This window comes from Quercus suber, unplaced genomic scaffold (assembly GCF_002906115.3).
Source record: "Quercus suber isolate HL8 unplaced genomic scaffold, Cork oak 2.0 scaffold_720, whole genome shotgun sequence".
Classification (NCBI taxonomy): domain Eukaryota; kingdom Viridiplantae; phylum Streptophyta; class Magnoliopsida; order Fagales; family Fagaceae; genus Quercus; species Quercus suber.
The window spans coordinates 240,561-342,695 of NW_027070160.1; the positions used below are offsets into that span (position 1 = coordinate 240,561).

At 36.1% G+C, this 102,135-nt stretch overlaps 5 protein-coding genes across 10 annotated transcripts in view; all 5 read right to left on the reverse strand.

The window, feature by feature from the left end:
- LOC112003901 (protein EMBRYO SAC DEVELOPMENT ARREST 30) overlaps positions 1-3,126 on the reverse strand; it is a 20,727-nt gene extending 17,601 nt beyond the window's left edge. The window contains exons 1-6 of one of the 2 annotated variants that reach the window (XM_024036126.2): positions 2,945-3,126; positions 2,569-2,795; positions 2,397-2,487; positions 2,024-2,094; positions 1,859-1,947; positions 1,520-1,763 (exon numbers count right to left, since the gene is read on the reverse strand). In XM_024036126.2, coding sequence (XP_023891894.1) covers positions 1,520-1,763; positions 1,859-1,947; positions 2,024-2,094; positions 2,397-2,487; positions 2,569-2,745 — 672 coding nt within the window. In that variant the 5' untranslated portion in view covers positions 2,746-2,795; positions 2,945-3,126. Of the gene's footprint in view, positions 1-1,519; positions 1,764-1,858; positions 1,948-2,023; positions 2,095-2,396; positions 2,488-2,568; positions 2,796-2,944 lie in introns of those variants that run through there. The other variant, XM_065766564.1, reaches the window with a different exon arrangement.
- A 21,682-nt stretch (positions 3,127-24,808) lies between these two features.
- Positions 24,809-29,311, reverse strand: LOC112003897 (uncharacterized). 3 transcript variants are annotated; one of them, XM_024036120.2, is made up of 10 exons: positions 29,169-29,311; positions 28,849-29,071; positions 28,538-28,742; positions 27,729-27,819; positions 27,490-27,635; positions 26,429-26,672; positions 26,227-26,331; positions 25,952-26,134; positions 25,654-25,858; positions 24,809-25,556 (listed from the first exon to the last, which is right to left on the reverse strand). In XM_024036120.2, the coding sequence occupies exons 2-10, from the start codon at positions 29,066-29,068 to the stop codon at positions 25,075-25,077; spliced, it is 1,881 nt and encodes a 626-aa protein (XP_023891888.2). In that variant the 5' UTR covers positions 29,069-29,071; positions 29,169-29,311; the 3' UTR covers positions 24,809-25,074. The 3 variants fall into 3 exon arrangements, with proteins under 3 accessions (XP_023891888.2, XP_023891889.2, XP_023891887.2); XM_024036121.2 differs by having other exon boundaries at positions 28,849-29,086; XM_024036119.2 differs by lacking the exon at positions 29,169-29,311 and having other exon boundaries at positions 28,849-29,162.
- Positions 29,312-46,879: 17,568 nt separating this feature from the next.
- LOC112003898 (uncharacterized) lies at positions 46,880-61,444 on the reverse strand. 3 transcript variants are annotated; one of them, XM_024036122.2, is made up of 11 exons: positions 61,260-61,436; positions 59,998-60,614; positions 58,884-59,061; positions 58,548-58,776; positions 57,870-58,009; positions 56,750-57,039; positions 56,313-56,525; positions 55,719-56,210; positions 53,973-54,647; positions 47,611-48,135; positions 46,880-47,245 (listed from the first exon to the last, which is right to left on the reverse strand). In XM_024036122.2, the coding sequence occupies exons 2-11, from the start codon at positions 60,265-60,267 to the stop codon at positions 47,021-47,023; spliced, it is 3,237 nt and encodes a 1,078-aa protein (XP_023891890.2). In that variant the 5' UTR covers positions 60,268-60,614; positions 61,260-61,436; the 3' UTR covers positions 46,880-47,020. The 3 variants fall into 3 exon arrangements, with proteins under 3 accessions (XP_023891890.2, XP_065622637.1, XP_065622639.1); XM_065766565.1 differs by lacking the exons at positions 46,880-47,245; positions 47,611-48,135 and adding an exon at positions 53,771-53,875 and having other exon boundaries at positions 61,260-61,444; XM_065766567.1 differs by lacking the exons at positions 46,880-47,245; positions 47,611-48,135 and adding an exon at positions 53,809-53,886 and having other exon boundaries at positions 61,260-61,443.
- A 19,392-nt stretch (positions 61,445-80,836) lies between these two features.
- Positions 80,837-82,171, reverse strand: LOC136064619 (uncharacterized). Its single transcript, XM_065766569.1, has one exon. It carries the CDS (start codon positions 82,169-82,171, stop codon positions 80,837-80,839), a length of 1,335 nt encoding a protein of 444 aa, XP_065622641.1.
- A 4,807-nt stretch (positions 82,172-86,978) lies between these two features.
- Positions 86,979-94,813, reverse strand: LOC112003884 (probable glycosyltransferase At5g03795; the record flags this gene model as incomplete). Its single annotated transcript, XM_065766571.1, is given in 2 exon segments — positions 86,979-87,525; positions 94,245-94,813. Coding segments are annotated over 2 exon segments (1,008 nt in total). The 3' UTR covers positions 86,979-87,020.
- Positions 94,814-102,135: the final 7,322 nt, after the last annotated feature.

Here is a 102,135-nt window from a genome sequence, read left to right on the forward strand (position 1 = left end):
CCTTTCCTGATATTCTTCCATAACCCATAACCATGAGTCCCTCTCACAACCTAGTGCACCAACCTCCACTATCCTCTCCCTATTTGGTGGCTATTACCTGACGCCATAAATGAGTAGCTTCCTTCCCAAATCGCCAAAGCTACTTCCCAAGTAGAGCTTGGTTAAAAAGCCCAATCTTCCGAATCCCCAAACCCCCTATCTCCACTGGCCAAACAACCTTATCCCAAGCAACAAGCGGATATCTGAAAACATCATTAGAACTCCCCCACAAGAAATTCCTCTGAATCCTCCCTAGTCTATCTGCTATGTGTTGCGGAATTGTAAACAGCGATAGATAATAAGTTGGGAGACTCGACAAAGTACTCTTCAATAAAGTAAGCCTATCTCCTACACACTTTCATACACCACCCTCCTTGACCCTCACCATATTTTGTGGAGATAACTCTCCGCCAAAGATGGGTAACTTCTTGCCCATAACACCACAACCATTTCCCTAGTAAAGCTTGATTGTACGACGCCATACTTCTTATCCCCAAACCACCCAATTTAACAAGCAAACACACCTTATCCCAAGCCAACAAAATTTACCCTATTTAGATATCAATGAAGAGTTACACTAACATCAAGAATATCAGCATTTTTCACAACCTATCCTCCACCCATTCATGAATATCAATATTTTTCATAAGCCATTCATGCATATCAACATGTAGCTTGTCACATATCTTAGCAGATCAAGTTCACTTAAGAAAGTTTGGGAGAAAGGAAGGTAAAGATAAAATCAATTTTCAGGTCAATAGATGATGTTTAAACCTCAGGGAAAGCTCAAGATATGACCAAAATCACAGGTGAGGCTAGCTAGATATTCAAATCCTTCATTTTAGAGTCTCTAGTATCTACCCATAAGATAAAAACATGAAATCACTTTACAAATTGTTTGCCCCATTACTAAAAGCAATCTCGACATAATTGAAATCCCAGAATTAACACGGCATCTGAATATGCTAGATTTCAAATTTACTCAACTACAGCTATCAGACCACATATTAATAAATAAAAAATAAAAAATAAAAAATAAAAAAAAGAGAAGAAGAAAAATGACCCTCAAGAATAGAACAGTTGGACCTTGGACCTGTTTCAAAATGAGTTCAGTGATAGAACAGGCAGATGTCTTATAGTATCTTAACTAGTTTTTTCTTATGATGGTGTCCTGAAAACAATTGGCCCTAATGTCTCACATACTTGAAAAGCACAATGAAGAAGAAATGACTAATCAAAATATGAAACAAAAGTAAGCTAATAGCTAGTCAAAGTGAGAAGAAGCAAAAACAGCAATACAAGTACCAACGACTTTCCATAAAAATTCACTGATGGAATGAACCAACTTAACCTTAACTAGATAAAAGTTTTCTAGAGATCTTATATTTGTTAATAGAAACCCTGTGCTTTCCCAAATAAGAAGACATGTATTGCAAACTGACTCAAGATAATATTGATTATTGAACAACATCTAAAATACCTGCAGGCATCCACCATCCTTAAGCACCAATCCAATAACGTTGGCTTTCTTTAACTTTGGTAGAATTTCTTCAATATAATAGTTTGGAGAAGCTGAACTTTTGGGCCTAAAATTAGGAAATTCATTCCTTTTCCTTCCTGCCTTTAGATTGTCAGGCAGGCTCTTCACAATGATTAAATCATTTTTGAGTGATGCTATAAACTCTTCCTCATCATAGAGATATGAAAAACTCTTGAATTTATAACTGAATGAAAACAGAGTGTAAGATCAAGCACCTACACAATGAATTGCATAGAAAATTAATTTTGAAACAACTGATCAAGTAAGTATGCAGGATACCTAATGCCTTTTGAGCGGGTACTTTCTTGAATCTCTGGAATGACTAGGGTAGCATTTAGAAGCCTAGATATGGTGACCAGATCGCATATCTAGAAAATAAGAGAAATGTTACGAACTCCTCATAGAAAATTTTTAGAAGAAATTTTATACATTAATGAATCATACCGAGGATCTAATCTGGGCAAACCCACCAAAAATTTTTGCATAAATGAAACCATTACTCTGCTCATTTGGAACTGCAAAGAAAAGAAAACATAATTAATCAATTTAGAGATGTAAAGTTGAAGCTTAGATTCTAGATACAAGTAAATAAATAAATCATGGCCTTTGAAGTATCCAACTTAATTATATTCACTAAATTTTCAATGGTATAATTAAATTAGATATTGGTAGATTATCCATCGTCATGAAACAAAAGAAAGTTATGTCCGATAGTCGATAACCAAAAAAAAAAAAAAAATGGATGAACTCAATTGTTTCTTTATAGAATAAAGCAAATATATGATGAAATGGGGGGGTTTTGAGCAGAATAAATTACCAGGATAGCTGCTGCTTCTGGGGTTTGCATAAGGTTGCAAAGGCTGCAAGGACTGGACAAGCCCCCATATCTTCTTTTTATTTCTAATAATCTGTAAAATTTCGTATATTATATGAGTAAGAGAGACAGAGTAGGAAGGAAGCAATGAAAAAGAAAACACAAACACAAACACCTGTGCTGATGTTCCTAAGACATTAGCAAAATCGGCACGCAAGGCGGGCATAGCACTGTACTGGACCAAATTGACAGTGGAAAACTTTGTGACAGAAAGGTGGGCCAACAGAGAAACGACAGATAAAGTGAGGAGGGAAAGGGTAACCCATTTCGTCTTCTTTGATTTTATTATCATCTTCTTCTTCTTCTTCCTCTTCTTCTTTTTATTCTTCTGACCTCCCTCATCTATCAATCCCAGACGCACAAACAAATAAACAAATAGCTATGATATCATATCATATCATATCATATATATTTCTTCTATCTAACATTAATAATACTGTAATTAAATAAAAGATCAAGAACATAACAATAATAATGTGAGAGGAGAGTACCTGAAAACTGAAATCAAATGTGATTCTTTTTGTTTCCTTTCAATTCTTTTTGGTTTTGGTTTTGGTTTTGGGGGTGTGTGTAAGTGTGAGTCGATGTGAATATATATATATATATATAATAGTAAATAAATATAAAGGCCTAGAACAAGAAGAAGAAGAAGAAGAAGAAGAAAGCAAGATCCATATTCTCATTTCTCATTTATTATTTATTATTTTATTAATTAATTGCGTTGTGTTCCCAATCACCCTCAAACTGATTTCAGTCAAACACGTTTTTTTATTGGGCCCAATGGACTGAACTTACTTTGAGATGATCCAAAGCCCAACTCAAAAAATATAAACTAAACGCAACCCCTCTCTCTCTCTCTCTCTCTCTCTCTCTCGGTGCTGGATCTCTCATCACTCGTCACCCTCACCAAATGACACAAAACAAATCTATAGAAGAAGACGGGCATTCCAGTGTAAACTATTTTGGTGTATATATATATATATGAGAAGTACTACGTCCACAAACTGTAACAACTTACCACTTATAATTTGTTGCAAACTGTAACAACTTACCATTTATAATTTGTTGTGAAAATGCTATGGATATAACATTTCTCTATATATATTGCTATTTACTATTCATTTGAAAATTATAAATTTGATTTACCAAATATGGAAGTCATCAGTCACTATAAATATAGAAGTTATCCATAGCTTTAAAACACTATTTTTGCTTTTCTATATACGGTTGTCCAATCCTCCTTTTTTTCTTTTTTCTTTTTTCTTTTTTTTTTAATTTTTATTTTGCTTCTCCTTTTTTTTTCCATTTGTTTAGTCATTGCACTCAACTCATACAAACTATCTATTATATAGTTCGTATAAAAGTTTGAATTCCTAGGATGCATGTTGTGATGACACGTGTCCTTCTGTCAAAGAACATAATAATGACATGTGTCAGCACACCTATTTATTATCATTCTCATTTGAGCTTTAGGGAAGAAAATTAAATAATTACCATTCTCATTAAGTGAGTATTACACACTTATTCATTATCATGTTAAGTTTTAGGGGAATAGATGAATGTAAAATTAATACAATAAAGTGATTTATATCTTTTAGTCTTACATGTGAAAAAAAAACTGCCAATATGCGAATTAAACATGGATACACTTCGAGAGATTCCAGTTAACTCAACTGGTAAAGTCTTTGATGGTTATATAAGAGATCTAGAGTTCAATTCCCGCCTATACCAAAAACTGATTGGTGTCTTGGTCTGATGATAAAAAGCTATCATCAGAAGCGGACGCTATAGGTTGAAACTCTCTCAAAAAAAAAAAAAAAAACATGGATACACTTCCTTTTATGTTACACAATTTTTTTTAATGACCTTTTGTGTTATACATTGAAACATAAAAAGAACTGCAATTTAATGGATTTTATTTTCTCAACAAACAAACAAGAATAAAATAAAATCAATGAGTTGTTATATTATATCCTTTGTAACTCATAATTTCTCATCCAGTGTAACTCATTCCTAAAAATCTCCTCCAAAAACCAAAAAATAAAAACCTTAAATTTTATTAATAAACAATAATTGCACTATATATTAACATATAACACTATTAATTCCAATTGCAACAAAAGAATCTTGACAAAGGTATGACTTTGTTAACTTCTCATTCTTTTTCAAGTTATTTAATCTTTTCCTTTCCCCACTATATCAAATTTCTTTTCCTTTTTTTGAAGTTATTTTCTATTTCCTTAGATAGAAAATATTTTATTTTAATGTTGTTGTTGATGTTCTTCATAAATAGAAAGTCACGGAGAAATTCAACAAATTTTGAGAGAGAGAGAGAGAGAGAGATGAATCCACAAGTTTCCCTTCTTTTGATGATAATGGAGTTCTATTTGAAAACTTCCTTTCTAATAGAGATAAAAGGAGAGATACAAAACTTCCCACATCATTATCTTAATGTTGATGGAGTTCTATTGTTGTTGTTGTTCTCCATAAATATGCTTACAATTGCTCTTTTCATTTTTTGTTATATAGCAAATATAATGTCATAAACATTCTAATCAAATTCAAGCACAAATTAAAAGAGGTCAATATAAAATAAAATAAAATAACTTCTGTATTTTATTATAATAATAACACCTTCTCTAAAATAAATAGTGTTTTTTTAATAACAAGTCTACTTATACAATTTATAAATTATAATAACTTGAAGAAAAAAATCATGCGAAGCATGGGCCAATAACTAGTTCATATAGTAAAAGATGAACTCACCCACTATCCCACAAACTAAACAATTTAAAACATAGTAAATTACTACCCACTGATGATTGGCCCATGGCCCCACGCACACACCAATTACCCACTCAACATATGGCAAATTCATCACTCATAAATGTAGTAAGGGTCTGTTTAGATACTACTTATTGTTGAAAACTTAAAATACTGTAGCAAAATAATTTTTAAATAGTGCCGTGAGACCCAATTTTAAAGTTGATTTTGTTGAAATTCGTACTTGCAGATCCCGTGCACAGGACCCATGCAAAAAAACTCAGACGCGCCATGGAACGCTATCCAAACCCAGCCTAAGTGTTTATATATTTGATGATTAACCACTTGTGATGTATAGAGTGTGTAAGAGTATTCACATTACAATGCTTGTGCAAAAAATCTTATCTACTTTAGCATAAAAACTTACCTTTTTCTATTTTACATATTCATTTTTTAAAACACTCCACATCATATTATTTATTTTATATTAAATTTTATTAAAATATCAATTTTTCTTAATTTTTTAATTGTTTCTCCTTTTTCACACAAAAAAACCAACATCCATTCTCTTATGTCATCCTCGAAATATGTAAAGAAATAATAAATAAATAAAACTAAATGCAAAATTGATAGTATCAGTGCAAATTTACACAATTATTATAACAAACTTGTAAATTTACATAATTATACACTGACTAATGTGGGTCATTTTTAAGCAAAATTGTGTAAATTTTACACATTTTTCTATTATACACCCACTAATGTGAGTGTTCTAAGTATTATTTACCAAGCACTTTTAACTTTAGTTTCAGTCCATGAGAGAGAGAGAGAGAGAATTGACTACTGATTACTGAGATTCTAGATCAGTAGGCAAGTGGTAGCTGAAGATCAAGCGGAGACGTCGAAGAACGACAAGCAAACAAGTGCGGAGGTCTATCGGTTTAGGAGCAATCTGGATTTGGTGGTTTACATAGACTTTTTGTTGCAACAATGGGAACTAAGAGTTTTAGTAAGGGTATTTTGAGAAATTGACCCCTATAAAATATGGGTTATCAAAAACATGATATTTGCTTCAAATTGTTGTGAATTTGGGGAGGGATATTATTTTATTTTTTATTTTTTGTTGATTTTTTGGGCTGATTTATTGTTGTTGTTGTTTGGGAAAGTTTTTGGTTCAACCCAAGATTCGGAGGGGTTAAATTTTATTTTTAGTGGACTCAAAAAAAATATTTTAAGGTGTTCAAAGTTTTTTTTTTTTTAGGGTGTTCAACAACCTATATAAATATAAAATTGTAATTTATTTTTAGTGTATATACAAGTTCTTTTTTTTTTTTTGGTGTAACCAAGCATCATAAGCTACTTTCTCTAATCCTACTACGTGGGTTAGTCTTGGGTCTATCACTCACAAAATAAAAATTCTAAGACCACATAAAATGGCACAACTTCTGCCATAACTGTCCACGTGGCAGATTATGAATAGTGGAGAAAAAGTGATAGGTTCATGTAAAAATGATAGAAAGTCAATCACAGTCTAACACGTAAGATAGTTGTGACAATTTATGTGGTGCTAGAACTACTCCTCACAAAACAATGACTTCAAGATTCTCTCTTTTAAATCTTATCATATCATGTTTGTCGTTTATTCTAAAAATTTTTTTTTTTTGGTGTAACCAAGCATCATAAGCTACTTTCTCTAATCCTACTACGTGGGTTAGTCTTGGGTCTATCACTCACAAAATAAAAATTCTAAGACCACATAAAATGGCACAACTTCTGCCATAACTGTCCACGTGGCAGATTATGAATAGTGGAGAAAAAGTGATAGGTTCATGTAAAAATGATAGAAAGTCAATCACAGTCTAACACGTAAGATAGTTGTGACAATTTATGTGGTGCTAGAACTACTCCTCACAAAACAATGACTTCAAGATTCTCTCTTTTAAATCTTATCATATCATGTTTGTCGTTTATTCTAAAAAAATAAAAATAAAAAAAAATAAAAAAAAAAATAAAAAAAAAAACCTTGTTATGTCATGATTCATGATTGTAGCCAAGGTTTACAAAGAAAATTCTTAGGTATTCTCGGAGAAATTGTGTTCCTTCCTCTTACATTGATGGTGGTGGTGACTACACCTCAAATGCTTTCAAAACTTGCCTCTCACAACAAGGTATTGTTCACCAAATTTCTTGTCCATACACTCCTCAGCAAAATGGTTTAGTTGAAAGAAAGCACAGACATCTTATTGAAACCACCATCACTCTCTTGTCTCAAGCTTCAATGCCTTCATCCTATTGGTCTTATGCAGTTCTCACTGCTGTGCACTTGATTAATCTTCTTCCTACATCTGTTCTTGCCTTCCATTCTCCCTGGAATAAACTATATTCTGTTTCTCCTGATCTTTCTCAACTCAAAGTGTTGGTTGTGCCTGTTATCCACATCTCAGACCTTATACTCCTTATAAACTTGCTCCAAGATCCATATAATGCATATTTCTTGGCTACCCTATAGGCACAAAAGGCTACTTATGCTTAGACTTGAACACCAAACACTTATATACTTCTAGGCACGTTATTTTCAATGAATCTAAATTTCATTTTTTCCTTTCTCACCAATTCCTCTCCTCTTGCTTCTTCATCTCATTTATCTACTGATCTTTCTTAGTTTTCCAATATGTTGTATCTTCATTCTACAAATCGACCCTCAATTCTAGGTCCATATGCTGTCAATACTCCTTATTCCTCCACTGTGTCCATTGCCACTACATCTGATCTTACTACCTTGCTATCATCCCTTACCTCTAATACTTCCTCATCTCCATCTGCTACCTTACCTTTACTACCTTCTCAGCCGACCTCTACCTCATATACATTGCTACCTCAACTCCATCTCTGTCCATTCCTCCATCAGATTCTTTACCCGATATACCTTCTATTCAACCCTTACCTACCACAATCTCTACAAATCACCATCCTATGCAAACCAGATCCAAGTCTAGTATTTCTAAAGCTCATCCTAAATTGTGTTACAAGGCTGTGTTGGACTATACCCTTACTAAACCTCCCACTTATAAGGTTGCTTCTCAATATCCTAAGTGGTGTGAGGCCATGGATGCTGAGTTTCAAGCATTGCAAAGGCAGCAGACATGGTTTTTGGTTCCTGCACCTCCTAATGGTAATCTGGTTGGGTGTAAATGGGTCTACAAGTTGAAGTTGAACAGTGATGGTTCCATCTTCAGGTACAATGCCAAATTGGTAGCCAAAGGTTTTCATCAATAGGTAGGAATTGATTTTCAGGAAACCTTTAGTCCTGTCGTCAAGCCTGCTACTGTGAGGTTTGTCATTGCTATTATTGTTAGCTGCAATTGGAGTTTGAGGCAACTTGATGTCTCAAATGCATTTTTACATGGATATCTTAAGGAGGATGTTAATATGCAGCAACCACCTGGTTATGTGGATCCACTTTATCCTTCATATGTGTGCAAGATTCACAAATCCTTGTATGGTCTCAAACAGGCTCCTAGAGCCTGGTTTGAGAGGTTCACTTTTCACCTTCTTCATTTGGGGTTCACTACATCTCTAGCTAACAAATATCTTTTCATCTTTCAGTCCTCAAGCACCATTATCTACCTATTATTATGTGTGGATTACATTATTGTTACAAGCAATAGTACCTCTCAGGTTACTCATCTTATCACTGCCCTCAGTTAGGTGTTTGAACTCAAGGACTTGGGTCCCTTAAGCTACTTCTTAGGGATCCAGATTTCTCATACTAAGCATGGCATATCTCTCACTCAGTCTAAGTATGCTTCTGATGTCTTACATAGGTTCAATATGGACAATTCGAAGCCTGTGAAGACTCCTTGTTGCTCATCTTCTCGTTTGGTGCCTCATTCTGATATTCTCTTAATCGATCCCACTGTGTATAGAAGTATGGTAGGTGCTCTTTAGTACCTTACATTTACCAGACCATATTTGGCCTTCAATGTTCATCAACTTTGTCAATTCATGAGCAAGCCCACCTCAGTTCACTTGGAGGCTGCTAAACGTGTCCTTAGATATCTCAGGGGCACTTTGAATCATGGCATTTGCTTCTCCCCTGGCCCCTTGTCCCTCACTACTTTCTATGATGCAGATTGGGTAAGGGACCTTACAGATAGACGCTTTACCACAAGATTATTGGTTTTTCTTGGTCCAAATCCAATTTCTTGGTCTACCAAGAAACAACCTACTGTCTCACACTCCTCCACAGAGGCTAAGTATAGGGCCTTAGCTACAACTGCTGCTGAACTTTCCTAGTTACGAATTTTGTTCAAGGAGCTTCGAATTTTTCTTCCATATGTTCCTGTCCTATGGTGTGATAATGTGTCAGCCATTGCTTTTTCTGCAAATCCAGTCTTCCATTCCCGAACTAAGCATTTGGAAGTTGATTATCATTATGTTAGGGAGAAAGTTCTTTGCAAAGATCTCAAAATTGGATTTGTTTCTAGTACAGATAACATGGTAGATATCTTCACCAAGCCTTTATCTGCTCCTTATTTTCTTTCATTTCGTTCCAAACTCCTGGTGGATTCCTCCCCCTGTCGTTTAAGGGGGGATGTTGAAGATGAAGCTCAAGCACAAAGAAATGGAGGTTCAAGTTCAACACGAATTCAACAGCACGCCCTCGTTTGAAATTGTAATGGTTGTTAAAGCGCACCGTTTCATTAAAGCTGTTGCGCACCGTTTCATTAAAGGCATTAGTGATGCGCATCGTTTTGATTGTATAACTGATGCTTCTCCATCATGTGATCAAACGGTGTCATCTTGAGCTACTCAAATGACAGTTATTGTGGCGCGAAGAGCAGTTATGGTTGAGCCAAGGCTTCTGTGAATTTAGGCGCATCGTTTGGATTGTATCTATTTTGGTGTAGCTATGATTGTAACTATATATATGCGATGGTGTATCTCAAATGTAATTAAGTTTTGTATTCACATTTTTCTTTTCAATCAAGAAGATATTTTTCTCTCAATCTCATTCTCTCACTTTGTTCTTTTATCTTCTTCTCTGTTCTTCTTCTTCAATGAGTTTTTCTTTGTGATTCTCTTTGTTTACTTTGTGTGACAAAACTCTTCACTATTTGGGTTTGCGAAAATTTTAAAATTACATCTATAGGTCCACTTTATTGATTTATTTTTTATTTAATATGTTATAATATGGTAATTTAAAGAAGAAATAATCTAAAGAAGTCCAAAAAAAAAAAAAAAATGCTCTCTTTGTTTGTCTACCTACCTTTAAGGCTTTCATCCTATCAAAAGACTATTATATTATTATGAAACTATGATTTTGAATTATGAAGACTAATTTAATTTAGGCATACACCTGTTTTTAATTTAAATATTTATGTTGAGTCTCAAAATTATTTTTAAATATACTTATTTAAAAAAATAAATTTATTTGTCCCTATGGTTCAATCGGTGATTCACTAGTTGAATTGAAGACCTAGTGACTTGACTTATAGATCAAGTCAATGTTCGCATTGGATTTAATAATTACTTTATGGATTTGAGACCCTTCCATGATATTAGATAAAATTGTTGTAAAATTTAAAGATTTAAGGTTTAAAAAGATTTTAAAAAAAAAAAAAAAAGAGAGAAAATTTTCATTCATGTTAAGTGGTTCGTGTTAATATTAGGCATACGCATGGTATTGGCATGTTGGTCCAATGTTGAATCTTAGTTTGGATTTGGCTCGTGACTAAATTAACATAAAAATATTAGTGCACATTTCCTGAAAATTACACTTTCAAACATAGTTTTTATGACCTAGTTTTGGAATTTTTTTTTTTTTTGGCACATTTACCATAAATTTCAGCGACATTTCTAATGCAAATAATTTAAATTTATATGCAAATAAGGCACGATTTTCAAGGTAGCATATATCCTTCAATAAAATAAGTTATAATTAGGGTAGTTTTCATATTTTGGTGATATGTCATTTGATTCAAATCAAGCCCAAGTCCTACTTTGAAATAGACAAACTAAAGGGATTTATGCTCTTTAATATACGTAACTTGATTATTATGACGAGAAGGTAACAACTTTAGTGAAGCATGGTCAAATTAAGTCAAAATTGGTAAATATTAGTTTTTTTTTTTTTTTTTTGGGGACAGAAGTAAAAGATTAAGGTTTGGATATACATTCATAATTCCAACATTCAGAGGGTCAAAAGGCTTAATGATTTTACAATGAATGGGTTTGGTGAATTCAGGTTTTGACTTTTGAGGGATCTGATTCTCAAAAAGGTTTTGAGGGATCACGTGCAAAATTTTAATAAACACATGTTTTTATGGTAATGACAAATATTTGCATACTATAGAGCAATATTTGTTTAAAATATAATCCTGATGACAACTTGATTATGTCCAACATCACGTTGCCTGTTATTATGAATAGAGTAACCAAGCATGATAACAACAAAATTATTCAAAATGCTCAAAACAATATAACTTAGGTTTTTTTTTTAGAAAGAAAATGAAATTTTATTAAGAAAAACTAGCTTAGTAAGCTTGGACAACAAAAAGAAACTGGGGTGGAACATCTTCTATCTATACTAAAAAGTTTGAGATATGCACGACATACTTGGCAAGACTATGAGCAATCTTATTGCTTTAAAACTGATGTCAACTAAAAATTAAGGCTTAGGTAATATTATATCCCTTATGATACTAGTTATAAAACTTAAAACACCCACAATTTAAAATAAAGAGACATGAAAATTTCCATTTAGCAAGTCTAACTTCAGCACCCAACTTGAGCTTTCTGAAATTGAATCTGAAATCACATCATACAAAAAATGTCTTGAACACAAATCAGTAAATAAATTGCATATAGAACATAGAGGAATATTCCTCTAATAAAACAAGTGTTATACATATAAATGATGTTTATTGCACAAAAAGAAATTGAGAAAATATAAATCTTTTAATGTTTTTGGAAGTTGGAACCACTATGCATACTTATTGAATGATCATAGTTATAAAGTAGTAATCACTAATCAGGTGTATTAAGGATTTTTTTACCCCCCCCCCCCTCCCCAATTTAAAATCTAATTATAAAAATATATATCATTCCGAAACAGTTTTCCAATTTAAACATTTTTAGATATAGAATGAGTGAGTTTTAAGTACAATTGTGTTGTCCGTAAGTAAAAGTTAAACCACATGCACGCTTCAAGAATCTGCTTAGATGGACCAAATTAAAGGTCGTGTATATATGCCAACTTGGATATTATTTTTATCTCCTAAATCTGTAGACTCTCTTTTTGTAGAACTTCTCAACTTGAATCTTTCATACATATAGTCTAACAATAAGCATAGCATAGATAGTAATATATAGGTTATACTTTTAATTTGTCTATGAGGTTAAATTTGGTTTTTACAATTCACAAAACGTTTATTCGATAAATCATAAATCAATTTAATATATACTTGAGGGTAAAATGAGTGTGAGTTAAAGAGGTTTAAAACCAGGAAAAATTACCAAATGCCATTTTCAGGAAAAAATAGCAGCTCTTTGCCTCATTTTCCAAACTAATTAGGGAAATGCTCCTCTTTTGAAACTCGATTTGTGATAAATCGAGTTAGGCCCTATAGCGGCGTTTTTAAGGAGCCTATAGTGACGTTTTTAGGATCTATAGTGGCGTTTTGTAACTCCACCTCTATGAAATTGAGTTATAGGTAAAAAAATTTTAAAAAAAATTGCCTATAACTCGATTTCTTGGAGGTCGAGTTACAAAACACTAATATAGGTCCTTAAAACATCACTATAGGTCCTTAAAAAAGCTGCTATAAGACTCTAAATTTTTTTTTTTAAAAAAAACTCGATTTATCAAAAATCGAGTTAGAAAAGAGGGGCATTTCCCTAATTAGTTTGGAAAATGGGGCAAAGAGCTACTATTTTTGACCGAAAAGGGCATTTGGCAATTTTGTCCATTTAAAACATGTGCTATTTATCTAAGAGTTATGCCCTTTTCGATATACACCACTGTCAGTTTCTTTAAGACATTCTCCTTTCTTTGAATGAGTTTAAACTAAATAAATAAATAGCAGCTAGCTTTAACCTAGCTATGAAATGATATTGGAGAGAGAGAGAGAGAGAGAGAGAGAGAGAGAGAGAGAGAGAGAGAGCTGACCGTATCTAATAATGGTAAAACCACCTCTTGGAAATCTCTGTATAAACGATGTCTCAGACCTTTCTTGCTATTAGGGGTGGCAAAATTGAACACAACCCGCGAACCTGACACGACACGACATGAAATTAGCAATTTATGGATTGAGATTTAATGGGTTCGTGTTATATTCGGGTTGACATGACTACCTCTTAATAAATGAGCTGGGTTAGTGTTCAACCTATGGAACCCGTTTGACCCATTTAATTAAATGACATTTTACTAATATACTTTTTATACCCTAAGTATATAAACTTATTAGTTATTGTGCTTTACTTTCTTTAATATAATGTGATTGGTTATTTGTGATATTGAGATGTGCTTTAATTTTGAATGATTATTGGTGATGCAATTACTTGTTATTTTGAATTTTATATTAAAAATATTTATTTGTTTGTTTTTTCATATATATATATATATTTTTTGATAAAATCTGATAAACAGGTCAACACAACTAACCCGTTTGATTAAATAACATTTTACTAATATACCCTTTATACCTTAGGTATATAAATTTATTAGTTGTTGTGGTTTGCTTTCTTTGACATAATGTGATTTGTTATTTGTGATATTGAGATATGCTTTAGTTTTGAATGATTATTGGTAATGCAGTTACTTGTTAGTTTGAATTTTATATTAAAAATATTTATTAGTTTGTATTTTCATATATATATATATATATTTTTTCATTTTGATAAAATATGATAAACAGGTCGACACGACTAAACTGTTTAATAAATAGGTCATGTTAGGGTTGAGGAATTTAGACCCGTTTAATAAACATGTTAGGTTAGTGTTGACCTATATAATCGGATTCATGAGTTGATACAACACGTATCTAACACGCAAAAATGAATTGCCACTCCTATTTGCTATAATCCCTTTTGTACCATCCATAAATACAACCTGCACAAGCTATTGGATTGACATCTGAATGTGTGACCGTAAAGTATTACCTTTTGAATCTCGTGATACAATTTTTTCTTTCACTTGTTGCAAACAAAATTTTGTAGTACGAAAAACTCGAAGTAACACAATCTATAAAGAGTCCAATGGACTTTGATGAGTAGAAAAATTACCCTCATCTTAAAAAAAAAAAAAAAGAAGAAGAGAAGAAGAAAAGCTAGCTTCATCCATCAAGTTGGCCCCATCCATCAAGCTAGCCTTGTTCATCAAGCCAGCCTCGTCCTTCAAGCCAGCTTCATCATTCGGACGAATGAAGACAGCACACACTAAATGAATCCTCCATTAATGACAAGCGTGGCGTTTAATAAACCAGACGGGCAAAAGCGTAACTGAAGGACCAACGGGCAGAAGACCATTGATGATGATAAACGTCTCTACATTCAATGATATTAAGAACATCATTAATCAAAGAAGACGTTACGCATTTATTATGCTCATTAATGATAAAGAGTAACAAATGAAGCAAACGGTAACGAATGAGCTGTACACACTAGACATGAATTCCGTAACATAGTAGCCGCTGAGCATAAATGCAAGAATTCATTGCCCATTAACGCAACAAACAACTATAAAAGGAGAAAGCACCAGAAACCCAAGGTACGCCTAATTACACACAAATACTCTATGAAATCACTCTCTAGTCTATACTCTGTTGAATCCTTCTCCCTTACTGACTTAAGCATCGGAGGCGGTTTGGCAAATGCCACATCGGCATGTTGCTCTTCCACCCAGTTCATTTTGCAGGTTTTTCCTCCAACAGAAATGACCCCAACCACAGCTTTGTCCATCCGCTACGACGAGGAGCTCAATTGTTGATTTTTTGCATCATTAATTTGGCGCAATCTATGGGGACGCTAATCATTCAAGCCATCTTTCCCAGTGGCAAAAGAGTTCCTCGAAGTATAAGATGGAAGCAGAGACTGCACCTCAGCCAAACGCTGTGCAACAACAGCAAATCCAAGCCCTCTTGGCTAATGTGGAAGAGCTGACTCGCTAGAATGAAGAACTGCGAAAGACAATGGAATCCCAAAACACTGAACGTCGACAAACAGATGAAAACCAAAATGAAGAAGAATCAAACTCTCAAGCCAATAGGCAAGACAGGACCTCAAAAGAAGATTCCACCAAGATGGAGAATGAGCTTCGCAACATGAGAAAGGAGATGGACGAACTAAAAAGTTCTGTGAAGGACAAAGGCAGAGAGAATTTGGATGGGATGATTCGAAGGATGGACTCACCATTCACTATTGAAGTACTGAACCATCCCCTTCCACCAAAATACCGTCTCCCACAGTTGGAGTCGTATGATGGTTCCAAGGATCCCTTGGATTACATTGAATCATTCAAGACATTGATGCTATTACAGATGACCCCAGATGAGGTGATGTGCAGGGCATTCCAAACAACACTAGAGGAAGCAGCCAAAGTATGGTTCAGCAAGANAACGGACTATTCCAAGTAAGGTTGTTACCTGAAGATTTCTTCTTCTCAATCACCAAGAGACCACCAAAAATAGTCGCGGAACTACTCCAAAAAGCTCAAAAGTATATGAATGTAGAAGGTACAATAGTTGCGAAGGAAGAGAGATGAAAGGAACTTATGAAGTTGCATTCACCCATAGGGCATGGAGTATAAAAAGAACTTTTCCTTTGAAAATCGATTTTTAGCATTAAGCATGTTTGCATTTTTGTACTCTTGCTAGAATTTATAATTCACAAATAAGGCAAGAGAATAATTTTACTCAAAAAAATACATAGATATATATGTGTGTATATACATATATCTTTCATGATGTATTTCCTTCTTCATTTCCTCCCTTCACTATAATCCACGAATGAAGGAGGAAAACCTAAAGACCCATACGTGTGGGTATAACTCACATAGCGCAACATCGTCATGACTAATAATGTCATGAAGAAAACCTAAAGACACACAAGTGGGGGAGTAACTCACACAACACAACATTGTCATGTCTAATAATGTCATGATGAAAACCTAAGGTCAAGTTTTACTAACTTTACTCTATGATCATGTCTATTAAATGAGTGTTAATGCAGATAAAAGATGGACCACCTTCACAATGGCCTCAACCCATGTTGGTTCTAGTAGAAGGCCTAGATATTAAGTAGGTACGAAGTAATCAGTCACTCCAAAAAAGGCTCCTACTACCTAAAATCTTTAGATGGCCAGAGTTACCTCGACCATGGAACATAGCACACTTGAAGAAATACTACCAATAAGGAATACTTTACATTTCAAGTTGCCTAGTCTTCATATCAGTATGTATGACAGTTATTGCTTTCGTCATTCATAGATCAATAATACATGAAAGCATTTTCCATGCGTATTTATCAATGATTATCCATGAGTTATTTATCAATAAAAATATGTGCAACATTTAGGAGTTATCCTTGGGAGATGTCCCAAGGATCTCCATCGTTGAAATTTCAAATCAAAAGCTGTTCACACACAGCCAACGTCGTTATAGCCATCAAAGTTGTTAATACACAACTACCGAAGTCGACTAAATCAGATTTGTTTAAACATAACTAATATGATCATCATTCAAGCATGAATAAACAAAAAAAATGGTTAATCTAAAGACGCTCCAGTACCACGACTTTAAGTCACAAGTACAACATAACATTGTCATTCAAACATGACTCAATAAAAAGCTGTTCAGACACAACTAAAAATAATAAGTTGTTCAAACACAACTAATATTGTCATTCAAACATGACTCAACAGAAAGCTGTTCGAACACAGCTAAAAATAATTTGTTCAAACACAACTAACATCGTCATTCAAACATGACTCAACAAAAAACTGTTCAAACACAGCTAAAAATAATAAGTTGTTCAAACACAACTAATATCGTCATTCAAACATGACTTAACAAAAAGCTGTTCAAACATAAGTTGTTCAAACACAACTAACGTCGTCATTCAAACATGACTCAATAAAAAGCTGTTCAAACACAACTAAAGATAATAAGTTGTTCAAATACAACTAACATCATCATTCAAACATGACTCAATAAAAATCTATTCAAACACAGCTAAAAATAATAAGTTGTTCAAACACAACTAAAATCGTCATTTAAATATAACTCAATAAAAAGCTATTCAAACACAGCTAAAAATAATAAGTTGTTCAAACACAACTAAAATCGTCATACAAACATGTCTCAATAAAATAAAATAAAAAGCTGCGGGAGTTTGTACAAAAGACGAATTCACACAGACGATACCAAGACTCCCACAAGTGAAGTAAGAATTTCTACCATTCACAAATAAGGTGAGAAAAGAAGTTTACTCAAAGCAAAAAAAAAAAAAATATATATATATATATATATATCTCTTTCGTGTTAAGTGTATTTCTTAGTCTACATCATCTCAATGATGAAGATTCTACTGACGAGCATAAACTCAGGTAGTCAATCTATATCATCTCAATGATAAAGATTTTATTGACGAGCGTAAGCTCAGGTAGTCAATCTATATCATCCCGATGATAAAGATTTTATTGATGAGCATAAGCTCAGGTAATCAATCTACATCATCTCTATGATACAAATTCTATTGATGAGCATAAGCTCAGGTAATCAATCTACAATCATTTCAATGATACAAATTCTACTGACAAGCATAAGCTCAAATAGTCAATCTACGCACCATTCCACAATAAATGCGAGCACATGAAAAACAAGGAAGGCAAAGTTTCAAAATTATTCATGCCTTGTCACATAGACAAAGACAGGCTTGCATCATCCATCAAGTTGGCCTCTTCCATCAAGCTAGCATCATCCTTTAAGCCAGCTTTGTCATTTGGAAGAATGATGACGGCACACACTAAATGAATCCTTCATTAATGACAAGCATGACATTTAATACACTAGATAGGCAAAAGCGTAACTGAAGACCATTGATGACGATAAACTTCTCTGCATTCAATGATATTAAGACCGTCATTAATCAAAGAAGACGTTATGCATTTATTACGCTCATTAATGATAAAGAGTAACGAACGAAGCAAACAGTAACAAATGAGCTGTACACACCAGACGTGTATTCTGTAACGTATTAGCCGTTGAGCATAAATGCAGGAATTCATCGCCCATTAACGTAGAAAACAACTATCAAAGGAGAAAGCACCAGAAACCCAAGGTACGCCCAATTACACACAAATACTCTATGTAATCACTCTCTAGTCTACACTCTGTTGAATCCTTCTCCCTTATTGACTTAAGCATCGGAGGCGGTTTGGCTAACGCCACATCGGCATGTTGCTCTTCCACCCAAAATTTTTGCATGTTTTTCCTCCAACAAAGACAACCCCAACCGCAGCTTCATCCATCCGCTATGACGAGGAGCTCAACTGCTGATTTTTTGCATCATCAAACTTTAACTCTCGATTTTCCTCGTAAACACCAATGTTTTCTTTAAGGCAGTTATAAAATAATTTATCAACATTATAACCTCCAGAAGGATGGGAATTTTTGCCACCTGTGGTTTGGCTAAAATTTAAGTTGCCTACTTGTGGTTTTAAATTTGACACTTTACTTACCTAAAATTTGATCAAAATTTAAATTGCCTACTTGTTGTTTGAAATCTCATGATACAAGTGTTCCACTCGATTCTTTTTTATTTTGTTTGATCTTGTATTTTTATATTTTTTGTATTATTTGAGGATAGAGACATAAAAGTGGAGTAAAATTACATATTTAGCTATGTTTTTAACATAATTGGGTTACGAAACTCTAACTAAGCTAACTTCAGATTGGTAAAGTGTTAAATTTCAAACCACAGGTAGACAACTTAAATTTTGGCTAAACCACAAGTGGGTAAGTTGTAATTTTCCCTTTATTTTTTTATGGATTCGGCACCACACATTGGATATCGAATGGATATTGGGCACTTATGTCTAATTAATGTTATTCATAATTTAGACTAAAAAACTGTTAGGATTAATACCCTAAAATCCTATTGTATGGTATTATGTATGACATTGCTTATTAGCTAATAAAAGTTGTTTTAAATTCTAAAATAATGGTAATGTAAATACTTGGATATTATTTTATAGTCTATGAGATGCATAATATGTGATTTAAGTGTTAGGATATGTTTACTCCAAAAAAAAAAAAAGTGTTGGGATATGGTTTGCATATAGAAGATCAAAATTACAAGTTTTTTGTAAAGTCAAAATTATAGATTATAGTTAGTGATGAAATTGGGCTTTTCATTTGCAAAGACTATAACATATCAACTAAGATGATTTATCTTGGTCATGGAGGTGGAGATTTCTAGTTGATGTGTCTTAAGTGTGTAAGATATATTAAACTAGGCTACTATGAGAATAATTATTCTATTAATAATTATTAACTGAAGACTTTCAACTTTCAATATGAGGGAACTGTAAACCTAAATATGAAATGTTGCTTTCTTTGATATATTAGGAGTTAGATCTATTTTAACAACCAAAACCTTAGTATGTTAGGAAATCACAAATAGTGATGAGGGGAACACACATATTCTTAAGATGGAATCTATAGTTTCTTTTTAGAGATATAAAATAAACCATTTGAGATAAGTTTAATGAGATACTATTTAGAGTGTTGGGCCTAACGACTTTAGTAAAAAAATGACTAAAGATTATATTTTATGAGTTAAGATTTCAAAAAAGTACGAATAACTCAAAAGATTAAACCAGAAACTCAAAGATCAAGAGATGACAATTTTCAAAGTTACAGTTATATATTATAACTCTGTATTACTATGTCAAGAGTTGACATATAAGCCCACAACTCATTGGAGCTAGAGTTTTATATGTCCCTTTGCTCCCATTTTAAGCAACACACTAAATCTTAATTGGGTTGGCCCATACAGTCAATCTAATTAGATAATCTATTAATTATTTAATAAGAGCTATTAAATAAAATAATTGCCTTAGTAGTTAAACATATGTATGATTAAACAAAAGAAATAAAATTGTTCTTTAAAAAAAACACATATTCATCAAGAAAGAAAGTGAACATATGTAAAATTGATTGAGAGATCGCATATCTTGGGTGTAAAGTGGAATTGAGGTGAAGATTGAAGGTCTTCTCAAGATCTTTGTTTTTAATTTCACTACATCAAGGTACAATTCTCTAACCCTTGTTCTAGAATTCAAAGTTCCATGTTATCTTACATGAATGGAGAAAATCTTGCGATTCTTCTGTTGCTTGTTTTTTATGTGATACAAAAACCATGTTTTCCTACAAAAACATATATAGGGATCCTAAGCTAAACTAGAATCCAAAATCATTTCTTGTACTAGAAGACACAAGTTCGAAAGTTTATGTTTGGGGAAGTGATAAGGACCCCACATCTCTCATCTTTATATGGAACCTCATTTTTACTCATTTTGTTAGCCCAATTTTGTTAGCCACATCTCTATACTCCAAAAGGACTAGTCTAGTCACAATTGAGACTTCTTGTAGACTTCAAAAGTATCTCATTTTTATTTATTTATTATTAAATTTAATTTTTAAGTCATATATTTGACTTGTATAAATTTGGAGTGTTTTGACTACAACAATGAAGTGATAATAACAGAGGTTGAGTTATTGAGTGATAATTGCTTGCATGTTAGAATGAGGATCAGCTTGTTTTCTATGTGTGATTATCCTGGTGTGTGTTTTATAACTGTAAACTGGTTTTGATCTCTATTCTCTCTTTCTCTCTCTCTCTCTCTCTCTCTCTCTCTCATTGAGAATCTTGTTTGAATTTGATGTGATTTTAATTTTTGTGGAGATTTATTGTTTGGGTTTAGTGTCGGATATTGGTGGCTTGTTGTAATGGAAGTTGATTATTGACATGCTCTCTAATATTTTTATCTGAATGTTTATATATATATATACTTTAAAATTTACTTAGTATTTGTTCTCGAAGTACATGTAGTCTTCTCTTCAAATAAAATTTTATTTACATGTTAGAAAAATGGTACTGACATTTTCAGATCTTGTAAACTATGGAAATGTTTGATGAGCTTCATCAACTTCTTTGCAGTACTACAAGTAATATAAGCTTTTTATCAGCACCAAGTTCAAGCTTATTTTCTTATTTTCTCACAGTTCCTTCCCTATGGTATCATATCCAGGGTCATCTCAAACTTCACAACGTTGTACGGGTGCACGTTTCACAGTTAAAACAGATTCTGTGAGTGTAAAATTGTTTTGTTTTTTCTTCAATGATAGTTGAGGTTAAATAGTTTTTTAAACTTTTATTTTAATTTTAAAAATAGGGTTTCTATGTTTCCATATTTATTGATTTAAATTTTATTTGAAGCATTGCTCTATTTGAAGTAATATTTATGCCTTATGTGGTGTGTTTGAAGAGAAAGAAATGTTCAATGCTTAAGAGGTTGTGCCTCTTTTTTGATTGACGAAATGTTTCCATTATGTGTTTTTTTCATTGAATTGTTACCAAGTTAAACAAGAATATATTTTTTATTGTTTGCCTTTAATGCTTAATTCTTGGCAGTTTATTTTGCTTTATTTGCCAAGGAATTAGTTTTGTCAGGACTATATATATATATATATATAGTGGCTTTTTTTTTTAATGAAAAGGTGGCATTCACAAGTGCCATAATAGGATTTATATATATATATATATATATTAAATGAGATGGGCATATAGTAGCATTTTAAAAACACACCGCTATAGGTCAATTATTTTTATTAGCTATAGTAGTGTTTTAAAATGCCACCATAGGTTCATACCCTATAGTGGCATTTTAAAACGCTGCTATAGCCTACCTAAAAAATAAGTTTGGCCTAGAGCAGCATTTTATAAACGCCACTATAGGTCCATAGTCATGGTACAATAGTAAAGTTCATGAACACCATTATAGCCTTAAGGGATCTATAGTGGCGTTTTTAGGACTTCTAGTGGTGTTTCACAAACGTCACCATAAACCCAGTCTTTTGTAGTGTCTCTCTCTCTTTGATGTGTGTGAATGTGTGTAGTATAAATATAATATAACTTTATATAATTTAGTAATTAAAAAATGTAGAGAGATTGTTACATTTATGTGTATTGTTATTATGTTATAATAACTTTTTTGTTATAAAGTTAATAATTTAAGGAAAAATATGGTAAATTTTGTGATTGTTCAAGTATTTGATTGACTAAGTAGAAATTTGATGTATTATTTATGTATAGATGAATGTGGTGGTATAGTCAATAATTAATACAATGCTAGTGGGTTGATTTTTTGTCATTTAGTTTAAAATATATTTGTATAAAACCAATAGCAAATAGATAATGACAATTGCATAAAATTAAAAATTTTATATAAACTTAACAAAGTAAAATGGTCACATCTACCCGCATTGACAGTAGATAATAACAACCGATAATGAACTAAAAGATTACAATAAAAAATGTTTATGGCAAATAAATAAAGCTGAAAAATGGATAAGCACCGTCTAGGTATACCCTAAGGGGGCTTCATGTCGTCAGCATTTCTAGGTTTGGTTTTCTCTGGCCCTTCCCCTTACTTCGCATGCTTGGTTGAATGCTTTTCGAGCTCCAAATTGGGTGATTTTCAGTGGCGTTGGAAAGATCTGAATTCCTATTTTCTAAAACTTCTAGATTCGTGAGAATCAGACCATGTACCAAATAGTTACAAGCCTTGGAAGAAGACAGGTTCACCATTTTTTGCACCCGATGAATTTTTTTTTTCTTTTTCACAATTTTCCAGATTGAATTCTGCCAATCCAAAGATGCTTTCAAGATTCCGTTTCTTCTAGAATGTAGAGGAAAGTGCCATCTTCAAGAAAGTACTTGCTTTTTGGCTCAATGACTATGGATTGAGATATTACGGCTTCTGGAAAATAGCTATCCGCACATGTTAAAACACTTGGTAAAAATCTCAACCACTTTAGCTTTAATTTCGACCTATAAGTAGTTATTTTAAAGAGAACTAAATTTTCTTTAATTTGTGCTCGAATTTATCCCAATCTAATTGTTAGATTTGGTTAAATTACGATTTAGTTCAGGTTAATAGTGGTTAAACTTGGTCAAAGTTGATAAAACCTTTTGAAAATATTGGTTTTGATATAAAAAGATGAAAAATTGGCATTTTAGTGAATTTATGTACAAATTTGGCTTTAGTTAACTTTTGGTCAGCATTTTGGTCATTTTGACTTGGACTAGCAATTTGAGTGATATGACGCCCAAACAGGAAAAACTACATCACCTAAACATTACCATGGTTTTAGGTTAAAATATGATTTTTTTTTTAATTTTGTGGAATTTTTGGGGTTTAGCACACAAATCAAGGGTGAATAAAATACAGTGTTGATAATTGCTCATTTTTTTTCAATTTTCCTATTTCGATTTCTCTCAATCTGTCCTCATCACGAACCATTTGTTTGAAGATGCAAAGAAATATGTCTAGCTCAAGAAACTATGTGCTTTTTGGATCCAATTTTCATGAGAAATTAAGAATTATCATGCAAAGTGATTTTTTTTTTTAGTTTCCATGATTTTTCCTATTTTCATATTAAATCTTTTTTTGACATTTTGACCTTCATTTTTGCTCAAGTGAGATTCCGTTGGAAAGCTTATGAGGTTTACTTTCTAAAGAGTTTTGTTGTTTGGCATCGATATTTAATTTGGGCAAACTTGATGTTTTGAAACAAAAAGTTTATTTGGAATTTTTTTATATAGATATTTTGATAAATTCATTTTAATTCAAAGGAATTTTAATAACAAGACCTTTCCAACGAGGCATCATTTGAGCCAATCCATGATTGTTTTATTCTAATTCAATCGAGATTAAATTATAATCAAGTTTAATGATCAAGTGTCAAGCAATTTTTCATCATTTTAGCCATATTTTGCTAATTGTTTTAAGTCTAATCTAGGCCCATCAATTGTCAAAGTAAAGAGAATTTAATTATCTATAACATGGGCTTAAATTTATCCTAATTAGATTGTCGGATATTTAGTCAAACTCAGGTCAAAGTCATGCTCAAAACGGTAATTTTTTGCAATTTTTTTGCACAAATTGAGATTTTTGACATGCAAACCAAGGCAACCAAAATATGGTATTGACAGTATTTGAGCATTTGATTTGTGGTTGAAAATTTTATTAACTGAGAGATCAAGTGTTTGATTTTTTATCAAATTTTTTTTTGTATTGTGTGTCATCACCAAAAAAGTGATGAGAAAAAAATTGCAAACTTAGGCTATTTTCTAATTATTATTATTTTTTAAATTGAGGAATTTTTTTTTTTCTATTTTATTTGTTTTATTCAGACGATGATGTGATTTTTTTTAGTCACGTAAGCTTTATAAGTGTGTCAACTTTTCGTTATCTGATGGTAGAGCCAAAATTGAGTGCAAAATGCTGAGAAAATTAGGAGAACAAATTGAATATACGGTGCCAAACTGGCAGTCACGCAATTCTGGTCCTTTGTTTACTTTAATTCATCCACAGGCACAGTTATATATTTAATATTTATACAACATTCTCATACCTAGCCAACGCCCAGACTTTTGTGGAGTAATGGGTGGTGCCTAAAGATTCAAGAATATGAAACTGAAGCCGCTTAATCTTTGTAACTTTTGTTATTATTATTTTGGTGAAAGTGGGTACTCATTAAAATCCCATGAATGGAGAAATAGAAATAGTAACTTATTTAGTAGGATTTGTAGTGAGGCCAAACCCAAGTGGGTAGAGGGGATCATAATGTGGATCCCCAGCATTCATTGGCAGCTGATCAACAGTCCTGAACCAAGTGCGTGGAAGCTTGCCACTGAAACCATAGTCACCAAATAAAACATCGGCAACTCCTTGTCCTTCAGTTCCTGGAAGCCACGCAGCAACAAGGGCATCCATGAATGTTATATATGGTTGGATCATAACAGGACGGCCAGAGATAATGACAACAACACATTTCACAGCTCCACACACACTGGTAAATGTGCTTGGACCTGGGTCAGGGATTGTCAAATTCAAGCTGTCACCTGCTCCCTCTGCATACGGGTGTTCTCCTACTACAACAATGGCGTAGTCGAATTTGTTCGACTTAACATAATGAGCATGCGGGTTCTTCTTGTAGACTACTTTTGTTTTGGGATCAACCGTATTTTTTATGGCAGTGAGGATCGTTGTACCTGGTCATGAGAATTAATGTTCATGCGAATTCTTAATTAATGTATCACTGCTAATAACAGACCATCATAAAAATGCGGTGAGCTGAATTCATTGTACCTTTAGTGAGGTTGTTGCCGCTAAGTCCTTGCCACTCAATTGTCCAACCTCCACACTGATAACCTAAATTGTCAGCATGGCTGCCAGCAACAAGTATTTTTGATGCCTTCTTCGGAAGGGGCAGCAATGGCGTATCTGCAGATTCACCATTCTTTAACAGCACTAGTGATTTCCTAACAGCTTCCCTAGCCAATTCTCTATGCTCCTTTAAAAGTAGCGAAAATGCATAGAATGATGTAAGAATGTTTCAGTTGTTTTGTGAGGGGGACAGGACAAATCAAAGTTGTGAGTTACTAACCTGACTTCCAAGCTGGTTGACCGGGCTGAAATCAGCTAATGGGTTCTCAAATAGACCCATCACAAACTTAACCCTCAAAATTCTCTTCACTGCATCATCAATTCGACTCATGGGAATGATTTTATTCTTAACCTTGGAGGTTAGACCATCAATGAATTCTGTATAGTTGTATGGAACCATGACCTGTATGTGTCCATCACAAATATTAGAAGATTAAATTAGTTAGGCATTGATGTGAGTCTGTTTAAGCAGTAAAATTAAGGTCATTGACTAACCATGTCAATGCCAGCCTGAACTCCTGCTTCAATAGAATATGAGTAGTTAGCATGAGGTGGAGTGGTGATTTGGTCTATACCCTGCCAATCTGTGATGACAAAACCCTGAAACAAATTACAATATTCATATGTTGCTCCCAGTTGTTCTTTTCAATTGTCAGCAATTGAAAAAATCAAGATACATTCATGAATAACTTTTTACCCTGAAACGGAGAGTGTTCTTGAGGAAGCCAGTCACAAGATCACGGTTAGCATGCATCTTTATTCCGTTCCAGCTGGAGTAGGAGATCATAATGCTTGCAACACCCTTGATGATGGAGTTATAATAGCCAGGCATGTGTGTGCTAAGCAATCCATGTCTGTCTATCACTGTGTTGTTTTCATTGATGCCTTTAGTTGTTCCACCATCACCCACATAATGCTTAGCACAAGCCGCAACCTTTTCTCTGCACAAAGGAACACAAAGACTTGAGGAATTGGCAGTTTAGTCAGGTAAAATTGCTTATATAAATTATGTAGCCTCCTGAGGTTTCAGATGCAGCTAGGACTATGATTTCAAGTAGGGATTCATGAAGTTGCTCCTGCACCTTTTTTATTTTTTTATTTTTTTTAAGGGTTTGGAAGGGGTTTGAGGGGATTTGTAGGAATATGTAGTCAATTTTAATGTTTAAAATATCACAATAAAAAGGAGGAATATGTAGTCCTCAACCAATACAAAGGTCCAAAGTTGTTATAAGCATTATATACTTCATCACCTAGAAAACAGCTTTTATTAAAATTTCGTTCATTTTAAAAACAAATAAATCAATAAAAAAATAAAACCAAGGAATATACCAGTTAGAGCTCTTGACAAAAGTCAAAGGTCTAATTGAAGACAAACAAGAGGTGACTAACAATGCAAGGATAAGAGTGGATGTTAGGTACTCACAAAACATGACAAGGATTCTGGATGGGTCTATGGTGTAATGTAGACCAAAGCATATGATTATGGACTAGCACTTTAAGCTAAAATTTTGAAAGCACATACCATTCTATTAAATAAAAATTACACATTGTCTAATAACATGAGAATATTACTGCCAAGTTCGAAACCTATAATCTATCAGTTAACTTCTAGTTATGTAAACTTTAGAAATTAGATCCAATTCTCATTATTATATACTGCATTAAATTATCTAAAACAAGTTTATTACTAGTTCATGTTATATGGGCTGAGGGATAAAAACATTTGAGGTAACTTAATTTTTTTGGTAAGATTTTTACCTTCCAGCAACAAATGGGACACCCTTGGCAGAGTTAGTGGGAATGTCACCTTGTAATCCTGGTACAATCTCAGTCATTGCTTGAACAATCTTGGGATCTTCACTGTAGCTTTCATAGCAACGACCCCATCTAGGATCTCTACAAACCTGCACAGGTAGAGTAGTTAAACAACTCACAACTTCAGTTAAAAAATAGTCTGTTATTCCGATAGCAATCTTTAGTTTGACCAACTTAGTTACCGCTATACAAGGAGCAAAGACGTATGGAATTCCTGTAGCTCTCACTTCAAGTGCAGTGGCAGCTCCAATCCTTTTCACAAGTTCAGGGTCTCTGGTTGATCAGAAACAAGTTTGATCGTAAATGGCAGGCAGAAACAGAATCACATATTTGATTAAGATATATACTACTGCACTGCACCCTTATTCTTTGTTGGATTTTGATATTCAAACCTTTAGACTAATAGCCAGTAGATAAAGAGGCAAAAAAAAAAAAAAATCAAATAAAAAAAATCAAATTTGAAATGAAAATGAATTTATATTGCTTTCCACAGGATTGAACAATATTCATACTTTTCCCCCCATGCTTTCCCATGTTTAAGCTATTATGAATTTTCCTGCTCCTTGTTATTTATTTATTTTTATTTTTGATATGAGTTTTGCCTCTTTGGCATCTAGTAAAGCAGCTAGCCTTTTAACTCATAAAATTTCAAATCTCACAGATTTTCTTTAATTTTATTAAATTGTTGGTTTTGCACATGATTGAACAATTTATTCCATCCCTTAATTACTCAACACAGGCATCTTCAAACAATTAAAAATTTCCAATAAAAATTACTATATCTTGGGAGCAATTTGAACATTTACTAAAATAAAATGATTGCCGGATGAAACTTTCTAGCATCGGAATGGCATCATTGGTTTACATAGAATATTTTTACCAATAACTGTTGCAGGAAGAATATGTTTTCAACACTGGACTAGGAGAAGCAAATATATATATATATATATATAAAGATGAAAAATAACAACGTCCAAGTTATTCTACATGCCTGGTAGCTCCAATTCCAATATTGTGGGGGAAAATTGTTGCCTTATAGACATTGTTCTGGCCATGAACAGCATCAATTCCATAAATCATTGGGATTCCAAGTCGAGTTGATAAAGAACCCTTTTGGAATTCATTTACCATGTTAATCCAGGTTTTCGCAGAAGCCTCCTTAGCTGGAACACTCCCTCCCCCACTTAATACACTCCCTGCCCAAAACAGAGAAATAAATAATTCTACACCTTTTAACCTTCTTTCCTCCTAAGTCTTAGCAGAAAAATACTAATAAAGATAGGTGAAGTTTACTATACTTACCAATCAAGTACTTCTTCATGACTTCTGCCGATGCAACACTGCGGTCAATCTGCACCATCTGCCCAATCTTTTCCTCCAAAGTCATCCTACTCATTAAATCCTCTATTCGAACATTCAATGGCTGTTTTGGGTCTTTATATTTCACATACTCTGCTTCTGCGGAGGCTACCAAGAAACACAAGAGAAGAAGGCCCATCAAGTAAATGGGGGTTCTCGCCATTTCCTGTTTACAAATTGCCTTCATATTCATATTGTAACAACAAAATAATGATCAATAAGGATGCAAGTCAAAATAAGTGCTTTCAGTTTCAGTAACATACTATTATTGAATGCAGTGAAAATATTAAAGCTATGGGAATATATCATTCAACAATGTTAGAATTGAAGCAGTAGTTCGGGATTAAGTTTTGAGAATGTCATCAATAAAGAAGTAGTAACTATCAAAGTTCAAAACTCAAAACAAAATCAATAACAAGATGATATCTTCTTTTATCCTGTATAGATCATGTGCAACCACTGACTGCCACTTGTATACGCGCACACATACGCACGTGTGTGATAGTTTGAAACATAAAGAGGTTACTACTTACTACAAACACTAAAAGGTATATTTTGACAATTAAGGGCCGTTTGGCAACGTTGTTTGAACAATAGTTTTCATTGTTTAAATAATACACTACGTATTTCTATAGCATTTTTTTCACGTACATGTATTTCCACAATACTTAAACAACATTATTAGAATAATATTACTACGAGTCCTGAAACAATGAAAAAATAGTAAAAGAAAATTGAAGAAAGTTAGACACACGTACCATGAATTTAATTCTCATGGATTCAAATGTTGATATGCTGTTATATTGGGTCAACAAATAAAATGAGTAGGAAAGGTTTAAGAAGTGTAACAATAAGTTGAGAAATTAATAAAAAGACAAAAAGTTTAAAATAAGAGAGGGATAGAAAATCAGTAGATGATGTAACACAATAAGAGAGTTTAACATTATTAAATACTACAATTCAGCTTTAAAATATACATATATAGATATAAACGATCAAGATGAGCCTGTACTTTCTTACCATAACTATTGCTAATAAAAAAACAAGTTTGACCATTTAATATTTCTTAAATTTGACAGTAAAAGACGAATGATTTTAGGGACATAAGTTACAAATTTTAGTACATAAGATTTAATTGATCTGTCATGAAAGTTATTATTAAAAAAAAAAAAAGTAATTGTAACATCCTAATAAGTAAAGACAGACACTAAATTCGTAGGATAGCACCAGAACCCACTGTCCTGATGTTCTCGCTGACTTTTCTTTCATATCCTTCCAGATCCAAAAGCCCATAATGCCTATTTTTGACATTTTATTTACTTGATTCTAAAAATCAATATCTTTTAATACAAGACAAAGACTAAGGGAATGGCTGCCAGCTAACAAGCTTTTGTCATGTATGACCATGTAAAATAGGATAAATAAAAAAACAAGTTTGACCATTTAATATTTCTTAAATTTGACAGTAAAAGACGAATGATTTTAGGGACATAAGTTACAAATTTTAGTACATAAGATTTAATTGATCTGTCATGAAAGTTATTATTAAAAAAAAAAAAAGTAATTGTAACATCCTAATAAGTAAAGACAGACACTAAATTCGTAGGATAGCACCAGAACCCACTGTCCTGATGTTCTCGCTGACTTTTCTTTCATATCCTTCCAGATCCAAAAGCCCATAATGCCTATTTTTGACATTTTATTTACTTGATTCTAAAAATCAATATCTTTTAATACAAGACAAAGACTAAGGGAATGGCTGCCAGCTAACAAGCTTTTGTCATGTATGACCATGTAAAATAGGATAACGAACTTACAATTATAAAATACTAATATGTATGACCAGCTAACATACTAACATGCACGTGAATTGTCAATTTTAGTGGTGTTTTCCTTTGTATGTGTGTTTTTCCCTTTTTTAAAGAATAAATAATTATTCCATATTGTTTAAGAGAGTATGTCGTGTGTAGTATAACTTGTCACACCTTCTCTTTAAAAGTTATTATGGCTTTTGAGTAGAGTTGTGATGTGTCATTGTATTAGAAATTTAGAACATCTTTCTCTCTCCCTTGTGTGTGTGTTTGTTTCTCAAAAAAAAAAAAATAGTGATGTTAAACTTGGGTTATTAAATAATTTTTATGATATTATTTTTGTCAAGATTCTCATTATCATACATATTTCTTTACGTAGTCATATTCTTTTTCCCATTTTATCACATGGAATGGACCAGCCATGTTACCGGTCACATATGTAGTTGGTCAATATTGTGTTTGTTACAAATTAATAAATTTGATAATATTATTTTAGGAATTCAAATATTTTTATGAAACATGCATAAACGTTATAAAGTTTTTTTTCTCAATAATTTATTGGGTCGCGCCTATAATTTATTGTGACTATATTTGTTTTTCTTAATGTTTGTGGATAATTTGATTTTTTTTTCAAATAATATATTAAAAAAAAAAAACTCAATTATAAAATGCACCTTAAGTTTTAACTTTTTTTCACGTGCTAACAAAAAACATAGTTTAAAATATGCTAGTGTAGAAATTCAACCTATATAAACTTGCCATAATACCATTGTTAAGAGGTTGAACATAGATTTGAACGTCTAAAGAAAGACGCTCACTGGTTAACACGTAGCTTATTGTAACAAATTAATTATTAAAAAGCTTTTGAGGATTGAATATTTTAAAAGAATCAATGGTAATCATTAAAATATTTAGCAAAATTACTAAACTTCTGAAAACTTGATAAGTTGGTTGATTGAGTTTATAATTGATCTATATTTTTCAGAAATAAATGGTACTTTTGTGACAATCACAATTTTTAAATCTTTCAAATTTCCTGCAGTTGATATAGCAGAACTATGATAAATCTTTCAGTAGATTTATGTGTCATTATATACTAATAAAAAGACTCATTGTAAAATTTGTTGGGCATTTCAAGGATAATAACTTTGAGAAAGTATAAATATAATCCATTTTCATCGAAAAGCAAACTGGAAGCTGATAAATTTGACTTTCTCAACATAATTATGCATCGATTTGGTTGGTTGATATTATTATGAGATGCAACTACATTTGAGAAACAAAAATTCAACATTTGAGGTTAGAGACTATAGTTATAATTTACCCAATATATTTTCACTTTTGAAAAATTAAAATTAATATAGATAAGATTAATCACCTGACTTACAAGGAAACAATGAATTTGATGGAATTCCTAGGAAAAAATTGGGGACCTTCTTCTCTTTTCTATTGTTGGTGAGGATGAAATTTGAACCCTTGTTCAAAATATCAAGAGGTGTCAATTGAAATACAATGCCCTTAGCATTATAGACCTCGTGTAAGTCCTACATAAAGAGAGCTCTACATATCAAACAAAGGTACACATAAATACTCTCTCTCTCTCTCTCTCTCTCTCTCTCTCTCTCTCTCTCTCTCTCTCTCTCTCTCTCATGCAACTACAAAATTTTAGGCATCGAAAACTCTCCAGCAAGGTGTGAGAGACCGCAAAATCTTGGGTGCTCTCAAAAAAGAGATTGGGTGCTTTGAAGGACACTTCTCTTTTTGGGTAAGTGATGTGGAGTCGCCACTTATTTTTTATACACAAAAATAAGAAAAATTAATACAAATTACATTATCAAAATTCTTCATTGTCATTGATTGAATAGAAATAAATACAATCTTAATAAATTGAATCTTACAAGGCTTTGAGTCCTAGTTACAATCTACTAAGAGAATACATGGCTTTTTGTCCTAGGTACAATCTACCCAAAAATAAAAAGAAAGACATGGCATAGATCTACCTATTCAAAAAACTAAGTTTGGAGGCTAGGTTACAGAATAGAAAGGTGTTAGGCACCCATTCCGCCCAAACAAAGTCTGGTCTTCAAGACTCTAACAACCAATATACACTTTTTTGCATGATGTGAATGATATGTTGCATATACATGACAAACACTTGACTAACACTAAATCAAATATCTTATGAATGTAACCTCTTTTTTTAAAAAAAAAAATTCAAATCTGTTTTATGAATTAGAAAATTTGAGATTTGTAGATAAAAAATTAGATATGTTTTTGTGTAAATAAAAAAAAAAATATAGATTTGTAAAAAAATCATATTTGTTTTTATACAATGAAAGGAACAAGATTTTTGTAAAAAATCTCAGATCCATTTTTGGTGTAAAGTTAAAAAAAGGTGATTTTATTTAGAAAAATCAGATCTATTTCAAATGGTTAAAAAAATAATTTTTGGTTTATATGTAAAAAAAATCAGATATGTTTTTGAACATAAAATGAAAATTCACACTCATTAGATAATTTTATTTTACATGCATCACATATTATGAAAAAGAAAAGACTTCAACCTAAATTTTAATTTCTTCTTTTAAATTCCAAAAACTGAAATTTTGTGTCAAAGAAAACTTTCTCTAAAAAAATCAGATCTGTATTTAATGAAAATATAGATCAGTTTTGTGTTAAAAAAGTCAAATATGTATTTAATGAAAATACAGATAAGCTTTTTATAATTAAAAAAAAAAAATAGATCTGAAAAATTCAGATATATTTTGTGTGTTTCAAAAAAATCTTTGATAGTAGATTTTGAGATTCAAAAGAAAAATCATAACAACAAATCAACTAGAACATATATATATATATATATATATATATATAAACTTTTAAACAAAACATGGCAATTATATATAGAATCATAAAGGAAAAAACTTAAATACAGTATCTTAGGTGTTGTTCCTTAGGTTCCCCAGTTAAGATTCAGCCATGTGGCTACTTAATTAAAAAATACACTTCCATCCCATGAGAAAAAATTTACATGGTAGAATTTTAAAAGGAGAACCTAAAGAACAACACCTAAGTACTGTACCTAAGTCTTGCTCAACCAAAAATAATAAAAACATCCTAAACCTATTCATGCATCATCAAAAAAAAAATTAATAAAAGGATCAGGAAAAGAATGGGAAAGAAATAGACTACCTCTTGCATGAGTGTGCTCTTCTTTGTGAAAAGATATTTTAGGATTCAAAGAAATTCATTCAATTCTCTTTGAAGCCAAAAATATTTTGCTTACAGTAAAAAAATCCCTAAGGCAAGAGCCTCCAGAATGTCTTTAATGTAAGAGGCAAAAGAAAAGAAGAGAAGAGCTAGAAAGAGGAAGGTCAGAAAGCGTGAAAAAGTCTCTTGAATTTTGAGAGGCCTCCTCTATTTATAGAGGTTGGGATGTTTGAAAAATTAGCTGAATGATCAGATTACGAACTAGGATGCGTCATTATCTCTAAAAAATTGAAAATGATGAGTTTTATCTCAATCCAAGTGCCCTCGGGCTGTGGCCCGCATTTATGCCAATCGGCACTCCAAAAGTGTCGAATGGACCTTTTGGGTGCCAGTCCCACATTTGAGTTTTGGTCCACTTTGGACTCCTTTTTTGAGATTTTTAAGCCGGGACTTGCACTTAAATGCGTTTCTGATCCATATTCAAAAAATTGGATTCCTTTACTGATGATTTAGGTCTGTACAACAATGATTATCTTGTAGATAAACACTCCCAAAAGTCTTGATTATCCACAATTTTGTTGTTATCTGATTGTCCTCTTTATTCCCATGCAATCAAGCCTATTTTTGATAATAACAACCAATCACAAAATTATTTGATTAATTTTAATTGTTTAGCCAATCATAATTAATTTAAATTAATCATGTGTGGTTAGTTCACCTAAACAAAATGCATACAATCACAACCGTTAGAACCTCAAGATCATTTTTATGATATGCAATGAATGAATTAATGCATGTAATGCAATCATGAATTTTGGATATATGAATGGTCACTCTAGTCATCTTCCTTGATTAAATTATAGGTACAAAATCAAGTGTCTACACAAGGCTTGTCACTGGTGAGTCCTTCAACTCCTTTTTTGTTGTTGTTGTTGTTGCAACTATGCAAATCTGAATTGGTTGAGCAGATATATATTTACACTATCAAAACTTATATTTTTTTTATATTAGAAAAGTAAAAAAAAATCATATATTAAAGTATGAATCATTGTTTCTTGGTGAGCTTGAGAAATGACTAAATAATGCTACTTCCACGAAATTGAGCAAAACTTTATGACTTTATGTACCTTAGTTAGAAGTAGTACTCATTTGTACTTCAAACTAATACTATAAACCCATCTCACTACCTCCTTCAATGTCAATTGCACCATTAAAAGCACAACATTACTTAGTTATGAGTCTTGTGACCCTTCTAGGGTTAGTGGAGGTCTCATGATAAGTGGGAGGCTTGTATAATGCAGCAAGGGCAGTGTAACAATGATAATCAAGTAAACGTGCATGAATGAATCTTATCCAAGTTGAGTGATGAGGTAGAATGTATTGTGCATGATCTCTAAGCAGAGTAGGAGTAGGGGACCCAGGCATAAAGTGGGGTAACTCGTCTTCGACTTATTCATCTTCCACCTGTTCATTAGATGATGATCCAAGAGAGGCATAAAAAATAACTAGTGGGTAGTCAGTGAAGTCTAGACTATGGAAGGAATATGCGACTTGTTTGGAAAGAGTTCTAAGACAAAGGAGGTAGACATGGAGGAGCGAAAGTGAGAGAGCTCAAAAAATGAGCAATGTTCCCAAAAGTCAACATTTTGAGAGATATGAAGATGATGAGAGATAGGATCATAACACCGATACCCCTTTTGAGTTTCACTATAGCCAAGGAAGCATAAAGCCTAGATTGAGACTCAAGTTTGTTATATTCATGAGGCTGAAGAAGAACGAAACAAGCAATGTCGAAAGAGCGAAGGTGGTGATAGTCAAAAGATGACCCAAAAAGACACTCATATGGAGTTTGATTTTGAATGACAGTGCTGAGAATGCGATTAATAGCATGAATGCGATTAATAGCATGAACAGCATGAAAAGAAGCTTCACTTTAAAAAGGGGCAGAAACTTTGATAGAGAAAAGGAGAGCACAAATAGTGTCAAGAATATGACGAAAGTTCGTTTGGCCCTACCATTTTCCTAAGAGGTGCCTAGATACGTTAGGTGATGAATAGTTCCATATAAATGCAAAATAGCTTGGAAAGCATGTAGAGTGTATTCAAGAGCATTGTCAAATTGAAAATTTTTGATGCATTTGGAAAATTGAGTTTCCACCATTTTTGCAAAGTTATAATATATTTGTAATAGTTTAGAACAATTTCTCATATGAAAAATCCAACTATATCAAGAATAATCATTAATAAAGACAACAAAATATCGGGATCCTAGACATTATAATGAATGAGGTCAAAGATATTAGTAGACATTGATTTACTATTATGGAAAGACAAAGATGGTTGCTTTCTTAATTGATACGAAACACAATCAAAATTTTCTTTAGATATTGAACCTAACAAACCACTAGAATCTAAGTGTTGTAACCGAGAGGAAGATGCGTGACCCATGGTTTTAAAAACTGAGTCAGACCAGCCGGTCTGACTGGTTCAACCAAGAACCGGGCACTAGTTTGGTTTGCTAAAAGCCCTCAAAACACTTCAAAAACCGAGTTGAACCTAGAACAGGAGGTGAAAATGGTTTTTGCCCTGGTCCGATTTTTAAAACAATGGCGTGACTGAGTCGAGCATGCCAAAATGTGAGAGAAGGTATAGAATAAATGGCAGTAGTAGCAAAATCAACGGAAACATAAGCAAAAGGTGGAAGAGGAAGATTGTCCATGGCAAACATACGCACAACTCTAGGACCGGCCCCAAGCTCCTACTTCGTCCTCGGATTCTGCACAATACACCTAAGATAATAAAAAATAAGGCGATAACCTAATTCAGCTAATTATCCCATAGAAAATAAATGGTAAGAAAGGTTAGGAACATGAAAGACCCTAGGAATCGAATGATTGGAGATCGAGACGAAACCTATATTATGACCATGCATTGTGGAGCCATCAGTTGTACAAATATTAAGAGGGTGTGGTGTAGGTTCGAGTTTAGAAGATAAGGATAGATGAGGTGTCATGTGATTGTGTGGAGGGCCTTTTTTGTGTTTTGGGCTTGATTTTTCCTATTGTACCACGACCCGTGGTTCTAAGGTAGGAGAGTTGGGACTGGCCTAATTGAAACATACCTTAGGCTAGGTTGTGCGTAAGTTGGGTCATCCCTATATAGACACACCCTGGCAGGAGCCTTAGATGTACCACGTGCTCACGGCAGGAAGCACGGTATGGCAAGATAACTAGAATATTTCCATTAATCAACAATAATACATAAATAACACAGAAAGGGAGAATAGAGCAATACAATCACTAATAACAAGATTACGACAAATAGTCTAGCAATAGGATAACGAGTTAATCATTTATCAACCAAAATAGGATTCATTTGTCAAAGGAATTGGCTTAGCTGTTCAGTGTACACAAGCCCAAAAAGGGTGCCAATCTTCAATGTGGATAACCTCAAAAGGAACTCATGTCGTAGAGATTACACACTTTGGAAAAAGGACCTAGATGACTGAAACTTGAATTATTAGCTTATCAGAGAGTGGGTCTATTGAAAGGGAGAGAAATGGGTAGCCTATTGATACATGTCTCTATTCCTATCACTCAAGTTTCTTCCTTTCTTTGGGATTTCTGTACTTTTCCTTTCCTTTTTTCTTTGTTTACTCTGCTTTTTTTTTCTACCTTTCTTTTCTTTGTCGTTGTTCCTCCTCCCCCCCCCCCCACCCCCCCCCCCCTCCTTTACTGTTCACGTTTATGACTTTTTATACTGTTTGTCATGACAGGATTTACCATTTTTACCACTTAATTGCTTTTGGCTCATTGTGGGTATCCTTCCAAGACTGCCCACTGGTCTACCAGCTACCTAGCCACTACCACTGTGTTGGTTGCACCACATCTCATTCCTAGACAAAAATGGTTTTGTTTTGTCTTTTACCTCCCTTTATTTTCAATACTCTTATCTGGATAAGGGTTTAAACCTCTCCCTCACCTACCTTTATAGCATGCATCTAGTGATTCCAGCTCATGCTTACTTCTCTTGGATGAGATGTCATCCCAGCAGGACATTTCTCCCTAAAAGAGTTTGAGCGGGAACCCCAAAATAGGCCCCCCTTTCTCCCTACCACCAGACCACATCCTCTCATACCCTTGACCTGTGGCTTACCTCCCTTGCGTTGGTTGGGTATAGGTAGATGGTGCCTAGGCCCTGTGTGCATGCTCCACTTTCGCTCTGAATCCATTACTTTTCTGGTCTTCTCGCATTTGCCATTGTCTCCACGTTTGTCCAATTCTGCTATACATTCTGGCACTTGTTTAGCTCTTGCGTTGTGAAAGATACATCAGTCTTTGGGCTTTTGTTCTCTACATTTCACCTCCTCTTTGGACTGGGCATTGCTTGGGTGCGAGGCCTCTCCCTCCTACCTAGCCCATATACCCTTCTTTCCCATATCTGTGGGCTGGCTGATGATCCTACCATGCCATTGCACTGCTCCTGCTACGATAATACTTCTCTTTTACTTCGTTGCTATCTCTGGGCTTACAGGCTGAAGCTCCTACTAGTCCATTTCCTACATTTTTTCTTCTTTTGGGCTTTACTAGCTAGCATTCCTGCTGAGCCAACCCATTCCATCCCTTGGGCTTCCTCGACCCATTTCATTCCTTGGGCATCCTTGGCCCATTTCATTCCTCAGGCTTCCTCGGCCCATTTCCTCCTTCCTTACCTCTTTCACTCCTATGGGTTTTTGTTTAATCTTTTGGGCTTCCCCGACCCAATTACCACATCCTTACCTCTTATTACCTTTCAGGCTTATTGGCCTTTATGCCAACCCTATGAATTTACTAATTCATTTTTTGGGATTCTCCGGCCCATTTACTTCTTCTCTTCCTCTTACTATTCCCATGGGTTTACTACCTTCATTCCTTGGGGCTTCTCTGCTCATTTGCTCCTTCTTTGCCACTTATTAATTTTGTGTGGACATGTTGACCATTATTCCTACCATTCTAGCCTACTGGTCTTTACTTTACTATTTTCTTCTCATCTTGTTCATATTGTTGGGCTTCTTCTGCCATTGGGCCCTTTTGTCAAAAGTGGACATAAACAAATTACAACAAGCAAAATCCATAAGCTAGAAAGAGGGAGACATACCAGGTAAAACCAAGAGATAAGAAGAAAAAGATGAATTAGCAACCATACAAATGGCATTAGCGATGATGTTTTGCAAGTCAACTATGGTGATGGTGATAATGAATCTAGAAGACTTGGACTTTGCTAAGATGGGAGCCATTGGTAGACAGTCTTAGTGTTAGCAATAGTAGCAATGGGAGCAGCTGATTTGTTGCCACGATAGCAAGTCTCAATAGGGTGGTCAAGACATTTGCAAAAATTGCAAAATCATTTGTTGGATTGTCAACGATGATAATAAGTCTCAATACTGTGGCCCAGATGTTTGCAATAATTGCAATAGCTTTTATTGGACTAGTTGTGAAGATTATTGCAATGAGAAGAAGAAATATCCATGTTCTTCATTTAGAAGCAAAATAAGTCAAAATAGATTGCAAAGTGAAATCTACATGAAAAACTAGAAAAAGGGCACCTGAATTGCAAAAATAGGTCAATTGAGCAATTTCAAAAATCAGAATCTACATGAAAAACTAAGCAAGGTAGGTCCTTTCAAAAAATTTGATTTTAATTCAAAAAGTCAACACCAAAAGTCCACGGTCAAAGGCCAAAAAGTCAATGATCAATAGGCTAGTAGAAAGTCCACATTGAATAGGTCAAAAGTCAACCAACAGTGTGCTGACGTGGCAAGGATGATGTGGTGTGGTAATTTGGAAATGATGATGTTAGCTAAGGTTGAGGTAGAACTGACATCAGATAAGGTGATGTCACTGATGACATCAGCAAGCAGAGACGACCGTGTGGCAACGTGTGGACAATAACCAAAAACTTCGACAGCACATGAGACGTCTAATGACACCAATTCTTCTCCCAACACGTAGATCAGTGGCAAACAATTCCAATGGTATTGGAAGCGACAAGATTGAAGCATTATTGATGGTGGCGACAAAAGGCAAAGACTTTGGTGTGGTTGACGACAGTGGCAGTGATGACGATGGAGGCAGTTAAAGACACCTAGGAAGACAAGACTGCAAAAAGCACACTATAAAGTCAAAGCAATGGCTTTGATACCATATTAGAAGTACTAAATAAATGTATTATATTTCTCAAGTGATAACATAAACAAGACTATCTTTATATAATAGGCAAATATGTTGTACAAGTAAGTGTGCTAAGCAAAACAAGTGAAGTGGGTTTAAAGCCTACAAACCTATTACACAATAACAGGTGTTTTCTTGACAAAAAAATTTCCTTACATAGCTGTGAATCTCATTTCTAAGAGAATTTGGGAAAAGGATGGTTAGTTGGAACTTGGAAGTTATATCTACAAAGAATGGATAAGTTTGAAAGCCAAGAAGTTCTCTTATCAATATTGGATCGTGGCAAAAAGGATTTTAATTCTTAAGAATTCTCACCCCAACATGTCTTTGTCTAAGGAAGATGATAGGGTGTGGGGTAAACTCCAAGGATGGAAGGAGAAGTTACTCTCCCAAGTGGGCAAAGAAGTGCTGTTGAAAGCAGTAGTACAAGCCATCCCCACCTTTGCTATGAGTTCTTTCGTCTTCCGGTGGGCCTTTGCCAAGACATTAGGATGCTTATCCGAAAATTTTGGTGGGGACAAAGGGGAGATAGAAGAAAAATTCATTGGAAGAAATGGGAGGTTTTGTGCAAGCCAAAATTAGAGGGAGGTTTGGGGTTTAAGGATCTTTGCAAGTTTAACGAAGCCATGTTAGCAAAACAAATATGGAGACTAACTTACGACATGGATTCCCTTTTCTATAAAGTGTTCAAAGCCAAATATTTTCCTAATGGTAACGTGATTGAAGTAAGATTGGCAACAGGTTCTTTGCATCGCTCCAAAAACTTAATCAAAAGAAATGCCCGGTGGAGGATTGGGGACGATAAAAGTATTCGGATCTTCCAAGATGCCTGGTTACCAAACTTGAATGAGGGCAGAATCCTATTCCACAAGGATGTACTTAACTCGGATGCCACAGTGGATATGCTCATTGACCTCCATTTGGGGTGGTGGAATTTAAATCTGATTGACTAATGTTTTTTTCCCCCTGATGCCAAGATTATATTGTCTCTGCCCCTGTGTATTACTTCCCAACCCGATTCCTTGGTTTGGCTAGTGGAAAAGAGTGGTCAGTTTTCTATTAAGTCGGGATATAAGTGTCTTTGCGAAGACCCTCAAGCAAGTGAACCAGATTCAGAGTCTGCGGAGGTCCAGAGGAGTTTCTGGAAGGGTGTTTGGAAGTTAAACATCCCAGGAAAGATAAAACATTTCCTTTGGAAGTCTTGCACCAATTCGTTACCAACGAAGAATAACCTGTTGAAGAGAATCGTTATTTCAAAGAATGTTTGCCATCTCTGCTCTGAGCATCCGGAGGATGTCATGCATGCTATGTGGAGGTGTTCGAAGGTCCGTCAGGTGTGGCAAAGGAGTTTTGGCTGGCTGGATCATAACCAGGTTGCAGAGGGATCCTTCCCTAATCTGGTTCGCCTTATACAGACTAAACCGAGAATGTTTCCCCTGTTTGCAGTTACGGCCTGGGTTGTGTGGCACCACCGAAATAAATCTCAACTTCAAGATGTCTCCATTCCCCTTAATCGACTTGCAATGTTTGCAGAAACCTATCTGCAGAATTATACAACAGATCACGGTCAGAGGTTGCCACCTGTTAGAAGCGCTACAGGTGCAGTCAAGTGGAGGCCGCCAAGTGAGAATAGGGTGAAGATAAATTTTGATGGTGCTCTGTTTGGGGAATCTGACTATGCGAGGCTCGGTGTGGTGATTCGCAACTCAGAGGGTGTGGTTTTGGCTGCCCTCTTTGAAAAAATCGTGAAACCTCAAACAGCAGAAGTGGTGGAGATTTTGGCTGCACAGCGTGCAATGCTGTTTTCCATTGAAACAACCTGTCACAGTTCTGTATTTGAGGGAGATTCCACCTCAGTAATAAAGCTTTTACAAGATAGGTTGGTGTCTCATTCCCAGGGAGGGCATATCTTAAGAGACATAGTGTCTCATTTGAACTCTTTTTAGAGTTGTTCTTTCTCTCATGTTGGTAGGCAAGGCAATGTGGTTGCACATGCTTTAGCCCAGAGAGCTAGATTATCTTTTCCTTTAGAGGTTTGGACAGAGTCTGTTACTCCAGCCATTTTTTCTTTTGTACTGTCCGACCTTCGGGCCTAGTTTTTTAATGATGAATTACCTTTTGCTCAAAAAAAAAAAAAAAAGATGAAGGTGTCTTCCCGTGCTCCAATTTTTATTTTTGTGCTCTTGCTGCCGACGGAAAGGCTCTTGCAACATACAGTTCTAGCTTTTTGCAGTTTGGTGCAACGTGCAGAAAATTACAAGTCACTGAAGTGGTCCAAATGGGTACAACTTGATTTTTCTCGTTTTCTCACACTCAGTTTCTCTCAATCCGGAAGTCCTTTTGAGAAGTTCTTTTTTCCATGATATAAATAATCAACTCTAGCTTGAGAAAGTACCGACTTTTCGAATCCAATTTTCATAAGAAAAAATCAAATTGTGTGCAATGCAAATACCAAAACTGATTTGAAAAAAAAAAAAAAAAAGATGAAGGTGTCTTCCCGTGCCCCAATTTTTATTTTTGTGCTCTTGCTGCCGACGGAAAGGCTCTTGCAACATACAGTTCTAGCTTTTTGCAGTTTGGTGCAACGTGCAGAAAATTACAAGTCACTGAAGTGGTCCAAATGGGTACAACTTGATTTTTCTCGTTTTCTCACACTCAGTTTCTCTCAATCCGGAAGTCCTTTTGAGAAGTTCTTTTTTCCATGATATAAATAATCAACTCTAGCTTGAGAAAGTACCGACTTTTCGAATCCAATTTTCATAAGAAAAAATCAAATTGTGTGCAATGCAAATACCAAAACTGATTTGTCATGTTTTTGTGAATGTATATTTTTGCCTTTTTTAACCTCCGTTCAAATGAGATACCATTGGAAAGCTTATGATGATATGTTCGTTTTATAACTCCAATTTTCATATAAGGTAAACTGGAAGCCTTGAAAGGTAGTGTCAAACTCAACTTTAGCACAAAAATCTCACTTGGGTATTTCATTAAATTCTTTTATTTCCAAGGGAATTTTTGGTGATCAAGCATACCAAATTGAAATTTATCACAAGACCTTTCCAATGACTCCTCATTTGAATCAAACCATGGTCATTTGATTACAATTCGATTAAGATTAAATCATAATAAAATTTTATTGGTCTTAGAAAGACCAAATATTGACACTTTTTCATTGTTTTTACAATTCTTGTTCATTTTACATCCAGTTGGACACGTGAGCTCTCATTTTAAACGGAATTCAATTTTTAACTAAATACAAGATCAAATTTATCTCGATCAAATGATCAAATCAAGGTCAAACTCAAGCTTACCACAGTCAAACTTGTCAAACATAAGAAAAGTGTTTGAAAATATTGACTTTGATGTAAAATGATAAATTTTGTTAATGTGAATTTTTTTACTTTATTTGACCACTGGTTAACTTGACCAAAATTTGATTAACAAATGGCATTTTGTTCATTTTAATTCTTGACACGTAAAATTGTTAAATCTGACATCTAATTGGGACAAATCATGTTAAATTCAACATTCTATTGATCCTAACGTCAACAATATAAATTTTGTTGTTAAAAAAAATATATATATATATATATATATATTTTGGGCTTAAGTTGAGATTTTTGCACCCAAACCGAGGGTGGAGAAAATAATATAATATCATGTCCGATGATGAAGATGTCAACTTACTGTCACATTTTGAAATACCTGGTATCCCTAAGGTCCCTAGTTGCAGTTTGAATGGACTTAGCAAAATGGATGGGCGGCAGGTCAAGGTCAGGTTCAGGCCAAGGTATCGGTTGAGCTGCAAGCTCAACTTCCCAATTTTCACACATACATTTTTTTAGGGTTTGAAAAAAAATATTTATTAGAGTTTTTTTTTTTTTTTTAAATTATTATTATCAAAACGACATAACTAGTCTATAATATATAATTAGCCACAGACCTACACGGTGCATGGAAATATAAATATAATGTAATGAGGTATAATATATATAATAAAAAAAATTATTTCAAGTATTGTCTTCTTTTAAAAAAGAATTCTACAAATATTTTTTATTTTTTTATCTCTACAAATATATATTTTATTATTCTAACTTCAGTTGTAGTGAATTATATTTGCTAATATATAACTAAACTTTATATGTTTCAAATTTATTATTCAAAATTTTCATCTCTTAAGAAATAAGGAAATTATCATAATAATAAAAAACTATCACAAAATTACAATATTATCTTAGTCAAAATTTAAATGAAATTAAAGGAATAAAAATTAGACTTTATAATAATTTATTACTCAAACAATTAGTAGGCATATTCAAATTCCTTTTTTTTTTTTTTAAAACTAAATATTAACCTAAACCAAAATTTAACCAAAGTTATAAAAGGAAAAGAGAAGACTTTCTTATGGAAATTAAAAATAAAAATAAAAACAAATAAAAAAAATAAAAACGAATACCAAAACACATCTTAAAAAAGCAAAGAAAAAAATATCATTAACCTTAATTAGAGTCATAAGAAATAAGAAAAATCCACCAAAAGAAAGTAGAGAGATAGAGAGAGGATACTCACAGTTTTGCATGGGAAAAATATGGATTAAATTGAGAGAATCAAATCAAATTTATACAAAATAAAATGGAAAGAATAAGAATCAAAATATAAGAAAGAGGAAGGAAGCATAACGGTAAAGTAAAGAGTAGTGGGAAGATAGAAAAACAAAAAGGAAGGAGAAAAGTTTGAAGAAGTGTAACTGTAGGTGTGAACTAATAGGGAAAAGAATAATTTAAAAAAAAAATCTACAAGTATTTTTATCTTTTATCTCTACAAATATATCATTTTATTATTCTAATTTCTGTTGTAGTGTATTATATTTGCCTAATATACAACTAAACTTTATAAGTTTCAAATTTATTATTTAAATTTCTCATCTTTTAAGGAATAAGAAAATTAACATAATAATAAAAAATCGTCACAAAATTACAATGTTATCTTAGCCAAAATTAAAATGAAACTAAAGAATAAAAAATAAACTTTATAATAATTTATTACTCAAACAATCAAACAATTAGTAGGCATATTCAAATTCCTATTTCCAAAAAAATCTAAGTATTAACCCAAACTTAAATTTAACCAAAGCTATAAAAAGGAAAGAAAAGACTTTCTAATGGGAAATTAAAAAAAAAAAAAAAATACACGCACAATACCAAAACACATATTAAAAAAGAAAATAAAAAAGAACCATCAACCTTAATTAGAGTTATAAAAATTAACAAAAATCCACCAAAAGAAATGAGAGAGAGAGAGAGAGAGAGAGAACTCACAATTTTTTGTATAAAAAATATGGATTGAATTGGGAAAATGATATCAAATTTATAGAAAATAAAATGGAGAGAAGAAGAGTCAAAACAGAAGAAAGAAGAAGAAAGTGTAATGGTAAAATGAAGAGTAGAAGGGAGATAAATAGACAAAAATGAAGGAAAAATGTTGGAAGAAGTGTAACCGTAAGTGTGACCTCATAGTGAAAAGAAGAGTTTTTTTTTTTTTGGAAGAATAGGGGGAAGAAAAGTTTAAATAGAGAAAAGAAAATATATAAAATAAGTGGATGATGTAGCTCCTAATATGACTCAACAGAAGTATAGTAACTATAAATGCTACAAATCAAATTTTAGATAACTAGACAGCTCAAAAACTAAAATCCACCCTCTAGGCTCTCTCCCCTCCATTCAGTCAATCAGTCCATTGTCTCTCTAAGGCAGACACCCACAACACAACACAGTTGTTTGTAGTTTTCAACAGCGTCATTCCCCCTCACCTATCGAACATCCCGATTCTCCTAATCACAGATTCTCCATATCCTTCGTTGTTCTTCATCTCCAGGTCTAATTTTTTTTTTTCAAATCATGCAAAATTTCTCTAGGTGTTGATTCTGCTATTGTTGAATTTGAGTTGTAGCAACTAGCAATTGTTCGGCACCAAATTTATTTATAACATTCCATTGTGATGAATGCAAAAATATGATGTGGTTGTTAGAAGTATATTAGTTTTGTTTGTGGAGATTTTGCATTTTTTTTATTATTATTTTTTTTTTTGGGGGGAATTTTACTGATATATATATATATATATATATAAATCATGCCCAAACCAAACTGACAACCACGAACCAAACCGGTCACCCCAACTCCCATTGGTCAGTTTCAACGGGCTTACAAATTTGGTTAGTTTCGATGCAGCTGTGCACAAAACCGAGGGCCTCGGTTCAGTGAGAAATTCTCCAGCGTTCATCAAAAATTCTCCACAAAATGAAGGTTGCAAAATGGGTTGTCTAAACCATTAGATGATTCACTATTGCTTCCTAGGTTCCCAACCTTCCCACCCTCAATTCAATATGGTTCGAACAACATACTGTTAGAAAGCTTGTAACACCAATTTTCTCCTAACAAGCTTGCTACTTGGTGCTATTTTAGAAACTAAAAGATGGCAACTCAGACAAGAAAGTAACAACTATAAACAATTTTTCTATATTCATGAGTCGGGATTGATCCCTCAAATCGAAACTTGTGCTATATGCTTTCCAATCATACCTCGTATCTTCTGATTTGACATTCTTTTAATTTCGATTTCACCATTGTCAATGTCTAATGAGAAACAGATATGTTCCAAAAGAAATATCAAGTGCATTAGCAAACCTACAAACTAGCACATCTAAAACCTAAGATTTACCACTTTGAGACACGAAAGGAGAGCAAAAAAATGGTAAGAAGATTGAGACTACTCTATGAATCATAAGAGTCGAATGTACAAATCTGCTGTACAGTCAAATTTACAGTGTGAGCATTGAATAAAAAAGAAACCTCGACTGCTAATGGCTAAAGCAAAATATCACCTGGCACTCTTACGACTGGTTTTTGACAATCTTAACACTTCTGTAGAAACGCTTGAGGTCTTTCATAGCCTTTTCCTCTATCTGAATCGATCGAATAGATGAGGGTGTGTCAACCTCTGGTTTGAACCAGCGGTTCAGTCCAGCAGAATCTGATGGCGAGCCCTGACCCGTAGCAACTGAAAACCCAGTCATTTTTGTCTTTGGGCTGTGGGAGAGGCTCTGCTGTTGCTTTCCCTGCTTGGAGACAAAGCAGAACAAAATCGAATAGGGTATCAGTTTTCCACAAGGAGAAAATAAAAAATAACAGCAATTTCAGGACAATACATGGGCAGCCCATAGTAGAGCTGGACAAACAGTAAATAGAAGGAATGGTTACAACAAGGCCACACACATGGGTTTAGCAATGCTTATTTTACTTCTAGTTTATTTGCTAAAAAAGTGGCTTTAAGCAAATAATAATCAAGTCCAGATAACCTCTCTATTAAACTTCTTCCAATATGTACAAAAATGGAATCATGCATGAGTGGGTGGGTTTTTTTTTTTTTTTTTTTTTTTTTTTTTTTTTTTTAGGTGGGAGGGGTACAGTTGAAGTCTCAAACCTGCTGCTGCTTCTGAATATCCCTGAGAGATGGCCGGGAAACTTGGGGAGGCGTTCCAGAAGCAGCCCAAGGAGGTGTGCTTGTTTCTCCATCTGATGGCTGTGAGGTGTGCACAGAGACCACAGGTATTGGGGTAGAAGGCAAAAATGAACTCAACAGGATTTTCCCATCACTTTTACCATCAGAAAAATGTTCCACCTGGTCTTTGCTTCTGGCTGGTTGGTTCACCTTGATTTTGCTCTGTTCATCCTGTATGTCACGAAGAGAAGTGCGTTCCTTTGAAATTTTAGCCCCACCCCATGCAGGGCCCTCGCTTTTGGGTGTAGGAGTAGGAGCAACATCTTTGGCAGTGTCATCAAGAGCACCACTCAAGAACATAGAAAGCCCTCCCTTTTTGTTCTTCTTCTTGGATGATGTTGGTAATAAATTCCTACCTTTCAGCATGACTGAACCATCATGAACACAAAAGGGGGACTCTTTGGTGGCTTGGTTAGCCATAATTCCTTTGCACTTCACATCTTCCTCCTATCAAAAATTATAGTTCAAAAAGATCAACAACTGCGCATAATATTCAAGTCATATTTATTTTATCTTTCTAACTTTTCAATGAATTGTATAAATATAACCCAAAAAAATTCCCTCCAGCATATGAGGACATAAATAATAATCATGGCTATAAACCAGTACAATTACAACTTTGACACAAATGGCAGACTGCTTCCAAGGGTTGATTTCAAATGTTCGATAAAATCAGATTTAGAGTGAAGTTAACAGAACTATTTCATAACTCATAACAAGAACATGACTAAATTATATGGTAACCATCAACCTACTGCAACCTTTCTTTTTTCGAGCTTGGGACCAGTTGTGAACAAAATATACAGCACAAACTATTTCCAACAAAGAAATTGACTTAACAAAAATCCCATAGAATATAATATAAGCCACCACAACAATGTACAAAATAATACTCACTATAGCAATACTAATCAATAAATATTGGGTTGGGTTTAAGTAATGTTACACCACTAAATATTTCTTTATTGGACGCACATTTTGACAAATTCACAATTGGATTATATTTTCTTTTTATACCCTCTAGTCTTGCAAACTTTCAAGATTATTAGATAATGGGGGACGTAAGTAGCAGCCCACTTTAAATATTTGTAACAGAAGAGGGAAAGTTGGTTCTAGTTTGGGATGTTTCAGATGATGGAGGGCTCTCTTAGGACCTTGCTTAGTCATTCTAAATTTTGAATCAATTTTTATTTTATTGTTTGTTTTTTGTTTATTTTCTGCTGGATAAGTTTTAATTAATTTGTACTAGAATAAATTCAAGTTGGTAATTTCCAGAAATCTGGAATGGGCTTTCTATGGCTGTACCAAAGTCCCATGAGTCTTATTTAATGTTGAGTCCTTTTCCTATTTTATTTTATGTTTTGATTCCTTTTCCTACTTGGTTTAGAAGTCCACCATGTCTTTTTTGGTTTATTATTAGTAATCCTAGTGATTCTAGGAATAGGTTTTTTAGAGTCCTAGTCCTTCAAGGAAGAGGATTTAACAATCGCCTATAAGAAGGCTTCACTGTGGTCAATTACACTCATAGTGAGATTGATTCTAATGAAATTCCAGCAGCCTTTTCTAAGCTTTGAGAGTGATTGCTTTCTCCTATTAGGTGTGATAGCTTAGGAAAACCTAGTGTAATTACCTAGTGTTTTATCTATCTTATTTCATGTACAAGATGAACATCAGTAGGGGATGCCATAAACTAACACACTTGATGAACAGCAAAGTTGAGATCAGGCCTAGTAAAGGTGAGATAATGCAAGGAGCCAACTAAGCTTTGATAGACATGGGGATTTCACTGTTTTAACACCAAAAAGCCATCAACTTATTCAAGATTCAATCTTTTCTTTACCCAAACCCTTAAACATCAATATTTATTCAAGAACTCTTCAAGTTTTAGAGCTGAATTCTTAAAGATCCTACATCAAATTTGTATCAAGGTCCATTCAAGCTTCCATTCTGTATCATCAGATATAAATAGCTATCTCATCTATAAAAGTTTAAATTTTAAGTTTTTTGTATTTTAACATCAAATTGACATGAAATTTGGCACACTTGTTAAAAACACAAAAAACATGTAATCCTAACAGTAGGTTTTCATAATATTAATTTAATAAAAAATTATTACGTGGTTTAATATTAATGAAAAGTTACACCAAGTGTAACTTGATCCTCTATATATATATTTATATGGTTTAGGATTGAATCTATGGGGTCCACTTCATGATGATTGCTCTTTTAATATCAGGCGAAGACACTGATTGGTTTTTGCTACAGGCAAGATTCAAACATCCCATATTCAATGACAAGAGACTATACCGGTTGAGCTACTTGGAGACCATTACACACACACTACTGCAACCTTGTACATAGGATAACCTTGCATAAGCATGGGCAAGACAATTCTGTGCAGTGTCAAAAGTTGTCGGCCAATTACCTGGGTCACACAGGTCAAGTATGCATATAAAAAAGACTAGGTAAAATTCCATTTTAAACCATTAGGGGCATAATAAATTAAACCTGTAGTTTCAAAATTACAAATTAAACCCTATAGTTTCAAAAGTTATAAATTAAACCTACGGTTTCAAAAAATAATAAATTAAACTCTCAGCCTATATTAAACCCAATACAATTATTTAAATGAGTTAAGGTTATTTGTTTTTGAAAACCTCAAGGTTTAATTTGCTACTTTTGAAACTATAAGGTTTTAATTTGTTACTTAATAAAACCTAAGGCTAAGGATATACTTTATTACTTTTGAACATACACAAACGAGTATTTTCAAGAACCATGTTTTGACTTGATTCGGCTTTCTTTGATGTGCATGCACATAAATTACCACAATGAATTTTAATATTTGGCTAGAAACTTGAATTCCTCCCAAATACTAATCAGAAAATTTTTGCGGATCCATAAGCGACCAACCAGTTAAAGACCACATACATACACACACAAATCATTAACATTCACCTGGGCCCAAATTCCTCCCAAGTAATCCTGATCAGAACTTTTGTGCACCTATAATCAACCTAAGTCCCATTTAGTAAAAAATCATATTATTGCATCCAATTACTGTTTAAAACCCAGGGAGTATTATGATGGTCATAAAGCTAACCTTATTCTTGGAAATATGAGAAAGTCCAGCATCCAAGAAATCCTTTGTAGGGTTTGAAACGACTTCAGTCCCACAAAAACTAGATGCTGTCTCAACTTGAGACATGCTCTGTTTGCTCTTTCTTCTCTGCTTTCTTGATACCTCAGCCTTTTTGTTGCCTTTTCCATCTGGTGAAACCAAAGATGACGATTTTTCCTGTGTTGTGTCAACCGGAACACCAAGCGCAGCAAGCGAGCTCTCCAGAGAAAATTTTGTTTCAAGCTTTGCAATTTGTTGGTCATCGAGATGATGCCCATCAGACTGCTTTGCTTGAAGCATCTCAATCTGCTGCAACTTTTTCCTCAAAGCTCGAACTTTTTTACAGAGTCCTTCAAGGGGACTATCTTTAGGTTGTAAAAAGGAGTCTACTCTTTGGTCCTTATCACTTTTCGAGGCGGTTTTCTTCTTTGTGTGGTTGTTGCGGGTCCTTATAATCTCGCACTCACTATCATCCTCTTCACTATTAATAATTGCAGGAAAAGTAGCTGTTGGAGTTGGGAGCCGACGGTGACTCCACGGTTCAGATGATCTCAGGTCCAAAAACTTTTCAAGGTTAGCTAAAATATCTAGCGAGGCACTTGCAATAGCATGGGTTGAGACCGTAAATATATAGTCAAGGTTCCGAATAGCAATATCCTGTGCAGGCAAAACATCTTCAATAAATACGTTATCACCAATAATTTGGTGGAAGTTATATCTTCAAAATAAAGTCTATAGAAATTCTTGATGGGAACACCATATAAAAAGCAGCAAGTGGCAATTTTCACACAATATTTAAGGTAACAGCAACATTGATCCAATATACAATAATTTAGGCCCCGTTTGGTACACCCACTCAAACACATGTTTTTAGTTTTTAAACAACATTACACATATTTCCACACTTTTTCACCCACACGAATTTCCACACATGTTTTCAGTTTTTAAGTGCATGTACCAAACACCCTCTTATTTGCAATGTATTAAATTATCTTTTGAGAATGAAGTACAGGAGGTGAAGCCCCAAAAATAATTAAATAATAACTCCAGTGGTCCTAGCAATCTGGTTAGCTGTTTCCTACAATGAGTTTAGCAAACAGAATCGCAGAATAGGCTGTCCTCCAAAAAAAAAAAAAAAATCACATACCCCCAAAAAAAAAAAAAAGTTGCTGTCCTATAATTATGCTACCCGTCAGAAGACTCTCATTGCAGAGATTTTTCTTTTCAGTTTTGAACCCACTCAATTGAGGAGCCAAGCCCGTGACTATCAAGTGCAGTAAGTTAACCATTGACAAGGTGAGCTATGGTAATATCTGACGCACCTTATTTTGATGGTGATGATACTTATCCACGAGATTTTGTCAACTGGATAAATGGGATGGAGCAATTCTTTGAGCAAGCAAATTGGGCAGATAATAAAAAGGTTAGGTATGCCAAGTTGAAGTTAAGAGGACACGCACAAAGGTTTTGGAAGAAGCTTGAATATTTCCGTTATGTGGATTATGAACCTGCCATCAGTGTGTGGGAAGATATGAAAGAAAAGCTTTGTGATGAGTATTTGTCACCATACTATCGAGCTAAGTATATACCCCAATCTCAGTGTGGTGCTTTTCAAGTTGAAGCAAATACGATGAATCCTCATTCTCATCCCATTTCATGTCCTCAATGCACTTTTGAACAATCTACCAAGGAAATATCTACCAGGGAAGTAACAGAATTAACTGTAAAGCTCATGAAAGACATTCAAGACAGGATTGCTCAACACAAGAAGACTCAATCCAATTCAATTGGGAAACCAAGGACATTAGATCACAATGAACTTCTTGCTGCCCCAATAGGAGACAACATTGATGATGATATCTTGGTCGTTGAGAATCCTCCAGCAACACCAAAGTCTAATGTTGACACAAACGTACATGCCTCAACAAGTGTTACTTTAACATGCGTGCAGGAAAATGAATCTATTGCAGAGCAGCAAGGTGAAGAGATAGCGCCTAAAGAGAGTATTACATTAGAGGGTGCACATGATGTGAAAGTTGAAGTTGTTGAATGTGTTTCTGATCAACCCTCCACAGTCCTTGAAGATCTACATCTTGGTGAAGTCGAAGAGGTTAAAGCTACAATGCTTCCTATGGTTCATAAGGTTCAAGACGAGATTATACTGATTCCACACATTGATTTTGTTATTCCAAATGAGTTTGATGTGGTGGAATTCAAGATTTTTCTTTTCCTTGTGCTCCCTAAGGTGATTCTAGATTTGAAGCAAGTGTTACTTGTTAGTATCCTAATCCTTCAACACTTTAGAACTCAAGGTCGAGTTTTCTCCAACCAGAGGAGAATGATGAGGAAAACACAAGAAGATTATTATTTAGTATTATTTATGTTTGCAAGCCCATTGTATTTTTATGTTTTAGGTCCTATTAGTTTATTGGGCTTTTAATTATTGGGCTTTTAGTATTTTAATTTAGAAGTAAGGTTATTTTTGTAATAAGGCAATTAGGGTTTCCTAGCCAATTAGAACTAGGGTTTAGTAATCCTTTATAAGCAACTTATTGTACTCTTTGAGGAGATGGCTGATATTTTTGATGAATGAAAACAATGGCCGTCTGGTCTTTCTTTGATCTGGTGCTGACTCCAGGTCTACCCTAGGTGCTGACTCCTAGTGGTTTCCCCGCTTGGTGCTGACTCCAAGCAAGACTTAGGTGCTGACTCCTAAGTCATATCCCTTTATTTTTCTATTGTTTAGTTTTTGTTCTGGTTGTCCTGCGTCATAAAACCTAAGGCTAAGGATATACTTTATTACTTTTGAACATACACAAACGAGTATTTTCAAGAACCATGTTTTGACTTGATTCGGCTTTCTTTGATGTGCATGCACATAAATTACCACAGTGAATTTTAATATTTGGCTAGAAACTTGAATTCCTCCCAAATACTCATCAGAAAATTTTTGCGGATCCATAAGCGACCAACCAGTTAAAGACCACATACATACACACACAAATCATTAACATTCACCTGGGCCCAAATTCCTCCCAAGTAATCCTGATCAGAACTTTTGTGCACCTATAATCAACCTAAGTCCCATTTAGTAAAAAATCATATTATTGCATCCAATTACTGTTTAAAACCCAGGGAGTATTATGATGGTCATAAAGCTAACCTTATTCTTGGAAATATGAGAAAGTCCAGCATCCAAGAAATCCTTTGTAGGGTTTGAAACGACTTCAGTCCCACAAAAACTAGATGCTGTCTCAACTTGAGACATGCTCTGTTTGCTCTTTCTTCTCTGCTTTCTTGATACCTCAGCCTTTTTGTTGCCTTTTCCATCTGGTGAAACCAAAGATGACGATTTTTCCTGTGTTGTGTCAACCGGAACACCAAGCGCAGCAAGCGAGCTCTCCAGAGAAAATTTTGTTTCAAGCTTTGCAATTTGTTGGTCATCGAGATGATGCCCATCAGACTGCTTTGCTTGAAGCATCTCAATCTGCTGCAACTTTTTCCTCAAAGCTCGAACTTTTTTACAGAGTCCTTCAAGGGGACTATCTTTAGGTTGTAAAAAGGAGTCTACTCTTTGGTCCTTATCACTTTTCGAGGCGGTTTTCTTCTTTGTGTGGTTGTTGCGGGTCCTTATAATCTCGCACTCACTATCATCCTCTTCACTATTAATAATTGCAGGAAAAGTAGCTGTTGGAGTTGGGAGCCGACGGTGACTCCACGGTTCAGATGATCTCAGGTCCAAAAACTTTTCAAGGTTAGCTAAAATATCTAGCGAGGCACTTGCAATAGCATGGGTTGAGACCGTAAATATATAGTCAAGGTTCCGAATAGCAATATCCTGTGCAGGCAAAACATCTTCAATAAATACGTTATCACCAATAATTTGGTGGAAGTTATATCTTCAAAATAAAGTCTATAGAAATTCTTGATGGGAACACCATATAAAAAGCAGCAAGTGGCAATTTTCACACAATATTTAAGGTAACAGCAACATTGATCCAATATACAATAATTTAGGCCCCGTTTGGTACACCCACTCAAACACATGTTTTTAGTTTTTAAACAACATTACACATATTTCCACACTTTTTCACCCACACGAATTTCCACACATGTTTTCAGTTTTTAAGTGCATGTACCAAACACCCTCTTATTTGCAATGTATTAAATTATCTTTTGAGAATGAAGTACAGGAGGTGAAGCCCCAAAAATAATTAAATAATAACTCCAGTGGTCCTAGCAATCTGGTTAGCTGTTTCCTACAATGAGTTTAGCAAACAGAATCGCAGAATAGGCTGTCCTCCAAAAAAAAAAAAAAAAACTTTCCCAGGCCTACCACATAACGAACATTACATCTAAAGCAGGTGTATCCATGTGACCAATTGATTTTATTTTTAATTTGGGTAAGTCCAATGACCAACTTGATACCAACAATTCCTTGTTTGTCCCAAAAAAAGAAAAATGACATGAAATACGGGAAATAATGAACCAAAAAAGATTGATTTATTAAAATATTTAGAACAAGAAACAGACTTCCCAAAAATTGTTTGGCCATGAGGTCTAAAGTAGCATATGGAAATGGAATTGAAAAACCTACAAAGCAATGCTTGAGATATGAGAGGAGGGATTATTGATTGTTTATGGTCACTGTAAGAAAAAACCAACAAATTGTGGACTTGGGAGCAACAAAGACAGGAATAAGACAAGTACATTTGAAGCTTATTATAACACCAGTGAGCTATATCTCAACTGGCACTTCTCCCACAATAATGGGATGGAGAGTGAAGTTGTTGGTTCAAGAGCCACTGAGCATGTGTGTAACTTACCAATAAATAATAATAATAATAAAAAATCTAATCATAACATTTATAAAATTCTACCAAATTAGGCAGTAAATAAGTGAGTATACCTCACAGTGCTTCCTCAGATCATTTGCTTCCAGTGAATCTGCAATCTCAAGCAGTTGTATAGCATTCCGTGGCTCCACTAGACACTCCGCCGCCGCTTTTTCACAAAGGCTTTTTAAGCTTGGTATGGGCCTATGCCCACAGTCATCCTTTTGTACGGTGGATAACAGATTAATGGACTCCAGATCATTAAACATAAAATCTTCATCAAACTCCCCTGGCTCGTCCCTGACATTCAGCTTGAGCTTCTGAGGATTTTCAGCCACATTGGGAGGATAGACAGGATGATACAAAGAACCAACAATCAATAAATGTGTTTCACCAACTGAAACTGAAGTAGCCCTCTTTACACCATGTAACCGAGATGCAACGGGCAGCTTATCCTTACCTTTCTTCCCATCCCACATGTAAACATCACCTGTTGCTGTAACTGCAGCAATCCAGTACTTTCCTGCAGAAATACTCACCAAATTTCTTCCACAGAGCGAATATAACTACAAAAAATGGAAAAAAAAACATAGATTACAAGAAAATAACACGTTTCACTTGGGAAGATAGGACAAAGTCATCAGAGGCACTGAGCTATCAAATAAAACCTGCTGACATCTGAGATCAGGATCTGAGGAGACCCAATAAAATATAGCACCATCATCAGTAAGAGCCACACTGTGCACCATCCCTGCAGCAACAGCTACCACATGAAGCCGTTCCATACGATGAAACTTCAAAATGGTAGTTCCACCTTTCTTCAAGTTTCTAGAGATAACTACACGTCTAGGAGTAACAAGTCGATGACCCCAAGTGTATACCTGCCCCAGATAAGTAAGGTTTGGAAAAAGTAAGAGCAGAACAGCAGAAAGGTATTTGCATAACCAACCCAAATAAATAAAAAATTACAACAATACAACAAGAAGGACCTGACACTAGTTAAAGCTGAATAGAAAAAGAAGACTGAACTCAAGCTAAGGTAGCTGGGATTAAGAGTTTTTTGAGTTAAGAAGTCTTATAACAATATAAATCTGCTAAAAGTTACCTCGCCATCAGTTCCTAAAACAACCGTGTGGTATTTTGCGGCTGCCACCCCAGAAAAAACCTTGCCTTTCAAGTATTCAACCACTCTTGGTGTGTAATTTGATGCTGAGTTAGACGTGCCATAACCAAGCTGACCCTCCCTGTTGCATCCCCATGTGAAAACTTCACCAGTCTCAGAAACTACAGCAGTATGTTTGTTTGCTGCAGCTACAGAAAAAATTTTTGACCTCAAGGAACTCACTCTGCGAGGTGTGGGTTGCGTATCCACTGAAGGGTAGCCAAGCTGACCCTCTGCACAACAATAGATGAAACAAGTCAATATTTCATCAATCAATAATAAAAGGAAACACATAAACAGCTAGAAGTAACATCTTTATCATTCTACTGTATCATTACTTTATTTTTAAAGCATGGACTGTAACAGGACACAATGCAACAATTCTTGAAAAACCAAGACACAACACAACAGGTGAAAAGAAACTAATTAAAAGAATATATATTTTTAGGTCTATTTTATATATTTTTAAGCATATTTAGCTTTTAGTAAAAAATTAACTACCATTGAAATGTTAAGAAAACTTATCTAAAATCAATTTAAAAGCTACCAACAACAGCAACTAAATGCTCTATCAATAATAGAGAAAAAAATAAATAAACAGATATATGTTTGGCTGAGAGACTTTTTAAGCAAACAAAAGTAAAAAACAAATAAACAAAAAAGAGAAAACAAAAGAGAGAACAGATTGAGAATGAGAATGAGAATGAGAATGAGAAAGAGGGTTCGAGAGTCTAAGATTGAAGCCGCCATTTTTTTTTTCAGTTTTTTTTTTTTTTCACCGCGTTGAGACTATGTCTTGTCTGTGTCTTAGTCATGAATACAGTATCCAAAATAATAATAATAATAATAAATATATATATATATATTTTTTTTTTCCTGCCAAACATTCCACTAACATGCATGTAGCCATATCTCAAGCATGTCCATGTACAACACAGGCAGGCCTCTTTCGCATTAGCTAACCAATAAGTGAGTAGATATGGATAAGTCTTTGACAATGGCACAAAATATCATCTGGTTGACAATTCTATGAAATATACAACTAAATTCCCTTATCATTTACCTCTGTTGGATCCCCAAGTGAATACTTCCCCACCCTCTGTAGCGACAACAGTGTGATGTTTAGCTGCTGCAATTGCCTTCACCCGACGGGACCCTAAACCAGAAGTCACCTGACGGGGTGTGATAACTGCAGCTTGACCACTGCAAAGAATATATTAATATCATAAGTTGCATCTGATTGACAATTCACAAAAAGCATATTAGCTGAAAGAAGGAATTTTGCAAGTGAGATCATCCATTTTCACAAATAAAAAAAATACAGGAATTCAACTTGTACTTTATCCAAAAGCACTTAAATCTGAGCACAAAGGTAAGAATGGGCTTTCACTCTGTTTGTGCCTCAGTAGCTTGTGAGTGAAAACTAAAGTTAATGGATGCAAGCACACAAATTACACCCATGATCATATTCTTTTGCTATTCCTACACAAACATGCATATGAGAATCAGAGATTATATAAATATATACCATTCTGTGCAAGGCTCAGAATTCAGTTTGACAATATGTTGAAAAAATTTAAAATTGAAAACTATGTTAATTTAGAATAACATCCAAAACTTAAACTCTCTGTTGCATGCAAAATATTTTTTGATAAGTAAAATACTGCGTCAATGACAAAATTTGGTTACATAAAAAAATTTCAAATTGAAATCATCAAAGAAAAAAAATATAATAACATACCTGTGTATGTCAAATTCAGGGTGCCCAAGGCGGCCCCCCCTTCCAAATCCCCAAGTATAGACCTCTCCTCGGGCACTGACTGCTACACTATGGAACTTTGCAGAAGAAACCAACTTGATATAAGAACCATGAAGTGAATCAACTTTACATGGTAATTTTTGTATGTGTTCATTGCCAGTTCCAAGTTGATAGTTTGCACCACTTCCCCAACTATACACCTCTGTAGCAACTGAAGACATGCATAAAATTTCAGGTTATTCCCAGTTACATCTACATTTATTTTTAGAAATAACAACATGATCCTCAGTAAGGATGTCATAATAAAGCAGGGGATACCTGAATTAAGTCCATTGCCAACCACCTGCAAGACTGGCCCAGATAGGAGATCTACAGGGGTTCGACTTTTAGAGTCCTCCAATGTAATAGAGGCACCAAATTGAAGAAGGATACTAGCCACTGCAAGATGTCCAAAATGTAGAGCCCTGTGAAGGCTACTCCATCCTGATTCTCCATCCTGATATGGTAATGTGAGGGTCATGCAAAGCGGGAGTTCAGAATTATAAAAATGAAATACTCTTTTGAGTGCAACTTGGAATCTAAAATCTAGGAGGATCTCAAATTGATTGCGATTCCAATAACAAGTGATTGCCTTTCCAACTTCCATGAGTCAAAGAAAGATATTCTGATAAATTCCCTTAGGGTTCCTCATTTATGATTAAATTGCAAATAAAGATGGTAGATAAACTAATAATACCACATATTCTCTCATCAAGCCAGCCTCCAAGATCCTGACCTTTATGCTTTCTAATTCCACGAAAAACAGATGTAAAGGACATCATCACATCAATAACTTATAAGCATGTCTCCATCCAGACAGAATAATAATGAGAAGAATTAGCAGATTGTCTCCATGAAGATATAATTAGGGAAAACATCCCTCTAATGTATCAGATTTTCAATAAAATCAACTCATCAGAAATACGAGCCAGCAATCCAATCACATAGTGAAAACAAATACCAACATTCTCTACATAATAACTTGACAGGCTATTTATTTAGGGTTAAATTGCATTAACCTCCCCTGAGATTTGGGGAAATGTAAAAAATATCATCAATAGTTTTCATAAGTGATATTCTGCCCCTTGAGATTTTGTTATATATAACAGAGACTCTACATCCGTTCATGCACTCTTACTACTTGAGTCAAAATACACATTTTTTCAAATTAATATCTCATCGAAAATAACCACAGATAGTGTTTACAAACCAAACTGTTTACATTATAAGGAGAATCAAGAAAAACAAAATAAAACTAATAATCTCAAGGGACTAAGTAACATTTCTGAAAACAGGAGGTTTCTGAAATTTCCTCATACTTCACAGGAGGTTATTGTAATTTACCCTATCATAAAACATTCAAATCAGTTAAAGGAACAGAAGAGTCACACACCCTTGCATCTGGGTCTGCACCAGCTGCAAGAAGCCTCCTAATGATGGGAACATGGTTTCTCCAAGTTGCAATATGAAGAGGCGTTAGACCAAATATGTTTCTTGAATTAATATTACCCCCATTCTTCTTAAGTATTGCCAAAGCTGAATCTACATCGGTCAATGACCCTTCTCGCACAATGAGCCACAAATCTTTAAGGGAGCCACTAGACAAAAACTTGCGTCCAGGAAAATTCTGCTTTTGTCCATGAGGCGAGACTAGCGACTCCATAAATTTAATTCTGAGGCTATCAAGCAACAAATATGTAGTCAACAGATAATCTCATAAGCCAGAGCCTACAAAGTCCTTGTGCGGTTTTAGTTCAGGCCAAATTACCAATACGGCCTTTGAATGAAGTCAATTCTGTTTAGTCCATGACACAATTGATTTTCTAATCCAAAAATCAAGAAAATATAGAAGATAAATCCATTTAGCTGAAGAATTGAATTAACAGTTTTCTAAGTCACAATTCACCATCCTTATTATAAACACAAACCAATTGGAAACAGCAATTTACAAACTCCCATCACAGTTCATGGACTGCAGAGAAGTCCCCGATAAGCAGGTAAAGCAACAAACTGCATTTTAAAAACCTTCATCAGCATAATATACCTTTTGCAGATATTCAAACATTAAAACTAAAATGAACTTTGATAACAAGAGATAAGCATTATAGTCCATAATACTCAAGGTGACATTGCTTTCTTTTACTTTTACTAGAATATAGAAGACCCAAGGAACATTTGTATCTGTATTGAAATGAAACTGAGAATAATATCAATGCAAATTGTGCAAAGAATTTAAATGTGTAATGACAGCAAACAATAAGAACACTGATAAAATCAAAATGCCAGCTTGAACACACATAACTGGTAGCAATTACAACCTAAAACCACCGATCAAGCAATAATAATTACGAAAACCCAGATCGAATATCACATGAATCTGATGAATACCCATCAAAATGAATCACACCCACCATTCAAAATTACAAATTTCGACTAAACTAATTAATTGGCTAAAGCAAACGATAACAAGAAGTATCTAAAAACGCTAGCTTCAAACCAAAGCAACAAATTTTAGAAACAAAACACATTGATAAATAGAAAGAATGACAATTAGCCAAAGAAAACATCAAAGACACAGAAGTTGAATTGTTTTGTTAGTACATCAACATTTTGACCATTCCCATTTAAAAATTAAATAATAAAAAATTACATCACCTGGGCTGAGATTAATAGCTTGAAAGAGAAAATTCAAAAGTGGTGGAAGTGTTTGTGAGTAATCTGGAAGGATATATATATATATATATATATAGATGCTGATTTCTTTCTGTAACGGAGAGTATCGAAGCAGAGAATATACCCCAAACCAAATGGCATAATACTAATAAAAATCGTAAAACAGGGTGAAACGACTTTCTTTGCTCTTCCAACAACAACAAGGTCATTTTCGGGATTTAATCTTCTTCTTTTTTTAATTTATAAATCGGTGTGCCTCCAAACTCTGAGTTGTCCTTCCGCCACGTACCAGAGTGTCTCTGATACTGACACGTGGCGACAACACTTGTCGCCTCATTATATTTTACTTCTGCTGGCACTTGCGAACTCTCCTAAAACTCCCAACCTTGAAAGTGTCGGACCTCAATCACCAATTTACCCATATACTTCTTCTTCTTTTTTTCTTTAAATTACACTAGCACGTCACCACCAAAATTGCATGTAAATTAGTTGCGCGGAGCTAGTGATAAACACACACAGGGATATTTGCAGAATAACGGTGGTGAGGGAAATAATTTAATAAGTTGACATATATTAAAAATAATACTGAAAACTAGCATCTCGAGTTTAAAAGGGTCGAGATGCGTTCTAAATATCAAGTCTCAAATACTCAAATTCCACTGGCTAATTTGGTCAGATTTTGCCAAATAGATCTCGAGTCTTATAGACTCGAGTTCTAAAAAGCAAAACTTTTTGGTACCTGAAAATGCAGAGAACCATCTGACAAAGAATAGAACAGAGGAAGAACTGAAGTGAAACGATGGAGCTCCAATCTGAAGAGGAACGATGTGCAGTGTCATCGATCTGACGAAGAACAGAGAACAGAGGAAGAACTGAAGAGGAACGATGGAGCTCCGATCTGAAGAGGAACGATGTGCAGCGTCGTCGATCTGACGAAGAATAGAGAACAGAGGAAGAACGAAGAACGTTGGAGCTTTGATCTGGTCAATTGAACGAAGAACGCTGGTTGATTGAACGCTGGAGCTCTGATCTGAAGAGGAATGATTTGCAATGTCAAAGAACGAAGAAGAACAAAGCTGGGTCAGAAGAACTTGAGGAACGATCTGCAGATGGTAAAACTCGAGTTTTTAAAACTTGAGTCTTAAAAAGTAAAAATCGACTCTTAGAAACTCGAGTTCCACGTAGATTTTTCCTCCACCTCAGTTACCACCACATGCAAATCGAGACTTAAAAACTCGAGTTTTCTATTGGAACTCGAGTTTTAGACACTCAAGATGCTAGTTTTCAACATTATTTTGAAACGTGACAACTAACTAAAATTTTTAATATTTATTGTTATTTAGAAGAAAAAAATTCACACACATAGACTCATTTGCCCGATGTAAGACAAAGCCCATTTGTTTTTTATTTTTTTATTTTTTTTATTACACTATATACTTTATCACTACTAATCTTTATCTATTACAAGTAGAATAGATTTTTATTCAAACAATAAGCTAACAATCTATCCTATCATTATCTAATTACCCAACTCCTAATGAGATTATCATGCTTTTATTTTATTTAGTTTTTGCCAATATATGAATTTATCTTTTTATTAGATTTTTTTTAATTTAAGTTTCTTCATGACCACCCTGGAAAAAATTCTTGAAGCCGCCACTGCTGTTATGTATATTTATTGTCTGTAAAAAAACCTCTTTCAAAACCAAATGAGAAGTATGTAAGTTATATTTCAAAATGATATTATTGTCATTAAATTAAAATAATGCACTATCCTTTGGATACGCAGTGTTTAATGTCTAACACATTTTCCACACGTAACCGAACTTCCAAGTCCATGAATCTTTGGTTCGAGACCTTTGATTACCTTAATTAGCTTAGAAACCCATAGTATTGTTTTTTAGTTAATTAGGTAATTAAAATGAATTAGACAATAGATGACCAATCATAGTTAGAATGAACTAATAGTTGGTGGCAACTCCATAAAAGGAAAAAAGAAATAGAGATTCACTCACACACACATCACCCTAGTAATACAAATACACACATGGCCAATAAAAAAATTAAAAAAAAAAAAAAAAGTGTCTTTGTTTCTGAATAAAAATAGCAACACCTTCCAATGTGGGGGAGAGTCAATGGGGTGGGTGGGTTCCTCCCTCGCGGCAAACAGCGCACGCCCACAACTTTCATTATTTAATTTTTCTTGAAATTTTCTTGACAGGTAGGAAATGGCATTCAGATTGATTCCATCAACTCTTGAAAAGTAATAAGAGTTAAGCCTTATGGAGGCCTTGAATTGTCATGATTCAAGTTTTCTAGCCGCTCTACAGCTTTACCCATATCAACTGCTTCTATGGCACCATAACCATGCTTTTACTCTCGGTCCTTTGACCACTAGCAATAAGTGGCTGCTTAAAACCAGGACTCAAAGGAACATAAGCTTTTAGGTGATGATTACATGGAGAAGTCTGGCCCTTTGTGGCACCGAGATCTTTTTGCATCTGTGCCCAACTTTTCGTTTCTAAACATTCCTACTATGGCATGATCTAGTATGGTGCCCAAATTTTTGACATTTCAAGCATCACCTTCAAAAGCAATTTAAAGCTAATTTATTCTCAAAGTATCATTCTCATGGAAAAATCACAATAAACCAAAATGGTTAGTGTAACGATTCAAGAAAAAGTGCTAGCCGCACATGTGTTATACTTTAAAAGGATCAGTTAAAATTAAGACTCTTTGTAGTTGCTAATAAAACTCAGTTCAACCTAATATATGCCCGATGTGGGACTCATCACTAGGGTTGTCCAACAACTTGCCCGACCCACATGACTTACCTAATCAAGCCTGAAGCCCCACGGGCAAATTCGATACCCCTTTTTAGTTGAGTGGCAGGTCTACTACTTTGAAAAAATCAAGTATTCAGTTTGAGTTCGGGCCCCAAAATTCCTGACTCGAAGGACCTGACCTGAACAAAATATCTATCAAATTAGAATAAAACCCGTTTAGCTTCAACCCTTCAAATCAAATCTATATGATTCAACCGTCTCAAATTCTTATTTATCAGGTTTTAATGCTCTTCTTCTTTAGTTCTTAAGCCTGATCTATTGACGCTGTAGTTGCAGCGCCACCAGCTCACCTCTGATGCTGACTCACCTTCGTTGCTACTCACTATGGCTTGTAGTTTGTCTTATGGGTCTTTGGATTGTGGATGTCGACTGTTATGTTTCTTTTACTCATCACACATCCACACAATCAATCAAATTGGAGCATTACAATCTCTGCCACTTAAATCCCTAACATCCCCAATGGGGCCCACTTTATGGGTTAATGTCTCTGATCCCACACAAGGTTACCAGGTTAGCTCTGATACCATATGTAACGACCCAAGGAACAGCGCTAGCCACATCTATGCTATATTTCAAAAGAACTAGTTGAAATTGAGGTTCCATATAGTTGTTAATAAAACTCAATTCAACCTAGTATATGCCCGATGTGGGACTTATCACACACCCATACAATACACATAATCAATCAAATTAGGGAATCATAGTGTAGGGGAGGAAAATGTTAGCTTGTTGGATGCTATTAGTTCAATTAAAATAAACCATGAACAAATCACACCCTCTTGAAATTATGTCATTTAAAAAGAATTTTTGAAAACATTTTATTTGTGTAAAAATACCCTTCATTTAGTAAAGATTATACATATATATATATATATGTGTGTGTGTGTGTGTGTATTAGGAAAACAGAGGAAGAAGAATTTCTGTTGTAATTGAATTGATTGAATTGAATTGATTACAATAGTGCTCTGTTTATATATATACACGAGTAAGGAAAAGAGGAGAGGATCTAACTAACTTACTACCCTCTAACTAACAGAACTAACAACCTAACAGAACTAACAACCATCACGTGTTATTCACATGCCAGTTACTAAAGCTATATAAAATAAAACAAAGGCTACAGGTCGTATAAGGCAGAATAAGAACAAACATACAAAACTCTACTCACTGTCGTTTAAGCAGAGTTGTGAAGTTTCTTCTTCTCTTGGTCTTGTAACTTGTCCTGAGCCTTGCTGTGCTTCTTTGTAGTATCTTGACACCCCCCCTCAAGTGGAAGAGGGGCATGAATGTTGACCATATTCAACTTGCACACAAGAAAGAAAAATTGATGAGCATTTAAGGCCTTTGTTAACAAATCTGCAATTTGAGCATTTGTCTTCACATGTAGCATTCTAATGAATCCTTCCAAAACCTTATCCCTCACTAGGTGACAATCAATTTCAATATGCTTTGTCCTCTCATGGAAGACCGGATTTACAGCAATATGTAGAGCTGCCTGACTGTCACAGAAGAGAAGAGCTGCTTGAGGATGCCTGACTTGAAGATCACCAAGTAAATACAAAAGCCAAATGACTTCACAAACAGCTACTACCATGGCTCGATACTCTGATTCTGCTGAAGATCTTGAGACTGTTTGTTGCTTCTTAGATTTCCAGGACACTAAAAACTCACCAAGAAATACACAAAAACTAGTCACAGACCTTCTGGTGTCAGGACAGGAAGCCCAATCTGCATCTGTGAATGCCTTTAAGTGCAGGTCTGATTTGCTTGAAAAGAACAAACCCTGACCTGGTGTCCCTTTGAGATATTGCAGTACCTTATTAGCCGCATATAGATGTGGCTCTTTAGGTTGAGCCATGAATTGACTTAACCGATTCACAGCAAAGGTGATATCTGGTCTAGTTATAGTCAAGTATAAAAGCCTTCCTATCAATCTCCTATAAGAGCTTGGATCTTGCAAAGCCTTGCCTTCATACTTACTAAGCTTGACATTAGGATCCATTGGAATCTTGGTTGGTTTACACCCCAACATGCCTGTATCACTCAACAAATCTAATATGTACTTCCTTTGACACAAGCTGATGCCATTTGTTGATCTTGCCACTTCAAGACCCAAAAAGAACTTTAAAGCACCCAAGTCCTTCAATTTAAATTGCTGATCAAGCAGGACTTTTAACTCATCAACTACCTGCTTGTTATCACTTGCAATCAAGATATCATCTACATACACTAAAAGAGCAATGAATGAAGTAGAAGTTTTCTTGACAAACAAAGAATAATCAGCCCTGGATTGAGTAAAGCCTAGCATGAGTAAGGCAGTGGAGAACTTGGCAAACCATTGCCTACTTGCTTGTTTGAGACCATACAATGACTTAACAAGCTTACATACAAGCCCCCCCTTGCTGTGAAAACCTGGTGGAAGATCCATATAAACCTCTTCCTTCAAATCTCCATGAAGGAAAGCATTATTAACATCTAATTGACAAAGATGCCAGCCTTGCACAGCAGCCACTGCAAGAAGGCATTTGACAGAAACCAATTTGGCAACTGGGGAAAAAGTCTCTAGATAGTCAAGACCTTCCTTTTGAGTGAAGCCCTTAGCAACCAACCTTGCTTTATACCTTTCCACACTCCCATCAGAATTATATTTCACTTTATATACCCATTTACACCCAATTGTCTTCTTATGAGAAGGTAAAGAAGTGAGGATCCAAGTATGGTTAGCTTCAAGAGCAGAAATCTCAGCAGCCATAGCATCTCTCCACTTGGAATCCTTAACTGCCTAGTGATAGAACTTAGGTTCCTCAATAGAGGAGATCATGTAACAGAAGTGCAAGTGTTTAGGTGATAACCTGTGAGATGACAAATAAGAAGACAAAGGGTGACAAGTGCTGGAAGAGATCTGATTACACCTGTAATCAGCCAAATAGGTAGGTTTAGTACTGACCCTAGCAGATTTTCTAAGGGAAACAGACTGAGGAGGGGGCAAGGAAAGAGATTGATCTGGTAAGACAACAGGAGGTGCAGTAGGTAAGGATATGGACTGATCAGACAACACAGTAGGTGTATCAATAGACAGGGAAGAGGATTGACCAGGCAACACAGCAGGATGAGCAACAGAAAAAGAAGGAAACTGATCTGGAACAGAATCAGTGTGAGGAGTAGGCAAGGGTATTGGTAAGGAACCAACCAAAATGGAAAAAGGACTATGGGAAGTACTGAGAGGTGTACCTGTAGAAACAAAACTAGGAATAGAGAAAATATCAAAGGTAGGATTACAAGAAGCAGGTAGAGGAATTAATAAAGGGGGAGAATTAGACAACAAGGATGTATAGGATGGAGAAAAAGGAAAGATTGATTCATGAAAGATGACATCTCTAGAAATAGAAATCTTCCTAGTATGCAGATTAAGGACTTTGTAACCTTTCATATTGAAGGGATAACCAAGGAATACACAAGGCAATGCTCTAGAATCAAATTTCAATCTATGAACAGAAGGAGTGGAGATGAAGCATAAACAGCCAAACACTCTAAGATGATTAAAAGATGGTTGTTTATGAAAAAGAAGTTCAAAAGGGGACTTGTTGTGTAGCAAGGGGACAAGTAACCTATTGATGAGGTAGGTGGCAGTGAGGATACACTCACCCCAATAGGCAGAAGGAAGGTTAGATTGAATTTTGAGTGATCTGGCAACATTCAAAAGATGTTGATGCTTCCTTTCAACCACAGAATTTTGCTGTGGTGTATATGCACAACTCTTTTGATGCACAATACCATGAGCACTATAAAAATCAATTAAGGAGAATTCAAGGGCATTGTCAGACCTAATGGATTTAATACCAGTGTTAAATTGGGTGTGAACCATGGTATAGAAAGAAGTTAAAAGATGCTTAACATCAGATTTTGATTTCATAAGTTACACCCAAGTAGATCTGGTAGCATCATCAACAATTGTAAGGAAAAATTTGAAACCATCATGGGTACAAATAGAATATGGACCCCAAACATCCACATGAATTAATGAAAAAGGTTCATTACACATATTATTTTGAGAAGGGAAAGGCAATCTTTTCTGCTTAGCTAAAGGGCAGATGGTACAAACATCAGTACATTGGGCAGAAAAAGAAGGTAATACATTCTGTAAAACTGACATTCTACTCAAAGATGGATGACCTAATCTAAAATGCCATAGGATTGACATGTCTTTATGAGAAACAGAAGAAGAACAAGCAGATTTAGGAAACTTGTGAATGGAAAGATGATCTGACAGAGAAGGTGTAGTCCTGGAAGTGCTTTTCTGTAGCAGATACAAACCATTATGGACTTCACCCACTCCAATCGTCTTCCAACATGAAAGGGCCTGAATGAAACAGTATTGGGATAAAAACACAAGACATACGGGCAATTTTTGAGTAAGATGGCTCACAGACAACAAATTGAATGAAAAAGAAGGGACACAAAGAACATGATCAAGAATGAGGGAATTAGATAGTTTAACAGTGCCAATGTGAGTGACATGTGCTGATTCACCATTTGGCAATTCCACAACACAATGAGAAACAGTGGTATAAGACTGAAAAAGAGATGTGGAACAAACTATATGGCCACTTGCACCTGTATCTATGACCCAAGTATCTATACCAAAGGCAGTTTTGTTCACTAGTTTAGCAGAAAATATGGAGTGCTTGAGATTACCTGCTAGGGGTGTAGACTGAGAACATGAAGCTTGATTGAAAGCCACATTATTTGCCATGGCAACAGTGCTGGTCTGAGTCTCATCCCTTCCAATCATGGCAAGTAATTTTTTGCATTGCTCCATTGTAAAAGGAAAGGCTTGCTGAGTGGTAATATCCGAGTCATGAACAGCATCAAAGGATGAAACTTGATTAGCCCTTGGTTTGGTCTTGTAGTCAGGAGGATAACCATGGAGTTTGTAACACTTCTCCATGGTGTGTCCACGCAAACCACAGTGGCTACAAGTTGGTTTCTCCTTTCCTTTCTTGAAGATCTTGGAATCAAAGTTCATAGTCTTTGCTGCAAGTGCTGTGGACTCCACAAAAATACCATTGCTGCTGCCTTGTCCTACTGATCTTTGCTTTTCATCTTGAATCAACAAAGAAAACACTTTCTCAACAGATGGGATAGGATCCATCAGCAAAATTTGCCCTCGAACGTGAGAGAAAGAATCATTGAGACCCATCAGAAATTGCATAACAGTTTCTCTGTGGTGAATCTTCGAGATCTTCTCATTCACATTACATACACATTTCTCACAAGAACAGGTAGGAAGTGGTTCATAGTTCTGTAATTCATCCCATAGAATTGAAAGATTGGTGAAAAACTCAGTCACAGAGAGTTCACCTTGAGAAACACTTGCTAGATCCTTCTGCAATTGATAAACCCTAGGTCCATTACCCTGGGAAAACATGCTTTGAAGCTTATTCCAAACCTCCTTAGCAGTTTTACGATACACCATGCTTGTGGCAATCCTGGGAGAAACACAATTGATGATCCAAGAAACCACAATATCATTGCATCGTGCCCAGCTTTGAACCAAAAGAGGAACTTTCTCCATGGCTGAGGTTAAAGGAACTGATCCATCAATTAACCAGAACTTGCTTTTGATCCTGAGAGCTCTCTCCATAGAACATGCCCACGTAGGATAGTTTTCACCTCCAATCAATGGTTGTGAAACTAATATCTCACCAGGATTCTCAGCATGGTGAAGAAAGAAGGGATGCAATTCATCAATAGTGATGCTCGTAGAATCAGAGGAAGCCATGGATAAAGCTTCAAGACTCTGATGAGGAAAACCCTAACTTTTGGGGAAAAAGAAATTGGGAATTTGAGAAAACTTAAGCGGAAGCCAAAAATTGCTCTGATACCATATTAGGAAAACAGAGGAAGAAGAATTTTTGAAGAAGAATTTCTGTTGTAATTGAATTGATTACAATAGTGCTCTGTTTATATATATACACGAGTAAGGAAAAGAGGAGAGGATCTAACTAACTTACTACCCTCTAACTAACAGAACTAACAACCTAACAGAACTAACAACCATCACGTGTTATTCACATGCCAGTTACTAAAGCTATATAAAATAAAACAAAGGCTACAGGTCGTATAAGGCAGAATAAGAACAAACATACAAAACTCTGCTCACTGTCGTTTAAGCAGAGTTGTGAAGTTTCTTCTTCTCTTGGTCTTGTAACTTGTCCTGAGCCTTGCTGTGCTTCTTTGTAGTATCTTGACAGTGTGTGTATGTATGTATGAATGTATGTGAATGTTCATTGTATTCCTTAGAAATTGATACACCTTTATGAGTATTTTTTCTTTGAAAATCTCATGACTTTTTGGAAATGGTTATTTTGAAAAGGGCTATCTCATGAGTTTTTAAGGAAACGGTTTTTGAAAAAGGTGGTCTCATGACTTCTTATAGAAAAGGATTGATTGGGAAATCCCTAAAGATAGGAAAAAGGGATTTATCATGTACTTTGGAAAATTGTTTCCAAGACTAAATTCCAAGCCTTTTTAAAAGGGAGTTTATTGAAAGGAAAGGTTTCCATGGTTTTCTATGAAAAAGCATGTTTTAGGGATAAAAATCCATGCCTATTTGTAAGGCTTTTAGAAGAATATTCAAATTTTAAGCCTTTTAAAACTTAATCTAGAAAGTGACTTTAAAAAGTGCATCTATTAAAGTTTTTTTTTTTTTTTTAAATGTCCCCTTTGAGAATTTTTATTTAGGATAAACTTGAAAAGTTCACTTTTTTAGCATTTGAAATATCCATTTTAAAAAATGATAGCTTTGGAAGCCATTTTGAAAACCCATTTATTAAATCCTTTTAAACTCTCTTTTTTTAGAGGGTTTGTTTGAATAAACTTTACACCCATGAATAATCAAAGGATGGTTGTGTATATCAAGGTGTATAAAAATATACCTTCACAAAGCCATAATGATTAGGGATGTAAAGAATAAACTAGAAAGACCCATCTCGAATAAACCCTACACCCATGGAGCATCAAAGAATGGTTGTGTATTGAGGGTATAAGAATACACCTCCACTAAACTGATTAGGCTGTAGAGAATAAACAAGATTCACGGATGGTCCTTTCTTAAATCTATGAAATTTAGTATATATGTGTGTATATAAAGGTATACACCTTCACACATTGTATATGCCTATAAATATGAGAAAAGCCAAGTCTTTATTACATAAAAGTAAAGAGAAAGAAAATATAAAGAGTAAAAATATAAAAGAAGAATAACTTCATAGATCCATAGAGTAGGTATAAGGAAGAAAAAAAAATTGGTTGCTAGGATAGTAACCTAGATGATGTAAGCTTTAGTGAAGGGGTAAGGGGCTTACATAAGGCTTTTAGGGAGGCTAGTGGAAGCAAAAAGGTTGCTCGGATTTTTTGTAACAGAGGGTTTTGGAGCCTAGACTAAGGTGGAATAAAGATGAAGAGAGGTGTAGAGAATTTTTGGTAGAGGTTGTATACATAAAAGGATGGTGAACTTGGAAATTGTTGATAGTTGTTGATGGTGAAAAATGATGGAAGGGGAGGGGATGATAGTTAAAGGAAATGGGGATAGCATGTAGGCTCAACCTCACTGTGCCCAAACAGTGCTAGGCGCATAGGGGGTTTAGGCATAGTGTTACCTCACTTTTTCTTGAGTCTTGTACTAGCTTTCTGATTTTGTTTTCACCCTTTTTCAAGCCTTTCTTCGTGTAGCTTCTTAGAGGTCTTTTGAAACTCAGATTTCTCCGTTCTTTATATCTTTGGAAAGGTATAGATGTCTAATTTTCAGAGGTTTAGCCTTGTTTGATTTTGTAAAGCAATTGAAGATATATTCCACCCAGAAGGGGAGTGATGCAGTACAAGAAATTGTGAAGCAATTATCTTGGGAATGCAATATTTCCCAATCCGAAGGTGATATCATTGAGCCGTATTTTCTAGCTAACTCATTATTCTTCAATAAATTTTTGGCCTTTAGAATAAGAGAGTCAATATCGTACCGGAGACCGTTTCGATTTAGCAATGCGAACAATATATTTCGGTACTAGTTAATACTAGTATACCATTTCGAGATTACCACTAATATAAATATAATATAATAATAAAAAAGATTTTTATTGACATTTAAAACAAATAAATTTAATAATCTTTGTAATGTAGGTCAATACCATAAACATCTTCATTAACTCACTCTAAATCCCTTTTTTATAAATAAATAAATAAAAGCCCAATCCCCTTGTGTTCAAAAAATAAAAGCTCAATCGCTTCTTTCAATTCTTTTTCTCTATATTTTTTTTTTCACTCCATCGAGAGTAAGGGTGGCAATTCGTGTTTGTGTGTTGGGTTCGTGTCATGTCGACTCATGAGTATTCAACTATATGGGTTAACCCTAACCCGATATATTTATTAAACACGACAAGATTCTTCAACCCTAACACAACTCATTTATTAAACGAGTTAGTCGTGTCAACCTGTTTATCAGATTTTATCAAAATGAAAAAAAAAAAAAAAAAAAGGAAAAATAAAAACTAATTTTAGTATTAACCAAATTGATATGAATTATGAAAAACCAAACAAATAAATATTTTTAACATAAAAGTCAAAACTAACGAGTAACTGCATCATTAATAATCATTCAAAACTAAAGTATATCTCAATATCACAAATAATCAATCATAATATGTCAAAGAAAATAAACCACAACAACTAATAAGTTTATATAGGGTTTTAAGGGTATATTGGTAAAATATCATTTAATTAAACAGGTCAAATGAGTTTTATGTGATGAACACTAACCCAACCCGTTTATTAAATGGGTCAATTGTGTCAACCTGAATATGACACAATCCCATTAAGGCTCAACCCATAACCTACTAATTTCATGTCGTGTCGTGTCAGGTTCATGAGTCATATCCAATTTTGCCACTCCTAACCAAGAGTCATAGATTAGCGAGAACAATTTTGGAGTTCATAAAAGAACCGTAAATGCGTCATCTATATACGAAGATTAGATTAGTAAAAGTTGGAGTTTCTAAAGCTAAAAAGACCCAAGTCATTTTGTGGAACGTGTGAAGAAGCTGTTGCGAAGTTCATTGTTATCTACATAACTTGTGGATCCTTTCCTTTTGTTTTAATTAAACATCTTGGTTAGATGACCAAATTTTATTTGAACAGAAACTGAAAAATCACTTTTGAGTTATCATTTGATTTCTTTTTTTTTTGGTTTCTAGAACACGACAATGACATCATATTATTAACAAATTAATGATATTGAAAATGCTCATAGCTTAGTGAATTATTCTGAATAAGGAAAAAAAAAAGTTGTTGGTATTGGATCTTTTTCTGTTAATTAGGTTGCGTTTGGGAGAACTTATATTGGGCAGCTTCTTTTACTATTTAGCTTTATTTTTAACTATTTATTGGTCTCATTGCATTTTTTGATACTATTTATGAATCAGATTGTACTTGATGATGCCGAAAATATCAACAGTGAGTTGCACAATGCTCGTACCCTCGAAACGACACCTACACAAAGAAAAGAGGACCTAACAGAGAGCACCAGTGTGGTGCCGGCCAAATACCCTCCGAAGGTCAAGTTAGAACTTCTTTTCACAACTCTAGAGTGCTAGAGAGGGTAAATTATGCGTACCTCGATTTATGAGATAGTAGTTGAGGGTTGACCTTTTTCCTTGGAGTAGAAGTCTTTTCCTTATAGGGATCCTCATGGGCGCGGATCGCGGGATCCTTTCCTTATAGGATTCTAATACTGATCGTGGGATACGAATAATTTCCTTAAATACCACGCGCGGAGGCCAAGTCAGGATTTTACACATATCCGTCGGCATAGGGGTCGTCGTCTTGCCTTATCCCCGTCAGCCATGTCGTCGTCAGTTCATTGCAGCGCTACCCAAGGGCTCCAAATCCGCATCCGTCAGCCTTGGATCCCTCTGCTTTTCCAGTTGTCCGAGGGCATCAGCTGACGGGTTGACCATGATTTATTTTTACGTATCAGTTGCCCCCTACTCCATATCTCCGTCAGTTCAAGCTGACGGGCTATGGAGTTATTTTTGTTGCTGACCTTCATTTTAGCTAGGACAGAGAAAATATTACGGTTGGAATTAAATGCTTTGGACACGTGGCGAGTTTTGGTTGGCTCCACTTCTGGACGAGGGCGTCGCTTCGTCTTCCGTGCGTTTTACTTATGTATATATATGGCCCACTTTTCCCTATTTCTTCCTATTTGCTTTTGGTGATTCCTGGAGAACTAATCCGTCGCCATACTCCGTCAGTACTGCCATTATTTCTCTCGTCACCTCGTTAACCGTCACTTTTGAAAAACTTGTAAGTTTCTTTTCTTTCCTTGCACACTTTATTTCAATTATTTTCTTTAAAGTGAGGTCGTCATCCTAGGTGCTTAGTTTACACCCGTCACTTGTAGGTAGATGTCGAGTGACGCGTCGAGTGACCAGTCGTCAGTCCGCAAAGGAGCGGGCTACGACGAGGTATTTGGTTCAGGCTCAGGTAGTAAGTCTGGGAGTTTCTCCTGGTCGTCAGAGAGGGAAACGTCGGCCCATGCTCCCGTCGAGGAAGTAGGAGGTCAAGGAAACGGCGGCCAGGAGGAAGAAGTAGACGAGGAGGGTGAAGTTGGAGTAGGAGAGAGAAATAGTGACGGGGATGAAGGTGACGAGGAGTCTTGTGAAGGGACTTCTGGAAGTCCTGGAGGCAGTCGTCCCTTCATCCTTCCCAAGGACTGGGCTGTGAATAAGTTCCTTCCAAAGATGACACTTAAAATTTTTAAGGAATTACGCACCCGTTTCCAAATCCCCGACCATATTCCTATCCGTCTGCCTAGGGAGGGTGAGAAATGTTATACGGGAAGAACTGCAGATGTTGGCATGTACGATGCCATGTTTGCTGCCGGGTTGAGATTGCCTCTGACGGCTTTACACCGTCAGCTGGCTGATTTCCTTGGTTTATCCGTCAGTCAGATTGCTCCAAACTCGTGGAGAATCTTTATTGGTGCTGAGGTACTGTGGGGTCGTCTAAGTGGAGGCCACCGTCAGCTTTCCTTGGATGAATTTTTCTACTGCTACAGACCCCGGCACCTTTCTTCCTCAAAAGGGATGTATCATTTTGCCGTCAGGGAGAAGGAGTTGAGGCTAGTGTCTGAGATGCCAGATTCTAATAGAGCCTGGAAGAGTAGGTTCTTTTTTGTGGAAGGGACGGACTGGGTGTGCCGTCAGGAAGAGTGGGAAACGATACCCCTTGGTTGTTTCGACAATACTTGGGCATTTGTTAGAGAGTCAGGTTTAAACCGTCAGCTTTTATCCTCGTCAATTTGCTACGTATTACAATCTATTTTTTGAAAAGGTATTAACGTAGCCAATTTATTCTTTTTCAGCCTTCGCTCGTCCATCAATAACCGACGAGCAGGAAGATTTTATCCGTCGGGTTTTGGAGATACCCATAGAAGAGCGATCGTGTCGGGACTTGATTACCCTCGACACTGTTCACGCGTACTGCGGAGGTCCCGAACCGACGCCTGAAGCTCGCAGATTGGAAGAGTTTTCCCGTCACCGTAAGTTCCTTGACCTATTCGTTACGTCACTCTTTGTACTTTTAGTCGTCAGCTTCCTTTATGCGTTTCTTTTGCAGAGATGGACGTAGCTAAGCAACGGATCAAGGCTGCCGCTGCCCGTCAGAGGGAGGAAAGGAAGGCAAAGGGGGAAGCGACGTCTACGTCTGCCCCCCAGACCGTCACTAAGGGTTCCCAGAAAAGGAAACCTGACGGGGACGTCATTCGTCCATCGAAAAAGACAACCGTCACTCCTAGGAGTGAGCCCCCCGAGAAGTCGCCCCCCAAGTCGGGCCATGGAGCAGGGAAGGGTGTTATGACCTCTTCTCGTCCCGTCCTGAAGGGGCCCCGTAGCCTGTTGACGCATAAGGATTTTGCCGTCGAAACTATTGAAGCCCTTATAAGACCGACGGATATAGATCCTTGCGCTCAGCTGGGGACGGAAGAACTGGGGTCGTCCGCTTTGTTTGATCTCTCGCGGGTAAGCCGTTAGCCTTTTTGATCGACGTGCTTAATCTTTCTTTTTTGATAACTGACGGTTGTATCTTTTTCTAGGCCTTGGTTCGTGTGAAGGCGTTGCAAGACCGGTGCGTGGCCAAGGAGGGGGTCGTCACTCGTGTTAGCAAACATAACGCCAACATGCGAGACCAGCAGGCTCAGTATAAGGAGGCGGTGCGCGTACTTAACGTCGAGCTGAAAGAGGTAAGGGAGAAGTTGGAAGAGGCAAGCCGTCAGAAGGGCGAGCTAGAGAGAGAGCTGTCGACCCTTCGTGGACAGTTGGAGACGGCAGGGGCTGACGCCGTTGAGAAATTCAAAGCGTCAGACTCCTTCATCGATTCTTGTGGTGGCTATTATGGCACGGGATTCGATGACTGTCTCAAACAAGTTGTGTTAGCTTTCCCTGAACTGGACCTATCTGGAATTACCCTGGACGACGCTTAGCCGATGACGCCTGCTACCGACGCCCTTACTGCTGGTGGTGATGACCAGGAGGATTCTCCACATGCAGATATTGGAGTTGCTTTAGCCCAACCTGCCGCGAATCTTCCCGTCCACCCTTCACCTGAGATCCTTGTAGTGAAAGACCCTTCAGCTCCCCAGAAATAAAAAGGCTCCAAGTGACGCTCTTTGTCTTTTTCTTTTTGTAGTTGTATTTTGGATAACATTTTCAAAGTGCCCCCTTTGTCATTGGGGTTTTAACTTGAACACAGGTTGACTTCCGTCACTTTTTATGTATGTTATTCGCTTTTTACAAATTTATTTTCTTTTCCGCTGACTGAGGCCGTCAACCTTTAAATTACTGTTTCAATAAGGCCGTCGCTCTCTTGCTTGAAAAACTTTTTTGTTTTATGCCTTTATATTTAATGTTGGGCTCGCTCATTTTTTGGTCACGATCCAATAGAACGCAGTGGTGATGCACGTTTAATATAGCCGTCAGTTTTGTTCAAACAGTCAGCTTTTGAACTTTTAGTTTCTTTGGCTCTTACTGGACCGTCAGCCCATTTTTGCTCATTATGTTTATGACTAATCATCAGTCTTTATTGTAACCATTAGTTTAATTACTTAGCCGCTTTCTCGGTCTTTTAATTTGATTGTAAGTTTGAGTGCTGAGATGATTGTGGTCTTAACCACATTTAGTCTTTTAGACCGTCAGCTTGAGAGCTGAAATGATTGTGGACTTGACCACTTTTAGTCTTTTAGACCGTCAGCCCGAGAGCTGGGACGATTGTGGACTTAACCACTTTTTCAGTCTTTCGGTTAGACCGTCAGCTTGAGAGTTGAGACGATTGTGGAATTAACCACTTTTTCAGTCTTTTGGTTAGACCGTCAGCTTGAGAGCTGAGACGATTGTGGAATTAACCACTTTTTCAGTCTTTCGGTTTTAAGGCCGTTCACGTTTTGTGAACTTGAACTTGTAAGTAGATACTTCAGTAATTCTGAATAAACTCTCATTGTCATGTATCAATATAAAAAGTAGTTCGGAAACAAAATCTGCCCATTTTGGGCTTATTGTAGCAAAAACATGAGTAGAAGAAACTGCCCATTGGGCTTATTGTAGCAAATACTTAAGTAGGAAAAAAAAAGACTGCCCTTTGGGCTTATTGTAGCAAATACTTAAAAAGGTAATCGATAAGTCTTAGTGTACCCAAAAAAGGTGTTGTTGCTTTTCGTGTCGCCGCCCCTACTGGTAGTACTTCCGTAAGTGTTCAGCATTCCATGGATGTGGTAGCTTCCGTCCGTCCAGTGCCTCTAGATGGTAGGTGCCCTTCCTTTGCCATGCCGTAACTCGGTAGGGTCCTTCCTAATTTGGGTCGAGCTTTCCTTGGGTGGGGTCCCTTGCTGCGCCCATAACCTTTCTTAGAACGAGGTCTCCCACCTGGAAGTCTCTGTGTCTGACCCGGGAGTTGTAATGCTTGGCCATGCGGTCCTGGTACCGTGCAAGCCTTTGTTCTGCTGCCATCCTGACTTCGTCCACCAGATCAAGTTGCAGACGTATGGCCTCGTCATTCCTCTTTTCGTCATGGTTGTGCACCCTATAGCTTGTAAGGCCGACTTCAGCTGGGATGACTGCTTCGTTCCCGTACGTTAGTCGGAATGGTGTCTCTCCTGTTGGTGTCCTTGTTGTTGTCCTGTAGGCCCATAGTATGCCGGGTCTTGATAATTTTTAGCAAGGACCGGTTTGTGACTTCGACCTGTCCATTGGCTTGGGGATGGGCGGGGGAGGAGTAGTGGTTCCGTACCCCTAACTGCGAGCAGAAGTCCCTGAAGGAGTCGTTGTCGAATTGCTTCCCGTTGTCCGAGACTAAGATTCTTGGAATGCCAAACCTGCATATGATGCATCGCCAAACGAAGCTCCGTACGTTTTTTTCTATAATGGTGGCCAAGGCTTCAGCTTCCACCCACTTCGTAAAGTAGTCAATGCCGACAATTAGAAACTTCAGTTGTCGTATTGCCGTAGGGAACGGCCCCATGATGTCCAACCCCCACTAAGCGAACGGCCACGGTGCCGTCATCGGGGTGAGTTCTTCGGGTGGTTGTCTGATGACGTTGCTGAACCTTTGGCATTTGTCGCAGGCCTTCACATAAGCCTCGGCATCCTTCTGCATTGTTGGCCAAAAGTACCCAGTTCGTACTAGCTTGTGTACTAGCGATCTTGATCCTGAGTGGTTTCCGCAGATTCCTTCGTGCACTTCTCTCATGACGTAATCTGCTTCTTCAGGACCTAAGCATCGTAGGTAGGGGCGGGAGAAACCTCTCTTATACAAGACATCTCTTATCAGCACGAACCTTGCTGCTTGAACCTTCAGTTTTCTTGCCGCCTCCTTCTCATTCGGCAATATGCCGTTCTTCAAGAAAGAGGTTAACGGCGTGGTCCAATCGTTTTGGGGACCGAGCTCCTGTACGTCGACAGCATTTATGAGTGGAGAGAGCTGTGTGAAGGAGAGTATATTACTAATGGTGGCCATGTGTTCGGCTGAGGCGGCTTTGGCCAAGCGGTCGGCTTGTTCGTTTTCTCCCCGGGGGATCTGTATAATTTTGACCTTCAGCTCGTTCATCCTCCTTCTTGCTTGGTCCAGATACTTCTTCATTCTTTCGCCTTTGCATTCATACTCCCCACTTATCTGGTTGACTATGACTTGGGAGTCACAGTAAACGGTCACTTTTTCGGCTCCCGCTGCTTTTACGAGGTCAAGCCCTGCTATCAAAGCTTCGTACTCCGCCTCGTTATTGGTGGTAGGGAATTCAAGGCGGACCATACACTCTACCGTATCTCCTTCGGGTGACTGTAGTACGATGCCGGCTCCGCCGGCCTGCCTGTTGGAGGATCCATCTACATGTATGCTCTATTGCGGGGATTCTTTTGCCCCCCTGTCCTCACCATTCGTGAATTCTGCTATGAAATCTGCAACGACCTGTCCCTTAATGGCGGTCTGCGGGCGATATTGGATGTCAAACTCGCTTAATTCTATGGCCCAAAGTGCCAAGCGCCCAGCAGCTTCTGGGTTGCTCATTGCCCGTCGCAAAGGCTTATCAGTTAAGACAATCATCATGTGGGCTTGAAAGTACGGCTTCAGTTTGCATGCTACCATAACCAGCGCGAAAGCAAGCTTCTCCATGGGTGGATATCTTTCTTCAGCTCCGCGTAATGCCCGGCTAGTGTAATACACAGGTTTCTGTACTTTCTCTTCTTCTCTGATCAAGGCGGCACTGACGGCGGCTGGGGAGACAGCGAGATAGAGAAAGAGTTCTTCTCCTGGTTGCGAGGGACTCAGCAGTGGTGGGGAAGAGAGGTAAGCTTTCAACTCCTCAAACGCTTGTTGGCACTCAGTGGTCCACTCGAAAGACCTTTTTAGCGTGCGAAAGAAGGGTAAGCATTTGTCTGTTGCCCTGGAGACGAACCTGTTTAGCGCTGCTATCTTGCCGTTGAGGCTTTGTACTTCCTTCACATTCTTTGGTGGTGCCATCTCCATTATAGCCCGGATCTTGTCTAGATTGGCCTCGATGCCCCTCTGGGAAACCATGAATCCTAAGAATTTTCCTGCCGTCACCCCAAAGGCACACTTCCCTGGATTAAGCTTCATGTTGTAAGAGCGAAGAGTGTTGAACGTTTCCCTAAGGTCTTCTAAATGATCTTCTTCCCTTCGACTTTTAACCAGCATATCATCTACATACACCTGGACGTTTCTCCCGATCTGCCGTGCGAACATCTTGTTCATAAGCCTTTGATATGTTGTGCCCGCATTTTTTAGACCAAACGACATTACCTTGTAGCAGAAGAGGCCTTGGCTGGTTACGAAGGAAGTTTTTTCTTGATCATCATCGTGCATCTTGATTTGGTTGTAGCCAGAGAAAGTGTCCATGAAGCTTAACAGCTGGTGTTAAGCCGTAGAGTCTACTAGAGTGTCGACTCTCGGGATAGGGTAGCTGTCTTTAGGGCATGCCTTGTTTAGATCGGTGAAGTCTACACGCATCCTCCATTTCCCGGAAGCTTTCTTGACCATCACTATGTTTGCTAGCCAGTCAGGGTAGTAGACTTCTCTAATAAAATTTGCCTCTCGCAGCTTGCGGACTTCTTCGGCTATGGCTTGGTCCCGTTCTGGGGCGAAGACCCGCTTCTTCTACCGGATGGGCGGAAAGGATGGTGATACATTCAGCCTATGCACCATGACGAAAGGGTCTATTCCTGGCATGTCCTCGTGACTCCAAGCGAATACATCCTGATTCTCTTTGAGGAATGCTGTAAGTGTTTGCCGGATTGCGGGACTTGCAAGGGTTCCAATCTTTGTTGTCTGGTCAGGTCTGGAGTCGTCCAGGGGTATTTCTTCAAGCTTCTCGACTGGCTCCGTCGTGCTCCGGTACTTTTCTATGCTCATGGTTTGGAGGTGATCATCCATTTCCATCATGGCTACGTAGCATTCACGTGCGGCAATCTGGTTTCCACGTAGCTCTCCGACTCCGTATTCTGTTGGGAACTTGATCATTAAATGATAAGTTGAAGTTGCTGCCTTCCACGCGTTGAGGGTGGGTCGCCCTAGGATAGCATTATAGGCAGATGAATGGTCGACCACGAGGAACATTACGTCTTTTGTGATTTGCTGGGGATAGTCGCCTGCTGTCATAGCCAACGTGAGCGCACCCAGCGGAAACACCTTTGCACCTCCAAAACCGACAAGTGGGGCATTCGTTGGAACCAGTTGTTCCCTGCTGATTTTCATCTGCTGGCATGCCGGGTAGTACAAGATGTCTGCCGAGCTGCCATTGTCGACCAACACCCGATGCAAGTTGTAGTCCCCAACCTGTAGGCTGACAACAAGCGCGTCGTCGTGCGGGTGGTGAAGACGTCGCGCATCTTCTTCCGAGAACTCGATAATGGGGCTTTCCCTTCGAGCTACCTTTTGCACTGGACCCGTCAGCTGGACGTTTTGGACCATCCGGAGGTACGTCTTTCGAGCCTTTTTGGACGGCCTGGTAGCCATCCCTCCTACAATCATTCGTATGTCACCAACGGGAGGTCTTGGACGGTCATTATCTCGTCGGGGGGGGTGCTCTAGAGGTGCTGGATCCGCTCTTTCCTTGCTTACGAATTTCTGCAATTTCCCTTGCCTTATAAGGGCCTCGATTTGTTGCTTCAAGTCGTAACAGTCGGCTGTGTCATGGCCGTGATCTCGGTGAAAGCGGCAGTACTTGTCTCTGGAACGCTTGTTAGGATCCCCCTTCAGCTTTCCAGGGAAGGTCAGAGCCCCTTCGTCCTTAATTTGCATTAGGACTTGATCTATTGGGGCGGTCAGCGGGGTGAAGCTTGTGAATCTCCCTCCCGGAGGTTTAGAACGCCTTTCGTCTCTTCGATCTCCTGTTCTGGGCCTCTTTCTCCCTTGGTCTGGTCGTGCATCTTCCTGCCTCTCCCTTTTTCTCGGCTTCTCTTCTCGGGCCTGCAACGCGTCCTCAGCATTCATATACTTAGTAGCCCTGTAGAGTACTTCCGACATGGTCTTCGGGTCGTTTTTGTATAGGGAGAACAAAAACTTGCCCTTTCGCAACCCATTTGTGAAGGCCGCTACAAGTATTTTGTCGTCGGCTTCGTCAACCGATAGCGCTTCCTTATTAAAGCGCGTTATGTAGGATCGTAACGTCTCGTCCTCTCTTTGCTTGATACTCATCAGGCATGCCGTGGACTTCTTATACCTATGTCCCCCAATGAAGTGTGTAGTGAATTGAGCGCTTAGCTCCTTGAAGGTGCTGATAGAGTTGGGCGTCAGCCGGCTGAACCATACCCTTGCGGGGCCTTTGAGTGTTGTGGGGAAGGCCCTGCACATAATCTCGTCTGCTACCCCCTGAAGATGCATCAGGGTTTTGAAAGTTTCCAGGTGGTCCAGAGGATCCTTCACCCCGTCATAGCTATCTATATTCGGCATGCGAAACTTGTGGGGTAGGGGGAAGGAGTTCACGGCCATAGTGAAGGGCGAGTCGGTACGGTTGACTAGATCATCAAGATCACTGGAGACTCGCCCCTTGAGGGCATTCATCATAACCTCCATCTATTCCCTCATTGCTTGCATCTCGGCGGTAATATGTGGTGGAGTCGCATCCGTGAGGGATGGCATACTCACGTGCTGCCTCTCCGGCCTGCTTGGGGCGTGGCTGCCCTCAGGTCTCTCCTGATTCTTCTTTGTAGCGCTAGTCCCTTCCTGATCTTCTGGTTGGTCATTTAGTGCTGCATTCTTCTAGCGCAGCTGTTCTTCCAAGTCGAGGTTCTGTTTGGTGAGACGCTCCACGGCGGCACCGAGAATCCGAACTTGTCTCTCGAGGGCAGTCATGGGTGGTTCCTCTCCTTGTACGTCATTAGTAGTCGCCATTGAGCGAGTGAGTACCATGCAACCCTTTAGTCCGGGAAACGATAATATGGCTTAATTACGAGTTTCCCACAGACGGCGCCAACTGATGATGCCGAAAATATCAACAGTGAGTTGCACAATGCTCGTACCCTCGAAACGACACCTGCACAAAGAAAAGAGGACCTAACAGAGAGCACCGGTGTGGTGCCGGCCAAATACCCTCCGAAGGTCAAGTTAGAACTTCTTTTCACAACTCTAAAGTGCTAGAGAGGGTAAATTATGCGTACCTCGATTTATGAGAGTATTAGGCTTTTATAGTAGTTGAGGGTTGACCTTTTTCCTTGGAGTAGAAGTCTTTTCCTTATAGGGATCCTCATGGGCGCGGATCGCGGGATCCTTTCCTTATAGGATTCTAATACTGATCGTGGGATACGAATAATTTCCTTAAATACCACGCGCGGAGGACAAGTCAGGATTTTACACATATCCGTCGGCATAGGGGTCGTCGGCTTGCCTTATCCCCGTCAGCCATGTCGTCGTCAGTTCATTGCAGCGCTACCCAAGGGCTCCGAATCCACATCCGTCAGCCTTGGATCCCTTTGCTTTTCCAGTTGTCCGAGGGCATCAGCTGACGGGTTGACCATGATTTATTTTTACGTATCAGTACTATTTCAGCTAACTATTAGTTTTATCTACAATATTTTCAGCAAAAAGTTTTTAATTTCAATTAAATAAGTTGTTCCTAAACGGATCCTAGTATTAAGTGGACCCATTAAATTGTTAATATACATTCAACACTCTTGTTAATGGAATCAAGAAACTTGATGATGTTGTCCTTGGATGAGATAATGCTGCCACATGCAAACTTATTTTTTTGATCAGTACTTAATTTATAGATGGCAACAAGTTGTGATGTTCAGCGGATCACTGGTTGGGAAATGGGTTTTTAATTTCAATTAAATAAGTTGTTCCTAAACGGATCCTAGTATTAAGTGGACCCATTAAATTGTTAATATACATTCAACACTCTTGTTAATGGAATCAAGAAACTTGATGATGTTGTCCTTGGATGAGATAATGCTGCCACATGCAAACTTATTTTTTTGATCAGTACTTAATTTATAGATGGCAACAAGTTGTGATGTTCAGCGGATCACTGGTTGGGAAATGGGAAGTCAGCTCAGCTCTAATTGTTTTCAATCCATCAAATTGTATCGTCTTTCTTTCCTGGTACAATTTCATTATCTTGAATTGGAACTGTGAAAGGTAGTTAAATTAATTAGTTTTTTTTTTTTTTTTTTTTTGGGTCTTGATTGAAGCCTATTGAATTGTAACACCAACCATTGGCTGCAGGTGTTACGCCAAGATATTGTTGAAGGTCAAGTCACAAGTAATTTATTATTTATTAAACCTGCATGATGCACTTTTTGACTATGTATATGTACCTAAATTGTCACTGGATTTTCTCCTGCAAGTAAAGCAAACCTGACATTCTAAATTCACGTGTCTTTTTTTGTACTTGTAGCATAGAAATAGAATAAATATCGAATTGAGATTGAACCCCCCAATATTAATTAATTGGATTTTGGCACGCAGGAAGATGTTGAAGGTTTGGTGGTATATTGTTATTGTTTGATTGATCATTACTTAACATTTATTAGTTCATTTTCTTTTTTTCTTTTCTTTTTTGTATCCAGACTTTCCTTATTGTAATTTAAGGAAGTTATTTCTTACTTCTATCAAAAGTTATTTCTGATTTTTAGTTTTTTATTGTTTAATTTTTTATTATTATTTAAATTGTAGAAACTGCCATACTGGTAAATGGTAATGCCCCTTTCATTAAAAAGACAATGAGATAAGATACATACATACCAAACAGGACAAGGGCCAAATGAAAGCGAGTAACTTATACTTATCAACTTCATATATAATTGCATAACTTCATAATTTTTTCCAACACTCCAAGCATTCTTCCTAATGTAGTTGTCATCTCATTTGATGGCCATAAACTAATATAAAATATGTCATATTTATAAAGCTCCTTTTGTTTTTGTTTTTAATCTCTTAAACATGTGATATTTCATGTACTGTTTCAAGGATTGTTTCATTATTCTTGGCCCCTTAAAGAAAGGAAACAAAAACTTGGAGAAAAGCAATGAGTTGATGAGAAAATAACAAGAAAATGAAATGCTTTGGTTATCTACAATTTATTAGTAATTTCCTTGAAGTCATATATAATACAAATCATGTCTTGAAGATACTGATTGTAGATTTTATTCCTTCGAATAAGCTATTTTAGAGATTCTTTTTGCAGTTAAAATGGGTACTTCAAAGATTATCACAATAATTATGATGTATTGATGTTGAGAAGAGCAATGATAATGATAGTAAACGTTTATAACTGCCCCCTTAATCTTTAAAAATCTAATCCAGGAGGATTAATATGGACAATTATGATGTTGAGAAGAGCAATGATAAAGATGTTAAACTTTCATGACAACCCTTTAAATCTTTAAATTTTAATTCATGAGGATTCAAAGTTTCAAACCTCAATATGTGTTTAATTATGGTATTTCACCTATAGGGTTCAGAACTTAAAATTTTCCAATCTCTGATATAAATCTGTTCTCAATAATTCACTCCTGCAATTACAGTTTATCTTTGAGCGATAGGGCAGTTTCACAAACCTAGCAAAAGAAGTAGAATGTTGTGTGCAGAAAACACACAAGAACATGCTGCAATATGCCATACCTAAGAGACTAGAGCATTTTTATCAAGAATTGTAAAAATTTTAGCATTTAGCACCTAAAAAACCAACTTCATAGTATTTAACACATCACTTTTCAATGCACTTAACATCAAAACTTCTTTTTTTTTTTTTTACCACTTCATTAAAATATTATTTATTTATCATTTTTTATTCTTTTTTATTCTCATCACCCAACCACCCCAAACCCACACAAAGCCTCCACAAACCCACGGTACCACCCACAACACAACTCACGGCACAACCCACTGGCCTCAACCCACAACACCACCCACGGCACACCAACCCACTTTTCCCTCTCATCCTCTCTCTAGCCACAACCAGCACTGCCTCAGCCACAGCAACCACACCTCAACCACGTTCAGCCACTATCACACCCCCAACCACCACAATCACAACAAATTGCAACCCACCACATCCAAAAGAAGGTATAAATAATCACCCAAAAGCACCATCAATGCCTCCCACAACCTGCAAATTAGAACCCTACCACTGAATCAATCAACCCACACCCGCCTCTCAACCACCCCAATCAACCCAGCCACCAAAATCAAAAACCACCGAAATCCATCAAAACCCACGAAATCAAAACCCACAGATATCAAATCACAAAATCCACTGTATACCAGCCACCGCAGCCTAACCACACCTAGCACCGTAAAGGGAGAAGAGAAGAGCTTGCCAGCATGGGTTGAGAGAGAACCAAAAAAACAAAAGAAAAGAGAGAGAGGACTTTGTGGCAGTGGGGATTAAAAAATTGATTTTTGGTTTTACAATTCAGCTATAGTGAGCTATTATATAGATGACAGCTCACTTTAGCTGTGTCAAAAATTTTGGCATTTGAAATCTTTGATGTAGTGGGTATTTTTGTGTGTTGGTAGTAAAATTTGGCCTTTAGCATTTTTAGCATTCATGATAAGAATGCTCTAATAGTTCTTTTGTTTTGATTTGATTCACTGTTTTCCTGCTGGGAATAGCTTGCAGTCTTAAAATTGAAGATCTTGTCAGGCGTGTAGCCAACTGCACCCCTTATTTCCCTTTCACAATCTCCATATAACAAATTAACAATTTATACATTTTCCGGAGTTACTGATATGACATGCTGAACTGCTTTATAGAGAAAATTAATCAGTATTAATAAGTAATTCAAAAGGCAAATGCTATTGTGAAACAAAAAATCACTTGAGAATAATTTTACGGTCATCAATTGGGATGGACAAAAGCATTCAAGGGAAGCCTTACAGAACTCCGTCGAAGCCACAACTCATACATAACCATGTAAAATGCATCATAATCAACAGGGGAAAGGTGCCACTGGAAATGTTTTCGCACCTTCAACGCATTCCTTTGTAACATTAGATATTCTTCAAAGCTAAACCTCTTAAGGATTTTTTTAAGCAATGGGATATCTAAAGTGGCAACATTGATTGAGAAACTTTTCCAGTTTAATATGTCTGCAAATGGGAGATCATAGTAGTTGGCAATGATCACAGGAACACAACCATAATATAGTGAATCTGCAATACGAGCTGTGTTTACTTCAAAGCCTTTAACATGGAGGCAGAATTTGCTACCAAGCAGCTCATCAGCATAAGGAGTTGTGAGCCGGCCAAAGTGGGCAAATATTTCAGTGTCATTTCTCCATACTTGAAGAAGTTTTCCTCGAACTGGGGAGTTAATTTTTCCAGCAAAGAATGCAAGCTTCTTCCTGTAATTTCATTTGTGATGGAAGCAAGATGAGTTCCAGTTGATTCAGACATCACAGCAACAATAAAACTATGACAACATAATTTTTATTAACATTAATATATCTCAATGCATGCTAAATTGATATATCATGGATACAGCTCTCCCTCCTCCCTCAATAGCGAAATAAGAAAAACAAAAATGAGTAGACAAAAACTAGCCAGAATAGTTTATAGCATAATAATTAACCTACTTTGGTTGTTAGGGTTATCGACTGAAACCTTGTGCAGAAATTAATCAGAGAACCAATAGATGACTATTCTTTCCATTCTGTAATTTCATGGTGTTGGGTCCCACTTATGACATTGACAAGTAAGGGGGTGGAATAGCTCCTATATAAGAGTAGTTGATGTAGGACAACCTAGACTTCCCACCTAGATTAGTCCTACCGTAGACCTTAGGCTTTCCACATAAGGTGTTTGGATTCACCACCAAACAAACACAATGCAATCTCTGCAAATTATCTCAATAATAATAATAATAATAGTCTGTGACTACAAAAGAAATCATCCGGAGCTTTATATGCAACTTCCAGGAATCACAAAGATAAGGATAAACTCTCCTAGATGTTGTCTATGCTACTGTGAGGGGGAATCAGTGAATCACCTCCTGCTTCATTGTAAGTTTTCTCATGCCTTATGGAGTGAAGCTTTTGCAGTGTTTGGGATCCAATGGGTAATGCCAAGGTCAGTCAGCTCTTTTTTCTTTATGTGGAGAAACTGGTTTGGAAGGCACCGTTCGACCATTTGGAATATGGTCCCGGCATGTTTAATGTGATTAGTTTGGCAGGAACGCAATACCCGCACTTTTGAAGACAAGGAGAGAACATTAGATCATCTAAAATCTCTCCTTTTTGGTACTCTGTTTCTTTGGGCTCGTATTTAGGGGTGTACGAATTGTATTTCTTTAACTGAGTTTTTAGCCTCTAGTTCCTTTAGTTCTTGATTGTTTTGTATCTGTTTTTTGTTCAGAGTGTTCACTATCGTGAGCATGATGTTCATTTTTTCAATATAAAGTTTATTACCTATCAAAAAAAAGGATAAACTCTCCTAAACAAATCCTAAACAATTTCAAATACTAATCTGATAATCCTAAACAATTTCAAATACTAATCTAATAATCCTAAACAAAGGATAATGATGAACAACTAATCCTAACCAAACTCAAATACCAATCCAAACTAGACAAATAACTACGTTACAATCTGAAATTATCCACTAAAAATCTAAAATGAAATATTGAAATAACTTTTGGTTATGCTCTTGCATTAGTAGTAATCCCATATCAGTAAAAATAAAATAAAAAAATAAAAAATAAAAAGTTAAATGGTCTATAGATACGAGTGGTAGTATAACTTTGTATAGTGTGAGAATTGGAAGACAATTTTTCTAGTGTAATAGTGTAGGAGCATCATTAGTTGTGTAACTTGGGGTCCTAGATTTGAGAGTGTTAAGTATGTGACTTTTAGAGTTGATAGTTTGTGATCCATATTGTTGATGGTTGATTTACCTGTGACATAGATAATTAATCATGTCATACTTTGTGCCTTGTAGAGCTTGCGATTTTATACTTCTGTGTACTTTTTACACAAACTGATATTAAACCTATTAGTTAAGGATCTTATAGATGGCCAGCACAAAGTTCAAGGTAAAATCCTTTGATAGGAAAATAATGTCTTTGGATAAGCATTGTCAAAGATGCTGCAACAAGGATTGATTAGGGCACTACATAGACTTTTCACTATGTCTGATTACGAATGTGTGTGTGAAAATCACTTACAAATTTGTATTTGAACTTTGATTAAAGTGTTGTATTAGCTACATCTGAAGGAAGGCGATGATATTAGGATCATTGAAATGCTTTTATAGAGTTGATTACTTAATTATCAAATGTGAATAGTAAAATTGAGGAGGAGAATCAAGTTGTACCGCTTTTAACTTCACTTCAACCTTCATGTGACACCTAGGTGACTGTACTATTGGTTGGAAAGGAAATGCTTAAAATAGAAGGGGTAAATATTTGCTTGGAGGCAATGAAGTTTAAAAGTCAACAAAAATTCTAAAAGATGACTTTTTAATGAAGTTTGAATCAAATCAAGTAGGAATATGCTGCATCAAAAGAATTTTGACAAGGTGAAGTTAAAATCAGTCTTGACCAAGGATGGATATGACAATTTGGAGTGCTACTCTTCATGGAAGGATGCAACAACGTAGGAAGTTGGGAGCTGATTTAAACGAGTTCAAGAAACATGTGATATTTAGCAGTCCATGAACGAAATGATTATTACAACAGATAGTGAGAATGGAAATGATGGTGGTAGTTCTTATTTTTTTTCTTTTTCGCTAGTTTAAGACTCAAACACCTTAGGGGTTTCGAATCTCAAAACTCACCCCTGGCCACCACCCCATACTTATACGGCAAGGAAGTCCCATTCAGCCCTGTATTCTTATAGTAGTACAGATTCATGTATTAAAAAAATTCATGTATTTTTACTCTGCCAGGTCCTTTCATATGGTTAGCATGAAAAGTGGTTTGACAAATACAAGATTTGTGATTGAAGATTTGTTATGTTAGCTAATAATTTGGAATGTAAAGTTTTAGATATAGGTACAGTAAAAATTATGATATTTAATGCGTTTGTGAAGACTTTTGATAATATAAGACATGCCAGAACTTGGAAGGAATATGATTTCTTTGGGCCAGCTAGATTTTTTTGGATTATGAATACTTTATAAGATTAGGATTATGAAAGCGTTAGCAAAGGCTCTTTGCTAGTAATAAAGAGAGAGAAAGCATTTAAGAACTTATACAAGTTGATAGTTGATATAGTTAAAAAGTAAATTGCACGATGGAGCAAAAGGTAGATAAGAGCGTTTGATTAAATCATCACAAAGGGAAGATAGATATGGATGGTGCATGGTGAGATTTGCGTAGAATCTAATTGATGATTGCAAAGGAAATTTTGACTAAAATTTTCAAATATCATTTTAACTCAAGTAATCACATCATTTGTAAAGGACAAAGGACATTTTTTTTTTTTTTTATAAACAATGATGTTTCACAAAGAGAGTACTATTTAAAACAACTCTTCATGGGCTAGAGGTGAAGATTTGTTGAGTGTTAGCCATGATATTGATATTTTATTATTTTGCATCTTTTTAGGGGGAAAAAAGGGGGGCGGGGGTGGGGGAGGAGGGGAGTGAAGCACTTTTCCCCCTTTATGTTTGGGCCCTTTGGGGTAGTTCACAATTTCCTCCCTTAACTTTGAAACCAACCAATTTCCCCTTCTATGTTGGGAAATGAGCAAATACCCCAAATCTGTTACTTTCTCAGTTAAATCCAATGGAATTTTTTGAAGAAATTATTAGTCGTATACCACAAGGAAGAGAAAACTTGAGGATTGCATTGTTGTTATTTAGGATAGCATTTGTAATCATTGTGATTCCATTGGATTTAAATGATAAAGTAACATATTGGGGGCATTAGCTCATTTTCCAAACATAAAGGGCGAAATTATTTGGTTTCAAAGATAAGGGAGGGACTTGTGAACTACCTATCGAAGGGGAAAAGTACTTTTTCCCCTAAAAGGTGCGGAATTATCAATATAAATGATTGACAATTGACCCAATCAACAATTTCACAAGTCTTATACTAGGAATGCTATCTTATGTAGCATGTGCAAATGCTATGCTTAATTGCCTAGCAAAGGAATTAACACTTTGTTCATAATGTTCAGTTGCCTGGAACAAAGAAAGAACATAAAATTGGATTCTTAGATCTACTCCAACTCAAATGGATTTTTTAATAATAATTTCCTTTCCTTAAACTCCACAACAAACTACATCAAACGATAACGGATGACCTCCTTCAGAGGGTGTAGAAAGGAAATTCCAAGACAAAAATGAGAGAAAAGAAAGCCAAATATTATTTTTGACCTTTTGCAATGGAAAAGGAAAAGAGAAAAAACTGAGAATGAAAAACATCTTCTAATGAAGAAATGTTTATCCTGGTCAGCATGTGCCGAAAGAAAATTCCAACACAAGTAAAAGAAAAGAAACTCAAATATTGTCTTTTGACCCTTATCAATGGTGATGAAAAAAAAAAAAAAAAAAAAAAAAAAAAAAAAAAAAAAAAAGCAAAGAATGGAAAGACATCCCGATGATCTTATACTTACTCAACCTGACCATCTTGACAATTTTTTTTTTGATAAGAATGATATATATACGAAAGCTTACTCTATGCATGAAGAACATAGAGCAAACCTAGAAAGTACAAGAAGAAGAAATTAGAGAAAGAACATAAGAGAAAGCCAAACAACAAAATAATTACAAAAGAGAAAGGGAGCAAAGAAAAGAAGGGATGGAATCACTAGACGTGAGTCCCCAAGCCCGAGACCAATCAAAAAGAGTTCCACTAAAAGAAGCAAGCATCTGATCACCGGAGCTATTCAAATCCTCAAAAGTCCTCCAATTCCGTTCCTTCCAAATACACCATAAGATGCGCAACGGGACTAAGTTTCAAATCTGAGACGAATGCTTCCCCAGCCAATTCCACCAGCCAAAAAGCAAGTTTGGTATTGATCTAGGTGTAACCCAAGACAAACCAAAAGTTATAAAGACAAAACTCCATAACTAATAAGCCATCTCACAATGAAGAAGTAAATGGTCTACTGTCTCTCCATAATGACGACACATAATACACCAATCCACAAAATCCAATCTCCTCAATCTCAAGTTATCTCCCGTTAGGATCTTATTCCAAGCTACACACCAAATAAAAAAAGAAACTCGCCTAGGGGCTTTTGCTCTCCAAATAGCTTTCCAAGGAAAGACAGTTGAGGGAGAATCTCTTAATTTGTTATAATATGACCAGATGTCAAAAGCCTCATTAGGCTTCAATTTCCATCTCATCTGGTCTCCAGCATCCATAAGAGGAGTATTGGCTCCCAGTATACGAAGAAAATGCAGCCCTTCATCCATCTCCCAATCATTAAAATCTCTAATAAAACGAACATCCCAAAGTCTTCTTTCCTCCGCCCCCTGCCTTGGCAAAGAAGCTTCTACAGAAACCTCCTTGTCAACAGCGATACCATACAACCTTGGAAATGCCAATTGAAAAGGTTGATCCCCATACCACCCATCCTGCCAAAACCTCACTTTATTCCCCAACCCAACAACAAACTGACAATTTTTGCTGAAATCCTCCCATCCCATGCAAATACCTCTCCACAAACCACACCCATGAACTCCCCTACCCAACTTTAAGGTCCATTCGCCCCATTCTTCCCCATATTTTTGAAGCTACCACCCTTCTCCATAACTGATCCTCTTCCTTCCCAAACCGCCACAACCATTTCCCCAATAAGGCCTTATTGAAAGTAGAAAGTTTCCTTATCCCCAATCCACCATTGGCTATAGGCACACAAACTTTATCCCATCCTACCAGGTGAAACTTGCTATCACCCCATAGAAAATCCCTTTGCAACTTTTCAATTTTATTAGCCACATGAGTAGGAATTGTGAATAACGAAAGAAAGTAAGTCAAAAAACTAGATAGCGGACAATTGACATCAAGGGATTAAAAAGATAAGATAAACAATTGGGAGATTAAAGATAAAGGTTGTACCCAATGCACAAGGCTCTAGCTTTTGCATAGTCTAGGAGAATTAGTTTGTAGGTAGCCTTACTTCCCCCTATTGAAAGAGACTAAATCCTAGACTGTATTTGTGCACGCTAATTTGCATGGGGAAAAAACCTTTCTTTTTAATAAGTAAGTTTCGGCTCCAAGAGGGGGAAGAGGAGATTTGATCTAATGATCTTTGCTTAATGAGGCATAATATCTAGTCAAATTTGCTACCTCATGGGGTTAATTGTTTAAATTTCAAAGTAGGTGGGCTTCTAAATGTGCCGTTTCGTTGGTGATTTTTCAAGGCCATAGCTTTATTTTCTTGGGGGGTAAATCTGAGAAAGTCAATCCAACTTTAAGATGCTTACTAGATAATGGTGGGGAAAGTAACTTGAATTGCACAATCAGACCTTCAATGAAGTACATATGATTCAAATAATTTGTTTAAAAATAAATGACTCTAGAGATACACCACTGTAGATACTTTCAACCTACTAACCTAGGAGATTTCTCAAGTGGTTCTACATCCTATACTTAAGTAGAGGACTGCCTATAGCTAAGCATAAAGAATAGACCAAAAGGAAAAGTAGAGACAGACTTTTCCTACTGATTAGAGTGGTCATGTTTACATGGGCATGTCAATTGAGAATAAAAATAATAATTAATCTAACCACACATGACAGATACGACAAAATGCATCTGGTTTTTTGGGTCTAAGAGATGTGCAGTCAGTTAAGATATAACTCCTTTTTCTATTTTCGTTTTTCTTTCCCCCTCTTTTTGAGGGGAGATGGGGAGGGAAAATGTTAAATAACTATAAGCTGAATAACAAATAACGCCTTAAAAGTTGTCATCTACCCAAGTGCCCTTCTTAAAAAACAAATAATTCAATAAATTATAAACCAAGATGACTTTTCATACTGGCTTTCTGAGATTGTAAAATATCCTCAACCTTTGTTAAACTTTGACATAGAGGATTTATAAATTTGTAATTTCATAAATTTTCCATTATAAAATAAATGATAATCAGAAAATAAATATAAAAACCATACTCACCTGTTTGATGAAGAAAAGTTAGGGAGGACTCCTTGTCTTGGCCAAATTTGTGGCAGGCATGCATCTTTATGAGCAATGTACCCAGGTTGGAAATAGGTAGAAGAACACACAACTTGAATTGCATTGAATTTCACTTCATTTGCTTTATCCATTGCTGACCGTCCAATGGAATGACAGGCAACATAGAAATGATCAGCCCCACCGGTCTGATTCCAATATGGGTACTTCTGACTAATATTGAGGATGTAATCTTTAATAAAATCTTGGATACCTCCAACACCAATTCTGGGGTCATGCCGCAACCTTGCAATTGAGAAAGGCAGAAAGAAAAGATCTGCCTTGGTTGGATCTTTTGTGATGAAATAGCTACTCATAAGGACCTTCTTAAAGTAACTTTCACTAGCATAATTACCCCCAGGTTCGGAACCCACTGGCAACAGCACATTTGCAAAAGGATCATTTCGCCTGTGAGGATAAACATATATCTTAAAGCTCCTATTCATTTCCTTATAGTCTTCCACAAAGATATCTCTATCATGGTACACCTCGTTGTAATTCACATAGTTTCCTGAACCATAAAAAACAGTTTCCAAACTTTTGGATTAAGAAATAAAGATCATGATCATTAATTGAAGTTCTTCAACCTCCCCACTCACCCAACTCATGCCAAAAATTGTTTACAGTGCAAATGTTCAGGTGAACTCATCTGAATGCGACGGATCCCTCTACTGTAAAACAAGGGCAAATATCCATCAAATTGGATACTGTTATACACTCTCCCAGTTTGACTCACTAATATATTTCACACCTCTGATTTAATCAGCATATTTAATAACCTTGTATTATGAGGATATTACCCACTGTATTGCATGACTGACTCCATTGAAGCTGGACATGTTCCGGAAATTTGTTCATATGACACAAAACACTAACCAATACAAGATGAGAGTGCAGAATCAGCTAACCTTGCTTTCATAAAAGTGTCCTAGTCCTCAAACAAAATATCCACCATAAGACAACATAAGCAAGTAGCAAAAGATCCATAGCATCATAAACATACCTTAAAAATGGGACTTTTTTTTTTCTATCATCTTGTTCTTAGTGAAGCTATTGCTTAAAAAGAATGTATTTGGTGGGAGGGGGGGGTAAGAAGACAAACTGTGGGGAGTGTTTCTTCACCAAATCGGTGAGCTCCAAGACTGCACGTGGCCTCCCAAGCCACGGCAGTTCCAGCTTAGGCCGTTCATGTTGTCCGGCGTGGCTGCTCAACAGCCACTGCCGCTGGGATTGGAATGAGCACATCATTGTGTGAGGCGTTCTGACGTTTGTGAGGGCGTGGGTCTGTGTTGTGCAGCGCCTCTCTTCGCACTTCAGGAGGATAAGCTTCTGGAACTTTACCATCAGCTTTTGTTAGTCGTGTATATCTGACCCACGTGCCTTGTTCTTTGGGCTTGATACCATTTTGCTTTTCTTTCTTTGGGCTACCCGCAGGTGCAGCTAATATGGTGGGCTTAATAAGATGGGCCTTCTCCTCAGTTATCCCCTGTTGGGCCACATCCGAAAGTGGAGTTGACTCCCACACTGTCTGAGATTCAAAAGATTCGCGCCCTTTGACAGATTTGGAAACCGCAGCATCCATAACGGAAGTAACGCCTATTTCTTCATCAATTTTCCGTAGGGTTTCCTCAAATTCCGGCCTTAATTCATTGTCATTAATGCTTTCCTTAAGCGAGACCTTCCTAACCGGTACTGATTTTTCTGGCGCCGTCACCACCGGAGTTAGTTCCACCGATTTAGAACTCTTTTTCCTTCCGTCGTTGGCGTCCCTCTCCTTGTGGGGCTTTTGATTTGGGCCAGTGTAGTTCTGTCTACTCCCAGGGACCGAAATAGAAGTCCTTCTCGCCAAGAATTCATTTTCTGCACGTAGCCAATCTCCGTACTGTTGATCTTCTTTACGCAGAGTACCCTTGCTGCCCAACCATTTCTCACAATCACGATCGTCATGAGATACTAGGCCACACCAATAGCAAAAGTTTGGGAGACGTTCATATTTTAATGCTGCCCATCCGATCACCCTGTTCTCTGACCATATTTTTCTTACTCTGCTAAGAGGCTTGAAAATATCCACTCGGACTCGAACTCGGAGATAGCTGCCCCTATTGCCCTCTTCCTCCGTTTCAGTTGTTTGGAGGAGAGATCCGATCGAGCTTCCTATGGATTCACGTACTTCATTCGTCATACAATGCACCGGGAGATTATGTATTTGGATCCAGAAGGACACAAAGCGAAAGGGAATGGCTGATATAGGGACGTTCTCAACCACTCTCTCCATAATCACCAAGTGCTTGTCATACGTCCATGGTTCATGCTCCAGAACCCTTTCCAGATCATACTCATTGTCAAACTCAAAGAAAAGCCTATTCTCCCCCATATCTTGGATCCTGAATTCCTGTTGTGTTCTCCACAGCGGCTTGAATGTGCGAGCAACTGATTCAATATTCACTGTCCTTCTGGTTAGGAATTTCGCCGCCAGAAGAATGCGAGGTGTGAGCGAGTCTTTTGGACATGCCCCCCCGACTCCTCTCCTTCATCTAATGTCAGGTTCTTCCAAAGTCCTTCCAAAAGATCCATTACCGTTGCTTGTGTAAAATTGCGAAGAGAGCCCTACTAAGTGGACTGCCACTAGAGGGGACGAGCAACCTGTACGAAGACAAGGACAGAAAAGCTCTACTGTTCTAAGTTTTCACTGAGGGAAACCTAGAGAGTCAGAGAGCGACCTCCCTGTTCAAAAGCAAACAATTGGGTTGGGCCCCATATGTTCCTTCAATCAATCCACATTCACACTTTTCTTTTTTTCTTTTCTTTTTTTCCCTTTTTTCTTTATCAAGACTTAATTTTTTCTTTCATAAGAAAAAGAATTAATTTTTTTTTAATATCAAATTTCCCTTGCTCCTTAATCTCATCTCATGTTTTTTTTCCTTAAATATCTTTGTTTTGAAAAAAAAAAAAAACTACTAAAAAGTAGAGATAAAACTTGATGATAACATGCTAAAAATAATCTACAATTCCCTATGTAAAACACTACCTACAAAATAGGACAATAGTCATGTTGATTTTAAATCTCAACTTCTTCAAATTATTTCTTCCTCAATTCCTCTCAATTCTATGTTCTTTTTCACTACACCACCATCATCATTTTTTTCTAAATTCAAGATCCAAAAAAGAAAAAACTTTACTTACAAAAACAAAAGTGCAGTTCTAATTATTCTGGTTCAACAAGTATTTCAATGTACATTGCTCTATTCCATTTTGTTTTTATAAAGAAATCATTGGCCTTCTAATTATTTGGGCTCTGGGTCTTCTTAATTTTCTTATTTCCTTATTTTTATCCTCTTATTTTTATTTATTTTTTATTTTATTTTATTTACTATGCATTTGTGGGTTAAGGCTTACTCATTGCTTTTCTTTTCTTTAATTACAATATTATGGTGATTTTCTTTGATTACAATATTACAGTAGAACACAAACTATGCAATTTGAATAAGTATCGAATTGTGTAAAAGAAACACAAATTGTGCAATTTGGATAAGTATCAAACTATGTTACTCTACTATTAATCAATGTTAAATATTAGCATTGATACACGATGTTGAATATGCTAGTATGGATGCGGAAACGAAAACATAAAGTATAAAACACAATAACACAAGGTTACGTGATTTAGCCTAACGGCCTACATCTACGGAGAAAATCCTAAAGGGTTACATCAATAATATATTATAGTGTAGTACAAATCTTGTGTTACAATGAATCATAACATGTGTATATATAGTAGACTAAATCCTAGATTAATAGACTTCTAGTACAAGTAAGAGACTTGACTTGCACACAAGTAGAATTAGGCTTGGGCTTATGCTAATGGGCTAATATATCTCTAACAATCAATAAAACTATGAACGTATTAATTAATTATATTGCACTTAACTTTATTTCAAAGCATAAAATATATACGTAAAGGAGAGTGATTGACCATTATATACAACCATATTACTAATATATTTGAAAAAAAAAAAAAGGCTTATGATTGGATCATTGGGCTTTAGTGTGGACAGGTTTTTTGTACTGGAGAATAGGCAAAAGAGTATACTTCTTCGGTTCTCTCTACTCCGTAATCAACTTGAAACAATTTTTTTGAAGCACAAAGGCACAACAACCATGTTTGGTGTAGGGTATACAAGCTAGTTGAAACTTGAAACATGTTGTAGGGTGTCCGAGGACTAAGGAGGATTGAATATGAAGTAGCACACATGATTCCACCCGTGAAAGCATATTCGACCTGAGGACTACATCAATCCGAGAAGGGAAGGAGATGAGAGATAGTGTTGTATGAGGGTCTGCTTAGTGGTAAAAGTACCATGGAAAGAGGCTAGGGCAGTGGGAGGGAGCTTCTTGTAAAGGTATACCTTCCCCCTCCACATTGAATGCACTGCAACAACCTTATTAACTGCATTAATGAGAAAATGACACATGAACAATAGTTTCACAGCTAAGCAGCCCTTTATACCACATTGAGTAGAACTTTGATGGGACAAGTGTCCTAAGAAAAGCCTTGAATCCTACAGGTAGAGGGTTAGGATGCAAAGAATGAGAGTATATAAGGGAGGGAAACCTCCCATTTATGGGGGACTTTTGGATTCCTTAAGAAAAGAAAAAACAAGACAATGAACAGGGCATGACCTGAGTTAGAACTTGTAACAAATTTGTATAAGAACCAATCCTCGGACTTGCAAGAGGATAACATTATTCTTAATTACGGCTTGAACTGTTCTTCTCTTTTTACTTTTGATTCTTCAACCTTAGATCAAAACTTAATCCAAAATTACATCAGAACTATTTCCTACTCTCAATACAAATTCTATTGTTTGGGCATAGTTTGAAGGACAAGGCACCACTATTTTAAGTGGGCTTGGGCCATGATTTTCTCAGTACTTACACATGTTTTATGTTTTTTTTAATAAAACAAAGATTATTTATGGGGCTACTTTTATTTAAATTTTTTTTCTTTTCAATTTTATATTTCCTAATCGGAAAGAGTGCTAATCAATATACAAAGTGCCCGGGTTTTTTTTTGTCTTGGTTGTTTGTAGAAAGTTGTTGGATTGCATATATTAGTGCCTAGGTTTTATTGACTTTGTCATATGTATACTCTTAACATAATAATTGTTTTGTTATTTGTGATAATTGTTCCATTTTTCTCAATCTTACCTCTTCTATATGAAATTATCCCTAACAATTTTTTTGCCTTTTTACTACAACTTATCTTTTTTTTTTTTTTTCAAGAAAATACATTTTTTTTTAAAATTAAATGATATTATTGGTGATTAATAGTACCTGCTAATGCTGGCAATCTTTCTTATAATTTTTTTCTTTTAAGGGTTAAATATAACTTCATAACTCTCATTTTAAAACAAAACAAAACAACGTGAGAGCTGAGACTGTGAGAGCCTTTCCTATTTAATTTATTTATTTTGGATTTTAGGTATTTGAATTTTTTTTTGTTATGCATGTGTATTTAGTGGCTACATTATAGGACTAAGTGACTATCTTTTAGGATTAAAAAAAAAACTTAATATCTTTCATTTAAATAAAAATTAAAAAAAAAAACTTGATAACAAAACAAAATAACGTGAGAGATTTTCCTATTTAAATTATTTTTTTTTTGGTTTTTTAGGCATTGAAATTTTTGTACTTAGTGAGTACATTATACTATTATAGGACTCATCACATCCCTAAGTTTTTTTTGTGATTGAAAAATATAGTAATCCCAAATTAAAATGGATGTAAATTATTAATATTTACAAAAAAAAAAAAATAGAAGAACATCTGAGCACGCGCGAGTGCATACTTAGAGGCTAGTATTATTTAATGTATTGAATGTTAAAATAGAAGATGAAATATATGGTGTGTTGTTAAGTGTTATGTTAAAGTAAATAAAATAGTTTTTTGATGTATTAAAATATGATTTTTTTTTTTTTTAGTTTCAATGCTACAGCTAAAAGAAAGCATGACCTACATAAATCTTTGCCCTACAAATAAAAAATAGGTTTTGCTAACATATGCCCTTGCATATATTATTAAACTATTTTAATTTTTTTTTATGAAAGAGTGAGTAATTTTTTGACAATTTTTTTAATTTTTTATAAAAAATTTCTTAGAATAAAAGATTAATGCATTCACTTAAGGCGTACATTATCCGACCCATTAAAAAGAAACGGTCCATTTTAAATTTTTTTGTTTTTGGTTTTATTTTTGGTTGTTGATGAAGAGAGAGGACATTTTTAAAAGAAAGAAAACCAGGTAATCGGTTCTTTCAAGGCACTCCAAGTGCGTAGGAGGTTGTTAGCTTTCAACATCACAACCCTATATGCTTCAAAACTGCCTATTTTGACGCCATTTTCATGTAAAAAAACCTAAGACGCAATGGCTCGCTCCTCCTTGCTGTTTTACTACTTCTCAGGCTCAGGCTCAGGCTCAGGCTCAGGCTCAGGCTCATTCAGAAGCTTCTTCTTCTTCATCCCCACAACCTTAGCTCTCACAACCTCTCTCTTCATTCTCTTCTACATATCCACCACCTCTAACCTCTTCACCCATTATCATCCACCTGACCCATCCTTTTTAGGCCTTAATTCTCCATTTGGGTCTTCAACTTTCTCTCCCCGTACTGGCCAAACTGTCTCTATTTCATTTCACAATCATTCCAAAACACCCTTTCAATTTCAAGTGCCCCAAATTGTTCATTTGGGAGGAGGAGGATTTGGAAGTCAACGCCCTCTAGAACCTCGATTCCCCCAGATGGTCATGGTATGTCAATTCTGGTTTTTTCTGCTTCTGGGTCTTACTTACTTGTCTGAAAGTATTTCTATTGTGTGTGTGTTTTTTTTAATGGGTTTTGTGTGAATTTTCATTCTTTGTGTATTGTTTACTATTTTTGGAAAGTTGGAATCTTTGTTGTAAACCAAGGCAAAAAATAGAAAGCTTGTAGCTGGGTTCACTGGCATGTAAATTCTGATATTTGTGCTGATGAGCTTGTTCTTCTTGTATTTATTTAGTATTTCCTATGGGCTTTGGGGTGGGATTATTGTTTATAAACCTCTGCTAATGGGTGATGGAAAAAAATTACTATTTGATTTTCTTGGCAAGGATTTTCATTGTCTTGAAATGGGAAATTAGAACCTCCATCAACTTTGCCTAATACAACCTCTGGCATTGTTGAGCTTAGTTCTTCAATCTTTTTTTCAAACCAAAACAACATAAAAAATAAAAGGTTTTTGTTCTCCTTTTTTCCCTACGGTTCTAAGAAAATTACTAATATATTTACTAATACAACTTTTGCCTAATTCAACTTCTGAGAAAATTACTAATAGACTTCTTGGCAAGGAATACAACTTTTGTCTTATAAAAAGATGAAAGTTGTGTTTTGTAAGTCAAAGTCCAACTGCAACTTCCATTTTAATAAAACTTAAAATTGTCTTTTGGTCACATTTAAGAAAAATTTGTATGACTACCCTTGAAATTAGCAAATTCCTTTTTTGCTTTATTTATTGCATTGATAGTTGAAGGTCAATTTGATCCATCTGCATGATGAGATCAGAGTTTGGTCTAATATATAGAGTATAAATATCTTGCAACTGAATGACCTTGTATCATGTATGCTTAGAAGGACCCTTATACGTCCATCTTTGCTCTGAATGGATAAAGTGACCTTCTCTAAAATCTACGAGTGCTTAATAGATAACTTGTCTATACTTAGAACAGATTTTTTTTTTGGCTGCATCAGGTTCTAAAAATTTCAATTTGATTGTGGCTCTCTTAGCGTTCTCCCCCCCCCCCC

What these genes read in the sequence shown, in the direction of transcription:
- LOC112003897 (XM_024036119.2), bottom strand. Translation starts at nt 29,098, where the DNA reads ATGAATATGAAGGCAATTTGTAAACAGGAAATGGCGAGAACCCCCATT. An exon ending in ATTGGAATTGGAGCTACCAG is followed by an intron (nt 27,820 to 28,537) that starts GCATGTAGAATA and finishes CTGATCAACCAG; the next exon opens with AGACCCTGAACTTGTGAAAA. An exon ending in AGAACACTCTCCGTTTCAGG is followed by an intron (nt 26,332 to 26,428) that starts GTAAAAAGTTAT and finishes AATTTGTTTCAG; the next exon opens with GGTTTTGTCATCACAGATTG.
- LOC112003898 (XM_024036122.2), bottom strand. Translation starts at nt 60,267, where the DNA reads ATGGAGTCGCTAGTCTCGCCTCATGGACAAAAGCAGAATTTTCCTGGA. An exon ending in TTTTAGGAACTGATGGCGAG is followed by an intron (nt 56,526 to 56,749) that starts GTAACTTTTAGC and finishes TATCTGGGGCAG; the next exon opens with GTATACACTTGGGGTCATCG. An exon ending in ATCTGAGGAAGCACTGTGAG is followed by an intron (nt 54,648 to 55,718) that starts GTATACTCACTT and finishes TTGCCTGCACAG; the next exon opens with GATATTGCTATTCGGAACCT.
- LOC136064619 (XM_065766569.1), bottom strand. Translation starts at nt 82,171, where the DNA reads ATGAATGCTGAGGACGCGTTGCAGGCCCGAGAAGAGAAGCCGAGAAAA.